Raw genomic sequence first — 144,179 nt, forward strand, 5'->3', positions numbered from 1 at the left:
CCATTGTAGTGTGATTCCACCACGGTATATGTGTTGATTTTATAGCAGGCTATACCTTGGGAGCAATGATGGTTTGATGTCCACATTGTAATGATGATGTTGGTTAAATGTCCGCATTGTCACTCTCTCCTTAGGGCCCATTAATAGGCCCATACCTGTAGCATATAGGCCGTCTAGGCCCATCTTCGTTTTGATCAGAGCCCATCACCACATAACATGCTTAGTATAGATCCATGATTCATGATCATACGCATCATATGTATGCCTGATGTGAGGATTGACTGATCATTGCACATGCCTTCGAGTAGATTGTTTATGGACTCCCTGATAGGCGGAGTTGCCCTACATGAGCTCTCGGTACGCGCAGGATTGTTGTATGTCTGAAAGTATGATTCATGCACTTGCATTTGTGTGATTGTGATTATTGTATGCCCTAGCGACATTAGGCTTATAGCCTCCACAGACACATCGTGGGTGGCTGGATTGGATACCGGAAATATTGTTACTAAGCATCAGGGCGCCATAGATGTCCCTGAGTGAAAATTTCTAAACTCGATAGTACCAAAGGATGACTCCAACATCGAGGCCGAGTGGATATATGAGCGCACGAGGGCCGAATACCAGGAGATCGCGTCTCCCACTGTGTCGTGGTCGGTTGGAAAGGGGTGTGGCCATACTCGCCCAAGGGTAGGGGCAATACTAGGCTGAGTTTGACCAGCTCGTGAATGGGTCCGCTATCGACATGCTGAATAGGTATTGGCAGACTATTGGCCAGGCAGATAGTGAGATTTTTTACGCTCACTTGGACTGTGCGGCTAGGAGAGCGGCAGTGCCACTTGGAGTGTACTAAACCCTGGTGATTATTCAGAATGAGAACTATATTGATATATGATGAGGATTGACATGCTTGAGTTACATCTCGCATCGCATGGCTGTGTTATGGCCGATAACATTCATATCTTGCACCGCATAGCCTTGGTACTGCTGATTGCATTCATGTATTCATCACCATGATTCCGCATTACTCTGACCTTGCATTCTGAGCACGCTTATATTACACACACACTTACACCACCCTCTAAGCTTTCTATAAGCTTATGCACGATTGATGCGTGCAGGTGACGCCAGGACGCAGCCGTAGTCTCGTCAGAGTTAGAGCGTGCAGTCGATATTTTAGAGTTTTCGTTATTTGCATTATCTTGTATTTCCTTTCAGACGCATTGTACTTAAAATTTTTTTATCATAGTGAATTTTGTGATGTTCTTGTGGTTATTGTTCGTGGGTTATGCTCATTATGAATTAAATTGATATTAGAAATCCTCCTTGTAGGATCCCAGGATCGGAACATGGTAAATGGGTGCCGGGAGCCGAGAATGGGGTTCTACGGAGGCTGTCGACGCCAGATTCGGCAATCGGAAATTTTATGAGCCCGGTTTCCGAGTTCGGGGCTGACAGACAGTGCTTTCATTAGCACGTGACTCGCCCTCAAATATGGGACCCCATCCGACGTCCAACAGGCGATCCATTGCCGGATAAACCCCAAAGTGCTTCTCGTCCACGTATGCTTCAAAAAAAATCCTACAGCCTTGAAACCTTCCATGTGACATATCCATTAGTAGAGCTCTTTCGAGGGGAGCCTAAGGATCGAGATCCCGCTTCGTCCTTATCTCCTGATCAACGCTTGTACTTGCTGCGGCGCCTTTCTGCCTCCTTGAACGAGTAGAGAGGCTAAGATTGGCTTCATCCATGGAAGCCCTCTTCTTCCCCATGAGAGAAATAAGTGTGGAAAGGGAGAAAATCACCACTACGAGCTCGAAAAGAGCCATTTGAGTGAAATAATGTAGAGGGATAAGATGGATTGTTGGGACTTGAGATCTTTGAGACACAAAAGAGGGTTTGTGTGCTCAAATGGGAGGAAATGAGGGAGATAGGAGGTGGGTTTAGAAAGAATGATGGGAGTTGGGTCTATAGTGATGAAAAAGGAAGAGGATTTGAGATTAAGGGGAGATTTGAGAGAGAAAGATGGGATTTTCTGGAGATTGAAAAGCTTGGAGGTGTGTAGGGGGAAGGAATGAAGTGAATGGAAGGGATATAAGGGGTCCCACACGTTTTCGTGGGGCCCATAGCCGTGTACATGTGTCGGCCCGACAGGCCCGGACGACACGATTGGCGAGGTTTCGCTGATCCGGCGATGGCATCGTCGGTCGGTGGACAATGGGGTGAGGGCTCGCCCCAGGGGCGATGCTATCCCTCCCCCCCGAGGTGCCAAAAATGCATGGGGTCCACTTTGGTTCCCCTTAATTTGCACCGTTTAGGCCCTCGAGTCCGTTTGAGTCATTTTCGGTATCCATCTCGCGTATATTCACGCGTTTCGGGTTGTTTGAGTGTGAAATAGGCTGAATTATGGTCTAAACCCGTCAATTATCGGTTTTGAAAAGGATCAGGGCCATCTTGTATGATCGCAGATGCTCACGGGTCCGATTTCAACGGTCAGTTTCACCTGTCTGCGAAACTAGGGATCCTACGACTGTTTCTACGTTTTATTGCCCCCCTCTTAAATCAAAGTACGTCAGTGTCCGTCATGTTACCATAACTTAGGTCCAGTTTAATCCAAATCATGCTCTGATAACAACTTGTAATGCCTTGAACATCGGGAGTCGAGCAGGAGCCCAACTCTCGAGTTTCAATGCATCACTTATGCAACATATATAATGATGATTAAATGTTGTCTATATTAGTATATTAAACATGAATGGAATTATACTAAATCAACATATCATACTCCAGAGACAATTAAATTACGCAAGCGGAAAACTGTGATAAATATATATAACATATAAGTGATTGTAAGTTTCCAAAGTATGAACATGATACCAGGTTAAATAATTACATGTTTGGTTCCAAAATATACAAAATGATAAAGTGTAATGTCATCTAATCCATATCCCTGTAGCCCCGGTGACACAACTTCAGGTCTACATAGACCCGCTAGAGAGTTGCATATAGGAGAACTCCTCCTCATCGTCGTAGAAGTCAGGCTCCGCCTCGTAGGCCTCGACATTACCTGAAACTACAACATGGTTGGTATTTTAAAACACCGTCCCTGAATGGGAGTGAGTGATCAACTCAGTGGAGCTATAAGGTAAAGGTTAACATGTTATCAATTTAGTCAAGCAGTAATGAAAAAGTAATACAACAAGCATTCCTAAGTACTCTGGTTAATGCAAAGATGATATATATTAATGATGTATGTCCTCGCCTGCACTCCCTCTGTGACATCATCTCACTATCGCACATGTAACATCCCAGTAAACGTGCGCTTCCTCGCCAAAGCACATGCAATGCGGTGTATGTACGTGATTAGCCAAGTTCTTAATTAGACCTATTCAACAGCAGGTTTGGAAAGCTAAGGTACCCCTTTATATCATTGACCCAAACAATGATCCATCTAGGGTCGTCAATCCTAGTTAATCACATACGATAGGCGGTTTTAGGTCGCTACGGAGAGGCTCGTCACCATCAGCGTAGGCCTAGTTTATACTCGAGGTTGTTACAGAAAAGTTCGTCACCTTAGCGTAGTCTTAATATATACTCGAGGTCACTCCACCAACGCCCTACCAACTGACAATCTATTTTCGAAGGCTCGTCACCACCATATTCGGCTCACGAGTTTGGTTTGCTCAATAGTCACTACGGGGAGGCTCGTCGCCCCAGTGTAGGCCAGCAACTCGACCACAGTGTCTCATACCACCATGCTCGGCTCATAAGTCTTGGCGGATCGTGGTACCAACGTTAAACGGGCTTTCCACTAGTAAGTTGGTACCTTAGATTCAAGCAATAGCGTCCATACATGGTGCACATACATTAGGGCAATCGGGTTGCTTGACAAGCTCGACTAGTACGAGTGTACATTGAATTGATCGACATGGAGTGCGTAAGCATTCCGCATAGCCTAACCACTTTCGACAAACAGCGTACGACTCGAATTCATTGAATGTGTCTTGTGTGGCGAAATGACCTCAGCCACTGATTCGGTAATCATTACCAACTGCCTGGACTACATCGTAGCCCCAATCACACTCCAAAACAATTGCATTCACATGTGATAGTCAAAAATAGCATGTGACAATCAATCTAAATATAAATCTCATTTGAACATTTCAACAAATAAATAGTACATATGTTATCATACATAGGCATTTCATCCATAAATCACATAGTAAGATAGGTTACATAAAGGAAACTTTAACTATAGATAAGGGAATTGAGAATCCTATCTCAACGCCCTCATTAAATATATTACAACAAGCATTTTCTCATTCAGGCATTTTATTAAATACTTAGCTTACACATATTAACATACATGTAATATAGTAGTTATAACAGGTATTATAGCAGATCCTTCCACAAGAGAGTTGCCACACGTACAACAATCATGTATTCTCAAACATCCATTATAACAAGCACAAATCATAATTCCATATTCAATCAAACATTTCAACGAACACATAGAATGCATTAAAATTAACATAGTATAATATATATGTAATATACGGACAACATCGTATCTAAGCACATATGATCGCAATCAAGTTAGTCATAAATCATTAACTGACATTGAAGGCCTTGAAAACTATAACCTAAATGTTTATAGTCAACACCTTTCACCGGTAAACTCGTATCGAACTCAGTTCGAACACTAAGTCTTCGTCTACGGCACAACGACAACCTGAATCATGACATAAGTTAGCTATTTTGTTGATTCTTCTACTTAGATACCTAAAACAGTTTAGGGTTAGGATTTCTTACCCGACAACGGAATCGGAATCGCTGGTGTAGCGACACGGGAGAGGCGATTCAGCACGTAGAGTGGTGGGATCGGATCCCAGCAACTATCTCTCACTTCTCCTCACCTTTTCCTCATCTTTCCTCTCTTCTCTCTCCTAGGGTTTAGAAATTTTGTATGGAATGAGAGAGGGGTGGGTAAAGGTCCTTATATAGGCCCAGAATTGATGAAAATGGCCCCAGGGCCATAGTATACTTAGGTTATAGCCAAAGAGTGGCTGTTTCGGGCTAACGGAGCCCATCTGGAGGTTTATTTCCTGCATACGGTCCAGAGAAAGTTATCTAACAATGGATCTATGTCAGGTTAAGTTTTCAGTCCGATCGGATTAGTCGATCGACCGTGGGGGACTAATTTCAGTTCAACGGTCGTTGTTACTCGATCAGGGCCACAACTGCACTGACATGTGTTGGAAAATTTCTCTGACCCTAGGATGTAGCTGGGTCAGAATCTGACGGTTTGAAACCTTAAATTTGTCCTGCAAGTGAACGGCCCAATTCACTTAAGTTTGAGTTCATCTTCTAAAGATATTCGCGTTTCTCACACACTTCGCTCCGGGCTCAAGTTGTGCGTTTCTGGATACATTGGGACTTGATTTTCGAAATGATTGTTAAGCCCAGTAAGGCGGTCATAATCATATAGTTTCACGATAATCAGACTTTCTACGCGCAGTCTAGGTCCAATACAGAGTTTCAATGTGCTCCCGAGAGCAACTGGGTTTTGAGATTGATTCTAGGTTTTTAGGTAATGTAGCGTTAGCGATTCTACTAGTTTTGGGTCTTGCAGTACATATTGAAAGCAATTCAAGCTAACCTACCAATTAATTCAGTTTAACACTTAATTAATTTTCATATAATTTCTAAAGAATTCGGTCCTTAGTGATTTCTACCTGAGGTGGTACTCAGGTCTTTGTACAGATTTTTCCGAGACATTACGTCCGGGCTACTAGGCTGCTGTAGGATGATATTGTTATTGTCGGTTTCTTCCTCAAGATGGGGCATGAAAGGAGGAAGTAGTGGGTACAAAAGCTCCTCGATCGCAATACAGATGTTTGAAACATCTCGGCCTTGGTTGAACTAAAACTCTTAAACAACCAAAATAGCTTTTTTTTTGGGTTTTTGTAATTTAAACAGGTGGTTTTCTGGATTGATGTTTTTGGTGGGCTGGATGATTAGGGTACTGCATGGGTACCAGCACCCAACTTTTGGGATCTTCTTGATAATGCTTTACTAACGTTGACTCTGTATTTTTTATGTTTGATACTTGGTGGTAGGATTAGCTTTGATATGTATGAGCTATGAGAGTGAAATGCATGAGTGCAGGTACAGGTGATTATCTACCTCAGGACGTAGGAATAGTCGACTGATTCAGATTGATATGTTTTTTTTTTTTTTTTGTTTGAAATGTTTGGACCTAGTGATGTTGACATGTTCATTACTATTTTCATGTTGTATATGTTATTATATGTTGAGTATCTGTTCTGTTTCCTGGCAGATGAAAATGACATCTCTTGACATCATTTATATTAATTATTTGTTCTGTTAATTGATGCTAAAAACAGTCATCACTTCATCATTATTACAGGGAATGGTTAAATTCTATGATTTCATGGGATCGAATATCACTTTAACACTTCAATAATACCTATTGATAAGGAAAGACCTGGGATTGATTGTGGATGGAAGCATTTCTACTTATGTTATTTGACTTATTCTATTAATAGTTTACAGGATCACAACTGCTGTCACATGCTATATTCACTTGATTTTATTAATGACTAGTATCTGATATTTATTTCAGCAATGTATTGGGAAATACTGTCGTCTTTGTTGGCAGACATATTGGATTATATTACAAGCGAGAGGATGCACGAGCACAGGTGGATCGCTACAGCGGATATCGGAACCATTTCTACAAGTCATACGAGGAGGTTGCGAGCAGTGTTCGAAATATCGATAATATCGGCCGATATATCGGCCGATATTATCGGTATCACACCACTGCGAGACGATACACCCCCGATAACCACCAGAAGATACCAAAAAATTCAAAATCCCAATATTGGCCGATATATCGTCGATATCGCACGATATATCGACAATATGGCGAGATTTCCTCTCCATTATCGTCGGAGACAAAAGCACGGACAGAAAATCGGATCCGGCTTGTGGAGAATAAAAAAAAATTGATTTAGAAAAAAAAGAAAAAGAAATCGGAGCGTACCTGGCTGGAGGTGGGCCACTCGACAGGTAAGTAGGATTTTCTGCAAATTTTCTTCAACTTCCCCCTTTCTTGGAGATTCCGGCGAGGAATCAGGCCGTGGTCGACATTTCCGGGTCACAGGAGAGAAATCTATCGACGTCCGAAGAAATCCAAGCGAAATCCGGAGAAATCCTCTCCGAAATGTCAAGAAATCATCGTGAGATATGAAAATTCCTGGATTTGGGCGAGATTTTAGGGTTCCGGAAGGCCGGAACCCTCGCTGCGTCGAAAAACAAGGGCGTCCGAGCCCTCTTTTAGTGTATTTGGGTCGGGTGGTGTACCGTACACCACCGAGTGTTGACGTCATCAAGTGCTGTGGGTCCCATCATAAGGCATGCGTTATATCCAAACCGTTCTTCCATTTGGCGAGCTCGTTATAAGGCTTGAGCCAAAAAATAAGACAGATCCAGAGAACAAGTGGACCACACCCCAAACAATAGACAGTAGTGGGATATTGAACGTCTACCATTGAAACCCTTTTGAGGTCAGAGAAGTTTTGGATAAATATGATATTTATTTTTCCTCTTCATCCAGCTCTGTGTGACCTCGTGAACAGATTGGATGGAAAATAAAAGTCACGGTGGGCCGTATGAATGTTTTAACAGTGAGAATCACTGTCCCACTGCTATTTGTGGTGTGGTCCACTTGAGCTTTGGATATTAATTATTTTTTGGCTCATGATCTAAAATAATCTCTCCAAATGGTTGAACGGTGTGGATATAATAAATATATTATTGTGGGGCCATATAATATTAAATCTAATTCAAAAGGAAGCGGATTGGCTGGTGTACCACACGAGGACGCGGATTGCGTACTACCCCTGCCCGTCCCTAGCTCCGAACGGGCAGGTCTGTGGTCGGGCCCACCGTGATGTATCTGTACATCCAAACCGTTAATCCCTTTTCTCATATTATTTTAAGGTATGAGTACGAAAATGAGGCATATCCAGCGCTCAAGTGGACCACACCAAATAATAAGCTTGGTTGCATTAAAATGCACTAAGCATTAAATGTCAGTGGGATTAAATGCAAGAGTCATTTTGTAGGGCCCACCATAACGTTTATTTTCCATCCAATCTGTTCATGAAGTCACAAAGACATGAATTAAGAGGAAAAACAAATTTTATATTGATCCAAAAATTCCGTGAACCCCTAAAGGGTTTCAATGGCAGACGTTTAATCCCCCCATTACTTTTTTCAGTGTGGTCCACTTGATCGTTAGATCTATCTTATTTTTCGTCTCAAGTGGACTATACTCAAGGAAACAATGGTGGTTGAACACAGTACCATTAAAAACTTTTTAGGGTGCACCTTGATTTTCCCTATATTTTATTAGGCACTTAATTTATTTATAACTTCACGTAAGTTTGAATGAAGAGAAAAAACAATTATCAGCTTGATCTAACCTTTTGTGGCCCACTAATGGTCAATCATCATTGTTTCCTATGGTACGGTCCACTTGATTATTGGATCTGCTTCATTTTTTTTTGAATAATGTCCTAAAATGATATGAAAAAACGGATGGATGGGGTGGATACTGAATATAGTTGTCATAGTTCAATTGCATAGCGCATATCTTAGTACAATATACAAAGGAAACTTATTATGACCATTTCTTTTTTCAGATTTTATGATTTAAAAGTGTGTATTAGGGTCTTTTAAAATAATCCCTGAAGTTTCATTGAAAAAATCAACAATTATCTTAATGTTTCCCCATGTTTCCCAAAAGTGTGATAAATTATGCAATACAAACGATATATCCCATGCGATAACCGATATGTATCTGTATCCCAAGGGTGCGATACATTGTGCGATACCGATATTTTGAACACTGGTTGCGAGAGCTTGACAGAATTTTCAGGTGCGAATAATAAACCTATGTACAGATGGTCACGTGGAATCCTCAGCCGTAATGGTGGAGATGCGATTTGTATACCATCTCCCTCATATTCTTGCTGAATATTTTATTTTTGTCTGCAGACCACATGCCAGATTCATGAAAGATCCACCATATGCCAAAATTATGATGGGCTTACCAGGAGATTTCAGACTGACGCTTCTCCTCCTCATGGTTCGGCTCATCAGCAAGAGAATTTTGTTGGAATGCAATCTCCATGCGAATTGCACACAGACTTGAGAGGAGAACATGATTCTTCTGAGATGATGAATGCGCGTATCAAAGTTGTGATTAGGGTGTTGCTGATATATGTAGCAGTTGCCTGGATTGTTTCTTCTATCGTATCTTAAACCGTAGTTGCTGGGTTATGTCGATATCGTTTGCAAACATTTCTGACGCCGTTAACCATGTCCACTTTTTTATAGTGTACTTGTATTTTTTTCATCCATCATCTATGTCGGGAACATTTCAGATGTAGTATTGTCTGTTATGAAGTGTGATATTATTTTTCTTTTTTTGAAACTGTAGATGTCGATTTTTATTTATTTGCAAGAATCAAGCTATAGATTTATGTCTTTATATTTTGTGGGCCCCACCACGAGGTTTGTTTCACATCCAATCCATCTTAAGAACATTTTACATGTTCTTTTATGAGGGATATAAGTCAGGAATGGACCACTCCAAGTGACGACATCTAAGAAATGGCTGATTAATGATGATCCATAACGGTTGTGGCCCAGAAGCGTAACTGAAATCTCGACCGTCGAACAGCCACAAATCTTGTAATGCGGTCAATCATGTTGTATGGATATACTTCTGATCAAACTGATTTTAACCATGATCTATAAAAGATAATTGTACGGAATTGGTTTTATTTAGATTATCATGGTGGGGCCCACTTAGAGAATTGGCAATAAATACATCATTTGAGGGCCGGATGTCTATATACACTTTCCTTTTCATGGGCACATCAATGTTAGTTCCATACCTGTTTGATACTTGAGAAGCAGTTCAGCTGATGAACACTCCATTCCCAAACATTGATTTTGGAAACAGTGGTTTCCTCTAATTACAAGTGCACGGCTATTCAAACATTTTGAGTGGTTTGCAATTTGCGGATGCATTACCGCTGCAGGACCACTAATATCTTGATGGGACAGTTTTACTTTCCTATACAATACTATACGCGAATCCAAACAACACACAACACGCCCTTGTGTTTCAACCTATCCATGGATCTAACATGGAGGTAATATGGTATACCGTACAGAACTAGAAAATGCTAAAGCAGTATTTAGGCAGCACACGTGGCAGAGAATTGCATCAATCGGGACCGTTCATAGAGTTCCACGTACTGTGGAATACGGCAGAAACAGTAAACCGTAAAACGGAAAATTGGAGACCCATATCTCTTGGAAGCGGATTCCTCTGTGGGTCCACCTTGATGTATGCATTTTATCCATGCTGTCCATCCGCTTTCCCAGCTCATTATACGACATAAATCCAAAATTGAAGCGTAGACAAAGCTCAAGTGGACCACACCACAGGAAACAATGGAGATAATGATCCCAACCGTTGAAACCTTCATGAGCCCCACCATGATGCTTATTTGCCATCCAACCTGTTCATAAGGTCAGGAAGACCTGGATGGAGGGAAAGTGCAAATTTTTCAACGGTTGGCGTTCAATCCCCTGTTTCCTGTGGTGTGGTCCACCTGACTTTAGATCTACCTCATTTTGGACTCATGCCCTATGGCAAAACGAATGGACGGCGTGGATAAAAAACATACATAACGGTGGGCCCCACAGAGCCTGCCACCAGCTATATCCCAGCCCATCCGCGTCCTTTGAACTTGGCCATCTGTAGACGTGGATCCACGTGGATGTATGAGAGAGAGAGGCTTTGATACTCTGGTAGAATGTGGCAGATGATATACAAGCATTAAGATATCGAACATGTGTCCAACAAGTAGCTCAAATTAAACCATCCAAATCCTTGATCCGAACTTAGCTGGCTGATAAACCGAAAAATGAACTGATTTGATTAGATAACCAGCTGATTAGTGGACAGTTAATAGATGGTCTAGATGAAAACAGTCATCGTTCCAAATTCAATAATTAAATGCCCATTAATCACTGGTTGGAATTGTCTAATCAATCTAATATTTGAAATATGACCTATCTACATTGAATCCAGAACCTTCAACCGTTTCAATTGAGTTAATATATGCCACGTTTACAAATTTTCAGTTTCTGCGTATCAAACTTCATACTCTGCCAGAGTATCAAATAACTCCTATTGGAAGAATGGCCCACCATGTTCACGTGGGAGAAAGAACCTGTATGATAATGCCAAATCTTTGGTTTGACTACCAAAGATCAAAATATATCTGCATTTGTATTTTGCGTATATTGCTGCTCCAATACATGCTTTCACATGTGCCAACATGGCATACGTGTGAAACATCTGATCTGTCTATCAAATGGCCCCACGGTTCAAATGCATTGAACCAGCAATGAAATTGGTTCACTCAAAGGTGGATCACAGTGAGAATAATGGTAGCTGAACCAAGTTATCTTTTATCCATCCATTTGATTTTTCGATCCTCTTTGTGATTCAACTGCTGAGGGGCCAGCCCAATTTTTAGGGACAGTGTAGATACACCCGGCCCACCTAATGGATGGATCAGATGTTCCGCACGTGTATTATGTTTGCATATGTCGAGAGATGTTTTGGGCTTTGATATACAAGCGCGTGGAATTAGCAAACACTTGTAATATAATGCAACATGATATGATATAAAAATAGAAGACAAAAAGGGTGGGATATCCGAAAAGGTTAAATAAGTCTTAATTTACATGGATAATCTTGCATGATAGCCTATCAGCATACACATATAAAATATATATATATATATATATATATATATATATATATATATATATATATATATATATATCGGGAAAAGGTACTATGCGCTCGACCTCACGAGTCCGTCCCATGAGGTCGAGCTGTGTGGGCCCCACCGTGATGCGTTTCAAACATCTACCCTATCAGTCAGATGCACCATTCCATCGTGGGCCTAGGTCTCAAAAATCAAGTCAATCCGTGACTTGTGTGTGCCACACCACATACAGAAGTGGAGAGGGGCCGTGCACCATTAAAACATTCATAGCCATTTTTTGGGCCCACCGAGATGTGGTTTGCAAATCCAGCCCATTCATTATGTGTGTCCCACTTGGATGAGGGTTTAGACCAAGTTTCAGACGCATGGAAATTTCAGGTGGGCCCCACCAAGTGTTTTTATATGTTTTAACGGTGTCTTCACATGATTTTAGATGGTATGGCCCACCTAAGTTCCGTATACGGCTGAGTTTTGGCATATCCCATAATTTAAAGGGGACCCATCAAATGCACAATGTTGATGGTCAGCACGCATCACGGTGGGGCCCACACAACTCAACCTCACGGGAGCTTATCGCAAGGTCGAGCGCATAGTACCTTTTCCCATATATATATATATATATATATATATATATATATATATATATGGAAATGGTTCTATGCGGTCGACCTTGAGCTGTGTGGGCCCACCGTAAGGCGAGTCGGCGTGTTGAACATCTACCCATCAGTCAGATGCACCGTTCCAAGTTAGTTCCTGAGCTCAAAAAAAAGTCAATCCATGACTTGTGTGGACCACACCACATACAAGAGTTGAGAGGGGTTATCCTCCCATTAAAACATTCATAATCATTTGTTGGGCCCACCGAGATGTGGTTCACAAATCCAGCCCATCCATTATGTGTGTCCCACTTGGATGAGGGGTCAGATCAAGTTTCAGACGCATCCAAATTTCAAGTGGGCTCCACCAAGTGCTTTTAGATGTTTTAGGCATGTCTTCACATGATTTTAGATGGTATGACCCACTTGAGTTCCATACACGGCTGATTTTTAAGATATCTCATAATTTAAAGGTGTAACGCCCTGAAAATCGAGGGTCAAGTAAAAGTCCAACTCCCGAGTTTCAACGCATCACTTATGCAACATATTTAATGATGGTTAAATGTTGTCTGTATTAGCGCATAAAATATGAATAAGATTAAGCCAAATCAGCAAAACATAATCCAGAGACAGTTGTAATACGCAAGCGGAAGACTGAAACGAATATATATAAGTTTACAAATCAGTATAAGTCCCCAAAGTATGTGTGCATTGTCCGGTTAATAATTACATGTTTGGTTTCAAAATACAAAATGTCAAAATGTAATAGTTCACTACAAGTATAACCCTGAAGCCCCGCCGATCAGAGCGGTCTATGTGAACCCGCCTGAATAGTGCATATATAAGAATGCCTCCTCATTATCCTCGAATTTCGGCTCCGCCTCGCAAGCTGCGCCATCGTCTGAACCTACAACATGGTCTGGTTGGTGTTTAAAACACCGTTCCGTAATGTGGGAGTGAGTGATCAACTCAGTGGAACAATAAAGTAAAGGTTAACATGTTATCAATTCAGTCAAGCAGTAATGATAAAGCAATACAATCAAACATCCCTAGATACTCTGATTAATGCAGGATGGTATGAATAAATGATGCATGCTCTCGCCTGCACACCCTCAGCAATCTTCATCTAACGGTCGTGCATGTCAGTCACTTCCTTGTGCTCTCTACACATCGTCAAACGGCACATGCAATGTGGTGTATGAGCGTGATTACCAAGTTCTTATTAGTCCTTTTCATACAGCAGGATTGGGAAGCTAAGGTACCTCCCTTATATCAATTCTCAAACGATGATCCAATCTAGGGTCGTCAATCCTAGCAATTCTCATACAATGTTGTGGTTCTAGGTCGCTGCAAAGGGTTCGTCACCTTATCAGTGCAGGCTTAGTGTACTCATGTTGCTACATAAGGGCTCATCGCCTCTACACAGTCTTAACGTACGCTCGAGGTCACTATAAAGGGCTCGTCACCTTATCAGTGTAGGCCGACAGCTCGAATACAGTGTCTCATACCACCGTATTCGGCTCACGAGTCTGGGTTGCTCACTGGTCACTACGGGGAGGCTCGTCACCCCAGCGTAGGCCGACAGCTCGACTACGGTGTCCCATACCACCATACTCGACTCATGAGTCTTAGCGGATCAAGGTACCAAGGTTTTAGAGGGTTTTCACTGGTGAGTTTGGTACCTTAGATTCAAGCAGTAGCGTCCATACATGGTGAACATACATCGGGTCAATCAGGTTACTTGACGAGCTCGACTAGTACGAACGCACGTTGAATTGACCGACATGAAGTGCGTAGGCACTCCGTGTGGCTTAACCACTGCCGACAACCAAGGTACGACTCAGGTTCATCGAACACGTCCTATGTGGCGAGACAACCTCAGCCACCTATTCAGTGCCTATTACCGATTGCCTGGACTATTCTGTAGTCCCAGACACATTCAGTTATAACAGATAATCATACAAGCTAATCAAAATAGTAATTGATCAACAATTCCAATCATACAAGCATGTGAGCATTTGATGGATTTCAACTAAAACATGAATTCACACATATGCAGTATCTAAGTAAAAGAATACAAATTACATGGAGGAAATCATACACATTGTTAATGTAGTTGAGAATCTTATCTCAACACCCATGTAAAGTACAAATACTACATGCCTGATCATTCAGACATTTCTACAAACACTTAGACTACATATTCCAACATACATAGATTTTTTTACTTAAAACGCATATTATAGCAAATCCTTTCGCATGGGAGTTGCGACACATACAACAATCATGTATTAACAAACATCTATCATAACAAGTATTAATCATGATTCCATGTTCACTCAGACATTTTGACAAACACTCAGTCTACACACTTCAACATACATGACGTACATCGGTCATAACATGTATTTGGGTGGATCCTTTCGCCAAGGAGTTGTTACAAATACAACTATCTCCTATCCATGACAGATAATCATGGCAAACACGAATCTCAATTCTACACGCATTCAATCATTTCAACAAATACCTAAAATAGACTATTTTTCTTTCTCTTTTCTCTTCTCTCTCTCCTAGGGTTTTCTCAAATTCGTATGGGGTGAGAGAGAGGGTTTAAGGTCCTTATATAGGCCCAGGTTTGATGGAAATGACCCCAGGGCCAAGGTATACTTAGGTTATGTCCATGGATCTAGGTCAGGCTGAGTTTTCGTTCCGATCGGGTTTACAGATCAACCGTGGTGGACCAGTTTCAGTTCAACGGTCACGGTCACTCGATCAGGGTCACAAGTACATCGACATGTGTGGGATATTTCTCCTGATCCGAGGGTGTATTTGGGTCAGATTCTGACGGTCTGAATCCTTATATTTGGCCCGCAAGTGATACGACTCAGATTACTTAAATTTGGATTTTTATTTCTAAATATTTTCATGTTTCTCACACACTTTGCTCCAGGCTCAAGTTGTGCATTTTTAGACACAATTAGGACTTGATTTTTGAAGGGGTTGTCAAGTCCAGTAATGCGGTCATATCTGTATAGTTTCGGGGTAATCGGGCTTTCGACGTGCGGTCCAGGTCCGATACGGAGTTTCGGTGTACTCTCGAGAGCAACCGGGTTTAAGGACGGATTCTATATTTCAGGTAATGTAGCGTCAATGATTCTGCATGTTTTGGGTCTTGCAGATCATATTTAAAGTGATTAGTGCTAATTTCACAAGCACTCTAGTTTAACACTTGCTAATATTAACCTAATTTTTTAAAGGTCTTGGTCCTGAGTAATTTCTGCCTGAGGTGGTACTCGGGTCCTTGTACGGATTTTTTCGAGACGTTACAAAAGGGGACCCATCAAATGCATGGTGTTGATGTTCGACACGCATCACGGTGGGGCCCACATAGCTCGACCTCATTCCCATGACTCTGCCACCTAGGAATCCGAGGAAAAGAGCTTTGACGGTTTGGAGTCAGGACTGACTGACTCCCATCTTGTCGAACGCCTATGCGAAAAGGATGTCAACCGAGGACCCGGTATCCACAAGGATTCGGAATACCTTACTGTTGGCTATGGTCATTGTGACCATAAGCGTATCATCGTGCGGATGGTGGATCCCTCGGGTGTCCTCTTCGGTGAAGGTCAGGCTGCAGGTTTCAATTTTTTGTTCTTTCGGAGGCCTGTTGGTGGAAAAGATTTCTCGTTCCGATTCGGGGTTACTGATGCTCCTTGTGTGGGCTCTTTAAGCTCGGATCGAATCTCCTCCACTGGTAGGACCTCCGAAAATGGTGCAGATTTCGCCGGTTGGTTCATTATTGATAGGTTGTTTATCTTTTGAGGAAGCCCAATCTCCTCGACAGCTGACTTATTCTCCAAGGTGCCCACTGTGGATGAGCGCTTTGATCTCTTGCTTGAGGTCGAAACAATCGCTCGTCAAATGACCGTGATCTCGATGAAAGTGACAATATTTATTTTTATTCGTTTTGCCATGGTCAAATTTCATCTTGTTCGGCCATTTGAGGATGTGTTCATCCTAGATCTCCATTAAGACTTGTTCGGGTGTCTTGTTAAGGGGAGTGTATGACTTGAACTTGCAGCTGGACCGCTTGCTCGGACGCTGATTGTCTCGTGATCGGTCATCCTTCCTCTTCTTGTTCCCACTAGTCGAGCTTGGATCTACCTTTGGTTACTGTTCTTTGCCCATCGTTCCTTTGCTCTGGACGACCTTTCGTAGGGTAGAGACTTCCTAGGCATTATAATATTTTTCGATCATCGTTGTCGGCGGGTTCTTATCCAGCGAGAAGAGAAACTTGGGATCCCTTAATCCTCCCATTATTGTGGTCAAAGTAAGTTCCTTAGAGTGCTTCTGGACTTGCATTGCTTCGAGATTGAAGTGTTTGATGTAGTCTTTCAACAACTCTCCTTCTTTTTTGATGACGTGGAGAATGTGAGAGACTGGTTTGAGTCTTTCCTCCCTCTCGATAAAGTTTGTGACGATAACTTGACCGAGTTGGGAGAACTAGTTGATGGAGTTCAGCTTCAGTTGTTTGAAGCACCCTTGGGCAGCTCCAGTTAAGGTTAATGAGAATGTTTGGTACATCACCGCAGCAGACACATTATGGAGCTCCATCCAGACTCTGAAGGACTCTAGATGTTTGGACAGGTCGGTTATTCCCGAGAAGGGGGTGATTTGTGGTATACAGAACCTTTCTGACAGTTGAGCTTGGATAATGTTAGTAGTGAATGGAGGTTTAATTTCCTCCATTATTGCTTCCATTGGAGTTAAAGAATTTGCACAGTAGTCTTGTCGTATGTATTTAATCTGACCTTACAAGTCCTTAAGCTTAGCTTCCCACGGTTCGCCTCTTTTGCCCGTAGTTTCAACTAGAGTTTTGTCGCGCTTCTTTCTGTCCAACTCATGGCTTAGGTCAGAAGTGGGTAAAGTTGCAGTCCTATAAACATAAGAAGGGGCCGACCTGGTTGATCCAAGTTGTCAACTTCTCTGAGAGGCGGTAGGCATGTTATTCCCGAGAAAGGGGTGATTTGTGGCATACAGAACCTTTCTGACATTGAGCTTGCATAATGTTAGTAGTGAATGGAGGTTTGATTTCCTCCATTATTGCTTCCATTGAAGTCAGAGAATTTGCACAGTAGGCTTGTCGTATGTCTTCAATCTGACCTCACAAGTCCTTAAGCTTAGCTTCCCACGGTTCGCCTCTTTTGCCCGTAGTTTCGACTAGAGTTTTGTCACGCTTCTTTCGGTCCAACTCATGGCTTAGGTCGAAAGTGGGTAAAGTTGCAGTCTTATAAACATGAGAGGGGGCGGGCCCGGTTGATCCGAGTTGTCAACTTCTCTGAGAGGCGGTAGGCATGTTATAAGGCTGAGGAGGATTATTGGCCACTTGCTCAGCTTCCTGGGTGGTCTTTTGTATTTGCTAGGGCTGCAATTGTTTCAGTAACTATCGCATGGAGTTCATGTTATTATTCAGCATTTCAACATGTTGTTCAAGGGAATTCAACTGTCCTACTCTATTGCGAAATCAATGAGCTTGCCTTGTAGGACCGGAGTCAACCTGCTATTGGGAGGTGGAGCCCCGATGACTATCAGGCTACTCCAGTGGCGTAAGATCAAGTGCAATAGGGGAGGCTTGGGCTTTCTTCTTCCATCTAGCCATTACGATTTATCTGGTAAAGCAGGAAACGACTTTGATGTCGCTTCCCACAGACGGTGCCAAACTATTGATGTGGTTTTCCGATAGACCTTTCTTAGATCCTTGGGTGTCTACACATAAAACAAACAAGGAAGACCTCTGGCTAATGCAGGGGACTCTCCGATGGCAAAGTCAGGGATTTGGGTCTTTGTAGAAGTGATCTTAAAGGAAAAAGGGTTATCAATATGTAAAAGTTTGTATGTTGTGTACCTTTCACCATTAGGGGCTTTCCCTATTTATAATAGAGGGAAGATCACATAGTCAGAAGATCTTTTCTGTTAGAGGAAAGATCACATCGTTGGAAGATCTTTTCTGTTAGAAGAATGATCACACTATCGGATTAGAACTCTTAGTATATTGAAGATCTTCACGAGGTCTTCGACATCCGAGATCTTCGGGATTCCAATCATATCCCCCGAGATTTCAAGAGAGACCTTTGGGTCGCTTGCTTTGGATAAGATTGATCGTCAGTCGAAAGCCGATAAACCCGCTCGACCCATAGATAAGGTCAGACGGTAGATGTAGCGACACCTTGAACGATACCAAGCTATTGGAAGGTAGATGTCATTCCGATGAAAATATCGACCAAGTAAGCTCGTGATGTCTTTGTGATCTCTAACCTCAGTAGCCCTTAACTTCCTTTGCCGAGCTTGACAACCGTAATAAGCTATTCTTTTCGGAAGCCTGTTGGGAGTGGTCGTGTCGACTTATGATCATTCTGGCTTTGACCTTAGTTATACTTCGAGTAGCTTGGCTCATTGGTTCGAGCTAGTCGCTAGTTCGACCTCATTTCATGGACTTGCCCATTTTTCCCTTGACATTATCTTGATAGAATTGAAACAATGGTTATGGTTTCAATATTAAATTTATGAAATGTAGACTGTTATAATGTCAACTGAAAAAAGTATGAAATAGGATTAGCCGTATATATCTTTATACCAATGCCTTTGAGTACTACTAAATAAGAGTATGAATTACGATTAGCCATATATATATATTACTTGAAGTAAGGGCTTATTTCAGTACCACTAAATAACTTACTTTTTTTTTCCCTACATCTTTTAAGTCATTAAGGGCCAGTTTGGATACCTCCAAATAAGTTACTTTTTTACTTAAAGTAGAAAATAATTAACTTATTTGAAATAAGTAAGTTTAATTCAGGACCAATTTTAAGTAGCTTTTTTATTTAAAATTACTTAATCACTTCAGTTTAATAAGTAGAAATTACAATAAGCTATTTAAAGCATAAGTTGATTATCTTAAATAACTTACTATCAAAATTCTCCCTAAAGGCTCATTTAGATACCACCAAATAAGGGTTTCTTTTTTTCCTATTTACAGTAGTAGATAAGTAATTTATTTAAGATAAGTAAGTCGAGGTTATGATCAATCATATAAGTAACTTTTTTTATATTTAAAGTTACTTAATCACTTCAGTTTAATAAGTAGATGTTAATATAAGCTAATTAAGGCATGAGTAACTTATCTTAAGTAACTTAATATCCAAATGCCCCCTAAATGAGCAGCCCCATGCATTTTGAGGTACGGTGGAGAAGGGCAAGGATCATTCTTATTTAAGTTTTCTAATATTTAAAATTTCTTAATATTGGTTTTGGTGAGTAGAATCAAGTCAAGTTTCATCAACCCATACTTTTGAGTTATTCAAATTTCATGAACCTATCCTTTAATTAGATGTATTTGTGAAATAGAAAATATGTATTAAGCTTAGGACACAAAATGCATCTAAGTGTGTCTAAGTTCACCTTAGCATTTAAATGCTCCTAAGATCTGAATACATGATGTAACTTGTAAATTCATCTAAACACAGTGCACTTATATGCAGTTAAAATACATTTAGATGCAATTAAACCTACTTAGATGCACTTAAATGCATTTTGTACATTAAGTAGTATAAATCTTCATATTATATACATGAAGTGATGACTGCGACGAGTCAATTGCAAAATACATTGAATTTCGATTTTTAGATTTTGTTTTTGGCCCATTTTCTTATACAAATTTGATTTACTGAGTCCATTATTTGCAGTCCACAACATGTTTGCAATGCACATTGCCCAATGAATGGCTTGATATCTTGCTCGCCGTATGCCTAATCTCTAATACAAGTTCCATTTTCCATAAAATTTAAGCCTATGTATATCATTAATTCTCATAGAGAAAAATGTGCTTTAACATCTTCTTAACCCGAAATGGCTGAGGAGATTAAAGGTTCATTTTTTAGGGTACTTCCGAGAATGTATCTAGTAGATACAGGGTGGGGCATGTAGCTCAGAGGATTAGAGCACGTGGCTACGAACTACAGTGTTGGGGGTTCGAATCCCTCGTTGCCCACAACTGGCCCAAAAGGGAAGGATCTTTCCTTTACAATTGGGGTAGAAAAATCATGATAGAGATAACGCACATCAGAATACCAGGTGGATTCCTTTGCTAGATAATTATTTATGACGATTAAAGTGGTGACGACGACAGAACAACAACAACAACAACAACAACAAAAAAAGAAAAAAAAAGAAAAGAAAAGTGGTGACAACAATAAAAAGTATTTTGCTGCGGATGTCATTTACTTGTATAAGCATGGATGAATAATTTAAAGCATTTAATATTAAATACTTTGTCACATCATTATGCATGAGGGATAGTACATTTTTCATTTATGCGATCCATCTGTAGTTGGTTCCTGTAAGGGTTAGATGATCTTAAAAACCATCACACCTTTAGAAACCTACAAGTGAATGCATGCAAACCATCATACTCTACTAGCATATGGTGTGTGAGTTTTTTTTTTTTTAAAGACCATTTTAATCTTTGGCACTCAGCCCAAAAATCAGACCAATCCAAAAGTTAGGTAGAATACATCTTATTTTTGGAATGGCCTTATTTTCCTGGTCAGCAAATTGGATGGCACATAAAACATGGTGGGCCCCAAAATCATCAATCGTAGGTGTCCCTATCTCATTTGTTTCCTATTGTGTGGCTCAGCTGTGTTCGGGATGGGCCAAATTTTTAGATCCAGAGAAAACATGAGGTGGCCCATCGGATGGATGGTGTGGATTTTATGTACATTTTCTCTCTTCAAATGGGTAGGCACACTTAAATTAACATGAGGAATGATCACCTGCGCAAAAGTTCTCACTCGAATTCATTAGAATTTTTTTATAGGCCTAAAATCTGAACCGTCCATAGCACCTTATGAAACCCTGAAGGCCTGACTTTTACCCTTATCCAAAACTTTGGTGGATTATGACAAAAGAGAGAGACAAATCAAGGGAGGAAACAGTTTCCTTTTTCAATGGCCCACCAAAGTTTTGTATCAAAGTGAAAGTCGGGCGTTTCATGGGGTTCTGCATCACATGGACGGTTCAGATTTTGGGCCCACATCACGTGTGATGAGTTGTAAAAGAGTTCTTACGAATTGTAGTGAGAACTGGTCAGCAGGTGAGCATTCCTCTACTCAATATATCCTTATCAAATTTGCCCAACAATCCTAAGGTCCCAAATGCAAGTGCCAACATGGCACACGTGTGTGGCATCTAGGCCGTTCATCAGTAAATTTTATTCATATGTGTTTTGTCTCAGTTAGTCAAGTTCATTCGCTTGAGAAATCCAACGGCCGGTTGATGTTCTCGGGAATGGGCTAGAGTCAGTTTCGGTGCATCCGTGACTCTGGGGCCCACCATGATTAATGTCTTCTATATCCAAGCTGTTCATCCTTTTTGCCAGTTCATTTTAGGGCATGGGCCCAAAAAAGAAGCAGATCCGATTTCAGGTGGACCACTCAACGGGAAAAAAGTGGTGATTGAACGCCCACCGTTAAAAAAATTTTCCATCAAAATGATATTTGTGTTTTCCCTTCATCCAGATTCGGGTGACCTTATCAACAGGTCGGATGGTAAATAAACATTACGGTGGAACTAGGAAGTTTTTAATGGTGAGCATTAAATCACCACTATTTCTTGTAGTGTGGCCCACTTGAGATTTGGATCTCCTTCCATTTTGGGGTTATCCGCTAAAATGAGCTGAAAAAACAGATGGACGGCATGGATACTGAACACATACATTATGGTGGCCCTACAGTGACGGATCCAACGATCATCACCATTTGAAAAATGCTGGGACTCTTCGACCATGTACATGACAGCTGTACAATAATCCGGACCGCCAAAAACGCCGGTCCATTAACGAAAAAAAAAACACTGAACAGATGATGATCTTTTCCTAACTATCTGATTTTGTACTTTGAATCCCGATCATCCGATCACTTGATATTTTACTTTTAACCACCCATTTGATGGCCATCAATTAGAAGGTTAGGATTGCTTAACCGGTTTGATTTTCAAGATCAGCTCCATCCACAATCTGCCCCACAATGTGGATGGCCTGGATAGTCGTACATCAACTGCCAATTTTCAAAACAGCCGGGGTAGGGCCGGGTCATGCCATGGTCAGCCCAAGTCCAACATTTTAAATCGACAGTCTACATTTCTTGTCCCTACTTATTAGCCTTTTTAGTAGAGGTAGGCATCAGACGACTCAATCCGCCTAGCTCGACTCAACGACTTGTTTAGATCTGACTCAACCCGAATTGAATGGGTGAGTCAGTCCAAACCCAGTAGGAGTCGCCCAATCTAAACTCAAACCGAGTCGACTTTGAGTTACCTAATAACTTGACTTGACTTGACCCGAAACTTGATTTGGTTAGACTCGACTCGATCTGAAACCCGACTCTCTAACCCTACCCGCCGCTCTACCTTGAACTGATCCCAAAATCTCTCTCCCTCCCTCATCCTCCTCGTCTTCCAAGCCCAGCAACCACCCACCGCCATCACCCTCCTCCTCCTCCTCCTCCTATCTCTCCTCTCCGCGCTCTCGGTCTCTCCCTCCCTCATCTCTTAATCTGACTCGGTGCCAACTCAACCCGACTTGGTACTTATGACCAGACCGGACTCAGTCCGGATCAATCCGGGCCAGACTGGACTTTGATCGAGTCAGGCATGCTGGACTTGGCATCAAGTCGGATCGAGTTTGGATCGGGACTATTTCAAAACCGGATAGAGCCAAGTCAGCCGTAACTTGGTCTGACTCCACTCGATGCCCAGCTCTACTTTTTATCATGTTGGATTGATTGGAATGTAGGCCTGTTGGGTCCATTGAAAGCCCAACTACATTTCGACATTGAACTTGGTTCCCTGGCAAAAAATTTCTATCCCTCCATTTTTTCCATGTAGTGTGGCCCACCTTATTAGTGGGCCAAGTTGGCATGTTGGGCGCGAAAACCGGCGGTCGAGATCATTAGCAGGACTCAAATTGCATGTTTGCAAATGAACGTAAATGGTCAGGAGTTGGGCTGGCCATGGATGTGTAGTGGGCCAAAAATAAAGCAATCAGATGATCCTGACCATCCATTCGGTTCTTGCCAGATGATTAAAGGCCAACTGGTCATGGCCAACCTGCAGAAGTTCACCGATCAAACAGTTACTTTGTTGGAAGCTCAAGGCTCGCAACTTTCTTGTGGGGACAGACATGGTGGGCCCCACCTTTTTATCCGTAATGATTGCTGCCTTGCGTCCTGTACAAATTGCAGGGAGGATTTTTTATTTAAACATTTTTGGGCATGGTCCATCTGAGATGGGACATAACAGACAAGTGGTCTAGTTACAAGCCATGGGCCCCACTTGTTAGAACTGGAAAATAATGTATTCTATGAAAGCCCATCCATTGATCAGGTGGGCCAATGATCTGGTAATCTAGACCATTTTTCTGTTGTGTCCCTCATTGGATGGACCATGCCTCAAACATCCCACGTCGAAAGATCCTGGCCATCGGTTTATAGATCATTTTTCAGTGGAATGTGGACCACCACTGAATTTCTCACTAGTTGTCTATTTGAAAAGACTATTGCTACGGGAAATTAATTGAACTAATCCCTTATATAAGACTAACAATCGATTAATTACAAGAGAATTTGAACTGATGTGGTTGAGGGCTCGGAATGGGTTTTCGAGTCAAGTTGTTCAGAACCAATGCGGTTGAGGGCTCCGGACGGGTTTTCGAGCCGAGTTGTTCAGAGCCAAAGGCATGGAGACAGAATGAGCAACTCTCCCAATAAAGGGACGAGCTCTCATAGGATGGAACTCAATGGGGGAAGATTTGTCTTACTAAGAACGTCTACAACACAGGCGAATGACCCGTAACACAATGAGCTCAGTATATGAGCTCTCCCCACCTTTCGAGCTGACCCGATCAACTACTGCCAAGACGGTAAAAATAACTCGGAGGAGATTATACCCATATTCGGAAAAAGAAGGCCCAACCTGATCTTAGCCAAAGACCCAACCTGATCTTAGCCAAAGATCACGACGACCGTAATGGGCTCAACAACACTTTTGAGAGCAGTTTCCTATCAAATAGGGACTCTTTGACAAACAATAACAGGTAACTTTAAAACCAATAATCTAGTTCTTGTTCCGAGTTTATCAACGTAACTTAGGTATCAAATAGTCCATGACAACAATCCCTATATACCACCTCTCCACAGTCTTTGACCCAAAATCTGGTGACAACAGCTATGATTGTGCAATTGAGAATTTGTGATTAAAACATTTTTGGGCATGGCCCATCCGAGGTGGGACACAACAGACAAGTGGGGCTCATTACAAGCCATGGGCCCCACTTACTAGAACTAGAAAATCACGTATTGTATAAAAGCCCATCCATTGATCAGGTGGGCCACACATGCACAAACAAATAGAAAATTAGAAAAATGAAAACAAACCGTCTACTTGCAAGATGCATGTGTTGCCTAATCAATGAGTGGAATGGATACTTGCAGGACAAAACCCATGTCCATTGCATACATTAAGCTGTACTGGGCCAGGTCCAGCTAAAATGACCTGAGCCCGATCACGGACCCGAATTTAATCGGGCCATACATGCAATGCCCAAACCCAACCCAAGGTTCGAGCTAATCAGTCTAGATCTGGTCTAAAGCCAGGGAGGGCTCACCTGGTCAGATAGGCTACCTGACCCATATTAGTAGGCTTGAAAGTCTGGTCAGGCTAACCCATATACCTAATCCTCAGGCCCATGGCTAGCCAGAATGAATGGAGCCCAGAACCCCAATCTGGCCCACTTTCTACCCAATCCGGTCTCTTCATTGGACCATCTACAATGCATTCAACAAGATCAACGGTCTGGATCAACGAACAGGACCCGACCAATGTATGATGACCCAATATTTTGGCCAGAACCGCCCATCGATCAAAGGTGGGTCAAACCCAAATCCCCACTCTGGCCCATTGTCAACCCTACCTCATTATCCAACCGTCTGCCAACTAATGGACGGTGAAAACAAACTAAGACTCGGCGGGTGAGATCAAACGGTTAGGATCGTCTGAATAGTAAGAATTCAGCCATCAATCCAGAAAGATTCTCATGGGCACCATCACATTGCTTGCCATCAGATGAACGGCTGGATCTCCAAAGCTGGACTACCAATGTACAACTGCCCTTGATCTACACCGTCAGCTAGACTATTTTACCCTGCATCACTATCCAACCATTGGCCATTAAAGCAACGGTGAAAACAAGCTGATCAATAGCTCATACTTGACGGATGAGAGCAAACGGCTAGGATCGTACCATTTGCGAGATTTAGGTAATAATCCATACAAAAAATATTTAATGGGAACCATCCAAATTGCATCCCACTAGATGAACGGCTCGATCATCAACAGTGGACCCCACCAATGTACAAAACACAGCCCCTTGGTCTACACTTTCAGTAGTCCTGCGGAACGCTAAACCAGAGCTCTCTTTTGGATAAAAGACCCAAAACCCCGGCAAAAACCCAAACACCAAAACGCCAGCAGACTGCTAAAAATCTCTACTGTAACCCTTCTTCATGCGCTTCAATTCCTTCTCCTCATTAAAAAATTCAAATGGCATTGACAATCCCTTCAAATCCAAACCTTTCAATTTCATTTCCTTCAACCCCCCTTCAAAACCCACCAAATATCTTCAATCTCTACCGATTTTCGAGGCAGAAACGATCATTATCCAGGCAAAAACTGGTTTTCCGGGCTTCTGCTTCTGAGAACTCAAATGGGTTTCCTGGTTTCTCGTGGCAGAATGTCGCCCGCTCGCTTCAGCGTGGGTCGGAGCGGTTTTTGTTGAATTTCGGCGAGTCTTTGAAGAAGGAAACTGGGTTGGATTTGGAATTTGTGAATGTTAGGATTTCTCGGTTGGTCAATGGGATTCGGGATGCGTCGAAGAAGGGAGAAGATGTGTTCAATCGGTTTAGGTTGGAATTGGGTCCGGAGTTTGTGGAGTGGAACCGATGGGAGCGGTGGAAGGTTGGTTTTTCTTCTCATTGAATTTCTTGTTTTTCTTTTGGTTTTTATGAAATGGATCTGTTGGAAGATGATTGCATATGTCGTGTTTGTTGAATTGGAGGGGATACAGATGCATTCGTTTGGAAAAATTCATGTAATTTATGTTGAATTTAAGTGTAATTAGCTATAATTTATGTTGAATTCAAGTGTAATTAGCCATGTCTTGGGAGAAAGAGGAAAGACACTGTGCTTGACAGAATGAAAACGGCTTTTTCTTTTTTCTTTTTAGTTGGGGGCTATACTGTTGGGCTCCATGTTTCTATGATCCTTGCCGTTCATGCTGTTGATCCATCATGAATGGTCCATTCCCCAAAATCTCCCCCATCGGAGGATCTCCTCAATGATAAGCGCCTCCTTGTTTTATTTGATTCGGACTCGTCTTATTCTACAGACGTCCATTTCCAGATTACCATTCTGTTAAGAATCCAAAATGATAGATTTATTGAGTTTCCATACTGTCTTCGACCTCTCTCTGAATGAATCAAAATGAAAGCTTTCACTAGCAATTTAATAATTTTAGTACTTATCCAGGCACTACATATCAGACTGAATTTTAACTGATTAAAGCCCCTACTGGTGATACATATGGAGAATGCATTGTATCAGTTTCCCCAAAATATAGATATGCATTGGCTGATACAATACATCTCAGTGAATTTTTGGAACCACCTTTCCATTGATTGAAAATGCTGATTGATTGTTTTCTTCCAGTTTGCTTCTTCTTCTTCTTCTTCTCCTTCATGATAGGTAAGCTGGGATCAAACCTGTCTCCTCGATATTGAAACACACCCTGTCTACCATTGGGCTACAGGCTTGAAACTTTCTTCCGCTTTGATATTTGTTTTTGTTTGTTTGTTTTTTTATTTTTTTATTTATTGAAAGATTGTTCCAGATTTTGCACTTCAAAAAAGAAAAAAAAAAAAAGAAAAAGAAAAAGAAAAGATTCTTCCAGTTTGCTTTTATAAACTTGGCATTTATAATTTTCTAGGTTATGCTTCATCTTATAGTCTTCAATACTGGACATATGCTTCCTGAAACTTTCATATTTATACGATCTGATAGGGTTCAAGCCAATGCCTTAGTGGTAGACGAGTGTGTTTCAACGTTGAAGTCTTGGGTTCGAGCTCATACTTACCTATACAAAAAATAAAATAAAATCTGATTCCTCGGTTGGCCTTAGTTTTCTTCAACAAAATGACTTTTCATTACATAGCATTTCCATAGTTCTTATAATTTTGATTTATCTTGTCATGATCAGTAGATCGTCATTTGTCTTAAAAGCTTGTTATTGGATCGATATGCTATTTGTTTTATATGTAGTCCGTTCTTGTTATTGCTAGTAAAATAAACAATGATATAGTCATTCTTTGTACTCAGGACATCAAGAAATGGGAACCTAAACGAATTGGTGCGCTGATTTTGTATAGTTTTGTTGTGATAATTTCATGTCAAAGAATTTATATGGCCTATACAACTGCCCGTCTTAATCAAAGCAAGAAAGAGTTAACTGAGGCATATATGGAGGCATTGATTCCGGAACCCTCTCCATCCAACATTAGGAAGTAAGTGTATGATTTGAAGGATCTAGGTTGCTTCCATTTCAAAATTTTGAATGCATATGCATTAATCATGTAAATCTTTATCAATCTTGTGATTGAAATGAATGAGCAGAACTTATAAACAAATTATTTTCATTGTCCATTTTCAGGGTTGTTAATATCTTTGTATGGAAAACGGGAAAGCTATCATCTTTTGCTCATCATTTCATGCAACATTTTGCCTGTTGCCTTCATAGTCTATTTAACTAAGAAACTTGCTTCTTTGAGAAGTTTCACTCCTTATATTGCATGCTATTTAGTTTTCACCTTGTGCTTAGTTTAATCATGCAATCAGTTCAAAGTATCGTTATCGTTATGTGTATTGATGATCGATATTTTTAATAGCTTACGCTAGTAGTGTAGCTTAGTCTTTATGTTACATAGCTCATGAAAATAGCTTAAGTTGCATGTAGCCTATGATACATGCTAATTTATATACGCCACACTACATAGCCTATGCTATATGCTACGTATTCACTAAAGCAAAAATCAATTAATGTTTCAATAATTTAATACATTTTTCTATTGGTAAAAAAAAATTAGTTAATCTTTTCAGCAATTTTATTGAAATAATAAAAGTGACACTATTAGACCAATTTTGTTGCTCTTTCTTTATCTTTATAGTTAATCTTTGCCCTATTTTTTCTATTATTTTATGCTGTGTTTGGTTTTCCATGAAATTTCATTATCAATCAGTCTAACTTTGGTGCAAAATATCATGAAAATTTACGACATTTGGTGCAACCAACTGCAATCTTAATTAAAAATCTCGAAGTAGCACGCTATGTAGCTTATGTCTCATGCTTTAGAGGAGTGAATGCTACGGTACACATTGTTTGCTATTTTAAACATTGTTGATGACTTGGGATATGAAAACATGTATCGATACCGTTGATAAAATGGCAGAGTCTGGGGAATGTATTGTTGTTTAAGCGTTACATTGGGGGAAAGGTGGGATTTTTCATTGAAACTCCAAGAGATGTAAAAAGACATGTTTAGACACTTGGGACTCAAAATATTACAAAAAACAATTATACGCAATAGGCTCCTAATTTATAGGGGCCTTAAATCATGCGTTGTGGAATTATATCCAAAATGAGTTCATATCATTCAAATATCATACAATGCAAGTAATAAAACACAAACAATTATTCTAAAAAACTAAAGAGGTACCTTCTAGGGAAGTGGTTTTGGAGATTTGGTGTGGAGGAAGAAAGGCTATGGAGGGAATCAATAGCTTGTAAATATGACATTCAGGAAGGAGGATGGTGGGTAAAGAATTCCTCCTTTTATTGATCTTTTGGCTTATGGAGGGGGTTTCTTCAATGAAAGAGTAAATTCAAGGAGGGGATCTGTCTCTCTTATGACATTGGCAAACAGATTCGGTTTTGGAAGGATGTGTTGATTGGTGATTGTTCTCTCGTCGTGTTTGCTTATCTAGTTTTAGTTAGGGTTGCCATCGATGTGGATGCAACCATAGAGTTGATGCTTTTCCCTTGTTGGTGATTCCGTGGTCTGGTTTATCCCTTGTTGTACTTGTAGGAATCTTTTGGATGAGGAAGCCGAGAAATATATTCAGTTCCTAGGTTGGCTTCATTGTCACAAGTTTTATCTAGGTGAAAAGGACTCGGTTTGGCTCTTCGAAAAGTCGGGACTGTTTTCGGTCTGATCATTTTACAATCAGTTTGGTCATCCTTCATTGGTGATAGGAAGAGATGGTCTTTCTTTTTCATGGTTGTCGAAGGCCCCTCCCAAAGTTTCGGCATTCACTTGGTCGGCGGGACAAACAAGATTCTCATCACCAACAATCTCTAAAAGAGGTCATTATCAATTCCAAATTGTTGTATGACGTGTATGAGGGGTGTGGAATAGGTGAACCATTTTCTCTTTCATTGTGATTTCACTTGGAATGTTTGGATAATATTCATTGCTCTTTTTGACTTGCCTTGGCTGATGCCGGGGTCCATTTTGAGCTTGATTTAATCTTGGATGGGTGTGGATCAAGAAGGAAGGAGATCATTTTGAGGAATCTAGTGATGATGGCTATTTTGTGGGAAATCTGGAAGGAAATGAATAATTATTGTTTCCAAAACAAGAAGGGATTGGAGATGGATGTATATAAAAGGGTCAAAGTGGATGTAATTGGGTGGGCCGCTTTTATAAAGGGGATGGACCAAAATGATTGGTCTTTTTTAGCTAGTGTGTAGTTTTTGTTTTGTATCTTTGAGCTTTTACTCTTTGCAATAAATTGCTGTGAATTCTCAAAAAAAGAAAAAAAGAAAAAGGAAAAAAAGGAAAAAAAGGAATTTCCACTAATCAAATTTTGGTTGTGATGCAATTGATGATCACCAATGATAATGGTGGCATGTCAGGTTTTGGGCGGTGTAAACGCAGTTCGTTTTGAATTCAGATCAGGTTCGGTTAGTTGTTTGTTGCAAAGATGGATTGGATGGTGGGTAATGGTTAGGTCTGAAGGCTTGGTTGTTGGATCTGGTTGGTTAGAGTTGGTCCATAAGGTGTTGGTGGCGCAGAGGCAGATGTTGTTGGAGTAGAGCAAGTTCAGGAACCAATTTGATCGGCTAATACAAACGACCAATCTCGTTTGATGGAACCGGATTTGGTTTGGAGAGCAACGAGTTCCGCGAATCTGGTCGGATGAAGATGATAGTGTGCGGGAGCGGGGTTCTAACGAATGGATTGATTGTGGAACCGATGGTGATGCAAAATGAGTGATGGCCGATGGTGTTGCAGGGTGGCTGATGGCGTTTGGACAACAAAACCAATGACTGCTGTGATGAAGATGCTATGTTCGGCATAAATGATGGACTCGTTGATCAGATAAGAGGAAGTCACTGGATCAACAACTTGGATAAGAGATAGGCTCTGATGCCATGTAACTCACAAGGGATACATTGTGGAAGCTATATTGTATATATTTCATTAAGAATGACAACGAATATATAGAAGAGGTGGGAGATCTATAGAGATCTGTGGGAGATCTTAGCAAATATACATGAATTCATTTGTATAGCTATCCATAGCGTGTACAGCTGTAACATGGATCTTATACTCTTAACACACAGACACACACAAGCAATTGTGGAAATGCGTTTAGGCTACACACACACACACACACACACACACACACACACACATATATCACTTGAACCATGTTCAACACCTGAGCATCACAAGCCTCCTCCACCAAAGCCAACTCTTGCATCTTGTTACCAAAATGCCTTGTCTATGCTCACCTCAAAAGCTCCTACCTGTTATTCCCCTCACCAGCCACAACCAATGCATCTCTCTGAGTCACCTCTCGAAGTTTGTCTTCTTGAATCCCAACCTACCCAACAACAACAAACTTCGCATCCATCTTTGCCTCGTAAGGATTTTGAGTTCCCCCAGCTACAAGTTAAACATGTCTGGAAAATCAAGATTCCTGTTGGAACAAATGCAGATGGGACTTTGAATCAAAATTCTGCCCCAAAAACATCCTTAAACTGGCAGGCAAAAAATGCAATCAATCAAAATCAATCTCTACAATAGATCTTGGCAAATCAACAACAGATGCCCTCTCAGAATAACTCCAAATTGTCCACTTTGGCAGAAATGGTGCAATACATAATTTCTATTCTTGAAAAAGAATTACACCAAATTGCCATGATAGTTACCAATTAGACAATTGCGAGCTCACTTCTTACACAAAAAAGAAGCAAAAAAGAAGTCTTTGGAAAATTAGTTATCCACCATTCTGGCCTCATCATCCCCTCAACCATCGTTTCTTCAAGCCTATCCCTCCTTTACACCCACTTTTTTACTCTATCCTAAACATCAAGCATTAGCCTTTAACTCCATTACCACAGTCTGCAAACCCATTCGAAGACCCTTTCCCTCCATCACTCTTGAAATACCTCCAAAGCCAAACCCTTTCTACTCCTGCTATAACATCTGTCTCAATCCCCGACAACCTTTTGAGAATGGCCTCCTCGTTCTTCCCATCCCAAACCCCATAAGTTCACACCATACACACCTCCTCCTTACCTAACTGAAAATATTACCACTTCCTCTGTCCCAGATCTGACCACCCTTCTAGCCTGCACAATAGATCTCAACCCAATCACCTCTTTCCTTCGTGCTACATCTATCCAATCACCCTCACCTGTTGCTATAGCTATCAACTGATGTAGGACAATTAACCACTTGCTCTAAAAGCTCGAATTGTTAGAGTATGGCGAATTAATCCCTTTATCTCATAGCCCAGGCTCCACATCTCATGGGTTAGGACCTCAGCTGAACCTCCTTCGTGGGACCCAAATCACATGTGCCGCCCACCCCGAGTGTGTCCCCGCATCCCACGGGCTACCCCACTCGAGCCTGGTGTGAAATGCGCATTAATCACCCCTGGTAAGGAGTCTCGAACACGAGACCTCCCCTGCGGGCCCCAGATCGCATGGGTCACCCACCCCGAATGTGCCCCTGCATCCCGTAGGTGACCTCACTCGAGCCCAGTATGAAAATGCCCCTGCATTAATCACCTTCGGTGAGGACTCTCGAACACGAGACCTCCTACTCTGATACCAATTTGATGCAGGACAATTAACCACTTGCTCTAAAAGCTCGAATTGTTAGAGTATAACGAATTAATCCCTTTATCTCATAGCCTAGGCCCCACATCTCATGGGTTAGGACCTCGGCCGAACCTCCTTCGTGAGCCCTAAATCACATGGGCTGCCCCACCCTGAGTATGTCCCTGCATCTCACGGGTTACCCCACTTGAGCCCGGTGTGAAATGTGCATTAATCACCCCTAGTAAGGAGTCTTGAACACGAGACCTCTCCCGTGGGCCCCAAATCGCATGGGTCACCCACCCCGAGTGTGCCCCTGCATCCCACAAGCGACCCCACTCGAGCCTAGTGTGAAAATGCCCGTGCATTATCAACGCTCAAATTCCAAATCCGGGCTCCTCTTATGACTCCACTGAGGAATACTTGGTGTTCATGCAACATGGAACTGTGCAAGACCTGTTTGATGATGAATTTGAAGCAGATGACCCTTCACAACATGGTAGAAGAACACCTACCAGAGGCAATTATGCTGAAACGATTGATAAAAAAACCATTTGTTTAACATTGATGACATTCCACCCTTACAATGGCAAACTCGTGTTTTTGAAATGTACTCTTGGTGTGCCGCCAAAATGCATAGGCTCAACACCACCGTGGCACATATGATTCAAAAGTTTGTCGAGCACCTTACTAGCTGTCTTCGCAAATGGTCGAATAGCTTGGAGAATACAAACAGCTGCAGGCTCTCCAGTCCTTGACTTTTGAGGCATTCATGGGACTCATCTAGGGGTGCACATGGAGCCGGTAAAACCGGTAAACTGGACTGGAACCGACCAAACCGCACATTTTGGTCTGGTTTTGAAGTGCACCAGTTCCGGATCTGAAAATCAAAGAACCGGCTAGTTTGGTTCGGTTCTCGGTTTGGGGTTATGTAGAACCGAACCGCACCGCACCATGAACCGGATCGTAGAACCGAACTTGGAACCGAACCTGGAAGGGGATCGTGAAGCAGACTGTAGAACCGAACTTGGAACCGGACCGTGAAGCAGACCGTAGAACCGAACTTGGAACTAGACCGTGATTATCATGCTTAATTGGACTTGTCTTAAAGCTATTTTATGAGTTTATAATGTATTTTACTTGTTTATTTGACTCGTTATTTATGGTATACAATGCGCCCTTTGATTGTTTCCGTAAATGTCTTTTTGCACACCTTACACAATATCTATACCATTCATCAAATGGATCATAACATGAATGGACATGGGATGGATTTTGAAAAAAAAACATGCAATTGGGCTGGATTATAAAAAGCCCAGAACCGAACCGGTTTTTACGGTTCGGTTCTGATTCGGTTCTAGGGTGCAAACGGTCCAGTTCCAGTTCCGATTCCAATTTTCCTGGAACCGTTAGGAATGGTTTGGTTTCGGTTTCATCCCAGAACCGGACCGAACTGAACCGTGTGCACCCCTTGACTCATCTACAATGAATTCATTGGCTACATCCAAACTTTTTAAGAAACGGGCCGAGATGAATTCCTCAAGGCCAAGCTGTGTTCTTTCTGTTGGAAACCGGGGAAACACTGAGAAGTGAATCAAACGAAGTACACGCAATTGCACAACCAAGTCCAAACAAGAACAATTCGAACTTTACGTAGAAAAACACTTGCGAGAAAAAAACCACGGCACAACGACGAGTAATGCACTATGAAAGCAAAAATTACAAGATAGAGAGTTTTACCGATTCGAACAAGCCTCGAATCCTTCCTCAAACCCTAGTTATGCCCTTGAGCCCTTGGGAATGAATTAGAAAGCCCTAATACACCTCTTTCGTACCCTAATCCCGATTACACTCGATATATATACTATCACAACCGGAATAGGAAACACCTTACGCACTTACGTAATTCTGCGCACATCTTCGATGGGACCTTCGATGGCATCGACAACCCATTGAGGATCTGTTGACGGCATTGAACTCCTTCGATGTCATCAAGTAGTAGCACCAAAATGTTCTAGCAACTAACATGAATTTTCTGGATTTTGTCAATGGGATCGAGCATCTTTTAATGGCATCAAGTGGTTTGTGGATGCTATCGACAGACCCCTGTTACTGACAGATTTAAGACATCAACAACAATCTTCACTATGTCTTAAATCTTCATTCTTCATGGCTCCTTATCAATCCTCATCTCTAATCCCGCCTTTCATCATAGCTCCACCATCGCTTCTCGTGTACACTCCGTCTTCCATTTACGCCTTTGCCAAGCCCAAAGAAGTTGCAAAAAACTTGAAATTACTATGGGAACCACCTTAGTAAGCATGTCAGCCGGATTCACGCTTGTGTGAATCTCCTCTAGAGTCACGCATCTTTCCTCAAGCACCTGTTGGATAAAATGATGACGCACATCAATATGTTTAGTACGTGAGTGATAAACATAATTCTTAGCTAAATTAATCGTGCTTTCGTTGTCATAATTAACCGGCACGGCCTCTTGCTGAAGCCCGAACTGATTTATTATTCCTCTCAACCAAATACCTTCCTTGAACACTTCTGTCACTGCCATATACTCAACTTCGGTGGTAGAAAGAGCCACCACAGACTCAAGCTTAAACATCCAACTAATCGCTCCACTCGCTAGCACAAACGAGTAATCGGAAGTTGAAATTCTATTATCCACACTGCACACGTAATTTAGATCCACATAGCCTACTAACTTGGCCCCTGATTTTTCAAATGATAAGACGTAGTCCTGCGTACCTCAAATATATTGAAGTAGCCATTGCACTGCCTCCCAGTGTTGCTTGCCGGGGTTAGACATGTATCTGCTAATTACACCCACCGCATGTGAAATATCTGGTTTTGTTCAAACCATGACATACATCAAGTTGCCAATTGCGCTCGAATAAGGCACACGAGACATATCCTGCTTTTTTTAATCTATTTTGGGACACTATTTATAAGATAACTTAAAATGAGTCGTGTGGGGAACGCTGACCGATTGTGCCTTGTCCATCCCATACTTCATCAATCCCTTCTCAAGGTATTCAACCTGAGATAACCATAGCTTGCTCCTCTTCCTGTCTCTGTGTATGTCAATGCCGAGAACTTTCTTTGCAATCCCCAAATCTTTCATCTCGAATGCCACTAATAACTGAGTCTTCAGTATGTCAATCTCAGACATGCTATGACCGATGATAATCATGTCATCAACATAGAATACCAAGATAATAAGCTTCCCATCACTCAGTGTCTTGTAATAGACACAATGATCATACTCCTGGTAAACTTTTGACTCACCATGAAAGAGTCAAATATCTTGTACCACTGCCTAGGCGACTGTTTCAGGCTGCTTCAACTTGCAAACCTTGTTCTCTGCCCCTTGTATTTCGAAACCTTCTGGTTGCTTTATTTAAATCTGTTCTTGCAATTCCCTATGCAGGAAGGCAGTCTTCATGTCTATCTGTTCTAGCTCGAGATTGTATTGTGCAACTAGCGTCAATACGAATCTGATAGATACTTGCTTTACTACCAGCGTGAATATATCAGTAAAGTCCACAACTTCTCTCTGAGCATATCCCTTTGCTACCAACCTTGCCTTGTACCTATCCTGTTTCTTCTTGAAGATCCTCTTGCACCCATTGTTTGAATTATCTCTGATATTATCGAAATATCTCCGATATTATCTATATCTCTAGCTCAACAATACCGATAACACTAGTAGCGATATCGATAACATTGATAGTATAAAAAATTCTAGGTATCGGTGATGTATCGCTAAATATCGCCGATGTATCGATATTGTCAATATTTTCAACTGTGTAAATTCCAGATGGTCGCTTGTATTGCCAATGCATCGATACTGCCGGTGTATCGCCAATATTTTCGTCTGTGTAAATTTCAGGTGTCGCTTGTATCGCCAATGTATCTGCAATATTTCGATAATATCTCAAGTGTATTAACATCATAAAAAATCTGTATATAAAAAAATTCCCATTTCATATTTTTTTATAGGCGCATGGTTTTATGCAGTGTTCAATTTGTCGACAATAATATTTGATAATATCGCACTATTATTATTATCGCAACTTGGCGATATTAGGACCACAATCTTTCGTTTCTTTTCTAGTTGTCAACGATTTGTTGGGAAATATCACGTGTTGTTGATATTCTGAAATATCAATGGATCTTTGGATGGAAGGTTGGATGGATAGATGGGATGGATGAGATGGTTGGACTGATTTCTTATGACAAACATGCTTTTGTGCCCCCATTAAATAGAAACCTTTTATGTATGCATTCTTTTTCGATTCCTAAATATACAACTATGTATGTTTTAGCATCTCCTGAGGTTCCACTGAAAAATTCCACCGTTTCCCCAGGTTTCCCCGCATTTCCAGTTATTAACGAAATTATCGGCGGTATCGATATTGTTTCCGTATCCCTGGCTAGCGAAACTTGTAGCGATACCGAAACTTCAAACACTACTTGCACCCAATCGCTTTTTGGCCAACGGGAAGTTCCACTAGCTCTCACGTCTCATTTTTGTACAAGGAGTCCATCTCATCATTTATCGTTGCTTTTCACCTTTCGACATTTGGCTCATCAAGAGCCTCCTAAAAAGTAGATGGATCCCCCTAATCCGTAATGAGGGCAAATTCGACATTCGAGTCATCCTTATATCTTGCCAGTAACCTACGATCCCGTGGCGGATTCCTTCTCACAAGTGGCCACTCCAGCTGCTCTTATACTCGTGTTTGTGTCTCTGTATCAGCATGTGTCTCATATCTATCTAATTGAACGTCCACAACCAACTTTTCGGCTTCCTTCTGCTCATCCTTATGGAACAAGGATGCTTCGTCGAATTTGATGTCACGAGTACTAAGGATAATTTTTCGTGTGGTCCGGTTGTATAGCCCATACCCCTTCACACCATTACCATAGCCGACAAAGACGTATTTTTTAGCCCTTTGGTTCAGCTTATCTCTCTCAACTGATGGTACGTGAGAGTAAATATCGTAACCAAATACACGGAGTCTCGAGTAGTCTACTTGTTGACCACTTCACACTTCCTTTGAAATTTTACATTTAATGGCCATAGAAGGGGATCGATTTACCAAGTAACAAGCTGTGTTAACAGCCTCAGTACACAATTTTTTGCCCAACCCAGTATTATTGATCATGCATTGGGCCCTTTTCAAGAGAATCCGATTCATCTGCTTAGCGACACCATTTTGATCTGGTGTGTGGCGCATTGTGTTGTGCCTGACAATCCCTTCATCTTTATGATATCGATTGAATTCCCCAGAAGTGAATTCTCTATTGTTGTTTGTTCTTAACACTTTCACTTTTCGCCATAACTAATTTTCCACCATCGCCTTCCACTGTTTGAAGTTGTGGTGAAAACATCAGATTTATTTTTCATAAAATAAACTCACATTTTTTTGAAATAGTCGTCAATGAACGTGACAAATCATGACGACTCTCCAACAGAAACCACGGCTGATGACCCCCATACATCGGAATGCACATAATCTAGAACTCCCTTACAAACATTTTCCCCAAACTTAAAAGACAACCTTGATTGTTTATCATATATACAATGCTCGCATATACTAAAATCAATGCTTTTAAAAACTGGAATTAAACAACGGCTAGAAAGTACGTTCATGCCCCGCTTGCTCATGTGGCCTAAGCGTGCATGCCACATACGTGCAGGCGTGGAATCCGCTACAGATGCTGCAACTCCACCTGATGAAGTACTCCCGATCAACCTGTAAAGGTTTTCATTCCTCTACACCTTCATGACTATGAGTGCCTCCTTTAAAACTTTAAGGACACGATCGAAACTAGTGAATTTGCTCCCAAGTACCTCGAGTACTCCCAGGGATATTACTCTTCCTCAAATCAGGAACGTGTCTCATTTCTGTCAAGATACGCTCCATGCCATTAAACATCTTGATGCCCACCAATCCAACGCCTACCACTTTACATGCATCATTATTACCTATAAAAAACTTGGCCACCATTTTACTCACTGTAACTGGTGAACTAACTCTGATGAGGGGTCATTGGTACGAATCTCCTGTATTCAAAATCCATTCTTCGTCCAAGTACCCAGATTTTGATGCGGTCAGTATGTCACTACCATTCGTTTTCTCATTGGATTCAGTGTGGGCTTCCCTGAAAGAGTTATTTGAATTCTCCTTTCTCGACTTGGGATTCTGACAATCCTTCTTCATGTGCCCTAACATGCCACGAGCACTTCTACTTTCCTTTGCCCTTGCCCTTGGATTTGGACCTCGATTGTGAAGATCCACTGTCTCGCTCAGAATTTCTCCCCCTTGTAACCAGTGCATTTGTAGAAGCACCCACGTCACCGTTTTTCTTTCTCATTGCCTCGACTGAAGGGCTAAGATAACGGTGTCAACACTAATGGTCGTTTTACTGGTGCACAAAGAGTCCTTGAATGACTCATATGAAGCTGGGAGAGAATTTAGCAGAATACATGTCTGATCCTCATCTTTCATCGTCTCTTCCACATCCAACAATTTGCTAATCAACCTATTGAAGTTACTAATGTAGGCTCCAACGTTAGCCCCCTCTGCCATCTTCAGATTGAATAACTATAGCTTCAAGTACAAACGATTCTCAAGAGATTTCTTCGCAAAGATATTCTCTAATTTTGCCCATGTACTTGCTGCAGTTTTCTCTCTCATAACATTATAGAGGACTTCATCCGTTAAGCACAATTGGATAGAGGTTTTAGCTTTTTTATCCATCTTGTTCCATTCTTCTTCTATCATATATTCCGGTCACTTTTCAAGGAGAGCTTTGTCTAATCCTTGCTGAACTAGGATACCATTCATCTTAACTTTCAATAGTTAAAAATTGTTTTTACCAGAGTATTTTTCTACATCAAACTTCAAGTTAGATGCCATTGATACCTTACTTTCAGATTCAATCTGCTTCCCAACGTTATATCTGATACCACTTGTTGGAAACTGTGGAAATACTCAGAGACGAATCAAGCAAAGTATATGCAATCGCACAACCAAGTCCAAACAAGAACAATCCGAATTTTACGTGGAAAAACCCTTGCGGGAAAAAACCACGACACAAAGCGACGAGTAATGCATTATGAAAGCAGAAATTACAAGAGATAAGAGTCTTACCGATTCAAACGAGCCTCGAATCCTTCCTCAAACCCTAGTCATGCCCTTGAACTTGTAGGAACAAATTAGAAAGCCCTAATACACCTCTTTCATACGCTAATCCCGATTACACCCGATATATAGATTCACGGACTCCTCTTTCCAGAAAAGATAGCATGCACTCACAATGGTGTGGCCCCTTCTTTGTAGATTATCAATGGTTAATACTTTGTTCCAACCCGTGAGCCAAGCGAATGCTGCCACCTTTGATGGGCATGATGCAAGTGTCTTTTCTAGTGGTATGATGCCCTAGAAGAATATTCGAAGTTCATTCAAATATCTTTTTACCATTTTTTATTTTTTAAAATTTCTGTTATTGTGTGATGACCCCAAGTAGTTGGGATAAGGCTTAGATGTTGTTGATGATGATCGAAATCTGTCATTTTGTGGGGTTTATTGGGAAGAACTTCTGCAACAATTACTTGAAATTTCTGGTATATCAATTCCTACACATTGTCCCTTTATTTGTATTCAGAATCATGCTCATATTGTCATATCTGTCTTCATGCTTATGGGAATATTGGAACGGTCTTCGAATTTTTGACGGCGTGATCTTTTGGCTTATTCATATTTTAGTTTGTGTGTTTGTGTGTGTGTGAAGTTATGTGAAGTTAATTTGCCAACTATATGTATTGCTTAGAAAATTGACTGCTTTCAAACTTGATATTTTCTAGCTTCTCTATTTCTTCTCTATGCATTGTTTGGCTTATGATGAGATGGGACAATAATTTCCATGTCTTCTGATATTTGCCCTTACTGTAGGTTGAAGAAGAGTATATGGAGGAAGACAATGCCCAAGGGACTGAAAATTAAAAAGTTTATTGAAGGCCCTGATGGTGCACTTATTCATGACAACTCCTATGTTGGGGAAGATGCGTGGGTTGAGGATCAAGACCCTTCTCAGGAAAATGTTACAAAAATCATTGATAGTGATACAACATTAAACCAGGAACAAAAGGAAGAGTTGAAAGAAGAGTTAGGCATTACAGGTTGGTCTCTGCACATTTCAGTTATTGGCTGTCTTGTTTGATATTATAGATTCAGGTCAAATGTGTGGTTTGGTTAAACATTCCATTTTGAATTTGTTTATATGTATATATGTAAATGGTTTACACATCTATGTTTTTTATGCACACACGATGCACTTTTCTTCTTCTAATGTTTGCTTTAGAAGATTACATTTTTTTTTTCTGATAATACCAAAAGTAGAAAAAGAGTGTATGCATAAGAAAGAGACACTGTAGATGTCCATTCCCAATAGGTACTGTGCACCTGACTGATGTAGTGGAGATTGTCATTGAGAGTGTGATCAAAGAGGAAATTGGAAGATCAAATCTCTATACAAGTAGGAGTGTATAAAGCCTCAAAGGAATAGTGGAGAAAGTCTCTAGAGTTGCAATAAGTGCTATTTACGTACCAGAAGACACTTGAGAAACAGCCCATGTCCAAGACATATATAAAGCTCTCTTTACACCCATGCTTCTAACGTAAACCCCAAAAAATAAAGGGAACTTCAAACTCAAGATGTGTAAACACCAACCTTCCTACTCAAACTAGGAATCTAGCACTTTAGGCTCTATTCTAAATGAACACAATTGGGTCTGCACAAAGACCGAGCATAGGTTACATAAGATTTCTAACAGTCTCCTACATAGCTCCTAAAGTGGGCATTGCACTAATGAACTCCTATAGTAGGCGCTTGGCCTGTTTTAACCTCCACAACACCCCTAGAAACTTGCCGCATGATCCTATTCCCTATAGATCGGGCTCATGACCTATTAGTCCTGGCACGTTTACCACTTTTTGCTATTGTAATATCCATGGAGTATGATGGACAATAAAAGTCCATTGATCATGGCATTAGCCCCTATATATGCACATGATGCAATAGGCATTGAAGAGCCTAAGATTGCCATTCGGCTAAATGTTAATCTTATGTAGACCTCACACATAATCATATAATATATGTGGGGCCCACAAAACATAAAAGATGTGGATTTCAAACATGTGGGATGGGGCTCAACTTGAACTACATCAGTCCCTCTTAGTTGGGAAGAATTTGCTCATCTTCAAATATGACTAGTTGAACATAGTGGACCTCTATTTGGATTGTTAAGCATAATGGCCCTTCTCGTGTCACCTGATTTTGCAGTTCGCTTGTATTTGATGATGCAATCCACCTTTTTGCACGGGCACATCTTTCACTAGACTCCATGTTATATTGAACTGTCTCCTTTGTGGTTTTTTCATGAAACGAACCAAGGTTACCTGGGTAGTATTTGTGGTTCTCTCTGGTATGTGGTCAGGAATGGGTATGCATTATGCTACATTATGTGGTGGGGTGGGAGTGCAATCATGTAGGTCACTCCAATACGTGCACCCAGTATATGCAAAAAAAAAAGAAGTATGTGTAATGCATTTTTTAAAAAAAAATACAAATTGATATTGTAATTTTATATGTGAAATGATGAACATTGTTCTTGTTATTGAACCTATACATGCATAAGATCATATTCTATGCATGCTATTGCATAAGTCTAAATCTGTATGCTCCAAATATAAATTTACATTGCAACTTAATCAACACTAAGAGTGCAGAACCATACTTTTGGATTGGTAAAATAGCAATCCAGATTGCAAATGACCCCGAGTCTGGCTCAAGCGATTCGGAACAGAAAAATGTTGGGGTCTTGGTGATTTAGGTAGCATTGAACTGAGCAATTGGATTCAGAACAAATTTGGGAATTACCATTGATTATGCTGTTCCTTGCGATCTTTGAGATAGAGATCCTGATCATGAAAGTGATGCTGCAGCAACTCCATCTTGATCATCAGGAAAATCTCATATAGTTGTGTTTTTTTTTCGAAGATTGAAAATGTTATTAGAGGGAGCCAGGGGCAACCCTAAAAGGAGTCATGAAGTAGTTGTTGAGGACACATTACTTGTAATATCCACCAGATGTTGTGAACCTTCTCTCTCACGGGTACTAAATATGAACTGTACACCAACTTTGTGGTCCCCATCAAATTGCCATGACCATCTTAGTAACATGTCGTATGCTTTCATATCCACAACCTTACATGGTACCTCGTTGGCTCATTGTTATATTTCTTGCCAATGGAAAAATATTCATGTCATTGTTCTGTTACTGTAGCTTCACACTTATCATTGAGCCATGTTATCTTACAGGACCTCGGATGTTTCTCCATCTTAGGTTCTTGGCCTATTTAACACACCTAACTCTCCCAAAACCTTGCCATGCAACCCTATTTACATATCAGGTTCACAGCCTATTAAATCTCAAACTTCGACTCATTTTACCACCTTTGCTATTCTAATATCTTTGGACACCTGTGGGCTTCGATAACCGAATTATCAATTCATGTTGACCACTTCAATAACCAAATTATCGGTTGATTGAAATTAAGCCTCCAAGGACCTAATACATGATTTTATCTATTGGTGGGGCTCACAAAACATAAAAAAGATTTTTATTTTTATTTTTATGTCCAATGTCATATTGGATGGCACTTATCCATGGCGAGGCTCTTCTCATTATTAACAACTCGTTGGGCTTCTTTATGTCAAAAAGAGTTATTGGGGCAGCTTTGTAAATGTTCTTTTTTGTATCATCAGTATAATTATAGCCTGATTCATTAGGTGTCGTTTGACACCCTTTATTTGGGTGTATTTGGAGGTAATGGAATGTAAAAGCACCTTTTCGGCGTGTTTGGCACTGTGAAATGGGAGGTATATGGACTCGGAGGTAAACGAAAAGTTACTTTTTGGCATGTTTTGAAATCCCTTTGTTTTGTTGGGAATTCAGTGTAATTGGTGTGGAATGCCTTTTTGGCTCCCTTTGTAAAGGCGAGAGAGTCGCATGAGTAATGAAGGTGCAGCTAGGCTACTAATTCGCTGTATACTTGGCACACTGATGATACCTTGAAACAATCCAATTATTGGTTGCATCACTAAAATCACACCAAGAGAATGATCCGAACTGTTCAAACATTGGCCTTCTAAATGGATGGTTAAACAATGTTGGCGAGTTGATCGTTTGTGGCCCACCTGAGGCTTGGAATTTCCTCATTTTTGGCCAAGTATATATTTCAATGGGCTTATTACAATCATTCTGTCAAATATCACATAACAAATTTGGGATATTAAAACTTATTTAGTTAATCAAATTTAGGTTCTTGTGAATATACTAAAGAATTCTAATGCATCCCAATTATAGGCATCTAAACACAAATTTTGGATTCCAGTGTATTTCAATTACAAGCTACCAAACACTACCGAGGATTCCAATTCACATTGATTCCATGGTAATTATGGTTTGGATTCCAATTCATTCCAAATACAAGCTCCCAAATGAGACCTTAGAGGAACCTAAGGGTGTAATTGGGGCTTCTCAATGTGGCTGGCTGTCATATGGTGTTTCATCTTGAATGACCATGGTTTCTTAACTATTTTCTTACCACGTGACATAATGGAATATGATAATATAACCATTACTATGTTTTGCATGACACACTTGGGTTATTGGCTCTAGCCTGCATTAGGGGAATCACTTTTTTTTGCTAACACTTTTTTTTTTTTTTTTGGAGAGCAACAAAATTTTTATTAGAAAAAGAAGTAAAAAAAAACAAGGAGGATAATAAGCCGTCATCCAATTAATACAAGGAGAAAGATCCCCCCAATGACCTCTTAAAAGAACGAAATCCCATCAACGATAGCCCATTCTATAAACATCTTTGTGGCTTTCAAAATGACCACTTCTGGTGTGCATGACTGGTCCCGAAAATTCTTCATTCCATTCCAACCTTAAGGTGGCAAGGAAAGAGAAGCGCCAAAAACATGATAAAATATGACATCCTCTCATCATCACACTTATTGCGATACAAAACATTGAGAAAATCCCCAATCAATGATGACATAACCTAATCTACTCCGAATAACCTGAAGAAGCTCCACCAAACCTTCATCACAAAGGAGTTGTGAAAGAACAAATGATTCAGAGTCTCCTCATCCCTAAGGCATATGATGCATCCTTTTGCAATTGCCATATTCCTGTTTCTCAGTGGTCAATACTAAGAACCTTGTTTTACCTACAAGCCATGCAAATGTGAAAACACACGGCTGTCCTTTGAATTTCCAGATATGATGAATAGGATCCAAAACAACAGGACTAGCAGGGGAGGATATCGCTGGATAGAAAGATTTTACAGAAAAAAAGTCCAGATCTGTCTAAATCCCACACCCACCTATCCTTTTCCAGCCTCACCAAATCTTGACTGTGCAATATCTCCATAAGGTGAACAAACTCAGGGATCTCGTCATTAGGTGGAATTTTTTTTTTCTTCTTTTAAAAAAAATAAAAAAATTTCAATCTCTTGCTAAAAGAAATCCCTATTTATTATTATTATTATTATTTTTTTGTACACATGCACACACACACTCACGCTGTAGTGGGATTTCACCACCTATGGATACTCGAACCCTTGACCTTGTGTTGAAACTCTTGAGAGTCCACCATCGGAGCAAGAGTAAGGATCCTGCCAAAAGAAATCCCTTTGAAGCCTTTTGAATCTAAAAATTATACTGGCCATATATGCAAACATTGACATGAAGTAAAGTAGCAAACTTGCTAAAGCGGACTTAATCAGAGTGATACGGCCCCGAAAGATAATACATCTTTTTTTCCACCTAGCTAATTTCTGCTCCATCCTCCCCACCACCACTTCCCAAAGATGTTTGTCAGGCTTCCCCGTGCACAATGGGAGGTCGTGAGAAGATGACAAATGCTTCCTTGGTTTACATCCAAAGGCTCAAGCACAAGCTTCCCTGGTTTGCATCTGAAGGCCCGAGCATAGGCACAAATCTCACCTTCAACTATTTGGACTCCTAATAGCTCACTGTTTTGAATGTTGATTTTTTGCCCTGACACCACCTCAAAACAACGAAGAACCTTATGAAGATCATCCACTTGGAGTCAGTCTCACATAAGTAGAAGCATGCCATTGGGGAGCTAGAGGTGGGAAACCTGAAGTTGCTCCACAGTCAAATTGTTGACGAGCCTTCGCTTGGTAGCCCAAGTCAAAATTCTATTTAGGGCCTAATGCAGGGGCATTTTCACACTGGGCTCGAGTGGAGTAGCCCGTGGGATGTGGGGACACACTCAGGGTGGGTGACCCATGTGATTTGGGGCCCACGGGGGAGATCTCGTGTTCGAGACTCCTCACCAGGGGTGATTAATGCGCATTTCACACCGGACTCGAGTGGGGTAGCCCGTGGGATGCGGTGACACGCTCGGGGTGGGCGTCCCATGTGATTTGGGGCCCACGAAGGGGGTTCAGCTGAGGTCCTAACTCATACGATGTGGGGCCTGGGCTATGAGATAAAGGGATTAATTCGCCATACTCTAACAATTCGAGCTTTTAGAGCAAGTGGTTAATTGTCCTACATCAGGGCGTCAACAACTATCTCAAAGAGGGAAGGGGAGAGGATTCCCTTGCCGTGGACCATGATTGCTTGAAAATGCCTTTAGGGCCTTTATGGATAGTGGAAAAGAAAATAAACAAAAATGGATGACTTTTCCCATTATGGTATGTTTTACTATGTTTGGATAGCAAAGGAAATATTGGATTTCAAATGCAATCATTACCCAAACAACATAGATTCTCATGCACGAGATTCGAAGTGATCATTGTGAGAGCTTTATGAGATTTTTGCTTGCTATCCAAACGGGAGCCTAAAAATGGAAGTCATGTTTCAATAGTGCTTATGGAAATCTTGGGGAATCATCATTGGATAATCATTACTATTTTCTTTTATTTTCTTTTCCCACTATCCAAACAGGCCCTTAGGAGATCTATTAACTTGCACCAAAAATTAAACTGAATTCACGCACTTTGTGCTGGTACTTTGTTTGCTTACATCTATAAAATTGAGATATTCTTATATGAGCACTGCTATGGTTACTAGCTAGCCGGTAGAGAATGACTCTGAATCCTGCTCTCCCAACATGTGTCGATGCGGTGTGCACATGCGAGATCTGGGTTGAGTTGTTCATTAAGTGACCATGTGCGTTGATGCAGAATCAGGCTAGTTGAGTCATTGGGTGGGCCGCGTATGTATGGGGTGTGAACTGCTGGTCATTTTTTTAGGCATCCCATCGTTTCATAGGTGTTCGGCCCACCTTATGACTTGACCAGTTCGATTCTTTGGGCCACAGAAAATACACAATAAGATAACAGATTGCAACGTAGTTGCACAAATGTTCCACCTGGGTGCCGTTCCCGCTTGGAATCATGCTTTAGACTGGCACTCCCACTTTACTCCCCAGCTGTTTATACTTGGTAACATTTTGAAACAGACGGCTTCCACCACTGCACCTGAATCTGTTGCCACTTCCCTTCACGCTTTGTGTAACAATAACTAAAAACTGAATCTCACACTCAAATGCCATGTTAGCATGCATGGGAAGAACTGGGTCCAGAATCCAACGTAAGTAATGGATGTCACATTTCTTTTCATATATTATGTGTTGAATTCTGCTGCCAGTGCGACCTGCACATATTTTTAGTATAACACAATAGTGATGATGTTTTCATGACAGGGGAAAGTCAAGAAGGCAGAGAAACGTGGCGAGAAAGGCTCCAAACATGGAAAGAAGTTCTGAGAAGGGATAAGATGGCTGAGGAAATGGATTCTTTAAAGGCAGAGTATGTAGTTGATTTTGACATGCATGAAGTCGAGAAGAGTCTTCGAAAAGAAGTGGTAGAGAGAGTATCGGATACACAAGGCAGTAGGGCACCATGGATTTCTAAGAGATGGTGGCGTTATCGTCCAAAACTGCCTTACACTTATTTCCTTCACAAGCTTGATTGCTCCGAGGTAAGGTTTTATTCCTTTAGCATGCTTTTGCCAGCTCTCTAATTCTGAATAAAGTTTGATGCAGTAGGGTTCATGCTCTTGTTGGGTTTCTTTACACTCTCAATCAACTATCTAGACACAATGTGATTGTGTCATGGGTTTGCTTCCCACAAACGTTGAGTTTGATTCCCCTCCCCGTGCTTTACCCGATGCATGTGGTTTGCTAGTGATTGCGTGCATCTGCAGTGATTAGTCTCGCTTTGCAAAGGGGTGGGGAGACCCTGTTGTCGTCATAAAAAATTTATCGAGAAATAATAAAATTTGTGGGATTCCTTTGTGCTGTTTTTTGGTGACCAATATACGCCTCAGATCAGTTGTAACTTGTATGCAGCCTTGGATTTATGCACACACATGCACGTATGTATATAGATGTGCGTCTCCGTTATGCACATATGGATATGCGTGTTGGCATGCACATGTATCAGAAAAAGATTGGTGACCCATGAGAACTGAAGTCCTTGTCTTGCCATTGGTGGAAAGAATGGGACCAATGTTTTAAATATTGATGATATCGGCCGATATATCCCACGATATATCTTGTATCCCACCTGTGCAATACGAAATGGACAGGAAGTGCCGATACATCCCACGTGTTTGATCCGGTAAGCATTTTTAATTTCTGATCCCCCTTTTTTTGTTGAAATTATATTAAATCAGTGTCAAATGGTTATAAATTCATTGGTTCTTCATGTTTTACATGAAAAATCATGGAGTTGGAGCTTTGATTTTGATATCCATTGGTTCTTCATGTTTTCCATGTTTTTTTTTTTTCAAGATTTTCCTTCAACTGGCTGTCAATTGAGACTAATTTCAAGGTATTTAGGAATATTAGATGAAATGATCATCACACACACTCTAATTTCAAAATTTGAGTGTAGGTGGTTCGATTTGGGGAAAATTCGAAAATTTTCCAATTTCTCCCAAATTACTTGCAATGTTGCACTCCAAACATGAAATCAAGCATGTATGAGCGCTGATCTACTGATTTGTTAAGTCCTTGTCAATTTTCGGAAAATAAAAATCACTTTTAATAAAAAATTATTAAAATATTAAAATTTTCGAAGTTTCCCTTCACCCAGTTGTGAATTGAGACTAATTTCAAAGTATTTAGGAGTTGTTTGATGAAATGATCATCACATACACTCTAAATGTTATGCATTCAATTTGAATATAGTTGCATTAGTTCAGTTATACTGCGTATAGCTTAGGACCCTATACAAAGGAAACCTATTATGTGCACTTCTTTTTCGAGATGTTATGATTTAAAAGTGTGTATTAAGGTCTTTTTTAACAATCCGTGAAGTTTCAGTGAAAAAATCAACCATTTTCCCAATGTTTTCCCATGTTTCCCACAAAGTGCTATAAATTACCTAATACAAACGACATATCCCGTGTGATAACCGGTATGTATATGTATCCCGAGGATGCGATATGTTACGTGATACTGATATTTCGAACACGAATGGGACCCACCCGAAAAGTGATAGGGCCGCTCCATTTTTGTGTAGGCTCCCTATTTCAGCAGAAATAGGAGCGTAAAATCCGAGAACTAGTTCTTACAGGCTACTAAATGAGTCTTCTATCTATGTGTTTATATGCGTATATTACTGGGATCACTTTCTCTAATGTCGGGGAAACAACTTGACATGCATGAAATCCAACCCGTCCATCAGATGCATCACCTCCTTTTAGCTCTGATCCTAGAAATTAGGCTTATTCAACACTCAGGTGGACCACCCCATAAAGTTGTACTGAAAAACCTCTAATCATGTGTTATAGTCCATCTGAGTTTTGGAATACTGTGATTTGTAGGTAATTCTTTCATCTGATGGGGCACATCAGATGAATGGATTGGATGGCTTATAAAAACCACTGTGGGCCCCACAAAAAAGCAATGCGGGCATCCCATTCCTAGTTTTTCCTAAGGTGTGGCCCAACTGAGTTCTGACTGGTCATGATTTTTGGGTTCCAAGGTGAAGATTAGGCAGCATATCTGATGGACGGGGTGCACCACCCACATTGCTCAAGGTGCACAAGGTACCTAGTGCGGCTCATTGGACTTTTGTGCATGCTTTACTTGTATGTATTGAAGCACATGCTATGGCATGTGCAGCTTGTACTGTATGTGCATTATACTTCTCCCAGGGACTGGACATCCGACCCAATTTCAGTGATGTAGGTTCTTTGAACAGGTTGCAGCTGTTGTCTTTTCTGAGGACCTGAAGAAATTATACGTAACGATGAAAGAAGGTTTTCCTTTAGAATATGTTGTGAGTACGATGTTGATTTATTTCTTCTGATGTCAAAACGAATCTCTTGTATTCCTCGTGTTTTAGTATGTTTCGCCTGAAACTGGCTGTCTGATGCTATTGTCTTTCCTAGGTTGACATACCTCTGGATCCGCACCTATTTGAGATCATCAATACTTCTGGGGTTGAAGTGGATCTGCTTCAGAAACGGCAGATTCATTACTTTCTCCGAGTGGTTGTTGCATTAGCTCCGGGAATACTGATTTTGTGGCTTATAAGAGAGGCTACCATGCTTTTGCACATCACATCTAACCGCTATTTATATAAAAGATATAACCAACTATTTGATATGGCTTATGCCGAAAACTTTATCTTGGTAAGACTCGAACTCCATGGTCTTGACAGTCAAACTATATAAAAAAACATTGCTAAGCCCACCACTCCAGACATGCAGGCCAGTCATATGTGCTACATGTGGAAAATCCTAGCCACTCAGCAGGCAGGTACATATCATATAGATGGCCTGGCTTACAAATTGCGCTGATCCATTCATCAGGTGTGCCACTGCTGTATGCCTTTATACTGTCTAATGTTCTGTTAAATTTGTGGCCCATCTGAAACAACCTGTTTGTTGGGCTGGGATATCTGCATGGTGGGTTCCATGTGATGATTTGCTTGGATCTGGTACATGCGGCACATGAGATTTGTAGCCCATCGGGACCAGCATAGTTTTTTGGCCAGGGCATCTACATGGTGGGGTTCACCAGATGATTTTCTTGGATCTGGCACTTGTGGCACACTTTCGCTGGCATACCTTCATAGGAGCTGCACATGGGCTTTGGAAAACTCTCCACCGTATGTGTGCGTTTGTGTCTGTGCGTGTGCATCACAGTGTGGCATTTGTGTGTGTGTGCGCACGCACGTGTGCGTGTAGTAGAGACTTTCAGTTCTTAAGATAATGGATCCCTTGCATTTGGTATGAATACTTATCCAGCCAGTGGGTGGTTCTGCTGATACGAAATCAATGTATAAAGAAGTCATATTAGGAGGTGATGTTTGGGATCTTCTTGATGAGTTAATGATTTATATGGGGAACCCCTTGCAGTACTATGAGAAACAAGTCCAGTTTGTTCGGGTAATCTACTTTACCTTTCTATTCTGCATTTGTCTAGGATAATTGTCTCTTTAGCTTTGTGGAAAAGGAATCGTAGGGTCTGAGCATCAATGAACATTTAGTTCTCTGAGGGGCATGATTTTGCATGTGCACCCATGTTGAGTTGATCCATAACATAGATGGGTCCCACCATGGATGTGGGCACCCAAGAAGAACTCCTAGGCTGTCCCAGTCCTTCAACTTTGGCCTGCCAATAGACAGTTAACACAAATGTGACAATGGTCTGTAGTCAGAGACGGGCCCAAAGATTGACGGGTTAGGATCTTCCATTTTGGAAGATTTTTTTAGGCATACCCCATCCATAGCTTGGGCCATCACATCAACTGTCTGGATCACAGAACCATGGGCGCCTCAGCACCCCACGGTTCCTCTTCTTCAAACGTGAATGGCTTTTTTTGAGTTCACCGCCTAGGTAATCTTAGCTTTCCAGTGTTTGCTTCCATGACAGGGTGTTCTTCTTTCTGGGCCGCCCGGAACAGGCAAAACACTTTTTGCACGAACGCTTGCAAAGGAAAGTGGAATGCCTTTTGTCTTTGCTTCTGGTGCGGAGTTCACAGATAGTGAAAAAAGTGGAGCTGCAAGGATTAATGAAATATTTTCTATTGCTAGAAGAAATGTAAGCATTCTTCTTTTTATTTGAAATTCTTGAGGATCTAGGATCTAACTTATTTTGAAGATTTTGCTTTTGCTGCAATGATTATTCCACAATTCTGGGACCGAAAAGTAGGAAGAGTAACTACTTACCTTTCCTTAGTAGCCATCTTTTGTATGTGGATAGTTCAATACCATGGTTTATCTTTGTTAGAACTTCTATCTTGGGTATCTTTTAGTCTAATGATTTCATTAAGTTCTGTGGAACTTGAAATGGAAGATAATGAATGCAAATTGTTTCTAGCAGCAGTTGACTATTCGAATTTCTCTTATGGTCCAGCATCATTTTCCAAATGCCAAAAGATGGGTGGTAACTGGTAACCGACTCTAGTCACATTTAATGCTTCTTTTCCAGTAAATTATAGATGAAATTGCTATCCTAAAATGGTAGATGAATTGCTTATATTTCATAACTAGACTTCAGGTGATGAAGAAATAGATGTACCAGTTATCATGCTATCACATTGAAGGCTATAGAAACTTGCTGGCATGAGATCTTATTTAGGGTTACCTTTAAAATCTCAAAATAATTGAGCTCCAAAAAAATTTTGAAAAATAAATGATTTTTTTTTTTTTAATTACAAAAGAAAAAAGAAAAAAAAAGAAAAAGAACAAGAAGATGAATTAAGCTCAAAAATGGATTCTAATTTTAAAGCCCATAATCAGGCAATATATCTCGATTCTTATCTTCAGGAAAAGTGAGAGGGAGGAGCTGCTGATTGATCCTACATGGGTCTTTGGACTTTATAGACAATTCCCTAAATATGGTCCAATACATAATACAACTATACCAAAACTAGCTGCTTTAGCTACAATCCGATGAGTTGTGGGCCTCTTGGTGAATTTAAGCTATTGATATGTCATAAACCCTATTTGGATTGGTGGAATCCTCTTTTTTACTGTGGATATGAAATCCATCTCATCAGATGTGAAAACTTTTCAGGCATTTGCGAAAGCCAAGTTATCTGTGGAAATCAATTTCCATTTCGACAATTTTCTTCGAAAAAGGGCTATTTCCATTTACTCAAAAAAAAAAAAAAAACACATAGGGAATGGAGGTTTTCATGGTTTTTGAGAGAACTCTCACGTTTTGACCATTGAACTTCCCACATTTCCATGGAAATGACGTGTACTAAAACAAACACGTTTAGTAGGATTCTTTTCCACAAATTTCTATTTCCACAGATTTCTTCAGATATTATGTTTTCCTTTCGAAATATACTTCTTGGATTCTACAAATCCTAGCAGGCGTAAAGATGATGCCAAACATCTCATTTGAAGTGGGCTAATTGAGTGAGCTCATATCCCATGAAGAGGAGGTTTTGTTGAACTACGTAATTGAGTGAGCTCATATCCCTTTATCTGCAGTGGATATGGACCACAATAATAAGTTGGTGATTTATATGCACCTGGGCTTTACCTACCATCCCATCTGTCACTCTCATAAGACCAACATATGCCCGAATGGTCTGATCTGGGTTGTCATTTGGCACTTTTCCCACCTTGCAGGACTATGGTGGCCTTGATAGTATTCCCTAGGTTAAGAACCCTATTGAAGGCACTTACAAGATCCCCAAGGTTGGAGGTATTTGATATCTTTGATGGTGATTTTTTATGCAAAATTCATACAATGTGGGGCTGCCTTGGTGTTTTTTGGTGTCTAGGGCTGCACCTCTTTTCCCCACCTTCTATTTGCATTGATTCTATCGTGGGTTATCCTCTAGCTTCATGATTCATGCCTCTTTTTGAAGTTGTATAATTTTGCTTATTGTTTTGAATAAATATTTCTCTTACTCCGGAACACAATGCCTTGGAAGATATACAATATATGTACTGGCACTGCTTATATTTCTAACACACATGTTCTTTTGTCATAATTTGGAAGCTTGCACAACCTTCTTCTTAATTGATTAATAAAACAGTTCAAGGAAAATACATTCATATTTGTTATTTTAGACTACAATGAAGCATATATGCACTTTGCAGGCTCCTTCATTTGTATTTGTGGATGAAATTGATGCTATTGCTGGAAGACATGCTAGAAAGGATCCTCGAAGGCGAGCAACGTTTGATGCTCTGATTTCACAGCTTGATGGAGAGTATGTGTTTTTTTCAAGTGTTTTATTTCATAAGCATTTTTTTATATTTTTTTTTCTGATAAGATTCTTATCACTAGCAATGCTTGATTCCCTTTTTAACATGTTGGTGACCTTTTCAAAAAAGCAAAGATTTGTGGTTATCATGCTCAATCTTCAGAATGCTATCTTTTGGAGGAAATTGTGTTTTCATACGGTCATCAGTCTATTGCTTCCCTTGAATATTTTCATTTCCATCACCTGATGCTTAGAACTACTTTCTGTAGTACTTCTGAAATGCACTTTTTATTGACAATGGTAATACTTATACTGATGATGATGAAGCCCAAAAGAGGCATTTCTTTATTAGCTGAATAAGTAGCTCTAGTTCTTAACTTATTTTTGACGAAACTTGAAGATTCTTAACACTAATTCTCCAATTTTCTTGTCCCACACTAGCAACCAAACCTTGCAGTGTATATAGGTCTGCATTCTTTTTGTCAGCATCTAGCAAAACATCCTTCATGGTCATCTCTGAGAAAGCACAGAAAAAAGAAAAAAGAAAAAGAAGAAGAGTATTTGGCCATCCAGATGTCAGGATGATAACTGTTCAATGTGGTCACATTTTCTTGGATTACGACCTAAATATGGTCGAATTTATCCCAAATGGGCAAGTAGTCATGCTATTTAGCATGGTTGGGTAAGGTTGCCCAAGGTATTCAATAATGGTACTGTAACGGCTGTTACAGCTGTTTTTCTTTCCCAACTGTAACTGCCCCATAACTGGCCATTAGCCATAACGGCCGTTACGGGCCATTTTTTCCATAACGGCCATTATGGGTCCATAACATATTGGTACCCACAGTTACCATTATGTAACCGCTTTTGGATACCATGATGATTGCCCTAACAGAACTGCATTCTTTGTATTCAGAGAAACTAGACCGTGTCTTAGTCCATCATCATCATCTAACCCTTATCTCAACAGATTGTATATTAATTATAACCTGCTGTATATTATTATGTTAAGTTTATTTTGGTGACAGGTTGTATGGTGCAATGCTTCATGTATCAGTATTGCAACATGTATCCTACCTTGGGATCTGCATGTATTGCATAATGTTAGGACAATGGTGAAATTTTGTCAGCAGAACTGCAGGAAATGTTAAAAGACACATGATCACACACTTCAAACTCAAAACATCACCAAAAAAAGAAAAACACAGTAGTTTACTAGGTGTCAAAACAACGCACTGTCAGACAAAATTGTGCTCTGAAATTCCTCTCAGATCGTGATTTTTCCATCATATTTGTTTTGATGTGAAACAACACAAGTGGGTGTTAGAACACAACTACAAAGAGAATGTCTAAAAAAAGGGCAAAAAAGTTTTTTTTTTCTTCCTGATTTTCTCTAATTTGCGCTGGTATCAGTTGAAATATTGTAAATATTGAACGATATATCAACAAATTATCACAGATGTAGCATGGTATAATGGAATATGGGCATGTATCGGTGATTTTATCATCAATACATGCGGATTTTGCAAATACTTTGAGATTCCGTGTTGCCCATGTGTGATACTAACAAGCAACACATTGGTCACTGGTAAGTGAAACACACTCATATTAGAGGGAACTTGATAATGTATTCTTTTGAGTTGGCTGTCTTCTTGGTCACAGTTTGGAACTGTCTATTTGCCTTAATCTACCTTTTTAATCATACTACTTCATTTAGACTTGTATTGCCAATGCGTTCTCATATGCACATGCTCAACTCAAGGCTTTGGTCTATACAGGAAGGAGAAAATCGGTGTTGATCGGTTCTCTCTAAGACAAGCTGTAATTTTCATTTGTGCAACTAACCGGCCAGATGAACTGGATCCAGAATTTGTCCGACCTGGACGCATTGATCGTCGGCTTTACATTGGTCTACCTGATGCAAAGCAGAGGGTGCAAATTTTTGGGGTGCACAGTTCAGGAAAGCAACTCGCAGAGGATGTGGACTTTGAAAAGGTAACCCAGTGTTTTCATTTTTAAAAATCCCTTCTAGGTTTAAGGAATTGGTGTCTGAGCCTCAATTCCATGTTTGTGGCCCATGGTCCGTTGATCTGAGCCATTAATCCAATGGGCCATGCTGTGAATGGGTGAGGCCCTAAAAGCTCACTATATTTGAAGATCCCAACTGTTTGATCTTATTGGCTCATAGTCACCCAGAGTTTCAGACCTGTAAAAGTACGGCACTAGGGCCTTTAAATATTTCTAGAAAATATTTATTGGCCACTCGAAACAAAAAGCCTGAAATCAGGTATTCTATCATATATTTTTAGTATCATGCGGTGTCTCCATTTTTATGGTTTTCACTGTATTGATAAAATTTATCCCTCAAAAAAAAAAAAAAAAAAAAAAAAAAACTATATTGATAAAATTTCCTTCTACCAGTCAACTACTCGAAACCTCAAGGTACTAAGCTTATTATTTTCTTCTCCTATTCTCACCTTTACAGCTTGTTTTTCGGACCGTTGGTTATTCTGGAGCAGATATCCGGAATCTAGTCAATGAAGCAGGAATTATGTCTGTAAGTTGATATTTTTCCTTGGTTATTGTAGAATGATTAAGATTGTCTTTGATAGAACTCTTGTTTTGACTGGGTGCATGCTCTATAGTTTCTTTGAAGTAAGGAAAGTGTTGAATTTACCTTTACTGCCCTCTGATCTATGCTTCTACATACCATATCCATAACTTTCTTTGTGCCAATCACTATGACTTGGCATCACTTTTGTATGGATACGCAAGCTACTAGTTCCCATTGCAATTTAATTTGATCATTTTGTGTATCATTATTCCTTTGAATTGCTAGTCCATCTAACTTCTAACTGGAAATTTTTTTGGATGGATAATCAAAAACTTTATTGAAAAAAAAGAGCAGAAACAGAGGGTCACAAGGATGGCGATTGCTGGAGGAAAAACATCATACAAGCAAGAAGGGTGATGCAACACCCACATAATCCTACTCTCACCATCCTTAGTGACATGGCACTTTTCAGAATTAGGATCTCGTGAAAAAGAAACAACATGGCCATTACACACATCCTGAATGTCCTCGATTCTGACTGGAAGTTGTTGGTTTATGTAATTAAGATGTTCTCTTGTAGAAACATTCATCCGAATAGTTGGGATTATTTAGATTTATTCCTTTTATAAGATGATTATTTTTCTTATACGATGAACCAACCCCAGACACCTTCGTGCGTGCGTGCGTGTGGATTAAATCTTTGGGATTCCTTCCATCACTTGATTAAGTGATATTTATACAAATGGTGGTAATAGTAGTGGAAGTGGACGTCCTTGGGGTCTGGAGGATCAAGGATTGAATTGGAGTCTCCTAAGGAAATAGTTTTGGATATTTGCAAATGAACAATTATGGTACCTGATGTAGGGGTTAGAACCAGGGAATGATAAAAAGGGGGAGTCCATGACTTCTCAAGCTTGGGAATGATCAGAAGATTTTGGGTTTGGTTTCTCAGGAGGGTTCCCATTTCAAAATAGGGAGTGGTTAGAAAGTAACACTCTTGGGAGGATTTATGGGTGGGAGACATGGCTCTTGCCTTGAAGTTTCCGAGGCCTACATAGTGGCTACGTACGAAAGCATCTATGTAAAAGAATACTATGAGGAATTGGGTCTATGTAAAAAACAGGGATCACTGACTCCCTTGCTATTGCTTTATGGATGAAGAAACAGTTCATTAGGTGGTGACATCAATTTGAAGCTCCTCTCTTAATTTGTTCAAGGTATTGTTGCCTTACTACGGGAAGCTCAGGGTGGTCTTCAAAAGTATGGGGACTGAGCCTTTTAAGGAGAGAGGATGGTGCTTTGGTGTTTGCCACGGGTGTACATCAAATCGAACCGAGTTGAGTTGGCCTCAGCTCGACTCGGCTCGGCCACTAGTTGACCCCAGCTCGAACTTGGCTCAGCTCGGTCCTCGAGCCTGACTGGCCAGCTCGGCTCGGTTCGGTCAGCAGCTCGGGCCAGTTCGAGCTGAGTTTGAGGCAAGTGCAAGCCGAGTTCGCCTGTGCAGCATTTTCACAAACACATGGACTGCACCTTCAAAATCTCATTGTATGTAAAATAGCAGCAGTGGTTTTACAGGTATTTTATCAAACACCTTCTAAGCAACATAAAAAATCAAGAAAAAAAGGGTATTTGTTTCATATACATACCTTCCTTGCCACCGGCCACACTTCGTTGAGTTATTTCATCAAACACTTGGTGAACAACATCAATATCAAAGTAACCGAGTCACCGAACTAGTTCGATCCGAGTTCGATTCGAGTTGGGTTCAATCCGAGTCGAGTCGAGTCGAGCTGGGGCCAGCTCAAACTCTGCTCAAACTCATTTTCGAGCTAAAAAAATCAGCTCGACTCAGCTCAAACTCAACTTCGAACTGAGTTGAATTGAGGTTTTTCGAGTCGAGTCGAGCGAGCTAACCGAGTTAGCTCGGTTTGTGTACACCCTTAGTGTTTGCTTCCGCTTTTTGTTCAGAAATTTGGAAGGAGAGCAACAATTGCATTTCAAATGATGCGATAGTGGATGAGCTCAAACAAGTAGAAATAATCACTACTGTATCACGAAGTGAGCACCATCCCACCTATGTTCTGAGGCGCGTTAGTGTCCAATTCGCTAAGGGATTGTTAACAATTGTATGTAAAATTTGAATTGGCATGTTTAGTTTGGAAAGGAAACTTGAGGTGTGGTGGTCTTGTCCTCTCGTGGAGCATCGGAGGTCAAATTTTAACTGTTCTTTCCTTGGCAACCCCAACTCTTGCATCAAGGGTTTGGTCCTAAGGGATGACAACATCGTCATTGCATGGTTTTCTAGATCCTGTATAGAGGGCAACTCGAATGTTTAAGAGTGTGAGGCCCTTATGGAAGCCTTAAGGATTTTTAGCAATGACTTCTCTAGCCCAGTGATTGTGGAAGATAACTTTAAAAAGGCTCACTATTTGGTGTCTTAGGAAGGGCAGAGTGTGGGATCTTATTTTTAGCCATTTGGCTCTTTGCATTGGGATTCTCCCTCGTCTTTGATTTTCTTTTGATAAATTTTCAGTTATTTATTATTCTACAAGCAAAAGAAAATGAAAGAAAGAAAGAAAACAATTGAGTCTTTTCAAAACTGATTCACTTTTTCCTTACACCCAATGGATACCAATATGTCATTCACTACTTGCTACTGATATGCCTCACGAATTTCCATTGTTCAACATAGTTATAAAGAGATGGATCACTACATTCCTCCCAAAAATCTTCCTTACCACACTATAAAATATTATTCTCAAAGAAATTGGTTAAAAACACTTGCTAGCGAAGTGGAACAATCTCTGTGTCAAGCACCCAAGTGGGGAGTACCTCACGTCAGGTCCGACCATACCCGAAATTATTAAAATCCAAAATTATAATAAGAGCATCAAAATGCCCTAGTTGGGTTTATAGATGCATAGTTTAGAAACAAGTCAGTGAATCACCAAACTTCATTCTTTAATATTTAAGTATCTTGGTTTTTCTTCATGTCTATTGCTTCTCATCTCTTTGGGTAGTTAACACAAATATTGGATGGTGCTCTACATATAATTTGGGTGATGAGGACATCCGCGCCCCCATTTGAGTGTACGCAAGGATGAGGGCACCGGTGTCCTTGTGATGCAGGGACATGTGATGGCCTAACCCTAGATGCATGTATAATCAGGATGAAGAGATTCAAATAGATAAATTAATCAACTAACTGTTTTCAATCAAAGGAATTAGGCACATCTCAATACAGAGATGAGATCATTCCGTCAGGATCATGCTCCTTAGCATAAAATTACGTAAACAGTAAAAAGGGAGGACCTAGGGATATGAGGATATCCTAGATCTAGCATAAGTCAATCCATAGTTAAGTTTGGATATGATTATCCCGACTAACCATCTCTCTTTTCTGTTCAAACCAAAAAGGAATATCCAGAGAGGAACGAAATTGATGAAAAAGAAGGTACGTATTTTAGGGCATCAAAGAAAAGAAAACGGTTGAGTATTACCTTTCCCGCACCTCGAAGATCTAGAAAGAAGGAAACCTTAAACTGGGGTAGAATCCCCAACACCCAAGGGCCAATCCTGAAACCCCAATCTCTTTGATAGAAGAGGTAAAAAAAATTACGAATTCTTATTCATTCAATAATAATAAAATAGAGTTTCTCATAGTGTATATATAAGCCATAGAAAAAGTAAAAGTGCACTAAAACCCCTGAAAACAAGGAAAAGAACAAAAAAACACCTAAAACTAACAACACCCGCATGACAGGGTGTAAAATCCGCCCTATGTGCCAGCGATTAGGGTGCAGTCATGCCACTCCTGCACTTATAGCGCGTCAGAAAATGGGTCTGATGGACCCGTCGTCCATCTGCATCAATTCCTCTGCTCCAATACTCTGTTGGCGATGCTGCCTCCTCTGGTACACTCCAAAGGGTGCACTATTGATGTCCGCATTACCTTGTGCCTGGATGACCCATACATGGGCCCACACCTTCGTGAGCATTTTTGGGGAGCATCGGGCCGTTGATTTTCATCGTCATCTCATTCTGACCATTGGATCACGATCGGGGCCATCATCACCGTTGGATTGTGATCGTGACCACTTGTGGGGCCCGATAGATGATATGCAGGCCATTTAATGGCATAGGATTACCTTAAGATTTATTTTATACTTTGATTTATGTTTTGGACTAGTTATGAGAGATGTATTTTGATTTTTTTTAAGACTAGGGCTAATTTAATGAAAGTACATGAAATAAGGACATTTTTGTAATTTTGAAAAGTTTCCGAGACTATAATAGGGGGGACGTGTGACCCTCTTGGTGGTTATTTTTATTGAAAAAAAGAAAGAAAGAGAACTCTCCTGTTTTCTCTCCAATCTTCATGTGATGTGAGGATATCTTCCATGTGATTTGGAAGGAAGATCGGTGCGATGCATATTTTCATCGACGGAAGTGCGAGACTTCCTTCTATCCCTACATTCGCATCTCTTCATCAACAAACAAGGTATTTCTATAAGTTTCTTCTCTCCTTCTTCCCCCATTCTCCAAAATCCATTAAATCCTTCTCATTTCTTTCCCTTTACACCCTTCTCTACAAGCTAAACCTTGGAACCCAAAACCCAACCCTACCTAGCCCACACGTGTGACCGTACAGCCACACGTGTGAACCCATAGGGCTGGCCGTACGGTCCTATCCCTTTTTTCCCCTTTGCATCCCACTACCCTTACATCAAACACCCCTTCATTCCTACCTATAAACCCTATCCCTAACCCTAGATTTTCTAATTTCCCAATTTCCCCAAATTTTCTTAATTGACCTAAAATCCCTAACTTCCCATCATCCAAAACCCTAATTCCCCTCTAATAATACCTAAAGTCATCAATCCCCTTAACCAATTCACCCAACTAAACCCTATTTTGCCTTTTCCCACAAATTTCCTGAACCCTAGGTTTACCTACATCCTAAGCAAGCAAGCCCTAGTTAGTATTTGCTTTCCCTTTTGAATTAGACTTGTTCCCATGCTATTTGGATGTTCTCACATCCATTAGATCCTAGTTTCAAGTATTTAATGATCTTGCAAGGTGTTGTTGGCTAATTTAGGCTTGAAATATTCATAGTTTCTTCTTGGAATCTTGAGATGATGTTAGCATGTTTTTTGGTTTTGATTAATTAATTTAATTTGCTGAATGATCTCCACTCATTATCTAGCTTCATACATTGGTCCTGCATCATTGGGTGGACCATAAGCTCTGGGCTGCTTGCACATATTTTCCTAGGCCATACCTCAGTTCTGCAGTTTAAGGATTTCCACATGCGGTTTTGTTCAATGCGTTGCTTCAGAGCAGGACTTTGAGTCACCTAGAGTTCCTGTCTAATTTTTTGGAAGTAACTTCTTGACACTAGATTTGCATACTTCCATGAATGCATTGTCCCCAGTCGTGGGAAGCTGAATAATAGTTGTCGATAACCTTTTATCACAGTTCTTAGTTAATTCATAATTTTTTGGTGATTGGTGATGCCTGTTATATTTGAATTAAATGTAAATTATGTAATTTATTATTGCTTTTAGGTAAGAAAAGGGCACTCTATGATCACACAGCAAGACATTGTTGATGTGCTAGATAAGCAGTTGCTTGAAGGCATGGGAGTATTGCTTACCGAGGAAGAGCAACAAAAGATTGAAGCGAGCGTATGTTTTTACAATAATCCAGATTGTGATTAGAAGGTATTCTCAGTGTTGCAGCTCTTCTACGACATCTCACTGATATTGCTGTTAAATGTTGTTTATATGTAACAGATATCTTTGGAGAAGAAGAGATTGCTAGCTGTGCATGAGGCCGGTCATGTATTATTAGCTCATTTATTTCCTAAATTTGATTGGCATGCATTCTCTCAGCTGCTTCCTGGTGGTAAGGTACAAATTAATGATGGAGATGGAGTTTGCATAGTATGAATCTATTGAATTTGATAGGCTTCTGCGGGTAGGCCTGAGCCTAAATTTCACGCCCATGGCCTGGACCAAATCTCAGGCCATGGGCTGGGTCAGAGCCCAATTTCAAGCCCAGTAAATAAGTGGGCTGGGCTCAATTTTTTCTAGGCCACGCCGCACCCACCCATTGACAGCTCAAGCAGAGATATTCTGTTGCCTTAGTTGCCTTACAAATTTTCATTGTAATGAGAGCAGGAAACAGCAATATCTGTTTTTTATCCAAGAGAAAATATGGTAGATCAAGGATATACTACCTTTGGTTACATGAAAATGCAAATGGTGGTAGCACATGGTGGGCGCTGTGCTGAACGCGTCGTGTTCGGAGACAACATTACTGATGGAGGAAGGGATGATCTAGAAAAGATATCAAAAGTAAGCAATAGTCCCCAGATGGATAATTTATAAGTAAGAGGTCCTTTAAGAAATTGCTTTGTTTTAGAGTTCCACGTAGGAAAGTTAAATTGTGTTTAAAGTGTTACATCCATTACGTTGCCTTGTTCCCACAAACACATTCACTTCAACTTATGAAATGGTGCATGTTCCACAGCTGCATTCTTCTTCTTCTTCTTCTTCTCCTTTATATATATATATATATATATATATATTCTTAATTCTTTTTTGGTAAGTGGTCTCCAAGGAATTTAGCATTGTATGGTTGTGTCTGCAAATGTAAGGACCAATTTTCTAAGTAAAGGGACTTGCTAGTTGTTCAAGGTGGTCCAAACATGAATGTACACATCAAATCTGTCCGTGTGATTATGTAGATGCTTTTGGACCAAGCTGAAAGGTTATGAGTTGAACATGTATGACTCATGGTATTTGCATGTTTGCTTTTATACCCCCTTGTATCCCCGTAAAAAAATGGAAAGAAAAAAATGCCCAAGGTGTGTGTGGTTGCACCAAATTTCATGAAATATCGTGAAAATTTTGCACCAAATTAGACTGCTTGATCATGAAATATCATGAAAATTCATGATATTTGGTACAATCAATCACCCTAAAGCAAGCACCAGGCATCATAGGTGAAGCTGAAAGGAGATTAGGAGGGAACGGCCTTTGTTACAATTTATGAGCCTTTATCATATTGAAAGAGAAAATTTACTGGCAAGAAATAGATGGACAGAGGACCTCGAATACAATGTCAATATATTCATGATCTCCCTAAACAACTACACATGTCGGAAGGGTTTGGCTGCCGTGGCAGCACAAAACTCCATGTTTCTAGCTTCAATCAGTCGTCAGCAGCATCATTTAAGCCTTGTCCCAATTAATTGGGGTCAGCTACATGAATCCTGTTATGACATTCCACTCTATCAAAGGCCATTCCTTCAATTAGATCATAGGTTATCAAGTCCATCCACGCCCTTTTGGGCCTTCCCCTTGCCCTTTTATAGCCTTCAGCTTGTACAAACTCACTCCTAACTGGTGAATTTCTTAGTCTCTACTACACATGATCAAACCATCTAAGTCTACTTCCCCTCATCTTAGTACCAATTGGTGTTACTCCTTCGTTCCCTTGAATGCATACCTTTCTAATTCTATTTTTTTCTTATCTTGCCACTCATCTTTCTCAACATTCTCATTTCAGCTACACTCATCCCATGAGCTTGTTGTTCCTTAACTGCACAACATCCTGTCCCATAAAGCATGGCTGGTCTTATAGCTATCCTCTAAAATTTCCCTTTCAGTTTGAGTGGTACACGGCAATCACATAAAACTCTAGAGGCACATCTCCATTTCATCCACCCAACTTGAATTCTATGGGCAACATCCTTCTTAATCTCCCTACTCTTATGAATTATTGACCCAAGGTATCCAAAGTGGTAATTTTGGGAAACTTCTTAGTCAGCAATCTTGAATAATTCCCCGTTTTCCCTCCTATTGTTACTAAAATTTCTCTTCATATATTCTGTTTTAGTCCTACTAATGTTAAATCCTTTAGATTCTAAAGCACCCCTCCATAAATCTAGGTTTGTGTTTATGCCATCCCTTGTCTTGTCAATCAAAACTATGCCATCTGCAAACAACATGCACCATCTGATCTCTTCCTGGAAATCCCTTGTTAACTCATCCATAACCAATGCAAAAGGTATCCTGGTGCAAGCCTGTAGTAATTGGGAACTCACTTGACTCTCATCTAGTGGTCCTCACATTTGCTACCACTCCCTCATACACATCTTAATCATGTTAATATATCCTCTTGAAACTCGTTTCTTTCCCAACACTGACCAGATTAACTCTCTAAGGACCCTATTATAATGCTTTCTTTAAGTCAATAAAGACCATGTGGAGATCCTTCCTTCTCTCCTTATATTTCTCGATCAATTGTCTAAGTAGGAAAATAACTTAAGTGATAGACCTCCCAGGCATGAAAGCAAACTGATTTTCTGATAAATTTGTCTCATGCCTTAAGTCTTTGCTCAATCACTCTCCCAATGTTTCATAGCATGGTCATAAGTTCAATCCAATGATTGTTGGTGGAGCTCTCCATCTCCTTTATTCTTATAAATAATAGAAGGACATGAAAATATCGTGCAAGAAACTAAAAAGCTCCTACACAACTGATTGCATATGAAAGGTCTTTGCAAAAATAATACTGCTGTGAAGAAATAAAGAGTAAGAAAGTATGGCATTCACTTATATCTAACATACCTTACTAGTACATTTATTGTTTCATACATTTTTATATGAATTTTCATACCCAATGTATACCATTGTGTTTATTCTAGCTAAATTTACAAGAACATGCACTGTTGAGTTTGTTGTGATTTATTTGCATGTAAGGTCATTAATGCCATTGACGTTTTTTTTTTTCTTTTTCTGTTTCCCTTTATCAAGAACTGATGATGAATTAGAATTTCTGCATATATATCTTCCACTTACTCAACTTTTCATTATAGATTGCTAGAGAGATGGTAATTAGCCCTACAAATTCAAGATTAGGCCTCACCAGTTTGGTAAAAAGACTTGGAATGATGGATCGGCCAGACAATCCCGATGGAGAGTTGATAAAATACAGGGTATTGCTTACATTTACTTCACTAATATAAATTTTTTTTAAAAGATGCTTAGTTTTTGAGCATTTCCGCTAGTAGCCACAATCATTTCGTACTCTTGATTGATGGATTTTGTTCCTACTTGTGGTAGTGGGATGACCCTTATGTGATTCCTGCTGATATGACTGTTGAAGTGTCTGAGCTATTCACTCGAGAATTAACGAGGGTAATTATATGTTTCTTCCTTCTTCATTATTAAAATGGATGATTCTGAAAATTGCTTTGAATGATGTTTGCTTGTCTTTCTATCTATGATAGTTTCTTTGGTTTTGGACTGATGCTTAAATACAGATGTTCTCTAAATACATGCTCGATATTTAATCTTTCTTTTAAATGCTGAGTATTTTGTCGTCATATTAGTTTGGTAACAATAGAAAATTGGGCTATACGACCTGTCCTGCTTGTGAAGAGATTAGATACAAGCTTTTCTTGTATGTCATTAACATTCATTCTAGATTGTAAATCTATAATCCAAGTGCCATGTTCTTATTATTTACACTATATAAGCATTAATTTTTGCTTATTTAGTTTTGTGAAATGTTTCACAATTGGATTTCCTCAATGTTTTGCTGGAATTGTGTGAAACAATTGTCTTTGCTTGGTGAAATAATCATGATGCATTCTTTTTCAAAATTATCTCATTATAAAGAGAAGTGATGGAATTATCTTTTTTTAAGGCAACATAAATTTTATTAACAGAAAAGAACGGAGGAAGGCCTGAGGATCCAAAACAAATGCATTAGATGACAAGAAATCATCTAAACCTAGATAGACCTAGGCCACTTCCCAGCTACAACAATTTGCTTCCTGCTCAGACCCTGAATGTATCTCTATGTTGCCATCACCATCTAAGCCTCATCCCAAGTTCCCAACTAATTGAGGCCGGCTACATGAATCCTGTACTGCCATTCCACTTCAAGGATGATATTCTCAGTTCAACCATAAAGTTATCAGTCTTTTGTTATTGCCTCCATCCACGTCCTTTTGGGCCTTCCCCTTGCCCTTTTATGGCCTTCAACTTGAACCAACTCAGTACTACTGACTGGTGCAATTGCTGGTCTCTGACTCTCTATTGCACATGGCTTGTTGAAGCTATGAACATGTGGCTGTACAGTCGTAACTTGAACATGGCCAAACCATTTGAGACTACTTTCCCTTATGTTATTACCTATCGATGTTAACCCTAAGCTCCTGTGAATGCATTCATGTATCTCTATATTGTGCTTCAAAAAATCTCGTAATAATGTTAGACTGGAAAATTTTAGATGTGCCTCTGGACTTTCCAAAGTCTACTTTTGTTGACCAAGTTCCTGTGTCCAAAAATCCCATGATGCCTGTTATACTAATGAAATTGGGTAAATATTGTTAGTATAGCATACCCTGGAAAGCTAATAATGAATGTTATGATCATGTACCTTGATGGCAAACCTGGAAAGCTAATCATGATTGTTATGATCATGTACCTTGATGGCCACGTGTTTGTTTTTCACCTCGTATGCTATAATTAAATGGGGGAAACCTGATGTATCTATGATTTTATGGGTTACCGGGAGGTATTCCTCTAGTTGTCCAAGGAGAGATGAGTTTAGACACAACGACCAAAAGCCAAGGGAGAGTTTTGTTTCATAGATCTTAGTACCCTAATTTTCATAACAATAGTGGAGGGAGTGGCCAATCCGTGAACGGTTAATTAGTCATCTTGTCTCAGTGAACCAGTGACAGGTTCGATGGAAGGTCTCCACCATTGGGTTAACTATGCCTTGGCCTTACCCTACATAGGAGTGTAATGTTTATGGAATGTAGGTTCTTTTGTTTTAAGCTTCGCTAAGCACTTGCATTTGAGGATCGCATCAAGTCATTGATTTGGGAAACCCATCATGTGTGGATAGGATTGACCCAATCATGCACTAGCTTTGACTAATCCTTAGACCTGAAGTCATGTTGAGACTTCATGGTCCTAGTGTTTGGGGCTTTGACTCGCCTTGGGAGGTTACATTTGTGACTAACATACGGATATGGTTTGGCACATGCATTAGGATTTGATATAAGAATCCCACATGCTCCAACAAGGGATCTATTGGTTATCTCGAGGAACTCATTTGTGGCTTGGACCTTAATGGTCAGACCAAGTGGTTTTCTAGGTTGGTCCGATGCTTTAAAATTTTTAATTATAGGTTTTTAATCGTTAAAAGTGTTTAATCGTGCTTGTTAGATATCCAATGGTTGAGATCTTCTAATCCAACCCTTAGGCCGGCATGTGATTATGGTTAAGATTGGATATTGCTGGTTGGTGGAGGGAATGTGTCAATTTAGGTGCAAGGATAAGCCAACTTTACCTGCTTTTAATGGTGTAGGGCATTACCAAAGTCTGTAGGCGTGAGAGCACCATAAATGATGATTTATCTCTGAAACCCTAGTTCCTCCTTATAAATAGGACTTATCCCAAGGGGGTAGAAAATAGACAACCTTGGACAACCCCACCCCGTTGAATGTTTTGAGAGAGAGAGAGAGAGAGAGAGAGGAATTCGGGATTCCGTAATTTCTCCATTTTGGCATAGTGTGAGGAGGACATCTGGAAGAATTGCAAAGTGTGCTCTGAACAAAGTCCACCACTAAGTTTAGGACTAAGGTGGGATATTTTTGATGTATGGTCTCGAAAAGTTTAAGAACCAAGAATGACCCTTATCTGAATTTTGGAAAATGAGTGCGTATTTCCACGCAACCATGTAGTCCCAATAATTGAAAGAGTGGGACTGCCCATTTGGACTTTGGACATTTCGGTATTGAGAAATGGATTTTCCCCATTCATTTTGGCTGATGATGTTTAGTATCTTCATTTTGGAAAATGAGTATTCTGTTTGATTTTTGTTAGTGCGGTGTTTAAAGATCGCACTGTTGGTTTGAATCAGGATAGCTTCATAGAATTTTCTGGACAAATTTGGCTGTTTGGGATGAAAATGATTTTGGGGCAAAAGGATTTTTGGGATTAGTGTATCTTCTGGCAATTTGGCAAGTTCGGAATCTAGGGTTAAAACCCTATGTTTTCCTTTGAGTTGGTATTCTTCAGCGTTTGGCTGAGTAATTGGCTTTTTTCTCTCAATGTTTTGGCGAGGTTGTTGAGAAGAAGGAAGGAGGGGGAAGAAGGTATTCGAAATTTCAATTTCCATCTCTCCTTTTGATTTGGTTTTGGTCTTTTGAGGGTTGGCTTTTGATGCCAGTTTTGGGCTTTCCCTGTAAGAATTCACGAGAAAGGTAATTAGGCAGAGATTTTGATTTGTCGGGGATAAACTCAATGTCGAATTCAAATATGGCTAAAAGGGCTTGCCATTTGGCAAAATTTTGTTTTGATGCAAGATTTTTGACATCTTTTTTTCAAAACCTCTTTGGTTGCTTTGCAATCTCCATGCAAGATGAACTTTTGGTTTAAAACATCGCTTTGGAATATGAGGATGCAAGAAACCATAGATAAAATTTCTTTTTCTTTTTTTTTTTTTAAATTTTAAATTGTAGAATAATTTTGTTGTATTTGGTTCCAAGTTCCAGAGGAAAAACGAACAAGTTGTTCTTGTCCATTTGGAGTTTTTTGTAAAAGGATACCAACCTATCCAATATCAGAGGCGTCTGCTTGGATTATTTTTGGAAAATCAGGATTGGAAAGGTTGAGATAAGGAAGAGTATTGACTTTGTTCTTTATGTTTTGAACTGTTTTTGGCATGATCTTCTGACCAAGATGATTTTGGTTTTTTGCACAAAAGATTTTGCAAAATTGATCATCTTTGGCTAAATCTTAGTAAAAATCAGCGATATAATTTAAACATCCTAGAAATCTTTGGAGTTGTTTTTTATCAGGGATTTTGTCAGGAAATTTTTCTGCAAAGTTTATTACTCTTTGGATTGGTTGGATAGTATTTTGGCAGATTTTGAACAAGGGATTGTTGCGGTCATCATGGAAGACAACACTCAGTTCACAATTTGATTGGGAGCGCTTTTGGGAAGATACAGGGATTGTTGAGGAACCCTTGTCCTTGCAGTATGCTGCTCTCTTCTCCCTATATTCCCAACTGAAAGGGGGCCTCATTAAGGATTCTTAATTGAGGGTGCAATGGTGTGGAATATTACTTCTTGAAGAAATTTCACAGTTTTGGAGATAATTTCATTTGCTTGGATGGGATGGCTAATAAAATTCTGACCATGGATAATCTGCACAAAATACAGTTCTCCCTCCTAGTATCTGTTTTTGTGTCAGGAGTGCCAAGATGGCTGACCATTTGTTCCTGCATTGCCCCTTGGCTGGCAGGTGTGGTCCTATTTATTTAAAGCTTTCATTGTTGAATGGATCCAAGGTGGATTGACATCATTGATGGCTGGGCTGGAGGTCCATTTTCGCGAAGGGAAATGTTTTGGAGAATGTTTCCTTGTGCTTTCTTGTGGCATTGGTGGCAAGAAAAGGGACCAGAGAGCCTTCAAAAGAAAGTATTCTTTAGCAAGGCTATAAAAATAATTATGTTTTTCTCTCTTTTGTGTGTGTGTGTGGTGGGTTCTTTATGGTGGTTTATGTTTCTCTTTCTCTTTTAAAGAAAATTTTGGTTGTCTGGGAGGGAGAGGGAGGGATTCCTTTCTTTTAACAATGTAGCCAGCAATTTGGCAAACAGTATTTTGCACGTGAATAATCTTTTCGTTCAGCAATCTCTGCCCCTCCTAAAACTTTTTGCATTTTTAATAAAGATTGGGTTATTTATCTAAGAAAAAAAGAAGAAAGAAAAGCAGCAAGCTCATGTATAAGGTCACCAGTATCTTCATAGGAAATCTAGTCATATGATTTGGTGGCTTCTTATTGCCTTCTACACAGATTTTGTTGCATTCTTCTACACTATCTTGGCTAGGTTTATCGTGTTCTGTTCTTCTGTAAGCTTTATTGGAATAGAACCGATCAAATACAGACTGCCTGCTTGGCAAGAGCCATGCTGGCAATTTTCAGCCACATAACATCCTTAAAACATGATTTATTTATTTTTTTAAAAAATAATCTCCCAACCCAGAATCAACATCCTTAAAAGAATATTATTATTATTATTATATATTTTTAAATCTACCAACCCCGAATGATTCTTTGTGGCGGAAAACTGCCTGCAGCCTGTAGGTGCGCAGTTCTCTATTTGGAAATGATATCACTAGAGCATATATAATCATCCCATTTCTTGATAACTATAGTGATATACATGTCATAGTAATGTCTTATTAGTCTTGAGTTTCAATTGGAGCTATTATTCCCCTCGTGGTATTAGAAGATGTTGGATTTGTTTTATGCTGGACATAGTTTGGTTTTTCTTTACATTTGCCAAGTGTATGAAATTCTTATTAACTTGCTGATATTAAAAAAGAAAAATCTTCTTGACTTTCTATATTTTTGTACGGCAGTATATTGAAGAGACAGAAGAACTTGCAATGAATGGTTTGAAGCAAAACAGACATATCCTTGATATGATCATAGAAGAACTTCTGGAGAAGTCAAGAATAACTGGACTGGTATGCAGAAGGGAGTTCTCTTTCATTCTTCTTGAGCCATAAGAAGTGCAAGAGTGCCTAAGACTCTTTTCCATGATGATGTACCATAAGCATTGGTACATGCATCTAATTAGTTGCTGATAATCAAAGAAAACGTACTGGTGAAGAAGATGAGGAACAACCAAAAGGGGGTTCTAACCATAGTGACAAATGCCATTCTCAGCAATTTCTTGGCACGAGAATTTCCTGGAATATTTTCACGTTTTTCTTGCCATATTATCAGACAAATCTCACTGAAAATAATATATAAAAAATATTTATTATAAAATAATAAATTATTTTAAAATCTTAACTATATGCATTGCATTAAAGTTGCCATAATCTCATGATAAAATCGCGAAAAGTAGAAACTTCCAATATGTGGGAAAATCTTGTAATATTATTGTGATAACATCATTTGATCAATTTTCAGCAAAAATATTGTGAAATGTTAAAAAATTTCAGCAATGTTTGTCACCATGACTCCAACTAGTCCTCCCTAGAGAATTTTTGGATTCATCAGGATATGGATGAGCCCAGTCTTTACAAGTTGGGGCCCATGTTTCAATGATCTATAATGTTGATGAAATAGGCCTCAAAGTGGATGTGGGATGCCCCACAAATTTTCTAGATTGGAAGATCTAAGCCATCCAATCTTTGGCTTTTTTCCGGATGCCTGCTGTATCTCTATAGTGGAAGTTATCTCATTGATTGACTTCTCGGATCCTTATCTTTCCCTCAGTTAGATTGACAAGATTCGAGGACTAATCCTTTGAAAAAGCTCATGCAAAGGGAAATATGGTTAAAGCACAGACTAAGAAATTACTCGATTTCACAAAAAGGGATTTCGACTTGGTACATAGAGCAGTTTTTCCAAGAAATGTTTACAGAAGAACAATTTAAAGTCTTATGGAAGTTGTTGATGCAGTTTTCTTGTAGACCCTCCTTGGTTAACCCTCTGAAACCTGAACACAAGAAAGTAAGAGACAAAGGAGACCCTGGCTAGTACAGGGGACCCTCCGATGCCTAAGTCAGGAAATTGGGTCTTTGTAGGAGGTGATCTTTCTGGAAAAGAGTCACCAGTCGTATATTTAGATAGAGTGTTATGAATGTACCTTTCACCGTCTATGGATCCCCTTATATAGTCGACAGGGAAGATCACATGAACAGGAAATCTTCTCTATTTAGTAGGGAAGATAATGCCGTTGGAAGCCTTCCCCATTTAGGACTCCTGCTGTACTGGAGATCTTCTCGCACGGGTATTCGGATCTCCCAGGGATCTTCCTGGGATTACGGTCGTCCGGGATCCTCGGGATCTGATTTTATCTTCCAAAGATCTTGGGAGAGATCTTTGGGACGTTGGAGAGATTCTCGGACTATTTGTCCGGGACAAGGTCGGGCGGGGGATGTGCCGGATAGAGTGGAAGTAGATAATGTTGAGCCTCTTCAACAGATCAACATTCACCTTGTTAGAGGTTACGCCGATCTATGGCCGAGCTATGTCTGACCTTTGGTCGGGTCAATCTATAACCGACCTATGACCGACATGTAGTTATGCCGACTTTATTCAATAGGTCGGCCATTTGAGTGGACTTACAGTTGTATCGACCTACTTTGTGGTCGGCCTAGTAGATGCCTCTTAAGTGGTTTAGCCCTATTGGGTCCCTGCTGGTTGTAGAGTTGGTTCCTTTTCATAGGTCGTATTATTTTTCCCCCAACAGAAGTAATGAATGATATATAAAAAGAAGGTAATGAACAATATAATGCTAGTTGGTGACAATAGGGTTTAGTAAAAAATCAAGCTTATACTATGATGAGATGTTTAGCCTCATGGCTCAATTTGCTATTATTAGCTTAATGATTGTTCTAGCTTGGATAAATAGGTGGAAACATTTAGAACTGATGTTAAAATGGTCTCTTTGTAAGATGCTAAAAATCTGTATGTTATAACAGTGGAACCCTAGCTACATACTTCAACTGTTCTAGATGATGTTATGAAACTTAGGATAAACAACCATGAAGGTGGAACTAAGGAAACTGTCACGAACAACCTGGCACTGTTACATCCAAAAACTAGGATTGGGGATAGCCTGGAATTCTTCCAAATTGGAAGATCCCAACACTTCGATATGGTATCTTATGAATCCACTGTTTGAAGAAACATTACTGTGATTCTATACATTCAATGGAGAAAGGACCTGATATTTGACGGGTTGATCTTCCCATCTGTGAGGCCCCATAAATTATACATTTGCTTAAGTGCATGACCCTGTAATTCCTCCTGATTTTCAACACGAGTAGTTGTGGCCAATCATATCATGCTCTGAGTTTGTTTTTGGCACCTTCCTTAGTAATGACCTCGAAAAAAGAAAATAAATAAATAAATAAGAAGGGAAAGAAAAAGAAAACTTTCGATAGACTGATTGGGCACTTTTTTAGGCAGTAGAAGTTTCACAACTATTCTGATGTATGTCTTTCTAACCATCACACACTGTTATTTGCTAGGAAGTGGAGGAACGAATGAAGCCGTTGTCTCCAGTGATGCTCGAGGATCTTGTAGAACCATTCCAGATAAATTTGGAAGAGGTATTTTTACCTATTTGTATTTTCCTTGATGATCTAAATGTTGATAACTATGGCAGAGGGTTGTGCAAATCCACCATTCATTCGCTGTATTCAATTTCAGATGCATTAGATAATGTTAATTATGTCAATGTTAGGCAATGTTGTCAAAATTGTTATCGAATCATAGATTGTAATAAGGGTTGAATTGTTACAGTGCCATAAATCATAAGATTTTTTATGATTTTCTTTATATATATATATATGAAAAATTATAAATAAATAAATAATAACTCATCAATCATCCATTTCCCTTATCATGATACTTGATGGGGACATCATGCACACGCCCCCTCTACACACGTATTCGAGGAGGCGGGCCCCACTTTTGATTTGGATCAATGACAACATCTTTGGAGGGCCTCATAATTAGGGGTCTACGTTATGGAGCATTGGAGTGAACCCGATCATCACATAGATTCTACCATCAGATCTCATGATCGTGGCCCACTACTTTAGATGATTTAGGATTTTGAGTTTTAACTATTTTTGTTATTAGAAACTTCATGAATGGCTTTGATTAGTTATTTTATTTGCTTTAGCTTTGGTAATAGTACGCGCACCTGGCGCAAGGGTAATTTTGTCTTTTTTGGGTTTAGGGTTTTCTTATAAATATAGCAATCCCATGTAGGTATTGCAATGATATTTTATGAATAAAAATTTCTGCGTTTCTTCCTCTCTCTCTCTCTCTCTCTTTGGGTTGAAGAATTGAATTGGGTGCGAAGCCTTTCCTTCCTCGAAGGGCTAACTACCGTGGTGCGAAGCCACATCCGCTCCAAATCATCTCCACCTTATTATGCACCACATCTATCACCCTCTACACCCCTTTCACTTTCAGATTCACCTACTTTCGTATCCAAGTTTTCTCCCACAGCAGTGCACAAGCAGATTTTCAGATTCTGGCCCATCTGAGGGGCTGAAACTTCGGCGGAATACTACACACACGCCTTAGGACGGATCGACTCAAAACTTGGTATGGAAGCAGCCTATCCTTGGCCGATCCCAGCGTAGAAGTAGGTTTTCGACTTTGTGGGCCTCACACACGTGCGGACGACCTATCACACACATGCGTTCAGGCCCCTCTGCTGTCCAGCGTGCGTGGCTCATCCTAGGTTCTTTTTTTTTTTTTCCTCTATTTCCTTCTCTTTTGACCAAAAAAACCCCTTAATCCAAATCCCTAACCCTAAAGAGTCCCAAATCCCAATTATCCCCAATTTTCAAACCCTAGATTTTCCCCAAAATTGAAAATTAGTGAATCTCTTGAGTTGGGAACAATCCTTTGCAAGAATGGATGATTCTTACACTCCTTTGGGCTTGTTTGACTTATAATTTTATTTGATCCAACCCTAAAGTTGTGTAGGCTTGGACCCCTATAGATTCCCCTTTTTGAATGTTTGATAGTATGGAGGATGTGGAATTTTGTGACTGTCTAAAATTGGTATAATCTCAAGCTTGATCTCTTGCATTCCATATTTAATTTCATGTCCTGCATCAATAGTGTTAGAGGAATCTTGTCTTTCCTTTATTTTTTGTAGTTCAAGAATTCAATAATTTATGTTCTTGTTACCTTTCTTGAGCGTAGAATCACATTGCAAAAGCGGCATTTGATTCTATAGACCACCAAAAAAGATAATTTGATTTATAACCATCATTACCACCATACAAATAGGTCAACACGATTGCAACCATCCATAAAAACATTCTAGATAAGCCATACAACAATTGGGTATTTCGATCAATTCACAAGTAAGAAATCATAAGAAAGTGCTACACAATTCAAAGAGAATATCTATCACATGCTCTCTTATTAAGAACATTATAAAATATGATTCTTAAAGCTACCACCAATTTAAAAACATAAAATGATAGTCAAGTAAAGCTTAAAATAGAAGAGAACAAGTATAATTTGAATCGTAAATCGGATTTGAATACTAAATTGCAGGATTCGTATCATAGAATCATAGGATTCATCTAAAAAGGGATTCAAGGTGGGATTCAAATCATTTTGCTTAACGTTCGACTCAAATCGTAAATTGTAGGATTTTGACGACTATGATATTAGGTAGTGTTTGGGTGTACCATGGAACTATTGTTGGTGGGGCCTTGCCGTTGCACTTAATAGGCTTGGTTTTTTGGACCGCCATAAATGCAACCCGCATTAAGTAGGCTAGAGTTTGCCTGCTTTTTCTGCCACAAATGACAAGCGAGATAAGAACGGGAGGGTTTTGCTCTTTTCTCAATCGTGACTTCGTGCTATCATCCACAGCTGGCCTTCTTTTTTTTTTTCAAAAAGCAACGAAAATTTTATTAAAAACGCACTGAGATGGTGTGCCAAAAATACAGCCCACTTAAACAAATGAAAGATTTACGATCCTTTAAATCATCTATACAGGAGGCCCTCCAATTTTTGAAGAAACCTTTGGGTGAGCTGTTAACTAGAGCAAAATATCTAGCTGATCGGATGCACTCCCGCATCTACCTTTCCACTTCTCGCCGCATCCGAGCCTAGCATATACTCCAAAAAGCCCCAGTCGATGTGGTCGTATGCCCTTTCGATGTCTAGCTTACACACTAAACTTTAGATCCTTGTAGCGAATCAATGCATTTGTGAGCAATGAGGGCATAGTCCAAAATATGTCTCCCTGCAACAAACGCGCACTGGTTCTTGGAGATGACACTTCCTAAAACCGCCCTGAATCTGGTGGCCAAAGTTTTTGCGAGTATCTTGTAAGGCCCCCTATCAAGCTTATAGATCTAAAGTTCTTTATGCTTTTAGCACCCATCACCTTCGAAATAATAGCTATAAAGGAAACTCTTATATTGGCTGACAAACAACCCCAATCGAAGAACTCTGCCTGTCAGCATGAAGCTCATGATGCTACCTATCATTGTCCCAAAACACCTGGAAGAAAGCTATTGGAAAGCCATCTGGTCCTGATGCCTTATCTCTTCCTAGCAGATCCACAGCTTCTTTGACTTCCCCTAAAGAAAATGGTTTCTCAAGTGACTTGGCTTACACACTTGGTAACCTACCGAAGTCCAAGTTTTCCAACTTCGATCATTCCCAACCTTCCTTGGTTAGCATTCTTTCATAGAAATGCACTGCTACCTTCCACTACTGATCTCTCTCTCTTCTTGCTTATCTTGTTGCTTTTGGTGTGAGCACTCGTAGTGCTATGGTAAAAAAAAAAAATCTCATATTTTTGTCCCTTTCTTTGAGCCAGATTGCTCTAGACTGCTGGCACTACTTGATTTCTTTCCGCTTTAACCAATTCCTAAATCTTGGGTTAATTTCGCCCTCAGCACTTTGTCATCCTCCTTTAGATCCGATCCTTCTTCCTTTATGTCCATCTCCTGAATGCTCTTGAGAATATTTCCAACTTTTGCCTCCCAACTCCCCAACACATGGGATTCCAAATCAGTTACACAACAATAATGGTCGTAACCATTGCGCATTACACAGCCATTATAGAAAAAAGAGTTGTAACAGGTCCTACAACGGTCCAGAAACAGTTTTTTCCAAAAAAAAAAAAAGAAAAAGAAAACAAAGGGCTCCAACAGCCATTACAGTGGTAATGGTGGTGGACGTTACGGCCACCGTTACCGTTATGGAACACATTGCCTTAGCACCTCTTTCTTCCAAGCATTTATTTGACTTTTCAAGAGCCTCATCTTTCGTGCCCTAGCCTAAACCCAGCAAAACCCTTTACCTCAAAAGACCCTCTACCACACCTTCATTAACCCTGAAAGCCTACAACCTCCAGTCACAATATCTCAATTTGAGTGGCCATGACCCCACTTCTAGCAAAATGTGACAGTGATCAGATAGTTGGCCCTTCCCGTTTTTATGCATTTATTTGTTTATTTATTTTTTAAAGTCTAAATTGCAAATAGCTTCCTTTTTCCTTTTTCCTTTTTCATTTTTCATTTTTCCTTTCTATTTTGTCTTTTGTAATTCTTTTGGCTTTTGCCTTATCTCGATCACTGTTAAAAAAAAATAATTCTTGTAAATAATTGAAATCAGCTGAATCTATTTAGCTTAGTTTTAAACAAGTTTTTTTCTTTTGTTTCTGTATATCTATTGATGTAAAAAATGAAAAAAAAAAAGCAAAAAAAAACCATTGATTTATCATCATTTAAATATTTCTTTTCTATTTTTTTTAAAACGTGTAATGCATATGCAAATTATGCTTAGAATTCCAATTTACCTTACTTTTTTCTTTTTTCTTCCATGAATTCTTCAGGAGGGGCCATTGCCAGTTAACAACCAATTACGTTATCAACCGTTGGATGTATATCCCGCCCCTCTACACCGCTGTTGAAAATTTGATCATTCTCACTGCTGGATTTTCTGCCCCTGATGTATGTAGTAGGATATGGAGGTGAAGAATGTCTCTATTTGAGCAGCAGCCATACAGCCTACTTCCATGAAACCGTCACCTGAAGCTATGAAATCTCATTCGAGTACACCCGCATTGGATGTTCTAATGGTGGATTTCATGGGTAAGCATTTTCATCGTCTCAAAGGCACCTATTGTAATTCATGTGATGAGCCTGAATTTTGTAGTGGTCAGGCCGAGGGACAAATTTCAATGCATGGGTATGGTCCCTCTTTCTACTAATGTGAGGATGATGTCACAAAAACACTCAACACAGCCAAAGATGAGGATCAGGTATTAAAAATCTAGTGAGAGATTTGCAACAGAAGTTAGCAGAAGAAATGGTAATAATCAGTTTCATGGGATGATTGCAAGATAGTTGTTGATCTATTACATGTTTGAGTCTCTCTCACTCTCACCCATACCAGTATTGCTCTTGCCAAAGCATGCTTGACTGTAGGGTTCTGGTGGGATCATGTTCATTAATTCTCAATTGTAGTGACCTGTTTCAAATATAAATTGTAGCTCAAGCTGCTTGTATTAAGTTGCTCGGGGTTGTTCTTGGGTGCTGAAAATGGTTGTATGATAACCGTGTTGTGGCATAGCCTTACAGAGGACGAAGATTTGCTAGTAACCATTCCATTACCAACTCTTTAAGGTAGTGCTGGGTTGTTTTTTTTTGTTTTTTTTTTTTTAATTTTAAATAAATTTTTAACACACCCCACATGGGCACTCGAACCCATGACCTTAGTGTTGAAACGCAGTCTACCACTAAGCCATGTGTTGACACCCGACAGAGCTGGGACCTACATGATGCATTCACCCCATCCAACCCAGTGTTTTAAATATCAACAATATTGGCTGATATATCCCATGATATATCTCGTATCCCACCTGTGCGATACGAAACGCAGAAGTAGTGGTATATCCCACATGTAAATTAGTGTCAAATTGTTACAAATGAATGATTTTTCATATTTTGCATGAAAAATCATGGATTAGAAGCTTCTATTTCGAAATTTCGAGGAGAATGACCGAGTTGTGGAAAATAAAAATAAAAAAATCAAAATTTTCCTAATTTCTCGCAAATCGGTTGCAATCTTTATGTCGAAACATAAAATCAAACCTGTTCTAGTGATTCTTCATTCGCTTTTGAATGTACTGCTTGTGTCTTCACGTGTATTCTTACATTTATAAATTATATAGGTAAACTTTGAATATACTTGCATCAATTCAGTTAGACACCGCATGGATTAGGACCCCATACAAAGAAAACTTATTACGTACACTTGTTTTTATGTAATGTTTTAATTTGTAAGTTTGTATTGATGTCTTTTTGAACAATCACTAAAATTTCATTGAAAATTCAATCAATTTCCAATGTTTCCCCATGTTTCCAACAACAGAGATACATTACGCGATACAACCGATATATCTCATGCGATAACCGATACGTATCTGTATTCCAAGGGTGCGATACATAACACGATACTGATATTTCAAACACTGATCCAACCTACGTGAATCCACCCCATATATCAGTTTTGTTACTGTAAAAAACCCCTACCGTAATAAACTCAGCCTGATGGGAAACAAAGGTGTTCCACAACAACCTGCATCAGAAAATAGCCTGAATCTTGGCTTGACTCTGCATCCGGACTTGATGAAGACTCTGAATAGCCTTGATATTGTATATACAACAAGGTGGACTCCCAACCCTAATCAACGGTGGGTGTCTCCCCTTCAATATGCTTCTAGTGTTGTGGCCTATCTGAGTTTTGGACCAGGTGGATTTTGAGCCCTCGGGATTTAATAAGGTGACCCATCTTATGGATGGTATGGATCCCATTAATACATTATTGGGCCCCACAACTACCCAGTACAACAGTTAGTAAGCTTATGGATGCGCTCATGGTGGTATCGTTACAATTAGAGCGCCCCTCTAGAAACACAAAAACCAGAGAATTGAGTTCCCCAAACATTCAAACAGGCCTTAACCAACTAGTAATTGAGGGCGTCTCAAACTCTGGCTGCTAAAAATATTGTCTAGATGTTCTCTTAGCCTATGGATTAGAGGTGTACACGAGTCATGTCAAGCTCGACTCAGCTCGGCCACTGGCTGACCCTAGCTTGAACTTGGCTCAGCTCGGTCATCGAGCCTGACTGGTCAGCTCGGCTCAGTTCGGTCAGCAGCTCGGGCCAGTTCGAGCCAAGATCGAGCAGAGTTCACCTGTGCAGCATTTTCACAAACATATGGACTACACATTCAATTTCTCACTGTATGTAAAATAGCAGCAGCAATTTTATAGGTATTTCATCAAACACCTTGTAGGTCAAAATCAAGAAAAAAAATGGTATTTCTTTCATATACATACCTTCCTTGCACAAACCAACACTTCGTTGAGTCATTTCATCAAACACTTGGTTTGCAACATCAATATCAAAGTAACCGAGTCACTGAACCGGTTCGATCCGAGTTTGATTCGAGTTGGGGTTTGATCCGAGTCAAGTCAAGCTATGCCAAGCTCGAACTCAGTTTGAAATTTTTTCGAGCTCAAAAAATCAGCTCGACTCGGCTCGAACTCAGTTTCGAACCGAGTTGAATTGAGCTTTTTCAAGTCGAGTTGAGCGAGCTAACCGAGCTAATTCAGTTTGTGTACAGCCCTACATTGGATTGTAGAGGAGGTATTAGTTCCTTGCTTTGATTCTTACCTTTGTTCTAAAATTCCATGACTTGGTTTTGAGCAGTGCGAGCCCACCTAAATCAGAGGCAGTTATAGATACTATAACAGAACTTCATAAGAAAGTATCTTGAGTCTCAATAGGAAAATTGATGTTTTACTACCAATCACAAGTTTCATGGTGAAAGAGGTATGCAGTGGAGACGGGGTGGGACTCGTAGCTCAGAAGATTAGTACACGTGGCTACGAACCATGGTGACGGGGGTTTGAATCTCTGGCCCACAACTGGCCCAAAGGTAAAGACCTTAACCTTTGGGGGTAAAAAAAATCATGATTAGATAGCCGATGGAAACCATGACCTGATATTTATATCTAAATCCTATATAAATATAATTTGATCTTTTTCTAGAATCAAAGAAAGATATTTAAAAATATATTGTTCATGTGACTTGGAATAAATGGTTTCTTTGTAGAGGGAATATCAATTTATTCCTATGGAGCATCCTGGAACAAGAAGATTCAATTGGAAACATCAACAAATTCTTATGTGGTCCAAGGTTCTCAAAAACTCGATATATATATGACAATTCCAATTCACTTCATTTTTTCATTTTTTCTTTTTCACCATACAGTGAATGATTTTCAAAATTACAGCATTATTTTAATTTATTGATTTTTTTTCTTTATATAGGTAGATATAGGATATAAGGGGCAATTAAAAGTACATTTTGTGCAACAGCCCTTCTTATCCAATAGAAATGGATTCCATGATCCTGAACCAATATAACTTGGGATTGCAAATCAAGTTTATCTATGAAAAGTTGATAATATGATAACCAATTAAAATAGCAAAACGGATTATATTTACCCACAAATGCAAAATGATACAGATATGATCTATCATTATGCATTTTAACCAATTGTATTGTTTTTTATGGATTCATTTCCTTTTGTTTAGAAGAAAAGGAGAATCCTAACAAACTAGATGGGAATCAAGGATATCAAAAAATTGAAAGTTAAAAATACCTAAAGAGGATAAAAGACTTTTAGGAGATTCCCCCTCCAGTACAATGACAGAATCATGCATAGGCAACTTTACCAGCTACCCTACCTGTAGAAATTTCTGGGTTCAATAGTTAGGCCATGTAAAATAGAAATACCTTTCTTGAGGAAAGGAATAGATGACTCGACTCATTTTTGTATTGATCATGATATATGTCATAATCCCAAATTGACCGATTGGTGTTATTCACTTTCGGGATAGGAATCCATTTTCGGAAAGATCACAGCTTTCGTACTTGAGTGGGTCTTCCGATATCCTTTACAAATGTAATCATAAAAAGTTTTTTTTTTTTTTTAATTTTTTTAAATAGAAAATTTACACCAAGCTTCTAACAAACTCGGATCTTTGGCTAGCCTCACGTGATTTGCAATGACTTGAAATGAGTCTCTCCAGCAAAACAAGCTTTTATCACAAAAAAGGATGGGCAACATTTAGAACTAGTGATACCACCATCGCTCAACTTGCATATGATCTAGCATTGCTATTTGTATATAATTTTTAAGACACTAATACTATTTTTAATATTATTAATTTAATTAGAGGTTTTGACATTTAGTGTCCTTTTTGGCCCAAAGACAAATTACAGCCTCGCTCGTACACTTCCCCTCCCTAAATAACTCCTTCCATTTTCTCATTTTTTGTCATAAAATACCTTGTGTTTAACATACTTTGGCAAAATGCGATGGAACCATGTTGTAGCCATTATAGGTCCTACTGATGTCATAGCCATTAAGCTAGAAGAGTGTAGGGTTAGGCTTAAGGTTTAGGAGAAGGGAGAGACAAAAAAGTTAGGGTTAGAGTTCTGAGTTTTGAGGATTAGGGAGTGGTTATTTTGTAAAATGTTTTCGCAAACCTAACCATAGTTTTTCGTCCAAAAAATTAATGGTAGGGTGTTTTTTCACCATATTTGGAAAGCGAAAAAGGTATTATGTAGGAAAATGCATAATGGAGGCTATTATTTGTCTTTGGACCAAAAGGGAGGGTGTTGTATTTTAAAACTGACAAATCAAATACTTATCTACTGCTATAAGTAGAAAAAGTAACTTATTTGGTGGTATCAAAGTGGGTCCTTAAAGATTCATCGGTTTTTTAAATGATTCCTACTCTATATAAAATGAATCTTCCCTTAGTATTTGATTTTTATTTTTTTTTAAAGAATAAATTTTCTTTTCAAAACATGAAAATATCGGCGCATTCGTCCAACCTTGCGGATGGCCCACCCGACTTTTGATGACGCCGGATTCATCGATACCAATGGTTCACCTCGATGTCGGCTGGATTGTGGCCCATCGAATAAGTAGATTTGCTAGATTTTTGTACCTGGTGATCTTCATGGCCTGGCCCACTGTTTTTGGTAGGGTTCAAGTAATCATGAATATGACAGTAGGTTATAGACTGTATTGTTACTCTTGTTCCCATTGGGATAAATCTGACCTCTTCCCCTGTTCCCACCTACATATATATGGGATACTTTAAGAAGTGATCGTCTTTCTTAGTAGCAGGGTCCGGGGAAAGAATGGGAAAGACAATTTCACTATATTTCTGGCTGACCTACCACAAGAATATTTCTTTTAGTGGGGTATATTAAGCTAACCTACAACCAGTTGTAGCCCAGGGTTGCTCCTTAGCCTACATTCTTATGCATTCCAACTCTTTGCTTTTACTATTTCCCTTTAAATATCATATATTTTAAGAGAGCTGATCACCTATATAATCAGAGGGCTTTAATCATCCCACACAAATCGTATTGCGTACTGAGTAAACTCTGTGGGGCCCACCATGAGTTATGTATCTTATCCACCCCGTCCATCCGTTTTACCAGCTTATTTTAGGGTATAAGCCCAAAATCAAAGCATATCCATAGCTCAAGTGGACCACACCAAAGGAGATAGTGTGAATTGAACACTTACCATTGAAATCTTAACGGGGCTACAAAGGTTTTGGATCAAGCTGATATTTGTGTTTTCCCTTCATCCGTGTCTGTGTGAACTTACGAAAAGGTTGGATGATAAATAAACATCACTGTGGGCCCTAGGAAGGTTTCGACGGTGGACATCATTATCCCCACTGTTTCTTGTGGTGGGGCCCACTTGAGCTTCGGATATGCCTCAATTTTGGGTTCAACAGTGAAAATGAGCTGAAAAAATGGATGGACGGTGTGGATAAGCCGCATACATTCACGGTGGGCGCAACGGTGCGATAAAGCGTAGAGTGTGGTTTTAGTGCCATGCTGCAGTGATGATAGGTGGGCCAACCTGGGCCAAGGGACACGAATTCACACTGTAATAAAACAAAATTAGGGCTGGATCATCACTCCTATTTCAATTAGTGTTTCCATTTTAGAATATTTATATGGCTCATTTGCATAGGCATTATATAATTCTACTACAAGTGGGCCCCATGGTTCACTGATCAGGACCATTCATCTGTCCAGTCCTGGCATGGATGGAGCATGTACTATACACCTCAATCAAGCAGCTATTACCTTTCAATTTGTGGCTTGCAAATCAATACATTTTCAACTGAAGAAAGGCCCAAAATTGGGGCATGGTTGTCCTTGATGGCCCACAAAATTAACGGTCTAGATTGCTAAATCATTGGCCGGGACTTTCGGCCCTATCCTCATGGTTCCAGCCCAGTGGCTCCAGTCATGGGTCGTGCCCAAGCTAGTGTGGTCTGATGCCATTCCTAATTGTATTTCACAAATCACCACCCAAACATCATCATTGATCACATGGCGTGTGTGTGGTGATCAGGACCATTGTCTTGATGGGCCATTTGCTAGAAACTCGAGATCTAACTACAATGGCTATCTGGCCTCTAGCTTCCAATTCTACAGTCAACACAGTAATAAAATGATAAGTGGTCCAACTTTGGTAGGTCAGAAAAATTGCACGAATACAGCTCAGGATCATCCATCCAATCACCATTTTGGTCTATGGCCATCGAACCGGGGGCCCAACAAGATCAACATTCCTGATTGCCGTCCCCACGGGGACCAACAAGATCAACAGTCCTGATGGCCATACACACTTGTGAATGGTCCACAAGTTTTATGCACATCATAAAACTTTCTACCACAGTGACAAATCTAGTTCCTGGTCATTTCTCCGATTGGAAATCTCTTCAGAGATTTTTCAGATTTTTTATTTATTTATGTTTTTTCTCAGGAAAAATTGCCAAAAAAAAATTATTAATGAATTATATAAGTTTTTTTTTTAATGATTTTTACATTAGAAAGCGAAAAACTCGTATAAACTACCAATATTTTCAAAATATTGTAATAATATCAGTGTATTTTTTGCGAAAATATCACAATATTTCGAAATCACAATGATATTTGTTGCATTAACGTCAAAAAATGTGTCTGATGGTGTTGGTGAGTCTATGCTTCTCCCGATTCTGTGATTGTATAATGTGAACTCCTTGCCGGCATTTCCTGTCCGAGAAAAAGGTGGAGGAATTGACATTATTATTGGATCATATCAAATTTTGCTATCCATCTCTTGGTGAAAAGGATACGATGTGCCGGTAGTTAGATAAGTTTGGACGATTCTCGGTTAAATACTCATATAGCATGTTTTATGGTTGGGAAGTTTGGACGATTCTCAGTTCGATCCTTCCATAACATGTTTTTAGGTTGGGAAGTTCAGATGATTCTCAGCTCGATCCTTCTATAACATGTTTTTAGGTGATTCTCGGTTCGATCCTTCTATAACATGTATTTAGGTTGGGAAGTTTGGACGATTCTCGGTTAGATCCTTCTATAACATGTTTTTAGGTTGGGAAGTTAGGACGATTCTCGGTTCCATCCTTCCATAACATGTTTTTAGGTGATTCTCAGTTTGATCCTTCTATAACATATTTTTTAGGTTGGGCAGTTCAGACAATTCTCAGTTCGATCCTTCTATAACATGTTTTTAGGTGATTCTCGTTTTGATCCTTTTATAACATGTTTTTAGGTGATTCTCGGTTTAATCCTTTTATAACATGTTTTTAGGCTGGGAAGTTCGGATGATTCTCGGTTCGATCCTTCTATAACAAGTTTTTAGGTAATTCTCGGTTCGATCCTTCTATAACATGTTTTTAGGATGGAAGTGCACAAGTGTAGTTGCTACCAAGTTTATTTGGCATTATAGAGCTCCTCCTAGAGTAAAGGCATTTGCGGGGTTGTAAAATAGCTATCCCAAATACAGAATGGATATCATGTTTGATGAGCATGGTGAATGCGAAATGAATTGATCAGCTCTTTTTGCACGGCCCCACAGCATTCTTTTTGTGGAATTGTATTCCATCCTCGTTCGAAATGTCTTGGGCCTATCCGGCTTCTATTAATCTATTCTTTTGGTCTTTGATATGAAGTTAATCTCAAAAAATAATTACAAATCCAATGACGTTTATGCTTGTTGGCGGGGCTTTGGGCTATTTGGGAAGTAAGAAATGGGACGTGTTTTAGAAACGTGAGGCCGCTCGTCAAGTTAGGTCATGTTGAAAGCTAGAAGCCTGGTTATTGAATAGACCTCAGGTTTTAGGGAGGGAAGGGGAAAATAATTATTCTTTCTTCATGTAGTTCTTACCTTCTCTTTGTATAGTCCAATTGCCTTTTGGTGCATGTTTATAATATACTTTTGTTACCTTTGAAAAAAGAAGTGTCCAAGAACCCAAAAGCCCCTAAACAATGTTGTCAAGAATGACATTTTGTAGCTCTATAGTTCTAAAACCTGAAAACTCAACTCTACATGCACCCAAGTTGGGTTAACACAATGACTTGAATCGATATTTAATAAATTAAGACACAATTAACATAATAATAGACATGAAAAAGCTGGTTGGTATTGACATCTGCATACCATTGTTCCAATCTTGTTCCCTTTTTTTTTTTTTTTTTGGTCAAAAAGCCCACCATCTCTCGAACGACTCAGTTTGAGTTTTGTGATGTAGCGTCGAGCAGACCAAGTTGGCAAGTCGAATACACATTTTTTTGGGTCAGAAGTGAGTCAAGCTTGCCAGAGAGTTCGATAGCAATTCGTCTCGAAATCTCGTTGAGTCAACTTTAGCTGAGCTTCAACTTTCGAGTCACCAAGTTTTAGTATGGTGTATGTATACAACTATAATAGCTGCATGTGGCCTGGTGCCAGTCTCGTGAAAGTCACACCCATCATATATGTACACCATCAAGCACACCATCATTCAAACATCACACTTTGAAAAATCATTGTGGTGCGTTTGGAAGCACCACCGAATTGAATTGCAATTCTTAGTCTAATGAAGCAGAAATAATTAAACCATGATTTCCTTAGCATTTAAATCAAGGATATGGCATCCCATTTCCAATTACATTACTTTAAAGTTAGATTTGGACGAAATTTGCGAGATACTTCATCATTATGAATCGTACAAAAAATAACTAGTTTTTTTTTTTTTTTTTTCATTAAACTAATTTTTTGCAATCCAACTTAATTGTGCGTCCAAACGCAGCTCGAAAAGACAAAATATCCACAGATATCGACAGATCCAAGCTACTGATAAAACCTGTCACAAAGAGATACAGACTAAAATTCTCCGATTCTTTTGCCTACCAGAAGAAACTATCCACGCATCAAGATCCAAAATCTATCTACAAGCTCGATATGAGGCGTCAAAAGAGAACTCACGGAGATTTTGGAAGAGAACCATTTGCAAGAAAGGCTCCTTTAGCTGCCCCAATCTTCAGTTTGTCTGGTTTGTAGTGTTAAAACCTGAAAACCTGATGCTTGGAAAAAAGAAAAGGCGCCGTGTGAATGAAGAATAATTCATGCATGTAAAGAGGACGTCGAAATCGCTCTTTCAGCCGTTTTCTGTACCCTGGTCAATGGCACAGAACCAAGGCATTAATCGTAAGCCTGTGGTCTTTTCAGTATCCTCCTACAACTCTGAAAACTGCACTGAGCATGATTCCGAAGTTGTTACAGAAATCATTCCTGTTTGATACCATAGAGCTCAACCGCAGTGGAACTCTCATTGAAGACTTCAAACCCGTCAACTATTTCGAGCTCGATGGTGGGTTCTGCTGCCATGTTCCGGGAGTGAAAAGGGGGAATTGGTTTGATGCTGCGGCCCTTCCCACTCTAGCTTCTGGTGGCATGTTAGGTATCCTATCTTGATCTGGTCTGGAGCTTGTACCGCTATCGTTTCTTGGACCGTCATCTCTAGATGGGACACTCAAAAGTGGCCCCCCAAAGAATATAGATTTTCCTGTGTACATTAGCTTTTCTGCTTGTTGCATTGGAGCCTTTGCAGCAGAAGAGTCGGGAAGAGCAGCCCTTCTAGCATGAGAGCTCGTTTCAGCATGTGGGTTTACTACTACAGGTTGCAATGATGCTCGGAATGGAATTTCTAGAGCAGTTTCGGTCCTCGTAGCAGATGGGACTGACACGTACCGGCCGGCCTCTTGGTCCCACACAACAGAGGACCTCTTACTATCCCTGACAAGGGAAGTGGATTGGTGGCCAGATAACAGCAGTGGGTCAGCGTTATTCATTTGCATGATCCTCTCATCAAATCCAGCAGCAGATGACTGAAATACCGGGTTTTTGGGATGGGTGTTGGGGACAGCTCTGCCAGCAGCAAAAGAGCGATCAGGAAGAAAACGTTGCTGATGGGACCCGGTGGCCATGACATTAGAAGTACGAGATGGGGGTTCTACTGGAAGAGGGCTCAAAGCGACTGCGTCATGACCATGGCTCGGACTGCTAAAACTACTCATGCTTTGAGTTCCGATATCGTATTCATCCCTACTAGCTTGACTTGGTGGGTATGAGTTACCCAAAGGAGACAGTTTCATCTCGTTCTTCATTTCTTTATTTCCTCCAAAATCTACACTCGTACTACTTCTAACACTCACATTTCCACTGGAGCTTAGATCGGCATCTGGAGGACGATTGCCATCGACCGGCCGCAGAACAGATGATGATGCTCTGGCTTTGGCTGCTGCTCTCATCGCTTCATTTGAATCCAACTTGGCAAGCTTCCAAGCACTGATACGGACTGGCCTTTTAGGCATCTTGTTGGCTCTATCTGCAGTTCCAGCTGCATCCGGATCGACTGTAGACGGTACCATTCCGGGATCCAAGTGTGGAATAACCTCATCCTGGAGCTAGCATTTTGAATAAGCATTCACTCGTATAAAGATTTGAGAACCGGATAGCGAATTTGGGCATGTGCGGGTCACACTCAACAACATGGCAAGTGTGTGAGATCTAAGCTCTGTACAGGAAGGCCCCAGAGCCCTTGACAATCTGATCATAACTCATAAGGAAAGCCAAAGATCTACGCTGAAAATGGACTCTGGGTCATTCTCTTCTGATGATCCATCATCTTTCAATGACCCACATCATGAGCATATTGGATCCCACACATGTGCCATGTTGACTCGTGGTCAGTGGATAGAATGTCCAAATGGGGTACCTGATGATCAACAAATACTCTTGGAGGAGTGCACCATGCGCCTTTATATTGCAGGCCAAGAGAACTGCCACCACTTAACCCGGTTGTAGCAGAACCAGTTGGGGAGTAAAGCATGTTTTGGTTATTATCTTCATCAACTGATCCGGCAGGTGCATCACTCATGGCCCTCATCGCCACAACATACTCGTAGGTTGTAATACCCTGTTGAAAAAATTGAAAAAGAACGTAATATTCAAACTGATAGAGAATAAGCTTTATGCTCCAGGAGAGTGCAACAGTACATATGTGTGCACACAGCCACTAGACATTGTGGCATGCATGTACCTCAATCTAAATCATCCCAATTGTAGGCCCCAGTATAGATGGGTCATAACCCAAACATTCACACTAAACAGATGGTCCAAGATGTCTGATTGGTGGCCACCAAGTTGATGGTTAACATGAAAAATAGTCTGCACTGCAAAATTGCAAATAAATGTCTATCATCATATATTAGGATCAGCCAATCAAGCTGTCTATGCCCCCTCTATAATGGTTCTACCTACTCATATTGAGATCTATGTATACCATATATATTGTGGTGTGTGCAATGTGCATGCACATGGATCATCATTCTTTGCTATTGTATCAAATAATTCCTCAAGTACTTTTATTGGAAGTAGAAATTAATACTGAAATTTTCTTGGAGACTGACCTTTCTGATCAATATCATATGGAAAAAGAAGAGCTCCACCAGAGGCACACAAGCAAGTAATGAAACCGCCGAACAAATGACCTGAGAAGGAAATTTAAAGTTAAAAGATCTCAACATCTGTAATGTTTTGGGCCCACAGACAGTGCAGTCAAAGAGCTGTTTATGAGATGGGTAGTGTGAGTCATATAAACCAGTGTTTTGAGTAGTGTACGTAGCGTAGCGGTAGCGCTCGAAAAACGCTAAGTAGCGTATACAGTAGCGTAAATCCCCTGTAGCGCATGCTACAGGGGTTGTAGCGTACGCTACGAACACGTAGCGCGTATCGCAGGTAGCGCGCGCTACCTGTGGTGATTTATTTTTTTTTCCACTGCCGTAAATGGTGGTGAACTCACACCACAGCAGCAAGTTATAAAAAATAAAAATAAATAAAAAATAAAAATAAAAAACAAAGCCATTTCGAACAGTGTATTCAACAGCCGGCCCTAAACCAATGCTGTTTCAACACCCCCCCCCTTCTTTCTTCAATCTTGCGATCGAAAGGCCCTTCGAAGGGGCTTCTTTGGCCGATTGTTGGAGACTACAAGGAGCTCCATTTGGTGCAGTTTCATCAACAATGGAGAAAAAATAACAGAGAAATTGGATTTCCCCTATTCCGGTTGCGATTGGCTGTGGAGCTTCAACTTTTGCATATTTCATTAATTCAATCTCATCTTGAGACAAAAACAGGTACGCATGGTCCATTTTTTTGAATTTTTTTCGATGTACAATGAAAATAACCTGGTATTTTGAGGTTTTTTTTTCTCATTTTTTCCATTTTAAAATGCCGGTTACTGTGCGTTTTTTTGTTCTTTATAATTTTTTTTTCTTTTTTTTTGTTTTCTATATCTCTATAGATATAGATTTTTTTGTGGTATGGCCCACATGGGGCCCACTGTGGTGTGCGTATGTGTGGATGTGCATTGTTTTTTATGGTGTGGCCCACTGAGGTGCGTGAAGGGGTGGATTTACATTGTTTTTTATGGTGGGCCCATTGTGGTGTGTGTATGTGTGCATTGTTTTTTATTGTGTGGTCCATGTGGGAACCACTATATTATTTTTCACAAGTTAATGTTGATCTTTGTGATTCACTGATTTGTTTGTGACGTGTTTTTTTTTTTTTTTTTTTTGGTTAAGTAGTGAACTAAAGAGAGAAGAATGAAGAAAAAGAGAGAGAGAGAGAGATTTTGCATGGAAATATGTGGATGATAATATTTATCATATTTTTTTTATTAAAAAAATAAAATAAATAGAAGTATTGTGTAGCTTACGCTACACACTACGCAATTTCGCTACACGCTACGAAGGGTTGAAGGCTACGCAACACGCTACCGCTATTTAAAACACTGATACAAACAGCCACCAGCATCAGGCCTAGAATACAACATATGATGATATGCTACATGGGATCACTGCTGTGACTTCCTTGCAGTCCACACTGTTAGATGAGTCTGTCCTGAAAAACCAATGATACATGTATTCATGATGTACCTTGTTCATGCATAACCACTAAAGTTGAATGGAATATGTTTTGTTTTTATTATTGATTGTGTGGAAGTTATGCATTATATGTTTATTGGGTTATATGGATTCCTTTGTGGAATCTCGTGGGTCCATGGGGAAAGAATGAAATGGACACAATGGCCATCATGGCTATGGGAGAGTCGTGACATCACCATTCCCGAGTATCCTAAATTCCATAACCACTCCATCGGGTTCGGACAGCCCAGGATCAATTTCAGTTATCCCATGTGATGAGAAACCAAGGTATGATTTGACAGGCTTAGATTGACCCCAAATTGGTCAAAAATTCATGCATGTTGTGACACTCATCCCAAAAATACACATCCCTAAGCATTTGATAACATTTCATATGGAATTTTAAGGAAAAAAATTGAAATTAAATTCAGATGAATAGAATCCCCAATTTAGGGGACCATTCAAATGCCCTCAAATCGGCCCGAAATTCATGTAATCTATGGCACTCATCCCACTAATGCATATCCTTAAGGATTTGACATCATCCCCCCCAAGCAATTATAAGAAATAATTGAAATTAAATTCAGATTAATAGTGTCACCAATTTAGAGGACCACTCAAATGCTCCCAAATAGGCTCCAAATTATGTAACCTATTGTACTAATTCCACTAATGCATATCCCTAACCAATTGACACCATTCCCCCCAGGAAATTTTAAGAAAAAACCGAAGTTAAATTTGGATGAATAATGTCCCCGATTTGGGGGACCACTTGAATGGCCCCATATCGGGCCAGAATTCATGCAATTTATGGCACTCATCCCACCAATGTAATCGGCCTCATATTATGCTTATGTCATCATCTGACTATTATATCGATGGACGTTGATTGGATGGTGAAGAACTAAAAATATTCAGTGGTCATATTTCAACAAACGAGTGTCTGCAAATAAACTATTAGGATCACTCCAAAAGATCTGATTGGGGATTGTGATTTAGCAATAGCAAGTCCCACATTATAGTCGGCTTAGTTTGACTTAATACATGCCGTGGGTATGATATTTACACATGCAGCTATACAAAGTGCCATATGCTACCAGAATATAATATAAGGAAAAGGAGAATGCCTCAAGTCAAACCAGTTGAACCACAAGATATGGTCCACCCAACATATAACTTCCAACCGTTTAAGTGCATGTGAAATCCAACCTTTTCAATAGATTGGCCCCGCCCCAAAATGAAGACCACCTAGTGCAAAAAACATCCATATCTACTCATCAGGTGGGCCACACCATAGAGAGTTTTTTTAGCCATTGATAAATAGCAAAATACAAGTGTGGTCCATTCAATGAGTGGATATATCTAAATTTTGCAAAAGGTTATCCTCATGATGACGATAACCTTCTCAATGGATTGTATGTCTCACGCACATAAAAGATTGGAAGTTATATGAGAATGGACCATAATGTATAGTCCAGCTAGTTGGATGGACCTTTTTAAAAAAATGGATATAAAGCCATTTATACACATTGCTTTTCAAAAGACAAGAGACAAGAGAGTGAGAGTGAGATCCAGAGGAGAAGGAAGAAGAAGAAGAAGAAGAAGAGATGAGAAGAACAAGACGAAGAAAAGCAAAGTTTTTCCTTCTTTTTTTCCCCTCTGAAAAATGGATTTTTTCGAGGTTTTTAGGGTTTTTTTTTTTTTTTTCTAGAAATGGGTTGTGTGGTGCCATTACGCCATTACGATGGACTGTAACAGTCCATTACGTCGCAATTTTTCAGGGTGGCCCATTACGCCTCCATATCGCGGAACAAGTCACATTGTTATTGTCACGTAATGGCTATTATGGCCATTACATAACTTATTTGGCATACCTTGCGAGAAACCAATGAGTTGGGATGGATTAAGCTCCACAATCGAGCATCTTGTTGCTGTCCTTCACCACACATGAAAGTGTGAATATTTACTTGTTTATGAGTACTAGCGATGGGCTCGATAGGACATTTGCATTTATGGATTGCATCATCTCCTAACCGAGAGACCTATCATGCTTGGATTAGATTGATTTGATCGTGTGCTAGCTTTGACTAATAGTTAAAGGTTATGGAAAGACTCCATGATCATAGTGTTGTGGACTAGTGGGCCTTGACACACTTGAGGTTTACATCGGTGGCCGACATACAGTGTTGTTGGGTCCAGACATAATAATGCAGTAGAAGCCATACATGAACCAACATAGGATCACTAGTCTTCTTGGGACTTACGGTTAGATCTTGTTCATCGCATCATCTATCAAGTTTTTTAAAGCTGGCTTGCTACTCAATGTTTCCGAAAGGTTTCTTGAATGTTTTCAAATGTTAGATCTTTTGATTTCACCATTAAATTGTTTTGATAAAACTTGAAGGTTATTCAATGGTTGAATCTTTTAGTGGTCCACCTTATGAGCTTGCATGGGATATTGAGCCAACAATGGATGCCACAAACAAAGGAAGGGTTTTGGTTAAGTACACATATGAGAAGGATCATAGACTTTTGAGCATGTAGGACATACCGAAGTTTGTGACCACCATATGATGGTATGATGGTACTCCTTAAACACCCCCCCCCCCCCCCAAAAAAAAAAATAAAAATAAAAATCGTCCAAGGTAGAGAGAGAAAAGAGAGAAGAAAGCGAAGAAGATAGGTCTTCTCCTTCTCCTCCTTTCTCTCCTTCATCACGTGGGAGACCCAAAGAGGGAGGGTGGGAGAGAGAAGAAAACGAAGAAGATATGGTACTCCTTAAACCCAACCCCCCCTCGCCCATCGTCCAAGGTAGAGAGAGAAAAGAGAGAAGAAAACGAAGACTCCTTCTCTCCTTCATCACGAGGGAAATCCAGAGAGAGAGAGAGAGAGAGAGAGAGAGAGAGTTGGACAATGGCATCCATCCCATCCCAAAAGGTTATAGGCTGGCTGCATCATGAAGACCACCTAGTGCAAAAATCAGCCCAATAGGTTATAGGCTGGCTACATCATGAAGACCACCTAGTGCAAAAATCAGCCCAATACACTTACCAGGTAGGCCACATCATGAATAGATGTTGATATAATTAAAAAAAGACAGAAAAATATAAGTGTGGTCTACCTGCTGAATTAATCAGATATACACACACACGCACCCCTACACATTTGCGCACTCAGCCCTACTTCCTTACAAATTGAAAATTCCTAGTAGTAAAAAACATCTCTAGCAACCTATGAGATTGGTTGAAGCAGGAAGAGATTGATATGTAAAACGTACCACAACAGTTGCAAATGGGGCACGGGAGAAACCATTGCCAAGTCTCTCAATGATTTGATCCTCGGTGCCCTTTCTATTAACAAAGCAGCGCACTAGAACGGCAATGCCAACTCCACACTCAATTACAAGCTGGCATGAAGCAAGTAATACAAGGATCATGTTTAGAAGCAAAAATCTAGTAAGCTTCAAAGTTAAAATTACCGAAGAGAATACTAAAAGAAATCAGAACATCTCAATTGAGCAATGAAGTGGATTTTCCACATACCCAAATGAGACTTGTGGCCATAAGCAGTATAAAAGTTGTGTAGTTCTTCCGACCCACGCAATTGTTAAGCCACTGTATGCAAAGAATACAAGAACAAATAACTGCAACCAATTCAGTAGTAGTACTAACAGTTACAAAAGGAGAATTTGCTCTGCCCATGGACACCTTGCGCTGTAGGATAACCTAGCCATTCATCAGGATGCAAACAATCAACTGACCTGGCCCAATAAATTAGGCTAGTTAACTCATCGGATGTGCTCCATTTGCATGAAAACAATGGATAGCGATTAAAAATTTCATCAATGGTCCATGCAGCGTACGCATGTGGCTCGCCTAGTGAGTAGGCCACCCTGACTCATGCCAAATCATCTACACTGTGGGTCCCAACTCCCACTGGATGCAACTTGAATGCCCCCACCCACCTGCCTGGTTGACATGTGTGGTCGCATATGGGCCAGCAAAACCCTTAGAAAAGTTTCTTCTTTAAAAATAAAAAATAAAAATACAAAGAGCATTTAACTATATACCCGGCAATGATGATCAAATCCATCCACACATTTGTCACAGCTTCTGCAGTGTTTGCTGAACTTGCGAACCTGCAAGGTGAACAAGAACTCAAAAGATAGAAGCTAACTAATAGTCTGATGCAGAAACGGAGAAATGGGAAGCTTCGAGGCAATAAGAGATTATACAACTGTAGAGATTATACAACTGTCAAGATATCATCCCAAAGATAGCTGTATTATCTGTTCAGAGCAAAATTTCTGGACTGATAAACGCGTGATGGAAACAATGTGAGAAACATAAAACCATCTAATTCTACAACATTCACATCACCTTTAGTCCCATAATCAGGGTCCCACCCACCTCTGTGGATTTCATGCAAAAGTCTTTGGCAGAAGTTCCTGCTTTGGGAACCTTGGTAGGCCCACTGTGATGTTTGTGAGAAATCCACTCCGTCCATACGTTTTATGAGCTCATTTTACGACATCAGGCCAAAAATGAGCTGGATCCAATACTCAAGTGGGCTGAAAACTTGAGGATTGAACGTCCACAGTTGAAATATTCGTGGGGCCACAAAAGTTTTGAATCAGGTTAATATTTGTATTTTCAGTTCATCCCAGTAGGAATGATATTATGAACGGTATGGATGGCATGTAAACATCACTGTTGACCCCAAGGAGGTTTCAATGGTAGAAATTTCCCTACCCACCTTTTCCTTTAGTACGGCCCACTTGAGTCTTGGATCCTACTCACTTTTTTTTTTTTTCTAAAGTCATAAAATGAGGTCACAAAAAGGACGGACGGAGTGGATTTCTCACAAACATCACGGTGGGCCCCACCTAGGTTTCCTGCTAAAGGCTTTGGTAGGAAATCCCAGTCGGAGTCTCACCTAATCCCTCCGCATGCGGACAGAAGCGGATTGGCTGGTGTGTTGACATCACCAAGTTCTGTGGGTCCCATCATGAGGTATGCGTTATATCCAAACAGTCCGTCCATTTGGCGAGCTAGTCATAAGGCTTGAGCCTAAAAATAAGGTAGAGCCAATTATCAAGTGGACCACACTGCAAAACGTAGTAGGGGATTAAACATCTACCATTGAAACCATTTTGGGGTCACAGAAGTTTTGGATCAATATGATATTTGTTTTTCCTCTTCATCCAGGTATGTGTGACCTTATGAACAGATTGGACGGAAAATAAACATTATGGTGGGCCCTACAAATGTTTTAATGGTGAGAATCATTGTCCCACTGCCATTTGTGGTGTGGTCCACTTGAGCTTTGGATATGACTCATTTTTCGGGTTCATGATCTAAAATGATCTCGCCAAATAGAGAACGGGGTTGATATAATAAATACATTATTGTGTGGCCCATGTAACATTGATCTCCATTGAACCATTGGTACAACTTAGAGTGTCAATGCTCGTCTTTGCACCACATGTACCCACACATTGAGTAAACTCTGTGGGGTCCAGCGTGATTTATATATTTTATCCATTCCTTCCATCCATTTTATTAGATAATTTCAGGGCTTGAGCCCAAAATTGAAGCAGATTCAAATCTCAAATGGACCACACCACGGAAAACAGTATGAATTGAATGTATACCATTGAAAATTTCTTGAGGGCCACAGAAGTTTTGGATCAAGCTTATATTTATTTTTTACCATCATCCATGTTTTTATGATCTTATGAACAAGTTGGATGACAAATAAACATCATTGTGGGGCCTAGCAGGGTTTCAACGGTGGAAATCATTATTCCCATTGTTTCCTAGGGTATGGTCCACTTGAGCTTTGGATATGCTTCAATTTTGGGCTCAACCCCTTAAATGAGTTGGAAAAATGATTGGACGGCGTGGATAAACCACATACATTCACGGTTGCCCCACTAAGTTTACTCAGTACAATAAGAGCGCGACTCAGTATGAAATCCGATTTCAACAAACTTGGGGAGGCAGCCATTTTCGAAAGGGAGGAAGCCATTTTCGGGAGGGTTCCGGAACCCTAAAATCCCCAAATCGTCCACAATCAAACCCAAATCTTGAAAATTTTTATAGATTTCTCGCTGGAATCTTTGTTAATGTATCTCCGATTATGTAATCTTCATTTACAGATATGAAATCCCTTTTTCCTCTTTTTTTTTTTTATAAAAAAAATAAAATCTTGATGATATCAAATAAAATCCTGCGATATCATACGATATATCGCGCGATACAAATATTTTTGCTTTTTAAAAAAAACTTCTGACTGGTTTTGTGTCGCTGGCCAGCGATACCGATAATATTGGCCGATACATTGGTTGATAGTATCGATATTGCGAACACTGGCTTTAACAAGGATCGGGAAAGACAAAGCTGTGGGGACAAAAGATAAGTGTGAAAGATACAGCGTGAAACAAGATTTTGTTGGTTAACTAGTCTTACGAACATAATTCTAAAACAAAGAAAATCCAAAAAGAGTGGAGGAGAAGCATCACTATACCTATTTTCAAGAACAAATGAGATGAATAAAGTTGCACCAACTAGAGGAGATTGAAAACATCATGAAGAATTAGAGACTGGGACAAGAATCAAGGGTATCAGAAGATTAAGAGACTAGGAGAAGAATCATGGGTATCAGAACATTAATTTGACTCCATGCCAGGAACACTGATTGAAATGATTTTTCTTCTTAGACAATTGATGGAAAGTAAGAATAGAAAGATGGTTTCTATAGATTTAGAGAGAGCACAAGTTAACAGTACCTACGGAGGTTATGTGGTGATAATCAACATCACTAAAACAAGTATGATAATAGAGTGGAATGATAGAAAAGGATTCATGTAGTCGACCCCAATTAGTTGGGATAAGGCTTAGATGATAAAAGACATGTATGAGGGTGCCATTACAAGAGTAACATGGCTTATGTATGAGTAATCAGGTTAGTAAGAGGTTTAGAGATCTTTTAGAGGTTGTTGAATGAAGAAAGGAATACAACGATCGAACTAGGAGCTAAAGGGACACGGATTGCGTCCTATCCCCGCCCGTCTCCGGCTGGGAACGGGCAAGAGCTTTGAGTGGCCACCGTGATGTATGGGTCTTATCCACACCATCCATCCATTTTTTTCATATCATTTTAGGGTATAAGTCCAAAAATGAGGCAGATCTAAGGCTCAAGTGGACTACACAATGGGGATTAAACTCTTACTGTTGAAAACTTCTTGGTGGCCAAGGAAGTTTTGGATGGAGCAGATATTTGTGTTTTCTCTTCATCTAGGTCTATGTAACTTTATGAATAGATTGGATGGCAAATAAACATCACGGTGGGCCCTAGAAAAGTTTCAACGATGAGAATCATTATCACCGTTGCTTCTTGTGGTGTGGTCCACTTGAGCCTTGGATATACCTCATTCTTGGGCTTATAACCTAAAATGATACGAAAAAATTGATGAACAGTGTAGATAAGACCCATACATCACGGTGGCCATTGAAAGCTCCTGCCCATTCCAAGCTGGAGATGAGCGGGGGCAGGATGCAACCCCATTCAAGCTGAAGGCACCTCTCAGACTCAAGTGTTGGAAGGACACGTGTATTATCGCAGATTCGGATGACGGAAGTTAATATAGCTCTAACAAGTAGGAAAGAGAGTTGTGGGGAAAAAAGATATACCTATGGGAGTGTGAAAGATACTGCAGGAAATAGGATTTATTCGGTTAACTAGTCTTTACCAACATAATTCTAAAAACAAAGAAAATCCAAAAGAGTGGAGGATAAGCATTGCAATACCTATTTTCAAGAACAAATGAGATGAATAAAGTTGCAACAACTACTCTTGTATGAGTCAACACTATGAAGCTTTGGGAGGGTCGTGGATTAAAGATTGAGACAAGAAACAAACGTATCAAAAGATGAATTTGACTTCATGCTAGGAATGCCACCAACCGAAATGATTTTTCTTCCCGGAGATTTGATGGAAAGTAAGAAACTAAGCATGGTTTCTGTTGATGTTGTTTTCTGGTCATCCTGACCATGCCTTTGAGGACCTGCACAAGCAGAACACCAATGGGGACCCTGGCTAAGACAGGTGACCCTTCGATGCCAAAGCCAGACAAGGAATCTGTGTCTGTGAGTGTTAGGGTTTTAGTGCGTACCTTTCCCTGTAGTCTGGACCTCTATTTATAACCCTAGGATACCCTCCTTAGATGGAAAGCTCTCATACTTGGTAAGCAACTGTCTTTCGAAATCCTCGACGCAGATCTTGGAACAACCTTAACGATAGGATCAGCAGGTCGGAACTCCCGACCCGAGGTCGACTAGACGATGCCAACCTTCAGTCGAAGGTCTGCGGCCATCCTAAGGTGGATGTCGGGTCACGATTGAGGTCGACCTCGATGCATACCGACCATTGCAGTAATTCATTGGCTGGTCTGAGCTCTGCAAGAGCTCGGGTTTCCTTAATGATAATCGAAGTGTCAGGTCATTCACAGGGCTTGGGTCTGTCCCTCTAAGGGCACTGTAGTTTCTCTCACACAGATCATCATTGGTCAGGCCTTTTTTACCCATAACAGTAGCCCCCTTGCTTTCGAACTTGTCCCACAAGTTCAGGAAGTTGATGGGGACCGAACTGCAGTGCTTATCACCTAGGAGGTCGGGTCGAATTGTTATCATTGCAGGAGATAATATGGGATAGTGCACACGGAAACCAAAGGAGGCCTGTAATGATCGAGGCGGTGCACTCGAGGTGTGCGTTGGCACGACGCCACTTTTCAACTTTCAATGGGAGGCCACCACGTGGAAAGTAACATGCGCCATAACGTCTCCTCGGCTACGGCATTAAATGCGAGCAATAACTGCTCGCGGCCAAGGATCCCTATAAAAGGGGGGAAACCCTAGTAGCCCGGTCATTTGCTCTCATTCTCTGCTAACGCTCCTTCAGACTTCACAGACTAGGCAATTTTCGGTGAGTCTGAATTCTCCATCTCCAACAAACTTCTACTCTTCCTCCGTTTCTTCTCTTTTCCCTTTGCTTTTTTACTCGATATGTCCAATATCTTGGACGACCTGCCTGAACCTAGAGCTTTCCAGGGAGTTCCCGGCTAGGAGCGCCCACTGATCCTCCATCTCCGATATCGATAAGCCATGACTAGACGATGGAGTCTGCCTCAGCAGAAAGAGTGGTAGCTTAGCCTTCGTCCGGACAACCCGTCGATGTTGGTCCTGCTAGGTCAAGGTTGAGGGAGTCTGATCTGGCTCGAATCAGATCTGAGTACCGAATTCCAAACTCAGTGAGGCTCCGAGCTCCCGAGCCTGGTGAAGTTCCAGGTGACCCTCGCGAGGGCGAGGTGGCCATCTACTTGGTCGCCTTGCAATGTGGCCTCCGCCTTCGCCTCCTCCTTCATCGGATCGTGCGAGAGGTCACTTCTCGCTTGAGGCTGGCCTCGGGCCAAATCATTCCGAACGCATGGAGAGCTCTGCTGGGGACCAACATCCTCTGGTTCCGACTCAGGAACGTGGAGCTAATAGTCGAAGATTTCATGCACCTATACCAACCAAAGGCTAACCTGAAGCATTTGAGCTGGTATTATTTCTCGGCGTGGGCGAACAAGGGCTAGGCCTTTATCACCGGCAATCCGACCTCCAACAAAAATTGGAAGGATAAATGGTTCTGGGCGTCCGGAGAATGGGAGGCTCCAACTACTGAACTAGCCCAGCTGCGGGTTCGTGTCCCCACCAAATTCGCCACTCCAGGTTAGATATTGTCGAGCCATCAGAATTGAGAATTTTTCTTATATTTTTGTAGTCACATTCGCTCACCATTGATCACTTTTGCAGGCTTTTCCCGAACTCCGCCCCTTCTTTCCAGCGTTCAGCTCACCCAGGTGAATAGAGCAAAGGTGACGAACGCCGCTCACAAAGCCTGGAGTGTGTTAATCAGACCTGACCTTCTACACCAGTCCGAACTCTTTCGACCTGCCCCTTCAGGTATGTAGTGGGTCGCAGGCATATGTTCAGATCAAGATTCCTCTTAGAATTTTTGCTGACCGGAATTATCCTGTTGTGTAGACATGGCTGACTGCCTCACGAGGATATCCCGACCTCCGTCTACAACCGAGATGGCCTAGAAGAAGAAGAAAAAGAGGGTTGTTGTACCTCCAGTGAGGTTGGCGGGGTCCTCGTCCGCAGGAGCGAGGTCACGGACCATCGACGAAGGGCTCGTTATGGAGTAGCAGCTCCAGAGCACCGTTGGCGAAGGAGCTCAAGGTGCTCTTGCTCTGGTAGTTCCTTAACCTCCAGCTGTGGAGGTGGTAGACTTGGGGGAGTCTCTCCCTACCCAGGAAGTCCCTCCTTTCAACGAGCGTTTGCCCTCGACGACCCAGGCGCAAGCCGAGGGGGATGGTTCCGACCTGCTGATCTTATCATTAAGGTTGTTCCGAGATCTGCGCCAAGGATCTCGGAAGACAGCTGCTTGCCAAGTAGGAGAGCTTTCCATCAAAGGAGGGCATCATAGAGTTATAAATAAAGGTCCAGACTACAGGGAAAGGTACGCACTAAAACCTTAACACTCACAGACCCAGATTCCCCGTCTGACTTTGGCAACGGAGCGTCCCCTGTCTTAGCAAGGGTCCCCATTGGTGTTTTGGTGTGCAGATCCTTAGAGGCGTGGTCAGGACGACCAGAAAACAGCATCGACAGTTTCTATAGATTTAGAGACAACATAAGCGAGAGTACCTGTGGAGGTTATGTGGTGGGTGATGAAGAAAATGGTCCTTGAGGAGATGTCAACATCATTAACGACCTCTATGAGGGTGTCATTACAAGAGTAAAATGGCTTGTGTATGAGTAATGAGTTGCAAGTAATAGTGGGTCTATATCAGGGGCCAACATTAACCCCCTACACTTTTAACACTTGTCGTTAGTGAATAATGAGTAGTATCTAGGATGAGGCCCCTGGTATATGTCGTTTGCAGATGACATGGTGTTGGTCGACAAAAATAAAGGGGCAATTGTGGAATTAAAGGCTGCAAGAAGGCTTTGGAGTCTAAAAGGCTTTACAAACAGTAGAATCAAGACAGTATTTGGAATGCAACTTTGGTAGGACTAGTCATAGTGGTGAGGATGCTACCAATAAAATTTGAGCTCAGTTAAGAGGTAGCCTGAGCAGTGATTGAGTGTTGAGAACATGAGGATATTGAGATGGATGTGGCGGAAGACTAGGAAGCATACCTTTCCAAAAAAAAAAAAGAAGACGGAAGCATAGAAGGATGAGATCATCCGAAGCACCCTAGGAATAGTCCTGGTAAGAGATAAAGTAACGGATAGCAGACTGAAATGGTTTGGTTAGGAGGATATTGAATGGGGTTGAAGGACCAAGAAAAAACAAGGATGAGAGGAAGACCTAAAAGGAATTGGATCGAGGTGTTGAGAAGGGAGCCTTGGTCACTAACTGAGGTTAGGCCCTTAGATAGGAATGATTAGCAAAGCAGGATTTTGAAGCGGGTCCCAAATGGCTGGGACAAGGCTATGATGATGACGATGACCTACCATATCAACAACCTCGATCACTGTCCAATAGGCTCCATTTGTACAAAATCAAGGCCCTAGGATACTAATACTATATCCATTCTAGGAGTGAGGACCACATAATTCCTCTTATGAAAATGATAAATTCTAGCAGTACCTCAGCATTGCACAACGTACAGAAAAGAGCATCCTCCCTAGCAGCTTGCTGCTCAGTGGCCCCTTCATGTCTGCAACAATCCTCATTCACAAACAATGCACAAAAGATTCCTCCAACATTGAAGCAAGATCTTGACTTTTTATTTGTGCGGCCCATCGGGATATCTACCCTCCCAGCTTCTCCAACTGGAGCTTTTCTACTAGAGTTGCCTCCTATGGAGCTGCTGCAAGGTGACGATGCAGATGAATGCATCCCAATGGGAATTTCGCCAAGATTGCCTTGCGGGTTTGTACCTGGCAACCCAAGATTATCCTTTGGGATATTGGTTGACCCACCATCAAATTTCGCCAAAATCCCAGGATCGGCGGGGTTAATAGCTGTGCAGCGGACATAGAGAATAAAAACTGTGACTGCCTGTAATACCAAAGGAAGAGATAAAGGGCAGTGAATTTATTTATTAAAAAAAAAAAAAAAAAAGAAAAAAAAAAAGGGACAAGCCAGTATCTTTATAACAGAAAGAGAAATTATTAGGTGCTGAGACTCAGTGAACATCTAGGGGTTGATGTGCACAAATCTGTAAATGTGTGCTCATTGCTTGGTGATCCAGACCAATGATCTGATGGCCCTGAATTAGATGGAAGATAACCCAAAATGTGTCCTATATTGAAAGATCATGTCCCTTCCATCTTTGGTCCATTTTCTGTTGACGGAGCACTCATGTTGTTTTTTCAATTGATTGTATATTTGTAGGGACCGATGGAGGACTTAGGGTCTTCAAACCTAGTAGATTCTTAGGCTCATCCTCCTATCCAATGTGGGCCAATTGGATCTGTGCTCACCAACTCATGGCCCAACACGCATGGAATGCAGCGCCTCAGCTAAGAGAACATATAGTTTTTTTATGTGCAAGATTCTGTACATGTGTGCCCATGGCTGGGTCTATCCAGACCATTGATCTAAGGGGACTACCTTAGATACACGATGCCCAAACTGAACCCGATAGGACGATCCTATTCCTCCCATCTCGTCTATTTAATGTTTTCTGACTGTTGCTGTAATTTTTTTTCCTGAGAAATGACTGTTGCTGCAATTTTCACCTGATTATATATTTGTAGGGAAAAGATTTTTGGGTTCTCCCAATCCAATGTGGACCCATCAGATCTATGGCTGGATCACTAAACCATGGCCTAACATGTATGGAATGTCATGCCTCAGCAAACTGCACATTTGTTGCAGCTTGGCACCTTATAATTTTATTTACATGAAAAACTAGCGCAATAATAGACATGTTAAGGTTGGATGAGCAGACATACCACAGGAGTGTAAACAGCAATTGAAGCATATTCAAAGATACGCCCACCAAGAAATGGTGCAAAAAAGGCATAAAAAGCAACAACTAGCAAGAAGAATACAGTGATGGCAACGACCTGTTCAAGAAAAAGAGAAAGGTCATGAGCTCCTAATAAGACCAACAAAAAATAATGAATTCAACCATTTAAAAAAAAAAAATTCACAAAAATACAAAAGTTTGAAAGAAAATGCCTTCTATGATCAAACAATTTTAACTGCGGATCCAAATCTATATTACATATCATGCGAGCAGCTTTTGGACATTTTGGCCCCCACAATTAGTTTCCCTAGTAGTGGAGACCTTTGGATATTCAGAAGACATGGAAAGACATTTTGAAATAAGGTGGGGGTATTTTGGTAACTAAAATGTGGCTGCTCTCCCTCCCTCCCTCCTTTGTGGGGTCCACTGTGATGATTGTGTGAAATTCACTCCATACATCTATCGTGTGGCTTCATTTTAAGACACTGGCCAAAAACGAGGCAGATTATAATGTACGCGGACCACAGCACTCTCTCTCTCCACCACCCCCCCTACATTTTCTCCCTCTTCCCCTAGCCCAAATAATTAGAACTTACAAATACAAATAAAAGGCATCTAATGAGATGTCTTTGAAAATTTAACTGCAATGCCCATCTCTACATATTATTAAAAAAGAAAAGGAAGATGTGGGTAATGTAGTGATGAACTTCCATGACAACAAAACAAATGGAGTATGACAACATCTAACCCTCCTCAAGTGATAAATACTAATGTCAAGAATTGAGAGAACAACCGAACCCCACACAACACTAGATTCTCAAAAGACGTGAAGAAAATGATGATTTTAAGAGACGTTACAGCAACTGATATAACAGCCTAACTATGACAGCCCAAAGAGTCACATTATGCAACGCTACTTGCACACATAATTTGAAAACCCAAAATCTCGAATCAACTCAATGCTCAGCCAGGTCAGGTTGACTCAAAGACTCAACCCAACTCAATTTGATGGGGCATTGGCTAAGTTCATATTTCCTGTAGTAGAGCTTGTGGGTTTGATTCCGTCCCTCCCCATTACATTTTATTGATGTTCATAATGTAACAGTGGCTCGTTTCAAGTCACTGTGAGTCGTGTCAAGTCGACTCAATGAGTCGTCCCGAGTTGGCATCGAGTCAAACCCAGTAATGAGTCTCCCTGCAACTCTTGCTCCAAATCTCACCAAGTTGACTCAGCCGAGTTTCAAGTCAAACCATCGAGTTTTAAAGATACATACATAAACCCTTAAAATGTGGGTGCTGACATCTAAAGAAAAAAAAAAATTGGGTGGTTCTATCTAGTTAGGCCAAAATATGGGTGGCATTTCATAAAATTCCTTGGATAAATACTCATCCAGTGCTCAATTTTAATAAGGCAAGATAAACACAAAATTTGCATAAAAAACATGATTTAGATCGTTCAACAGTAGATCATTTATTCATCCACTGCGCATTTAGCACGAAAGTGTGGGAAAGATTCATTGTGTATCTAGGGACAACTTCGGTGATGCCGGGATCAATTATACGCCTTTGATTGGTATGGCCTGGCGGAGGTACAAAAAAGGAGATCAAGAGGTGGAAGTTAATGAAGATGGCAGTATTATAGGCTATTTGGAGGGAGAGGAATGCACAGCACTTCCAAAGATAAAAGTGAATTAGAAGTGGATGTATATAAAAGGGCAAAGATGAATGTAATCGGCGGATTTCTTGCTAAAAGGATTTTGATCCAAAATCCCAATTATGGGTCCATTTTAGCTCGGATGTAAATTTTCTGTAAATAGAGCCTTTGTGCTCATTATTATCAATATAAGACTGGTCAGTTTAAAAAGAAAAGAAAAAAGAGCCAGCCGTACACAATGTAACATTACACAGTCTTTACCTTCACATTTTATTTTTTTTTGATGACAGCTGTTATAGAATTGAAAATATTATATCATTTGAAAACCTTATGACAGACAGCATGATGGATGTAATAATGGTAACAACCAAAGTGTTACATCACACAACACTGTCATAGAATTAAAAACATTATATCATTTGAAACCATCATAACATACAGAATGATGGATGTAATAATGGTACCAGCCACAAAGTCTTACATTACACAACACTCATCGTCTTAACATCTGTTTGGGTGCCAGTTCAAAATGAGTTAATCTCATTCTATTTAATCATAATTACATATTAGAGATCAACGGTAGGGATTAAAAATATGAGCTTTGCTAAGTGTACATGCATGTGCAAAAGCTCATGTATATATCACACATGTGCCGACATGGCACATGCATGCAAGATCTAATCCATCCATCAGTCTGACCTTGTACATGTTTTCCCCAAAATAAAATCTGATCCAATCAGTATGCGGTCCCCAATATTGGAAACAAAAAGATGGATTAGAAAACTTCAGCCAGGTTTTTCAGAGCCGTACATTTGTTTTGCAAACAGTGGCCCACCTGACCAGCAGATTAACCTGATTCTTGGGTGAGGGCATCAATACAGTGGTGTTGTTCTGATGAATGGATTGGATCTTAGACCTATCGTTCCATGATATCATGTGTGGCGTGTACATGAGATTTATCACACACACATGTAGGCTTAACAAAGTTCTAAAAGTATAACCAACAATGTTTTTTGGTAACCTTGGATACTACCAAGGTGGTAAGGTTTACAATTATAAAGGTAAGACAACCAAGGATCGAACCCTGGATGCCTAATAGTTCAACTAATGAGCCATCAACAATTGCTATAGACTATGAGTTCTAATACGTAACAGATATCAATTAAAATGAGATTAACTCAGTTTTAAAGTGGCAGCCATACAGGTCTTCATTGTTTTAATATATCAAAAAACTATTTGATGATTGAGGTTGGTTCCTCTAAAACATTTGTACAATAAGCATAATCTACAGAAGTGATGTATGGGGTCCACTGTGATGTAGGGACTATATAAGACATATCCATTAGATGTACCCCACCAAGTTTACCCCGTAATCATCCCAATCCAAAATACAGATCAGTCAAGCCACAGGGAACAGTGGGATGGGAATGCCCACCATTTAAACTTGTCAGATTGTGTGTAGGATTTTGGGTTGGATTTTTAGTGGTGGATTCACAAAAGTTTCACGACCGGCTGCCCATCAGGCATCAACCCTTCCTCTTTGGCCCAGACTGGCATTATGTAATCCTGTCTCTGGGTATCATGTATAATGGCTATTTTTCATTACAACACAGTTATTTGTTTTACACAGGCAACATAAATACTTTTTTTTTACCTTTTCTTTTCTTTTTCTTTTTTTTTTCATGAAGATTTAGCAACATGGATACTTATCGAAGAAATAGGAAATACAGCATTCATGAAGGAGATAGCGAACACCCACAGAGAAGAGTGAATCACCCATCCCTTAAGGAGGGTATCCAAGAACTAATTAGCCTCTCCAGGAACATTATGAAAAGTTGTATGTAGGGAATACAATAAGGAGTTACTAACATAATACAAGATCCAGAGTGGGACCAAGAAGCCCATGTCGCCGCATCCTCCAAATCCCCTTCCACCATCCACCAAAATGGAGAATGACTCAAAGAAATTAAGTCCTACATTGGAGCATCGAATTTCTGCTGCATGCATTCGCCTACACCAGATGGCCTGGAAAGACAAGCTTAATTTCTCCCTCACCATCATTTGTTTAAGGCACCTCAAATTTCTTCGATATTTTCAAATACTTGAATACTCAAATTTGTTGAGATCAATGAGTGATGAGACGAGGAAGAAAAGAATTAGAAATGAATAAATTTGAGGGAACTTAGGAGTAGCACCGATAAGTATTAAGGTGAGGGAAAGTAGAGTTAGATGGTTTGGTCATGTGCTATAGAGACCAAGAACTGCGTTGGTTAGAAAGAGTGAGTTGGTGCAAATTGAAGGTGCTAAAAGAGAAGGGGAAAGCCCAAAAGGATGTGGGTGGAGGTAGAATGAAAAGGCTTGACCGATGTTCTAATTGAAGCTATAGCTCTTGATAGACTGGAATGGCAGAACAGGATTCATGTAACCAATCCTGATTAGTTGGGTTAAGGCTTCGATTATGATGATGATGACCCTCCTAAGGTTCTGTCTGCATTTAACTTACAATTTCTCAATAAAGGAGTTATCCAAGAAACAGTTTTGTTATGCTCGAGCACATCAAATAACGCCCTCCAATCTCTAGCTAGACCAGCCATCTATCCATTAGAAAGCTCTACAGTTACAAGGCCCCAATTCATCAAGGGAAAGTTGACTGATTCCTCAAGATGATAGATAGATTCCACTTGATCAACAAAGATTCTATTTTTATCAGGTACCAAGAAAAGGTTTTTATATGCTCTTCCCAAATTCCCCACAATATGGCGAATGGAAGCATGCTCCGCAGCAGTTGACCGTTGACTTCTATATTGAAAGGGCCTGACCCCCTACCATTCATTAAACCAGCAACCAAGCTTGGAAGAAATCATAAATCATAATACTCCAAAAGGTTTAAAGAAAAGTGTCCAAACTTCTCCTGACGCTTTGCATTGTAATAACAAGCAGTCAAATGTTTTCTCAGCTTTGCAACCATGTTTTCATTGTCATTTGAAACCAAGTCGACTTGATCGAGTCTCTCGTTTTGGTTGGTGGGAACCAAAACGAGTCAACAGATCAAAGTAGCAGTACCAGTTTCTTTTTCCATGCGAGTCATACTTTACCACTATTTAAGACCATGTTCTCAACACACGATGTGGAAGATGGGGGAAGTGAATTTTCTATTTCAAAGGTGTTGCAATGTCAGGAACTACCTGTTGACCTCCAAACAATTACCTCCCCCCTTGGCAAGACCAATGCCGCACTTTAGCACAAGCAAGAGACTCTCCCATTTCGATAAGACTGACTTGAAAAAAATATTTTGAAAAGGAAACATTATGAAAATGAGAAAGTATCATAAGAAGCACTCAGTCCACGTGTAAGAGAATCAGGCTGTTCAACCATGTACCCCACCATGGATTGGCCATATGCCAAAATCAAATTAGCTAGATGATCTTAGCCATCAGTTGGAGATTTTTCCCCTTAAACACCACTCTAGAAGAACTTTTCCTAACTGCCCATTTGTAATCCTCAAGAGACTCTAATCAGTAGTTAGGATCACTCTTCCACTCCCTTAGACCAGTTCCCCAATTGGCTAATTTCCCTCCAAACGGGAGATCCTTTCCTTTTGAGACTTTGCCGAGCATCAAAACCTTCTCACCATACTCCTTTTTTGCGATGATATTCTCTATGGAGCCTTCGGTTCACTCCTACATAGCCACTACCATTTTGAGAGAACCATCCAATTCTTCTCTCACTTTACCCACCTCAATCATCCACATTTCCTTTGACTTTTCAACATCTCCCCTCTTCATCAAACGGAATGTACAATTTCTCCCCTTCCATTCCCAATTGAGAACACCTATTGCCACTATAAATAATAGTTGTTGAATAATGGAAAACATTACACAAGCAGCTAAAGCGAGATTTTTCTTTTTCTTTTTTCTTTTCTTTTTTTTTTTTTTTCCCTTTTTGAAAGGCAACAAAAATTCTATCGAAAAAGAGTGCCGAGATGGTGCAAGCTACAGCTCAAACAAGGAGGAAAAAATACAATTATCAGGGGTTTCACACAAGAACCCATTCCACAACAAGGAGCTTCGCTTTCCACAAAAAAAAAAACCCATCATTTCCGAGTTACTCTCATTACGGAAGCATTTCTGATGCAGGACAACTAACCACTTGCTCTAAAAGCTCGAATTAATACGAACCACTTCCTCTAAAAGCTCGAACTGATAGATCATGTCAAATCAATCCCTTTATCTCATAGCCAAGGCTCCACATCTCATGGGTTAGGTCCTTAGTCAAACCCCCCTCGTGGGCCCCACATCACACGAGCCACACACCTCACAAGGGTGGGACACGCCTCACACAAGCCACCCACCTCTCATGGGCCACCCACCCTGAGTGTGCCCCTGCATCCCACAGGCTACCCCACTCGAGCCTGATGTGAAAATGCCCTTGCATTAATTTCTCATTCCTTTCCCCCCACAAGAACCATATGACAGCTAACAGAAAAAAGCCTTTAGATAATCCTAAAGTGCTTCCAAGATCGACCCCATGCTTGGCCAAGAAGAGGTCACCAATCGAGGTGAGCATTAACCAAGAAACATTGAAATGCTAGAGAACCAGACACAACACTTTCCTCATAGCCGCACAATGAATAAAGAGATGATTTGCCGATTCCATATTTGCCATTCGCATGGCTCACACATTTGGGATCACCATTCACCTTTTCTAAAGGTTATTAATAGTCAATACCCTATTCCTCCCACCTAGAAGAACCGCCACTTTCGAAGGGGTGTCATAGAACCACGCATGAGATGTTTGCACATGGGACTCTCCCCTTTGGCAAGGAGAGGGGTCTGTAGAACGATCAAACCAAAAATCAACCCAATTTGTCTTTGAGCTATGCCGAGATTGTTCAGCCACGTGTTAGGGAAACAAGATTTTTTTTTTTTTTTTTTTTAAGGTTTAAGGAAACAAAAGATGACCTAGATAAGGAAGGGAGCTTTATTAGGATCAAAGGGCCTACCTGAAAGGCAGGAATTAGGAAGGCTTAAAAGGGCTTGGATTGAGGTGGTGAGAAGGGATATGAAGGTATGTTCACTTACCACTACCGAGGATAGGGCCTTGGATAGTAAGGATTGGTGAAAAAGGTTTCCTAAAGTCAGCCCCAAATAGCTAGGCCAATGGTATTATGATGATGGTGGCAAGTTTAAGAGGCATTTCAAGTGTTTTATCTTCACTTCAGTTTTTGTTTTTAAAGAACATATACAATCACCATTACCATTACATAAAAATAGCATCCTTCAGCTAGTGTATACAAGTAATGCCCACTTTAAGACCTTGTTTAATAGGCATAAAACCAGGTCAGAAAAGCCCTGAAAATAAATCATGGATCCACCATGGATTTAAGTAGTAGCTTCAGAATGCGACTTGCCTATGGACAAAAATAACTGGCACAACTCGCCCCAATTCAGTCTGACTCAGTCCGCATCCATGTGGTGATTCATATTACTTCAGAATGAAAGCGATAAAACTTGGGCAATACCAAATCGCACCAGGCAATTTTTCAGACCATGAGAAGCACTGACAGCATTTCACTAATGAGGAACCGGTATATGATGCTCAATCAAAAGAAACAGCCTTTTTCATCCAAGACTCACCCACCGTGAAGCTGTGGCCAACCTCTTGGAAACCCAAGCTATTCATCCAGTGGGCCCCACACTGGGACAATCCATGGCATCCAATTTTGGGGTGGCAAATACTGTTACAACCAACGGTCTAATTTTTCTGGGAGAAAACATTGTCCCAAAGTGACAATTGGAATCATCCAAATGGGGTGGTTTAAGGGGCATCTCCCATCCACAACGGGCCCCGCCAAACGAATAGTTCAGACCACAGAAAGGCTCAGCCCACCTATACAGTTTGTTTGGCCAACCAAGTTGCATAATTGAACATTTCACACCTCCCCTCCACAAATATCCACATCAGGAATCAAGAGATGAACCAAATTCCCATACAATACTAGACTTCAACAATGCAAGAGAATTACAAACACTGTGCTGAAAACTAAGATGAATTGCTTGAAATCCAACACAATTCAACAGAATAAGAAAAACCCAGAAAAAATACCCACATCAGGAATAGAGAGATGAACCAAACTCCCATACAAAACTAGCCTTCAACAACGCAAGAGACAAGATAAATTGCTGGAAATCCAATAACATTTAGCAAAATAAGAAAAACCCAGAAAGGAAATCATGGATTAAACAGTATTTAGAGCATTTTTACAGTTTACCCAAATCAGAATTTGGGAGAATAACAAAATCGCATCCATAAAATTCACACAAAAAAAAAAAAAACCTGAAATGTGGAAGAAAGAGAGAAAGAGAGAGAGAGAGAGAGAGAGAGAGAGAGAGAGAGAGAGAGGAGGAGGAGAGACCTGAAATGTGTGAGCAGGCAGTTGCCATCCATGGCGTCTCACCATGACTGCAGAATTTGCAGAGCCGAGGCCCAAAACGAAACCAGGGATGGAGATAGAAAGATAGAGAAGAGTCCAAAGGAGAATGAATTTTTTAAGTGAAACAAGCATGTACAGCAGCTGTATGTGAACTTTCAATACAGACATTTCTTACCGCCAACGTGTCATATCTATAGTATATCTGACCCATGGAAAATATAGACCACACAATCAAAAGCACATAAATGAGAATTATCAGCGCCAATCAAGAGGGAAAATACGTATAAACGATTAATCATCCTATGATAACTAAAAGTAAAGGTGTCCAAAATCTAACCATCTGATCGATCTAATTTTCAACTAAAATTGAAATAATAGTTTGGCCCATATTTTTTACGGATAAGATCTTTTTTTATATTAAAAATTTGATATTAAAATGGAAATATATGTTAAAATTCATGTATAGTTGCCATATATGATTATTTCTCAGTTTTTTTTAGCTTTTCTAGGAATGTAAAAGCAAAGTCCACTCGCTCAGTTCACCTTGCAAGTGCACTCGCATACACTCGGCCCACACGTAGAAAAGAGTCACACGTGTTTGATTTCAGAGCTATTCATTAGAAGATCAAATGAATGAGTGAGATATTTGATCAAATATGCTAATTTAATTAGCAACAAAGGCCACATGCGAATTAAAAATTTTAGAACAATGGTTAATTTCTTTTTATCCGTTTATTTAGTTAAGTACACGTGTGGCCCACCTCATGATCTCATGGACCTAATTTTTTAAAGCTAGCTTTCTAATAGAATATTTCGACTGACTAACGGTTTAGATTTTGCACACGTACTTTTTCTACATATAAATTAAAAAAGCTTAAAAGTATTCTTTGCTTATAACCTTTAGCATTTGTCCTTATAAATCCCTGTGAGACGGCCAAAAAGAGAAATGGACCAGCTCAAAATAATCCTACACGCCCCAACATGAAGCGCTTAAATAAAATGCATCACACGTGTGAAATTTAGTGCTCGTGATAAAACTTTGGAACATTTATGAAAAGCCCCCTAAGTAATTGTGTCATATTAAAGGGACATGGATGGTATCTAATTTTCAAATATGTTTGATAAATAGATATATAAAAAGATTGATAATCAATGGTCAAGATTTAAAGTAATTTTGTTACTTATATAATAAATGGGTCAATTTTAATTTTTTTCCTACGACTCATGAGCTTCTTGGAAAATCTAATGAACGTCTCGGATTGATTATAAATGTGTTGAGCTGGCATATATCTTGCGTGTGTTTTTAGCACATGAAAATAAAAGGTATATAGAACTTTTGTTTAAAAGCCTGATCTTTTGGATGAGGAATCATATGATTCTCATCCAAGGATAGGAATAGATAATCAGATCTGATTCTTCACAAGAAGGTCATGGCACGATGATCTAGACCGTTGATATGATGATTTGTAACATAGATAGGGATTTTCATTAAAAAAAACTTATGATGAAACCATCTGAATGCTTAAACTTTTTTGCCTTTGTATTGATGGTTGAGAAGAAGTACGGCAACAGTCAATGCTCAACCGAATAAATGCGAATATAAATATGATTGTATTTTGGAGAAATCTACACCGTTGTCAACGGCTTGGATCACGAGTTCACAACCATGGAATAGAATCCTGTGTAACAGTTGAGCAATGCATGCAACATTCGAGATCCGTGGGGTCTACTGTGATGTGGGAGTGAGATGGAGTCCATCCATCCATTGTGTCAAATCATGTTCATGTATTAAAAAAGAAAAATAGCAAGGTCCAAAACTCATATGAGCCACACCATGTGGACAATATAAAATCACAACTAAAACCCCTAAGGTCCGCCGGAGTTTGAATCAAGGTAAGTTTTGGGCAACCTCTTCTTCTTGGTGGGTCTAACTTGTTGCATAAGTTGGATGAGACGTTAATAATAATAAAAATCCACTATGAGGAGGTTTCTATTACGGGCATCCCCATCATAGCTATTTTGTGTAGTGTGGTCTACTTGAGTTTTCGGTGAGCATGATCTTTGGACCTAAGGACTAACATGAGGTTCCATAAATTGATATACAGAGAGGATGTCAGACTCACATCACAATGGGAGCGCCTGCTCTTCTGATAACAAATGTTGTAGAGGATTTCGATCCCTAACTGATGGACCCAATCTTTTTTTTGTACAAGTGGGTCCATGGTTCGATGATCTAAACCATTAGTAGTTAGGAGCCATAATGGATACCCTAGCCTTTAATCTTGGGCCTAATTTTCAATCAAATGTAAGAATAAAGGCCAATTCAAAGCTTAAGTGGGCTACATTAGAAATCGAGAAATGAGGAGGCTTATCATTAAAACCTTTTTTTGGCCCATCAAAGCTTTTAGTTAAATTGGTATTTGGTTTTTATTTCAGCATGGTTGAACTAGTTTTATGAATGAGTTGGATGGCATGTAAACATCACGATGGACTCGGGAAGGTTTCTATAGTAGGCATCCTTATCTCTATTGTTCATTCTATGTGACAGTAATGTCTTTGATTTTCGTTATTTTGTATTTCTGAAAATTCTTGAAAATTCTCAACATAATTAACTTACGTTGTCATTGATTGACCCTTAACGCTCGAGGTGAGCCTATACATGGGTGATGCTAGTAAAGAACTGCACAAATTTGATTAATAAACCATATAAAGTCAATGAATCTGCCCGATCACTTAAACATCGAGTTTAGCCTCGTGATTTGTTCATATAAGGCTCAAATCTATCCGACCCATCACTGACTAATTAAGACAGCCATAAATAAATAAAGATCTACCTAAAGCTGAGATAATTAAGAGTCAGATCTTAAGTAACAAATCAAACTGACCTAATTATCTTTTTAGCCTAAAAATCAACGGTTTATGGTAATTATGATTGACTCATTATTTTCGCTAGTTGAGATAAGCCACACTATGAACTTAGTTAATCCAAACTCTTATCATTATGCACAAGAAATCTCACTACCCAATTCATTACAGAAATGTCATGATTATCCAAACAAGCTCTAAACCGCTTGTTAGTAGGCCACTAAACCCGAAACTATAAAAAGACATTCGTCTTAATGGGCTTGACATCTATCGCGGGGCATTGAGCAAGATCGTGCATAGAAATCGCTCAACTTGGACTTGCAAAGTTAGTGCATAAGTTGTACAAATTTTTCTGAAATTAACCAAGAACTTAAGTAACTTATTTGCGTTCGGTCTTTGTCCAGGTTGTGGCTTTTGGACCGTTAGATCACGACCAAATTTAGAACAACAATTTAAGTTAATATCTTGCACATATCCATATAACAACGGCCTTAATCGACTATCGGTGATCGTTAAACTGACTTTTGATCATGCTTGTCCATCGGCATATCCAAATGGTGGGCTAATCATACTCAAACGTAGATCATCATTAGGGCCAACTATTTTACGGTGTATATTGACCCTACCACCTAATAATAGAATCCAAAAATTAGAAACAACTCCCCATAAGGCTAATATAATAAAAACATAAGCTTTAGGGCCATTTGTACCATATCTGACACTATAAATACTCATTTGTTTCACTCCCCCTCTCCCCATACTAATTTTTCCTAGCAAAGAAGAGTGAGAGAAAGAGAGGAAGAGAAGAAGAGGAGGGAAGGGAAAAATAGTGGAGTGCGGTGCTAGATCTCATCATTTGATCATCATGATAGCCGGATCTTCCAAGGTCTCACTTCTACGCTCGGTTTCACATTTTCCACGGCCGGAATCCGACGACTTCGGGATAGATTCTTCACCCCCTTGCTAGGTAAGATGTTTTCTACTTATCTTTTCATTTCCTATATTTTGAACTATTATGATTAGAAATTCTATTTCGTTTCCATCGATTCTCACAAACCCTAATGTTAGGGTTGAGTTTGTTAAGGTTTTAAGCTCCAATTATCAATTGGAGTGGTCCATACTCTTGCGGGAGCTGTAATCAGGCTGGACTTTGTTAGGGTTTCGATTTTGCACCGATTTTGAGACCCAATTCGTCGAATCGAGTTAAGGGATCATTCCAATCGAGTTAGTTGAGTCATGATTCATTGTTTAATATTTGATTATGACTAAATCCATATCATTAATGATAGTTTTGTACTGTAATTTAGGTTTGGAGTATTTTTCTCCAAATTCTTGACGTTAAGGCCGCATCTGAGTCGAGGATTTCAATTCTAAAGTGAAGATCTACCCTCAAACTTCTACTTGACATTTTAGAATAAATAAATGCATCTATTTTTTATTTGGTTGATAACACACTCGATGAAATGTTTGAATGACATGAAACTCTTAATATTATAATGCTTGTATGTTGAATGCTTAGAAATGTTAATATAATTAAATTGTTGTTGTAGTTGATTGAGCTATGCAAATTATTTAAATGTGCAGATAGTCCGCTTTAAGGTAGCTATCCCAGGCTTATACGACCGGCTGAAGTTGAACACGGATGATTGACAGTAGTTGGAGCTACATGGGATACTTTGCACCCAATGTTAGTTTGCTCGAGGTCCTCCATAGTCGTTCATATCAATTTAATGAAAGCTCAATCATTCTTGTGCTTAGTGATTGTATGACATTCAATATAATCTGGGATACCACCGTTACAATTAACTTAGTCTACTCATAACCATTAGTATGTTACGATCCCCAAAGACTTATGAGACGAGTATGGTGATATGGGACATCATGTTCGAGCTATCGGCCTATACTAGGGTGACGAACCTCCCGTGGTAACTATTGGGCACTGATGGAGGTGATAGAATGTTGTTCGAACAACCCCCATCAAATTACTCAGCCGATGGTTCCGTGTCAGAGCACTGTTCGAACGATGGGGCGTGAATGGAATTGGGTGACGAGCCCTTTCCTTTGTATTGATTTAATTTTGAATGACGAGTAGAGGTGGACATTTCTGACTCGATCCGGCGGATCCGACCTGATTTGGCCCGTTCTGAACAAAACCGACGGCCAAGATCGGGCCCGATCGGGTTGGGATTTCTAAATCCGTTCTTTTTCAGGTCGGGTCCGGATAAACCTCTGTCCGGACCGATCCGACCCTGATATTCGAACCGAATAGACTCGCACCGAACTGAACAGACCCGAACCGAGCGGCGGAGCGGGTAGTATAAAATAAAATTTTTATTTTTTTACCCTAACTTTCCTAACCCTATTCGTTTTTACCCTCTTTCCCTTTCCCCTATTTTCTTACCCTAACCCAACCCGAACGACGGACGAGCGCTGCCTAACGTTCTGCTGCCTGCCCGATGGACGATCTTCTTCCTCTCCAGTCTCCTCTTCTTCTTCAGCACTCGTTCTGCTGCCTGCCCGTCGCTCGATGCCAGTCTCCTCTCCTTCTTCGTTTTTGAATCAGGTTTTAGTGAGGATTCCATTTTGATAGTTTCTTCTTATTTCTCTTCTTTTTATTTCTTCTTACTCTAATGAATCCCTGACTGTGGAGTGAATCTGATGCATCTGATCTGCCTTATATCCATGCCGTTCATCTGTTTTGACAGATATTCACGTCGTTCATCTGTTTGATAGCTCCCCTAAAATGAGGCATGTCCAAATCTCAGGTGGACCACACCACATCAAACAGTGGTGGTTGAATGGCCACCATTAAAAGTTTCCTGGGGCCACCGAATGTTTATTTGCCATCTGTTGATAAGATCCAAAACATCTGTGGCCACAGTAATATTTTAATGGGGATGGTCTGATTTTTAGGCAGGCACACACAACAAGATGCATGCAGAGGGGATGCTATATACATGGAAATTTGTAAACCTTGAGTCCTATAAATGATTACATGGGAGTTTTGACATAAGTCTTGGACTTCTATTTACCTGAATGCAGTAAACAGAAAATACTATTGCATTGCATCTGTGGTTGAGATTAAAAAGGCTTACTATCTCAAGGTAAGATTGATCCTCAAAATCTATTGCATTATCTTATTTACATGGATTATTTATTTATTTTCACTATTGATAACTGTGTTGATTTAGGTAGCTTAGCATGTTTGTGTTGTTAGTTCGTTCATCGAAATGGAGTGTAGAGTTGTAGAATTTCATTTGCATTGTTTAGCTTGTTTTGTATAGTGATTTTTAGAAATTTTAGCCTGTAATAGATGTTTTATGATCTGTTGGGTTGGGTTGGGTGTCAAGTTCATTGGACTGGGTTTACGTTGAAAACCTCTAGTCTTATTTGACTTCAGATCTGGCCTTGGTTGAGCAAATTCAGGTTGGGTTAGGTTGGGATAATAACATGTATTTAGGGTCAAATTGGATTAGTTTGGTTAAGCAGAGGAGTTTGGGTTGGGTTGAATACCTCGAGCTGAGTTAGAATTTGTGAAATAGTGTTTGCCTTATATCTCATGATGTGCAATTGGCTACGAAAAGAAGGTAATGATTACTATACATATTTCTTAGCAGATGGCTAAACCATCTCAGTTATCTTCCAACATACTATCTCCATGTGGGTCTATTTTTTAATTGTTGTTGGCTTGATAAATCTTATTTCACCAAAATTTACAAGTTGGAACAGGATTCTTGAACCCAACCTCAATTAATTTGGACAAGGCTTAGATGATGATCAACATAGGTGGGTCCCACTTGAATTGCATTCCAAATCATTTACCGGAATTTTCTTTTCTAGTATAATTTATATGAACCTTTTATTTTGTAGCCATTGATTGAATGGTTAGGAACTTAACATAATCCGGTTGAAATGATTTTAATAGGGGCTGGGAAATCCAAGTTGGGCCCCACAAAATAAGTGGTTGTATCAAAAGTCAAGCCTTAGAGGGACAGGCGATCAAGGGCTGGCATCTCATGATGCCTAAGATCCATATTAATCAGCCAACCTTCTAACATAATCAATGGAATATAGAGCATCCATTTCCTGGATTTTGAAAGGGAAGGGTAATCAAAGGTGGGCCCCATGTGATAGATAGTCCTTGTTAATGGTTGGGCCCTTTTTATTTAATTGACATGAGTCATCCACTTCCCTAGCTATTTTTCTAATGATTAGGATCATAGGATCATAATAATTTTCACCAAGGACGGGTAATAAAAACGTGTGCCCCACATTAACTGGACGCTGGTTTCACATCAACGATTTAACCATTTTCAGTATAATTAATACAGTTCGTCCATTTCTGTAGCCATTGATTGGATTATTAAAATCATTGGATCAAAGTGATTTTTGAGAGGGATGGTTAATAAAAATAAATGTTAGATCCACATGATAAATATGGAACATCTATTTTCCTAGCTGTTGATTGAATCAATGCGTGGCCCACCTAATGAGTGTACCATTCTAGATTTGGACACAGTCAGATTCAGATAGAACCCACATTCAGGCACTATTTGTTCAACATTAAGCTGAATATCTAGCAATCCTAACTATGGAATATTTGGCCTTCTTTGTTGAATGTGAACCATTGCTACATTTACGATCTTAAGCATCTATTTGTTTGCCCACCAATAGAGGGTTTATGGTGCATCAGAAAGTGAATGGTCATCCAAAACAATTGATATCAATTTTACTAGTTTAATGAGGCCTTTTTTTTTCTTTTTTTTTTTAAAAAAATAAATATGGGAAGCATGTTTCCTGCTCAAGTTTCTTCTTTGCTTTTCTCATTATATAGTTAGCTTAATATGTATTACATTTTTTCTCCTTAAATTATTATTGTGACTTGTTAGTTTATAGTTGTGACCTGTGATTGTTATTCGTAAGTTAGATAATTAGTTACCTGTTTGAGGATTTCTATGTAGCCAAAAGGATATAAAAAGGGTCGCATCAGGCGTTGCCCAACAAAATCACAAAAGAAATATCATGTCCAAAAGAATAGGGCTGAGTCCACAACTCAGCGATCTAAATGCTGTCTACTAGGCCGACGGGGAACCATCCATCAGCTGAAAGTAAGAGAACTCGTCCTCCTCCTCGAGGCTCGCATCACCAGGCTCCACGAATTCTGTATCACCTGCATCTATGAACAGGTCTGGTTGGTGTTTTAAAATACTGTCCCAGAATGGGAGTGAGTGATCAACTCAGTGGGTGCTATTAGTCTTAAGTTGTAACAAGCATCAATTATAATAAGAATTTAATGAAAAGCAATCAATCATAAACATCTATTTAGTCTTGTTAATGCGTATGCATGCAAGATGATATGATGTATGCCCTCGCCACAACACTCCCTCGTACGACACCATCTAACGATCGCCAATGCCAACACTCCCTCAGTGCGACCTCGACTGCCAAGTCGCCAACCTAGCTAATGTCATGCAATGATGATGTTAACCAGGTTCTTAGTTAAGTTCATTCATCCAGCAGATTTGAAAATCTGATACACCCCACATATCAAATGCCCTGAACTAGTTACGAGGCCAAGACCCCCCAATGTGTGAGGCCGAGACCCCGCGATCCTTGACCCCGTCGGGTTTCCCCCATCCCCGACTTCAAGCACATGGGGGTGCTGAATGTGGGGTCGCTCGCGGTCACTACGGGGAGGCGCGTCACCCCAGCGTAGGCCGACAGCTCGGACATAGTGTCCCATTCCACCATGCCCGGCTCACGAGACTGTGGATCAATATTTCATCCGGTATCGATGGGCTACAACGGTGGTGGGGTGTTCCAGTTTCCATACATATGTGAGCAAACAAGGTTAACAAACTAGGTGGGTCAGCCAGTGGACTAAACCGCACGAGCCCAGGCAAGTATGTGGCGGAACGACATCGGGTACAAGCGACCCATGTAGCCTAACTACTGCCGCCCACACGTACTCGTCCAAACCCATGGGTTTAGCCTCAAGGTGGTCCTACCAACGGAACCACCTTCGCTCTCCTCATGTTCCTGACCAACCCAAGGGTAGGAATAGTGACTCATAGCATGCCAACTACCAATGTAACATCAAACATATTCAACACTATGTTCTCATGTTGCTCAACATACAATTCAAATTTCTCTAGCAAGCAAACTATTAATATCATGAATAAGGTGTATGTGTGTGGTGTGGGTTGGTGAGGAAGTTAAGCACTTCCTACACCTCAAGGGATCAATTACACAAGAACAATAAATCAACACACTAAGAAGCAACACATATGACGCCCCAAACCTAGAAATCGGATTCACAGGAATCCCGATCACCGAATCTGGTGCTGACAGCCTCCGTAGTACCCCATTCTCGGCTCCTAACATTCATACGCCAGATTCTGATTCTGGGATCCTACAAGGAGGATTTTTTTTTCCTTACATTTAACTCGTAATAAGCATAACCACAAGATCACCCAATTCAAAAAGTCAACATCAACAACACATATCCACTAATAATATCATTTGAGTACAATGCTGAAAGGAAATATATAAATCGAAAATCAAGCTCCAGAAGACCGTTGCATGCTCCAAGCTCAACAATGCTGCAACCTAACATCTCCTGCACGCATCTTTCGTGCATAAGCTTATAGAAAGCTTAGAGGGTGGTGTAAGTGTGTGTACAAGATAAGTGCCAAGTATTCAATAAAATGCCATCATCATACAGTACCGGAAATACTGGTAATCCATAGATCGTACAATATCGGAATAAACAGATATATGGACAAGATCATGAATTATCAGAGTAAGAAGAAATACTGACAAGATCATAAATCATATGATAACAGAGTAAGCGAAAATATTGATAAGTGCATAAATCATACAATATTAAAATACACAATACAAATCGATTATGCAATGAGGAGTCGCAGAGAGCCAAATATCGGATGCCAGAGGATGCAATGCAATATACATTCCGATGAGTAACAAATAGCGTCAATCATACCATATGCCACGGATGTAATGCAACATGCGATGGAATGGAATGACCATGGAGTGTGAAGTCGGGATAGTAGTACGTAGTATCATAGGTATGGGGTCCATCACAATGGACTTCTATCCAAACTAGTCCCATACCAAATTTGGATAGTCGGACCCAATGTGGTAAACTCCTCGATCTCGGGTTAGTCGTGCGCCCTAACCGAAATCCTAGCCATTGCGAAGGTACACGTAACAAATAGTTGCGCACCAAGCCCAAGTGGATAGTGAATGATGAATGAATGAATGAGTATGCAACTCCTACTCACTAAGTCCACATATCGATGCGGTTCATCTCTGGGATCATCATTGGGGTCTATTACACTCCAAAGCCTAGTTGCCGCCCATCGCGCGCAACAAGGTGAGTGGAAGAGACCTCACTATCCGCCCGCCAATATCGGGCCTGGCTCGTCGATAGCGGACCCATTCCTCTAGCTGGTCAAACTCGGCCTAGTATTGCCCCCTCCTCTCGGGCGGGTAAGGCCGCACCCCTTCCAATCGACCACGACACGGTGGGAGACGTGGCTAATGGTATATGGCCCTCATGCGCTCATGCATCCACTCGGCTAAATGTTGGAGCAACCTCCGGAACCAAGAGGGTTTAGGGACTTTCACCCGGGGATATCTATAGCACCCCATGTAGAAAAAATTTTCGGTGTCCCATCCGGCTATCCACGATATGCCGTGGAGGCTACGACCCTAATGTCGCTAGGGCGTACGGTAATCATAATGCAAGATGTATGAGTCATACAATCTAGTCATGCATCAATTGTGCACATACCGTGCAATCAGTGAGATAACCTCCGCCTATCAGGGAGTCTCATAACAACCTGCCCAATGACATATGTAATAGTTAATCACATCTCATAACAAACATGCAAATGATACGTATGGGCATGTATGATGATGTTATGCTATCACATACTCATAATCGGTATCAATAATTGGCATCGACAATCGACCTCGACAATGTGGACATTTAACCAACATTGCCCCCAAGGAATGACCCACATAGAGCCAAACATATAATGGGCCCACGGCCTCACACAAGGGCCTGATATACAATACAGTGGGCCTTATTTAAGGGCCACATATATACAATAGGCGGGCCCTGCTCATGGGCCTCAAATACATGACATGTGGGCCCTATACATGGGTCTCGAATACATCAAATGGGCCATGCATCATGGGCCATGAATACATCACAATGGGCCTTTCTCATGGGCCTAACATACATCATAATAGGCTCTATAGCCTGGTCCTCAAATGTATCACAATGGGCCTCATCACATAGGCCTCACATACATCACATTGGGCCTTAAAAATGGGCAGAATACACATCATAACAGGCCTCAAATACGAGTCGCATATACATCTCATTGGGCCTTAAATACGGGCAAAATATACATCACAATCAGAATCCACAATCAGTCATGATGATTGGCCTCGATCGATAATCGATCAATCGGCCATGACAATCATAATCGGTAATCGGCCATGATAATCGGCAATCGGTCACGACAAATCAGAATCGGTAATCGGCCTTAATCGATGATCAGCCTCGATCGATAATCAGCAATCAGCCACGATAAATCAGAATCGGTAATCGGCAATCGACATCGATGAGAATGGCCTAACAAGGCCTAAGAGAAGGTCATAATAAGGACATCTAACTATCATTGCCCATCAATGTGGACATCTAACCAACATTGCTCCCAACGAGTGGCCCACATAGGGCTAAACATATAGTGGGCCCATTGCCTCACGCAAAGGCCTAATATACATCGCAATGGGCCTCATACAAGGGCTACATACCCATCACTATGGGCCTCGAATACATCCCAATGGGCCATGACATATGGGCCGAAGATACATCTCAATGGGCCACGACCCATGGGCCTCAGATACATCAAGTGGGTTGTATTACATGGGCCTCATATGTAACACGTTGGGCCTCATGGATGGGCCACAAATACATCGAAGTGGGCCTCATGGATGAGCTACAAATATACCAAGGTGGGCCTCGTATACATTAAGTGGGCTGCATCAATGGGCTGCACCAGTGGGCCTCACCAAATGGCCCATAAATATATATACCGATGGGCCTCGCCAAATGGGCCATAAATACACAATAGGTGGACCCTGTACATGGGCCTTAAATACATTACACGGGCCTCACTAAATGGGCCACATATACATCGTATTGGGCCTCGAATACATCACAATGGACCACAACCCATGGGCTTCAAATACACAACAGGTGGGCCTACACATGCAGCAAATGGGCCCCACCAAATGGTCGGTGTGGATATAGAATGCATACATCAGGTGGGTCACACGTCCCACAAACAGTTTGGATCAAACATACATTGAGGCAGGCCCTATATGACCTAGATGGTTAGGATATAACACATATCATGGTGGAGTCCTCACCGTCACAACGTGATGGACGGTGTAGATTATATCATACATCAAGGTGGACCATGTGTATAGGGTCCACGCCCAATACATGGACGGGACGGTGTGGATGAAACACTTACGTCATGGCCGGTCCCACATACAGATGGACGGCGTGGCTGAATACATACACCAGGGCCCAGTTGGACAGACGGCGTGAATATACAATGCATGTATTATGATGGGGACCACTGTCCACTGGACTGAATGGTGTGGATCAAGACATATATCATAGTGGTCCAATCTGGTAAAACAAGTGGATGGCTTGGGAAAAATACAGATATCAGGGTGGATTTCCACGTGCTTGGCCATCTCACGGTCACACGTGTTACATGTGTGGACAACACGTAACTTAAGGTGGGGTCCCACGTTAGTTGGATGAACGGTGTATACAAAACATACTTCAAAGTGGGCCTCCAAGTACGGTGGCGTTGATTAAATCCATTCATCATGGTGAACCCCACCATCCAGCTCATCTGGACGGTGCAGGTATACCAGCCATTCTGCTTCCATGTTAGAGTAGGCCCCACGTGTTGGTTGGGTCCCCACCGTCACAAACAATGGACGGTGTGGATGGCCCGCCCAAACGTTAGAGGCGAGCCCTCTTCCCATCTTAGCATATCACAGTGGAGTCCACACATGTGTGTGGATCCCACGCTGCTGAGCAACAAGGACAAACACATATAGCACGGTGGTCCCATGTAGGGCCCACCACATTATATATATTTAATATACTAACACCGTCCAGACCCTGATGGCTTGGACTAACACATACATCCAGGAGAGCCCCACACCAGGGGTGGGTCCCACCGTCTAGCTCATCTGGACGGTGCGTATGCTACACGCATCAGGCGTGGCCCATCTATTATGCCACTGACCGTAATAAAGGTTGCACGCCGCAGCTGAAGAAAACAACAGAAGTGGGTCCCACGTAATGGGCTACCCCCCCTTTATATATATATAGCAATATAATATATATATATATTGATGCATTAGGTGAGTACACCCTACACTAACACTTCACTGTCAGCCCCCCTCCCTCCACCGTCAATTCGTACTTCACTGATAGCCACACCCTGATCGGATGGTGTAGATGTACATCTCATCAAGGTGGGTCCCACATGGCCCACCTGCTTTAGATCCAAAACTTCTCTGAAATCCTAAAAGGAATTCAATGGCAGACGTTTAATCCCTACTGTTCCCTGTGATGTGGGCCACCTGAGTGCTGGACGTGGCTGAAATTTGGAGGGGGCCCACTTAAGGAAGTGGCCCACCTAATGAACGGAGTAGATGGTAAACATGAATCATGGTGGGGCCCACGGCTAGGACCGTGGGTCCCTGGTCCGTCCGCCTGCAGCACAAGACGCCTGCGACGTCCTTTCTTATCAGCAGCGGCAGCAACGCTGCTGCCTGTAGTTTGTATTTTTTTTTTTTTTGAAAACTGAAAATTCAAGGTATTTCATATATGGGCCCCACTCCAAGTGAATCCATTCCAGCCATTGGATTCTACCACTAATAACAGATCCAACGAGCCTAATATTGAGTATTTTTCAGTATATAGGAATGCCAAGGAAGATTTCAATGGTGAAAACCGTCATTTGCCATGGTATGGCCCGCTAGAACCTCGGATTGACTCCGTTTTTCGGTTCAACGCCTAAAATGAGGTCGGGAAAGGAATGGACGGCATGGATTAACTTAATGCATCAAGGTAGGGCCTGCACGAGTGACCCACCCAAAAATCTAAAAAGGGAACCGACGTTACATGTATATATATTATTTTTTATTATTATTATTATATTTTTTTTGGCTTGTTAGTACACACCCATGTCTGCACACGCACTCACCATGCTTCACACGTCTGGACGGCATGGATAAACACGGCCCCATAGTGGGTCCCACATGAACGTGGGCCCATGTTTCACCAAGGTGGGGTCCATCCGAGTGGGCCACACATCACACAAAAGAAGTAAGAGAGATAGAGAGAGAGAGAAGCACCCACCTCTAAATCGACTCCTTCCTCAATTCCTCGGGTCCACAAGCCTTTTAGGATCTTTTTCAATAGTGGAGATGAGCTTCTAATGGCAGGATTGAAGGGGATCTAAGGTGAATGTGGCTAGAAATGGGAGAAAAGAAAGGGAAAGGAAATAAGAGAAAGAGAAGAAGAAGAAGAAGAAGAAGAAGAAGAAGAAGAAGAGAGAGAGAGAGAGAGAGAGAGAGAGAGAGAGAGTAATTCATTTATGTAAGGCCATAAATGCTAGGGTTGACTTATAGGGAAAATAAATGTCATAATTGCTTGTAAGCATTTATTACTTGGCATGGGGTGATGACATCACCCCATGATAACCTAGAAAATGGTGCCATTGTGATATGTGGGCCCCGTAAATGTGTGGTCCATAGCTATTACAATGTGCGAGATACATCTCATGATCTAAGCATCGCATTGAAGCACGAGACGCAGCGTTGGAATCGCGGCGTCGGCGCGGTCGCAATGGTATAGGTCTCGGGTTGAGCCAACTCAGATCGACAGGACGTGACTCAAGATTACGCATAAACGCCAATAATAGACCGCGGGTCGTTGAAATTCGATCGGGAGGACCGCGGAAGCCTATGGAATGGTACGGGCTAGGATACAGGAAGCAACACATATGAGAGAAAAGGAAATCAAACAAACATGAGCATGTAATCATCCATATACTAGATCATGAGAGACAAGATTTAACATCAAGGAGAACTAAACATGTCATTCCATACAATCCAACAACATACCATTTCTAGGTTCCTCTAGATTCTTCCATACAACATACCAAGCAAACAAAATCATTAAACTCTAACTATAATTGGTGCTAGGCCACCTAAGGATAATAGTCCGTACCTATGGATAGTTGAGATCTTGAAAAACGACCTAGAACCACCAAACTCGATGTTGATCGGTCGGAATCCTAAGACAATGCACTTGCATGTTAGGATTTCATACAAATCCTTGCTCAACACAAAAGATTACAAAAATGATGGGTGCTTACCTCCCCAATCGGATGAAAATCACTTGTATTTGTGGATGTGGGATTTCTTGCGTAAAGGGAAGAGGGGTTTCTAGATCTCACCTCCCTTGGGCCCACAAACTCTCATGCTTCCAAGCTCTCCCTCTCTCTTTTTCCTTTTTTCTCCTCTTTCTCTCTTTCTCTCTTTCATTTCTCTAGGGCAAATTCGTATGGGGAGAGGGGTGCCCCAAATGAGGCCCTTTTATAATGCCAGATTTGGTGCAAATGGCCCCAAGTGCTAGGTTTTTACTATACTAGACCTATGAGAGGGTCTTTCTAAGCTCTAGGGCCCACTATGGGGTGTACAAGTCAATATACACCGTAGGATAGCTAGCCCTAATGATGATCTACGTATGGATATGATCGGCCCGCCATTTGGATGCGCCGATCGACAGATATGATAAGAAGTCTGTTCAACGGTCACCGATAGTCGATCAGGGCCGCGGCTATACGGATATGAGTAGAAAAATATCCTTACTCCATGGGTAAAGTTTGGTCGCAAACCGACGGTCCGAAATCCTCAACTTTGCATAAGAGTGAACGACTCAATTCACTTAAGTTCCAGCTCCTTTCTTTAGGGTATTTGCGCTTCTTATGCACTCATCCTTTAGCTCAAGTTGAGCGGTTCTGAACAGTACGTAGGTCCGATTCCAGGGATGGACGTCAAGCCCAGTGAGACGGGCATTATTCTATAGTTTTAGAACTAGTGGCCGACCAACGAGCGGTCTAGATATCATTTGGAGAATCGGAGCAGTTCTGGTGGCCCTCTGGCCATGAAACTTATAGGATAGATGCTCCATGGCCCGATGAAGGGTCATGCAAAATTTAGGGATAAACGGATGTGGGGTTTTACCGCAACGGTTCGATTTACGATCAATGGTTACCGTTTCACGATCGGGTCCCAGATTTTTGTGGGCGGGTGTAGAAAAATATATTAAACCCTCATCGTAAATTATGAAGAAATCTGACGGCTAAAATGTCTTACATTTCAGTTTTATTTACACGTACCAGATTCCAATTTTTGGCATTGGTGGGGCGCATCTGGCAAGCGCCAGATTCCACTTCTGGGTACCCAATGGGTTCGTGGTCCATGATGGTCCCCAAGCCCAGTGAGATCTATGCTCCCCTAAATTTTTATAATTTTCTGACCTTCCCGTGTCACGGTATAGCCCGCACGGGCTGTCGCTAGGTGTTAACGGCCATCTGGCTTGGAGGCCCGCACCAGGTTCTATCAAGGCCCGTCTGGTCTATTCAATTAGGTTAATCTTGGTCTAATTTATTTGTGATACCTCACTATGAGTGGCTTAAACGAACGGTCCTGTGGCAAATCCTACGTGGACGCCCCAGGACACTGTTCTGGTTGGGCGGGACGTTACACTACACCTGATGTTCAAGTGATCGGGCGGATTCATTGGCTTCCTACGATTGATTAATTGGACTAGTGCGGCTCTTTACTGGTACCACCCCAGTATACACTAATATTGAGTGCTAATGGTTATTAAGTAATATTTAGGTTAATTAAATAAAATTTTAAAAAATAAAAATTGATGGATTTTTGGAAATCCAAAACAGTGAATGTTTCCTGCTCAAGTTTCTTCTTTGCTTTTCTCATTATATAGTTAGCTTAATATGTATTACATTTTTTCTCCTTAAATTATTATTGTGACTTGTTAGTTTATAGTTGTGACCTGTGATTGTTATTCGTAAGTTAGATAATTAGTTACCTGTTTGAGGATTTCTATGTAGCCATACATAGATATGGTGTGTTTTTGGTGGCATAGAAATTGCTCAAATTGTTCCATTTTTGGACAGTTCAAGGTTAGATGGATAGTATGCTTTCATATAACCTATTTAAATGTTCATGCCTGATCCGCGGTCCATCTCCTCATTTCTCTCTGGATATGTTTCTTTCATTTCATGTCTAATACCAAATATCTTCACATTGCTTTAGATATTTGACATCGGAATGTGACATAAGATCAACTTATTTGGAGAGGCATGGGCAGATGCTGCCGGATTTTCGGCGTAGACATTTATATGAGAATATAAAAGTATTACAATCTATCTAACCTTGGATGGGTAACTAATTTAGGATTTAATTATTACTTGTAAGTTAGTTAATTAGTTACCCGTTTGAGAATTTTTATATGACCATACATAGATATGTTGTGTTTTTGGTAGCATAGAAATCACTCAAATTGTCCCATTTTGGACAATTTAAGGTTAGATGGATAGTATGCTTTCATATAACCTATTTAAATGTTCATGACTGATCCGCGGTCCATCTCCTCATTTCTCTCTAGATATGTTTCTTCCATTTCATACTCAATGTCAAATATCTTTACATTGCTTTAAATATTTGGCATCAGAATGTAACGTAAGATCAACTTATCTGGATAGGCATGGGGAGATGTTGTCAGATTTTTGGCGTGGACGTTTAAATGGAAATATGAAAGTATTACAATCTATTCAACCTTGGATGGGTAACTAATATAGGATTTAGTATAACTCTGTTAGCATTAGATTGCTAATGCTAATATGATTTAATATATTTCAACTATCAGATGGAAAGTGAGGGTCTTTCCAATACCTTGTCACCGGCCCCTGGTGGTTGGTGAATTACATCACCGATGATCCTTGAAGATGAAGGATTAAGTCTTGAACATGAAGAGGTGCCCGTCGATGTCGTTGATACTAATACCACACAGTTACATGTTGTGAAAAAAATGAAAAAGAGGTTGGCAGTGTGGGAAGATTTTGAAGAAGTAACTCTGAAGAACGACCAAGTGAAGATACAATACAAGCACTGAAGAGTCAGTACACTAAGCAAGCAGATGGTTCGACCACAACGTTGAAAAAACATCTAGGAAAGTATTTTTTAAAAGTGAGAAGTGTATCAAGGCAACAAACACTTTCATTTTCGCAATCTGCAAGGGGTCCGTTAGTATCCATCTACAAGTATGACAAAGAGTCGATGAATGAGTGGACAGCGAAGTTAATTATTTCAGATGAAAGATCATTTCAGATGGTCGAGAGTCCTGCTTTTGTTGGACTAGCCAAATGCATTAACCCCAAATACAAGAAGATCTCTCGTACAACAATTAGGAGGGTGTGTATGAAGATATATGAAAGCGAAAAGGTCAAGTTGAAAGGAGAGTTGGCCACGATTTCCCGAATTAGCCTGACATCAGATTTGTGGACGACATCCAATCAACGAAAGGTATATATGTCCATAACTACTCACTATGTTGATGCCGAATGAAGGCTTTGGAAGAGAATAATAAACTTCCATTATCTTGCGCCTTCTCATAGTGGTTTGATGATTTCAGACTGCATACACAGATGTCTAATGGAGTGAGGAATTGAGAAGAAGAACAAGACAATTACGCTAGACAATGTCTCTGCAAATGATAGCATGATAATGAATTTGCGCAACAAGTTTAAGGCCACCGGTGACCTGTATTTTGGTGGAAAGATATTTCATGTTAGGTATTGTGCCCACATCCTAAACTTGATTATACAAGATGACCTTAAAACAATTGAACTCATGATCGAGAACATAAGAGAGTATAAAGTCATATGGGGGTTACCTTCACGATTACATACATGGAATAACATCATGAAGGGGTTGAATTTTTCAACTCAAAGAACGATGAAGTTGGACGTCACGACACGTTGGAATTCAACTTTTAAAATATTAGATTTAGTGATAGATTTGAGACCTGCATTCTCTCACTATGCGGAGCGTGATAGTACGTATGTTTGATTGCCTTTTGAAGATGATTGGTCCAGAGATGAATCAATTTGCGAGTTCTTTTCAGTTTTTTATAACAGTACAAAAAAATTTTCGGACAAAAAGTATGCAATAACAAATATATTTCTGTCTGAACTTTGGAAGGTAAAAGATGCCTTGCGCAAAAGCAGTAGTGGACGACTTTTTACACTTCATGACCATGGGTATGCAGGTAAAGTTTGATAAGTATTGGTCTGAGTGTAGTCTGGTAATGGGTGTTGCGGTCGTTCTTGATCCCCGATACAAGATGATTATGGTTGGCTTCATATGTAATAAGTTGTATGGTGTGATGGGTGTTGCTGAGGCCGAAAAGATTTCTGGTGCAGCCAGTGAATTGTACAATTTGTATGCGTGTGCCGCAAAAGAACAATCTCCTCATGTGGGTTCTAGTTCTGCTGTTGATGAATCGTAAGAAGACACGACAGATGATTTCATGTCTTACTATGCACAACTGAAAGGAACTCAAGGACGGATGACTAGATCAGAACTTGAAGAGTATCTGAATGAGGATCCTCTAGTTCTAAACAAATGTGATGGTTTTGATATTTTGGAGTGGTGGAGGACGAGATCTGGTAAATTACAGTACCCTGTGCTCTCGTTAATGGCACGCGACATATTATCAATTCCAATTTCAACTGTGGCTTCATAATCCGCTTTTAGTACAGGAAGTAGGGTTGTAAGCAAGTACAGAAGCTCACTTACACCTGAATCGGTTGAAGCACTTATTTGTACTCAAGATTGGCTACGTCCGATGTGGGGGAAAGAGACCTCTATTGATGAGGAGTTCGATGAAGAGGAGAGTGATAAGATTGATGAGACAGTATCTGCAGCTGCAATATGATTTTGATGCATTTTAATTTTGTTATATCATATTATTTGTAATTTTATTAAAACAGTTACATTGAAGCTTTATGGTTATGTCTTATGGGTGAATGAATATTTTACTTTTTTCATAAGTACTATTCAATTAGATAATGTTGTTTAAATCTCTTATTATATTATTAGGTAATTGCGTTCATTCGTAACTTTAATTTTTTTTGTTGTCCTAAGCTAACCAAATATATACTAGATATGTCATCAGAAGATGATGCATCGGCGGATATTTGGGATTATGGAGTCCAAACTTACTCCCAGGATGGAAAGATAAAATTGAAATGTAAATTATGTGGAAAACAGTTTGTCAACAAAACAAATCGATTCAAATTACATTTGGCTTGTCGGAGAGGAGACCCCGCACCATGTAGCAAAGCTTCTCAGGAGGTCCGAGATTTATTTAGAGCCATTTTCGATTCTAATACGAAGACTTCCCACACCCCTCACCCTGCAACTACAACCTATACAACTAACTAAAGAATATATAGAAGTAGGCCTATTATAAATGAAGAAGGGTTTAGCAGAGGAACTGCAACTGCCTCTGGCTCTAGTTCCAGGCCTTCCACAACCACAATTAGTAGAGAAGAAGAACAATAGGGAATTTTAAAGGAGCAAGAAGAACGGGATTATAAAGAGGCCATTGAAGAAAGTATGCAAATGGCATACAGATCAAGAAGTACCAGACAACAACAACCACCTCCGAGACAACATGATGTTAAAGCAAGCACAAGTAAACCATCAAAGTTTCTTAAAAGTCTTGTAGCATTTTATAGGCGGTTGGAAATCCCGTACAAATCGGATCATAAAAGGTGTCTGAAAAAAATTCTTGTATCTGTGAATGAGGATGATGGGAAAGGATCCCCACCATTCGATTCAGCAGAGGTGAACGACCATTTTTTGGACACATCCATCTCAGAGTCACCCAAGAGTTCTACTACAGTTGAATCAGTAAAAAGAGAACCTAAGGATGAATTTGGCGACGAAGGTGGATGTGGAGGAGGGGGTTACTATTATGGACAAGGTTCATTTAGTTACCTGCCACAAAGGCATTCATCATATAGATGGTATTGAATGTATGAAAGTTTTACCTAATCTATGACTTAGTAATCAGTATGTACATCTAAAAAATTTCCTATTAATCTCTTTTCAAGAATCTTAAATTGTGTGAGATTCAGATGGTGGGTTTCTCTAGTTTAGTTCTTTTGCTTCATCATTCTTTCTAAATTTAGTGTTATCATTTTATATTTTGTTGTCAAAATCTTATACTTTGAGAGTGACCCATCTTTGCTGGTTGAAGCATTGACTCATGGTCATGGGTCATATTTGGTTCCACATATCCCAAGATGTTATCAGGTAATCGCTTGATCATTGTTTGTCTGCTATATTTTCTTTTGACCAAGTGCATTATTATTCCATTTATATTTTTTTTTCATAGTCTGATTTTGTTAGTCAACAAAGATTGGCACAACACAACCCACATCAAATTTTTAATAAATTTCAAGTTCATTTACCTTTGGGGTTATTCATTGAGCTTTCATGTGTTTAATTGTATTTTTCATTTATCAAATTTATATTTTTTATTTGATATATGTAGGTAAAATGTTGTGTGTAGGATTAAAAGTGGAAGAAGGGGCAAAAGCGAAGCTGCCTGTCACGGTTTGCTTTCATAACTAAGAGTGAAGTCGATCATCTGGAAGACGGCTATAGGTGGCGAAAGTATGGACATAAAGTAGTAAAAAATAGTCCATTCCCAAGGTTCAGCTGAAAATTCTTCCATTTGATATGATAGGGCATTTTTTGTTTTATCCCATGATTGAATTTTAAGCCTTTGGAAGTTTACTTCTTTTTTTTTTTTTTTCCTTTTTTTACTTGTTCATTTTAAAACTTTAAGCAACTCATTTTGCATGAATTTGATTCCAGATTCCTATGGGTTGGCGACAGTCATAATCTAAATTCTTCTTTGGAGAAGAAGTAATTCTTTAGTAACCATGTTTTTGAAAAGTGATTTATTCAAATGCTTGTCTTGAACTAGAAAATTGGGCCGCCCAATGGTAGCCAACCTATGTTTTGGGGTCTCAGCTTCCAGCCGTGGTTATCTACTAAAAGAGCTAAAGAAATGAGCAGAAGTACTTCCAAAGAAAAATAGGAATGATTTGATTTCTTTATTTTTCTTGTAATCTAATATTGTATAATTCTCACACACAAAATTCGCTGGACCAAGGTTATGGAAAATCTTGTGGACAATCTGCATCATCAATATAGACCATCCATTTGGCCCAAACCCCCCTTTATAGGCTGGCTTGAAAAAAAAATCATCCTAATTGGACAATCAAAATCGTTCATTAAGTGGCATGAAAAAATGGACAGACAAGATCCTTCCTAGAAGGTAACTTGACCATCCCGGTACTGTGATTTTTGTAGGGTGGCAGAAGAAGAGTGACCGGACCTATTGGTTGGTCTAGATAGGTAATGTGGATGCCAAATAGTGCCCATGCATAGCCCACTGGACTCGTTCTTAGTAATTATCTTACATCTCCATTTCTTGCCCTTATATTTTTGACAAACCACCTGGAGCAAATTCACTTCAATACATTTTTTCTTGTGAACATTTTTGAATTTATTTATCAAGCAAATAAAGTTCAATTCTATTTTATTTTTAAATCTACTTTTCTTTTTTCTTTTTTTTTCTTTTATTTTATTTAGCTTTTCTCTCATCTTTTGAAATAAAAATTCAATCGAGTTCGGTGCCAATTTTAGAGCCTGCAAACAGGGTACACTTAAGATCCAGACCATACATTAGTTGGGGCTATGGATGGTCCTTGACTTTTCTTGAGTGTAGGACAGCTGCTTAAATTTTACTTCTTAAGCTTCTACCCCTATTTAGTATGTCACCAATTTGAATGGTGAGGATCAACCAATTAGTATAGCTTTCAGATGGACAAATCCTCAATTGCAAGCCACATATTATAAATGGTCTAAATCTCTCCAGTGTGTGCCTATTTGGATTGCACTGTGAGTAACGTTAAAGGAAATTATTTTGGGAGTGTTTGGTTGCACCAAGTATTGCAATATTTCATGATATGTGTTTGTTGATGTCATGCAATACCATGTTTGATTTCCTCTGTCCGTGGCACTACTTAGAGCATTTCAGTTGTGGCAGCCAGCTTTCTCCCTACCTTTTATGCTTCTTCACCAATCGGACTCATAAGTCGATACTCTTTTACATGTTTGTTGAAAGAATGCAATTTTTTCTTGATTCTCTAGGCCTTTTGTAAAGAAAAGTAGTTGTATTGTTAATATGTTATCCAATCTTATAATCAAATAATCAGTTGGATGCTTGAAAGGATAAGGTATCTGCTTGCCCTCTTCCTAGTCATCCTTGAGACTTACAACACTCGACATTGCCTGGTTTTGAGTTCTAGACCGACTACTAGCTTAGATTTTACAGCGAACTCTACCAGTTAGGCTACAAACCAACCTTTGTTTTTTCTCTAATGCATGTTTAATAATGTATTAGTTGGGTTAATATATTAACATCATTTTACTTAATGTAGAAACCAATCATTGTACTTGATTCTTGCCATATTCTTGCCATAACTTCTCTTTGTAAGCTCTGTTTAAAAATTTTTATGAGCTTGAGTTACAATAACTTATTAGGTTGCAAGAACATAGGAAACTTTGAAACTTTTTTTCATCTGATTTTCAACTGATCCGAACCTAGTCAAATCCGATTCGACTCGATTTTCCTGACCGAGTCGAACTCGGATCGGTTACGGCCATCATGAGTTAGGATCGGATCGAGTCAGATGACCCTGACTCAGTCCCGGATCGGACCGAGTTCGAGTTAGGCCATGCAAAACTTGGTCCGATTCAGGTTGGACCCAATCCGAGTCGACTCATTCCGATGCCCAGCTCTAATGACGAGCCCGCACTTCTGAAATGATAGTCCATATTCGGTATTGGGTGATGATTTATACCTTATTGATGACTTAATTTGGATCAAGAGACACTGATGAGGAGCTGCAACGAGCCACGTAATCCGGATAATGAATTGTGACATGATGGCGGTATCCTCACTTCGCCAACATGTTATATGAACTGGAACTAATAATAGCTTGGTTAATCATGTATATCTTATAATAGGTTACGATTTGGCGTTGTAGTCGTTTATGAGGGAGTGTTGACATTTGCTAAATAGACGTGGAAGTCGCTTGCAAGGGAGTGATGGATTGTAAGGAGCATGCATCATTTCATTATAGCATTAATATATTTACCAAATAGATTAGAAAACTGTTTGTTTGTTATGTCATTGTTACTTGTATTTGGTTTTATTGATAACATGTGTAACTTGCTTAGTGGTTGTGCATTAAAGATAACATGCTTGAGTGTATGAATAAGTATTCGTTGTGAACCTACTAATCACTAAAATGTCTCAAGTAACAATTTTGTGGATATTTCTTTACTATGTTCACGTTTGACGCCTCCTATTTGACATATGCAAATAACTCAAGAATATGACTAGTCAGTGATGCACTCGGGGCGCCTAATATATCACTACTCTCTTTCTGTTTTGTAGTTATTCTTATATTTTTATTATAATTATTGTGGTTCTTATAATTCTCATATGGGTGGTCACCACTTTTGGAACTGTAATTTTTGGGTAGTAATACTATATTTTTGGATTTGACTATCTCTACATTGCTTTGATTCCACTAAGCTAAAATATATTAATCTGATTATTTGTCTATGAAATGAATATAAATATGAATGATGACACACATACATTTTTTTAGGTTAACACCCGGGAACTCGGGATTTAAGTCTTTGTACTCGAGTGCTGATTTTCGGGGTATTACAGTGGCTCACTTGAGTTTTTGGATATGCATAATTTTTTTAGCTCACATCCTAATTCAACCGACACAAAAGATGAATGAAGTGGATCTCACATAAACATTTGGTAGACCCCAAAAAGTTATGTTGCATAGGCTATTAGCATTTATGGAACACATTTTTCAATGAAGAATTTGATCATATGCGACTGAGGTTTGCTAACTTTCATGCATTCAAATCCTTCCCACTAACATGTCATTTGTGTAAGAAATTCATATCATGCAAATGATGGACCCTACCATGATATTCACATAGTATAAAATTCAAGAAGGTCCCTTAACTGGGTGGGCCACATCTGTATGTTGAATCAATTATTAAATGTTTATTAATTTTAACAGTATGACTCACTTGTTAAGAGAACCGATATGATTTTTTCCACTAGGTGATCCTCATGTTGAGGCCTAGTATTTACATGATACCAATTTTCTACACATGCATCTTTAGGGAAAAAGATGTGGTACCACTAATTGCATGTTATTGGTTCTCTTTCTGACTTTGATAAATGCAAATAATTTTCATCATATGCACATCATACCAATGGTCAAGATTGCTTAATCGTCGTACTATGCAAACTCAAGTTAGGGTACCTGGTTTTCAGGATCATATACTTTATTGTCTAATTAGTTGTAACATGTTGTGTAATTTTAAGTTTTAGTGAGAATAGGCATCATCCCAAACTTTGTGTTATGTAACGTGTTAAATATTATAAAAATAATTACAATAATGTCCATGTCTCAATACAATTGCACCTATATTTCCATATAACCACAACAATTGTAATAGTATTCATTATCCCGTATAGTTATAACGATTATAATAATACCAATGATCTCACACAGTTACAATAATGTATGTGTTTTCATACAATTACCATAGTTATTTTGCCAATTAATTTTTCATAAATTGATGGGGATGTGACATCATTTTGGAACCAAAAAAATTTAAAAGAAGCGATTAAAAGACTTTTTGTAAAGATGTCTATAAGCTAATTGGCAGACGATATGTATTTAAGGATAAAATAGTATATAATATTAGTAACAAATTATGGAAAGTAGTAGTTTATCACAACGTGTTTTACCTGCTATAAAAGATTGAGTCGATAAGTATAAGTATAACACTGACATTATTGCAGTGAAAAAGTAAATGAGGGCAAATTGAAATACTAAGATCTAAAAGCAGATATTTGACCCAAAAATTCTAGGTGCTATACTCTCTATGTTTAACTCTACTGCAGGAGATTGTGGATTATTTTTTAAATGCACAAGATACAAATATTAAGACCCAAAAAATGCAAAAAACAGTTGTAAAGCGGCGAGTATAAGGATAATTATCTCAATTGACATCAAAAGGTCATGATTAGCTATAATTAACAATGATAAAGAGTAAATTTAACATCTAAAGGACCTTTCAAATAGCGCCAAATTTGCTTTATAGTAAGCATGTGAGAAATAGTTTGTTTATCTATAAATTGACAAAATTGGCTAACAACATTGCTAATATTCAAATATGTAAGAGTAAGAGAATTAAAGATAACCAACTATACTAATATTCGATAAGTTGGAGAGATGAGTACCATCTCAAGAGAAGGGTTTAGAGTTACCAATAAATAACATGGAGCATGATTTGTTATTCAATTATTAGTCTAACAAAGCAAATCAAGTATATACTTCATTTAAGTCAATGTAAGATCAAATGAGGTGTACTTGGCTTCAATTCACTAAAAGTAATGAAGATATTCAGGGACTTTTTAACAGCAAACTAAGTGGTTATAATGAAGAAAAAAATTGGCGAAGAATAGTTGAGTCATTACCCATAAAATGATGTCATTGACATATAGTAAGAAGACCATAACTTAGTTGAAAGTAGAGTAGACAGAGAGAGTGATTGGTATAACAAATTTAAACTAAATAAGAAAGGAGATGAGCCATTGAAGCCAAGTATGCGGATTGAGAGAGATTATAAATATCATTCTTCAAATGATAAACATAATTATGTGAAGTTAGGTTGATAAAGCTTTTGGGTTGATGTATGAATACATCATCCTAAAGGAAATATAAAAAAATGCATTTTTGATATCCAATTAGTGAATGAACTACTAACAAGTGATAGCGATAGAAAGTGCAGTACGTACGGTTAAGGATTTAATAATAGAATTGAAGGTGTTAGAAGAGTCGACTCTGTTTTATTGATAAAAACTCTTCACGACCAATTGAGCTTTAGGTCACTTAATGGAACTATCATTTTATCATTCGATTTTATAAACCTAATGACAACTGATAATATTAATATATGGTTGATGAGGAATAAGAGTTCAGATATCATTTTTCAGAAAAGCACAAAATTTAGTATGAATGACTTCAATCCATTGAGGATCAGTAGTAGCCTATTTGAAAAGATGTGGATTCAACATGAGTCGAGTCATCAAGCATAAATAAGAGTGCATTTGAAACTGGATAATGAGAAGTGAAAAACTGGCAATTGAATTTTTCGGTACCATCATTAAACCGTGTCCTGGGGCGTCCACGTGGGATTTTCCACAGGACCGCTGGTTTAAAACATACGCGGTGGGGTACCATAAGCTAATTAACTTAGGATTAGCCCATTTGAATAAACCAAACGGGCCATGACAAGACCAAGTGCGGGCCGCCACGCCGGATGACCATTTACACTTAGCTACACGGGCTATACCGCGACGTGGGAAGGTCAAAAAAATCTAAAAATTTAGGAACCATAGAGCTCACTGGACTTGTAGACCATCGCGGACCGCGGACCCATGGACACCCAAGTGGGATCCGCGACTAAATGCACCTGCCGATCGGGACCGAAATCTGGCGCTTGCAAATGAAACCGAGATACCAGGCTATCCAACTGTCGGATCTCTTCCATATTCACGGTGAAGGTCTAATGAATTTTTCTACACCTGTCCACCAACTCTAGGACCTGATCGTGGAACGGTGACCGTCGATCGCAAATTGGACCCGTACGACCAAACCCCAGATCCAACCGTCCCCAAATTTTGCATGGTCATTCATCGGGCCATGGAGTAACTATCCGATGCATTTCATAACCAGAGGGCCACCAGAACCACTCCAATCACCAAAATGGACCCCACAGGGCCATTTGAAGATTGGAACCATTTACTCAAACCCCATAACCGTTCATCCGTTTGTTCCCAAATTTTACACGAGCCCTAATCGAGCCATAGGGCACCTACCCACCAAATTTGGTGGCCAAAGGAGTGTTAGGGCCACAACAACTCCAAAAATGAGTCATAATAGGGTATTTTGGGAATTTGGGAAAACTCAAGGCCAAAGGGCCCAAGTCTAGGGAATAAACCCTAGCTCTCATAACTCTCTCTCAATTAAAACAACCACCAAGAGAGAAAGAGAGTGAAGGAGAGTAAAGGGAAGAAAGAGAGAGGGAGGGAGATTCAAGGTGGACCCTAGATCAAGGTGGGGACTAAGGAAGCCGATCTTGCATCTCCCTATCCTTTTTCCAAAGGGAAAACCCAACACTACAATCCCAAGGATCATCCGTTGATTGCCTAGGTAAGATCCTTCATCCCTTTTTGCTTGAAACCCTTGTGTAGAGGAGAGACTTACATGAGATTCTAACATACAATGTATGCTTTAGGGATTCCGGCAATTCGATCCCAAAAATCCATGCTCCTAGGTCGTTCCCAAGCCTTCAACGAATCCGAAGGTGCGGACTATTGTTCTTAGGTGGCTTAGCACCAATTTTAATATGAGATTAATAATTTTGGTTGTTTGGATGCTATATTTGAAATTCTAGAGAAGATATTATGTATGGATGATAGTTTTCTCATGGGTGTAGATTCCTTTCCCTTATATGTGTGTTTTATTGCTTTATTGGGTGAATGATTTACTACCATTGTGCTTATGATTTCTTTAATTGGAGGAAGTGCTTAACTTCCTCACAAACCCACACACTCACACGCACCTTGTTTCTTGATAATGTTTACTTGCTTGGTAGGAGTATTCGTTTGTATGGTTGAGATGCATGAGAATATGATATTGTTATGTCAGTTGATAATTTAGATAGTTGGCATGTTATGGATCACTTTTATTCTAATGGGTTGGTCGGGAGCATGATGAGAGATGGTAGTCCCATCAGTAGGACTATGCTATGGCTAGACCTGTGGGTTTGGGCGGGTGTGTTCGGGTGGCTGTAGTTCGACTACATGGGTCCTTTGTGCCCGATGTCACTCATCTCATGCTCGCCTGACTTGTGCGGTTTAGCCTACTGTCTGACCAACCTTGATTGTTAACCTTGTTTGCTCACACATGTATGGAACCTGGAATACCCTACAACCGTGGTAGCCCATCAATAACCCACTTGAAATTGGTCCACAGCCTCGTGAGCCGGGCATGGTGGAATGGGACACTGTGTCCGAGCTGTCGGCCTACGCTGGGGTACCGCGCCTCCCCGTAGTGACCGCGAGCGATCCCTTTCTCTCGGCACTCCTCATGTGCTTGAAGTCGGGGATGAGGAACCCGACGGGATCACGGACCGCGGGGTCTCGGCCTCACGCATTGGGGGGTCTTGGCCTCGCAACCAGTTTAGGGCATTGATACGTGGGGTGTACCAGATTTTCAAATCTGCTGGATGAATGGACCTAACTAATAACTCGGCTAACACGATCGCATTGCATCGCACTAGTTAGGGTGGCGACTCGGCAGTCGAGGTCGCACTGAGGGAGTGTTGTCATTTGCGATCGTTAGATGGAGTCGCTCGAGGGAGCGTTGTGGCGAGGGCATGCATCATATCATCCTGCATGCATGCGCATTAATAAGACTAGTTAGGTGTTTATGATTGACTGCTTTTCATTAAGATCATATTATAATTGATGCCTGTGATAACTTAAGGTTAATAGCACCCACTGAGTTTATCACTCACTCCCACTCTGGGACGGTGTTTTAAAACACCAACCGACCCGTTTATCGATGCAGGTGACTCAGGACTGGAGGAGCCTGGCGAGGCAAGCCTCGGCGAGGAGGACGAGCTATCTTATTTCCAGTTGATGGACGGCTCTCCATCGGCTTATGTAACATCTCGTCCAATCGGGGCGTTGTCCTGAGGCGTCCACGTAGGATTTTTCCGCAGGACCAAATGTTTGAAACATTCGTGGCAGGGATGTTACGAGCTAATTAATCTAGGACTAGCCCATTTGCCTGTACCGGGCAGGATTGAGGATCAGTAGTAGCCTATTTGAAAAGATGTGGATTCAACATGAGTCGAGTCATCAAGCATAAATAAGAGTGCATTTGAAACTGGATAATGAGAAGTGAAAAACTGGCAATTGAATTTTTCGGTACCATCATTAATTTGGGTAGTCATATGATGTAGATTGTATATGAAGTGGAGCCTGAGATGTAGGAGGTGTGGGTAATGAAGTAGTAACAGAATCCAAAAGATCAACCACTGATGAAATTTATGAAATGTGATGATTGTCAAGAATCAATAAAGGTCACTGAACAATGGTAATGGAGGTGAAGGCAAGGTCATAGCTGGTGGAGAAGTAGACAGAAATTAGGTTCACAATCTAAGTGACGGTAGGAAGTTGGACTAGAGGCGCTAGAGTAGTTGGAATGGGTAATGCAATATAGAGGTGGAATGAGAGGTGTTTGGTACAACTGACTCAATTTTATTTATGAAAAGAAAAACATGTTTATTAAATAAAATATGATGATAAATGTAAATAGCGTCAGATTTCAGGTTATTGCAATGATATCCTTTGTTGACATCAGTGTAATCAAGAAAAATGCAATGCTATAACTAAACACTCAATTTATCTTTTCCATATAAACACAAGATGAAAAGTACGAACACCAAAACAACCTAATTGTAAAGTGGTTTGAAGATTTATGAAATAACACTTCAAACGGGGATTGATTACCTAACACTAAAGTAAGTAACTTGTTTATCAAGTAGATAATAGTAATAAAGACCTCTAATAAAAAAAATTATGTAGGCTTGCCTGAGCCAGCAATACAATCCTCATATTTATTATGCGATGATGTTTACATTCAACAAAACTATCCTGTGCCCAAGTATAAGGGCATGAAATACATAAGATAATGTCATATTTATTAAAAAGAAGAAGAAGAAGTTAAAAATCCATTTGTCAATTACAATGTACTATAACTTCAATTTTTTTTATTAATATAGAAAAAATTGTATTCATGTTTTTAAAATTAGAAAAACATTATAAACTTGAAGACTTCAATGTAATGGGATAAATCTAGGAAAAACGACTATAGTCATATAAAAGTAGACTATCATTCTCAATCCAATCAACCAGTCGACTGCACAGGTACCTCATGCACTCATTCTAATATCATGGCACCTTCATATTTTCTTCTTCTATCTGAACCATTCTCCACGGTTCCCCAAGCATCCATGAGATGACATCTACATCGATGTAAACGATGCATTTGTCGAAGTACAATGGGTCT

General features: G+C 40.1%; 2 protein-coding genes across 3 annotated transcripts; one reads left to right on the top strand and one right to left on the bottom strand.

Annotated features, from left to right (window-relative positions):
• Positions 1–26,062: 26,062 nt before the first annotated feature.
• On the top strand, positions 26,063–78,884 carry LOC131221029 (ATP-dependent zinc metalloprotease FTSH 12, chloroplastic). Of its 2 annotated transcripts, XM_058216104.1 has the most exons (19): positions 26,063–26,569; positions 27,986–28,170; positions 40,751–40,977; positions 47,608–47,885; positions 50,117–50,194; positions 50,307–50,549; positions 51,168–51,308; positions 51,796–51,963; positions 53,985–54,097; positions 55,870–56,086; positions 56,577–56,648; positions 62,213–62,332; positions 62,441–62,557; positions 62,828–63,004; positions 65,533–65,652; positions 65,780–65,854; positions 71,107–71,214; positions 73,738–73,818; positions 78,099–78,884. In XM_058216104.1, exons 1-19 carry the CDS (start codon positions 26,156–26,158, stop codon positions 78,174–78,176), a joined length of 3,012 nt encoding a protein of 1,003 aa, XP_058072087.1. In that variant the 5' UTR covers positions 26,063–26,155; the 3' UTR covers positions 78,177–78,884. The 2 variants fall into 2 exon arrangements, with proteins under 2 accessions (XP_058072087.1, XP_058072088.1); XM_058216105.1 differs by lacking the exons at positions 65,780–65,854; positions 71,107–71,214; positions 73,738–73,818; positions 78,099–78,884 and having other exon boundaries at positions 62,828–63,037; positions 65,533–65,658.
• Positions 78,885–87,372: 8,488 nt separating this feature from the next.
• Positions 87,373–112,889, bottom strand: LOC131221030 (probable protein S-acyltransferase 19). The gene is made up of 9 exons (XM_058216106.1): positions 112,735–112,889; positions 104,649–104,762; positions 103,336–103,749; positions 95,702–95,770; positions 95,175–95,246; positions 94,910–95,038; positions 90,118–90,198; positions 89,424–89,624; positions 87,373–89,106 (listed from the first exon to the last, which is right to left on the bottom strand). Exons 1-9 carry the CDS (start codon positions 112,882–112,884, stop codon positions 88,000–88,002), a joined length of 2,337 nt encoding a protein of 778 aa, XP_058072089.1. The 5' UTR covers positions 112,885–112,889; the 3' UTR covers positions 87,373–87,999.
• Positions 112,890–144,179: the final 31,290 nt, after the last annotated feature.

The sequence above is a fragment of the Magnolia sinica genome, chromosome 12 (assembly GCF_029962835.1).
Source record: "Magnolia sinica isolate HGM2019 chromosome 12, MsV1, whole genome shotgun sequence".
NCBI classification, from domain to species: Eukaryota; Viridiplantae; Streptophyta; class Magnoliopsida; order Magnoliales; family Magnoliaceae; genus Magnolia; species Magnolia sinica.

Excerpts from the sequence above, each read along its gene's own strand:
- LOC131221030 (XM_058216106.1), bottom strand. The coding sequence starts at position 112,884 with ATGCTTGTTTCACTTAAAAAATTCATTCTCCTTTGGACTCTTCTCTAT. Across the intron at positions 103,750-104,648 it reads TTGCTGTTTACACTCCTGTG|GCAGTCACAGTTTTTATTCT; the intron begins GTATGTCTGCTC and ends TTGGTATTACAG. Across the intron at positions 89,107-89,423 it reads GAGTATTTGTTGATCATCAG|GATGAGGTTATTCCACACTT; the intron begins GTACCCCATTTG and ends TGCTAGCTCCAG.
- LOC131221029 (XM_058216104.1), top strand. The coding sequence starts at position 26,156 with ATGGCATTGACAATCCCTTCAAATCCAAACCTTTCAATTTCATTTCCT. Across the intron at positions 47,886-50,116 it reads ACAAGCTTGATTGCTCCGAG|GTTGCAGCTGTTGTCTTTTC; the intron begins GTAAGGTTTTAT and ends TTCTTTGAACAG. Across the intron at positions 50,550-51,167 it reads ATGCCGAAAACTTTATCTTG|CCAGTGGGTGGTTCTGCTGA; the intron begins GTAAGACTCGAA and ends ATACTTATCCAG.